General features: G+C 41.4%; 1 protein-coding gene across 1 annotated transcript; it reads right to left on the reverse strand.

The window, feature by feature from the left end:
• Positions 1 to 52115: 52115 nt before the first annotated feature.
• CRISPLD1 (cysteine rich secretory protein LCCL domain containing 1) lies at positions 52116 to 115742 on the reverse strand. The gene is made up of 15 exons (XM_027818710.3): positions 115343 to 115742; positions 113653 to 113975; positions 81274 to 81392; positions 80992 to 81124; positions 78663 to 78778; positions 77858 to 77958; positions 76163 to 76342; positions 76003 to 76063; positions 75807 to 75873; positions 74508 to 74638; positions 69330 to 69373; positions 69169 to 69241; positions 66839 to 66914; positions 54778 to 54908; positions 52116 to 52376 (listed from the first exon to the last, which is right to left on the reverse strand). The coding sequence occupies exons 2-15, from the start codon at positions 113908 to 113910 to the stop codon at positions 52325 to 52327; spliced, it is 1542 nt and encodes a 513-aa protein (XP_027674511.2). The 5' UTR covers positions 113911 to 113975; positions 115343 to 115742; the 3' UTR covers positions 52116 to 52324.
• Between the last annotated feature and the right edge of the window lie 28437 nt (positions 115743 to 144179).

Below are 144179 nucleotides of genomic sequence, written 5' to 3' on the forward strand. Positions count from 1 at the left end.
TTTCTACCAGGTTAATTTTTAGGGACATTTTACGACATTTTGCCCTTTCCGGTTATAATGTACTGTATTAGTCAATTCTCACTAGACAACAGTAGAAGAAACCCAAAAGAAGTTGAGTTCTAAGTTGCTGCAGAAAAAGACATGACTTAACAATGCAATACAAGTATTTTAAAAAGAGTTAATGACTCCTGTTTTTGTGCTCAACTCTTTTATTGTTCACTCATCTTTCCATCCCATTTGTTTCTTCCACCTACTGTATGCTGTCCAGCATGTACATTCATTGTCAGATCTGAGAGGCAGGGATAACAAATACAAGCTTGCAGTATGAAAAAAAAAAGTAGCATTGTACCTTCAGATATATTTTATACAGGTCAACAGATGCCTGTTGTACTTGTCTCTTGGAAATAAATTTAACTAAGGCCAGTTATGTTAGGCAAATGGCTACATCATCTCTATCAGAGAATGTTAATGTACCACCAGGAATGTGTAGGAAAATTGTACTCAATTAAGTTTTCCAGGGATTCTGAGCCACCCATCTACCCAGCACTGTGTTCTCTGGCAAAAGAGGTATTATTTCTGGCATGGAATTGCCACGTGACATCACTCTCAAGTTAATATACTTTTCTGACCAAAACATTTTAGTAGCAAGGATGCTTGCTGACTGAACATCTGAATTCAGTACTTGGGTAGAAGAGCTGTATTAGTGGACAACCGAATCAGTGATAATTTCAGAGGTGGACAAGAAAGGTCCTAGAAAGAAAGATTTTCTGCTTCTTAATATACATTCAAAGGTAGTAAAGGACCAGGGTTGGTCACACAAGGGTGAAGGTGAGTTCAAATATAATGTAGCATATCCTTCCGAAAATAGAGATGATTTAAGAGTCACAGGGAAATAGAGGACATACCACCTCCAGATTTAAAACTACTGAGATTCTAAGCTATGAAAGATTAGGCCTGCTCTGTACCTGCAGGTGAGAATGCCAATGAAAACCCAAGGAATTGCAGAAAATGGTTTTAGTGGCTCTGGGGGTATGAACATACTGCAGACACCTGCAGCTGGCCCTGAGGCTTATCGGGTAATAGCTCATAGGCTAAAGGGCTGTTTAACTGCAGTGTAGATTTCTGGGCTAGACCTGGAGTCTGGGTTCTAGGACCCTGGGAGTGTCCCAGAGCTCAAGCTGCAGTCCAAGCCTGGTAGTCTACACTGCAGTTAAACAGCCTCACAGCCCAAATCAGCTGGCATGGGCCAGCCACGGGTTTTTATTTGCCACCTAGGGTATGCCTACACTGCAGTCAACTTCCTTATTGACTTGGAGAGCAGTGTCGTAGTATTGGAAGTGCTGGCTTATAGCTGAGGTCATTTCCTCTTGTGATCCTCTAAGCTGAAGTGGTGCTTATTGCAAGGAAAAGAGTGTTAGCCCCATTCCCCTGGCTGGATGCCACATTTGGTAATAGTTGTATTTTACCTTCTTAAATTATGCGTTGTTTCCAAGGTGTATGCGTGGGTGTAGCTTCAATCTTGCTAGTTTGGGTAACAATAGCAGTGAAGGCATGACCACACAGACTTCTCCTCAGGCAGCTAGCCTGGGAGCCTGAGTACATACTCGAGTTGCTAGCCCACAGTGAAACCCTGCTGCCACGTCTACACTACTATTGTTACCGATGCTACAGTCACTGCAGGCCCAGAGCAATAGCTGAACACGGCATACCCTAGCAGCCCAACAAACTCCTCTCACCTGCTGCAGATACAACTGCCATGGCTTAGGCCAGGGAGCATTGACCATAAGCTGAAGTTTATGGTCATACGATCCACAACTGTACAAAATAGTTCATTATACAATAAGCATAAAAGATCACACACAGAGTTTAAGAACAATTGCAGCTGTGGTGTGTGTATATTACAAATAGGATTTTGTTTGCTGTATATAATGCACCTTTGCCTGCCCTGTGTAGAAGTAAGATGCCATTTGAGAGGTAGAGCTGATCCAGCAGGTTATAGAGGTAACTTACACTATGCCTTCTCCCCCAACTGCTCTGTGGAGACTTAACTTTTGTCTTTGTGTCTTAGTTTCTCATAACGTAATGTAAATCAGACTGAAGCTATAGGATTGCTTATGGGAAAGTACCATCTCCTCAGACATCAGAAAAAGGAAACTGGAATTAACCACAGCAGTACTTACCAGCTCGAGGCAGCAGACACTTGCAAAATGGCTCTGGGGTATGCATGTGTTTGGCTCTGCCAAATTTAAAAGGGCCAGCTCCAGAAAGAAATGCTGAGTTTAAAAAAATTTTAAAAAATTAAAAAAAAAAATCTATAATTCTGCACTGGAGGACATTAAATAGGGATCAGGAAGTCAACAAGGAATATGCTTCTGCCTGGGGTGCACTGTACACACCACCACTGTATCACCTTGATGTTTGTGTATGAAAATATAGCATTTACAGATAGGATACAGTACTTTTCCACAGTTTCTAGCTGTCTTAAGACTTCCTCTAGCTCCATCACTGTTGGATGTTAAGTACTGACTGGAACTGTTGTGTAGTGCTACTGTGCCCAGTTAAACAGCTCTGGAGTTTCACCGGACTGGCAGCTGCTTCTTAGTGATGGGTGAAGTGGTACCTGAATACAGATTTGGCAAAGACCATTGGGTTACATTATATAAGTGTAAAATATTATATTCTTCTAAAGCATGAAAAGTGGTAACAGAGTAACCCCGGAGGCATAAATAGGTTTTTGTTTTTATTTGCAGTGGAAAAGTAACAGAAGCTGAAAATAAAATACGGTTCCTGGATAGTCAGCCTACTGTATGCAGAGGATGGGGAAACTGAATGAAGTCCATTCACAGTAGCTAAAGTTGGCCACAGGAGCAGCTGACATTGGAACCTTACTAGAGAGACTATGTTGTTGTGAGTTTACTGACTGCTTCTCATACAGCCGAAATAAACAGAGCATTGGGTTTTAATTTTAGGGTATATTTGCACCCTATTAAACTAGAGACTCCAAATGACGTCTGTCGAAAGTAACTCCTGGCACCATCTCTTTTTTTTTTTTTTTTTTAACACCTGGTTGATAAAGGATGATTCGGCACTAAAGAGGCACACAGTGCAGTATGTGTTATCCTCTGAGTCATCAGCAGCAAGCAGTACTTTCAGAGGCTAGTATAGTAGTTTTACCTACTCTAAAAATCACATTTAAGAATAATTACTTTTAAAAACAACAGATGCTCTGCATTTCCTGATAGCAGCCTGGATAACTATTGGATGGGAAATGGGCTTTACTTCTCAGGCAACCACACTCTTGTAGTGTGTATTATTTTGATTGGCTTTCTGTAATAAATAGGACAAATGGAATGTGGCCATCCAACACTCATACTAATAAAGCCATGATAGGACACAACACTCCCATGTATATAATGCTCTGAAACCTGTTTTGAGCAAGAGATGGAATAAAATAGTTTGCTTAATAGAAATGACCTTCTAATAAAGTGGGGCCTTCTAATAAAGACATACTCAGTTGTGGGCTATATCAGATAGTCTCCTCAGAAGTTAGGTTCCCTGAGCAAATAATTTGCCATGAGCCATTTACTAAAAGCATTTGTCTATTAATAACGTGTCCACAAGTTGATTGACATTTCCTTGGCTTTGTCACTATTCAAATATAGTTCGTAATGATTTGCTGACTATTGCCCCTTATGGATTGAGGATGAGTAGTTCAATCCGTATTCAGTTCCTGATAGTCTAAAGCAGGGGTGGTTCCGGAGCCACATGTGGCTCTTCAGAAGTTAATATGCGGCTCCCATGCGGCACTGATTCTGGGGCTGGAGCTACAGGCGCCAAATTTCCAATGTGCCAGGGGGTGTTCACTGCTCAACCCCTTGCTCTGCCACAGGCCCTGGCCCCTCCCCTGAGCCTGCCGTGCCCTCCCTCCTCCCCGAGAGCCTCCTGCACGGCACTAAACAGCTGATTAGGAGGTGCGGGGAGGGAGGGCTGCCAGTGGGTGGGAGACTCTGGGAGCCGGGGCGGGCGGGGGGTGCTGATGGGAGGCTGCTGACGTATTACTGCGGCTCTTTGGACATGTACACTGGTAAATTCTGGCTCCTTCTCAGGCTCAGGTTGGCCACCCCTGTTCTAAAGTAAAGCTATGTTGGTTCATTATGATTATTCATATATGTCACATGGTATTTTCTCTGACTGAATAGAGTCATTATAATCCGGACAAGGGCTTGAAGAGGTCAGTGGGCTTTGAGTGTCCCAGAAGGAGATAGTAGTTTAAGTAGCAGTAATATATACTTACAGTTGCTGCCCTGGAGAACAATATATTAAAGATCCATATGGAATGGAGCAGGGCTGTTTCCATCCTGCACACAGAGAGGAAAATTTCACCCATGGGTAAAGTGTTAGTTCAGTGTCAATGCAGACTGAAAATAGAGCTTCATTACATGCATTACTTAGGCCCCACTTTTTACTGGCCCTTTGCATATTGACAAGCTTCCTCTTGAAGGGGGCAGGAGTCCTGAGGAAATAATGGTATAAGATCATTAACATTATCTTAATGCATATGCACAAGGGAGCAGAGTTAAGGTTATGAAAGCAACTTTCTCATTTCCTGTCTTTTGAGTGTTTCACTTTGCAACTTCAACATTCTTCTAATATATGTTGAATTTAATTGAATATATGTCATTGGAATGCTGGCACACAGTAAAAACACATACTTAGAGCACATCAGTTTTTTTCGGACAGGTTATTTCTTTCTCTAAAGAGACAGGATGTTCAGAATCCTGGGAGAGTAACCAAAATTGTTGGAATTTTTTTGGCAGCTGAAGCCACAAGCTGTACCTGTCATTAACCTTTCAGAAACCCAAACTGTAATGATAGAACAATGTGCAACCCAGTTATGGGGTAGTACTTCAAATCATAAATCTTTATAAATGCTTTTTATCATGACTGGACAAACCTAGAGCATAATTTCTGTCATCAGTATTCTGGCCACCTCTCTCCTTCCTTCATTTGTTACAGGCCATCTGCACATGCCTTGGTCAACCAATGGTGCAAAAGGTAGGAGCTAATGTATTAATAGCCTTTGAAAAAGATTATTATGATGCCCCACCAGACCATCAGTAGAGTGGTCCTTAGGCTGTGGAACATTCTGCCTCATAACAAACTCTTATTTCTCAGCTTCTCCCTCCCCCACTAATTTTGTGTCTTTTCATCTACTTCAAAAGAAACCATAATTGGATCGGGAACTATCTATTCCAATATTAAAAACTATACACATAATTTTACTTTCAATTGAGAAGCAAAGAATCCAACACATAAATTTTACTATCTTGGCATCTATTCAACAATATATTTTTAAAATTTCAAAGTTTGTGAAAGAAATACGACTTACTTAGCAGTATTAAGAAAAATAGTGGAAGAGTGCTTTTTAGGATGCTTGCAGCCCTGCCTGAAGCCTATAATATCTCACTAAAGAGTCCTAGAAGTCTCTGCAGAATTGTATTGTAAAACAAGAAACACATTTTTATAGCCATATCGCTTAAAATACAGCAAATTAATAATTGTCGGAAAAAGGTGATAGGCTGGAGTAATGGCATGGATTTTATTATACAAACTTAATATCCCAAGTAAATGCCCAGTCCTGAAAATCCTGCTCAGGTAAAGCTGTTGTCTGAATGGAGTTTTTCCTTTGTAAGGATTATATTATTGAGCTCTCATATTGACACCATACAAATATATTGGTTCTTAGTTTTGTTTTGTTTTTTAATTCCCTACAGGTAAACAGATATGGGGCCATACAATGCAATATTCACATGTAGTTATTAAAAGCATGAACTCTCTTACAACTGAAAAGCATGAGCTTTACTAGACCAACATTTTCTGTGGGTAGGAAATCTTTTAATTTTGAAAAATAAATATTTCTTTAAATCACACATTAGATGTTTGACCACAGTTTTGTGAACAGCACATCTGTTCCTATGTCCCACAGTGATGCATCATGTGGTGATATGTCCCATCTGTTTATGGGATGTAGGCCATGTTACAACAGCAAGACATCATATTTAACATGATAGGGAATTCTTAGAGGTATATTTGTCTCTCAATATAGACAGAATCATAGAATATCAGGGTTGGAAGGGACCTCAGGAGGTCATCTAGTCCAACCCCCTGCTCAAAGCAGGACCAATCCCCAACTAAATCATCCCAGCCAGGGCTTTGTCAAGCCTGACCTTAAAAACCTTTAAGGAAGGAGATTCCTTAGGTAACGCATTCCAGTGTTTCACCACCCTCCTAGTGAAAAAGTTTTTCCTAACATCCAACCTAAACTTCCCCCACTGCAACTTGAGACCATTGCTCCTGGTCCTGTCATCCGCTACCACTGAGAATAGTCTAGATCCATCCTCTTTGGAACCCCCTTTCAGGTAGTTGAAAGCAGCTATCAAATCCCCCCTCATTCTTCTCTTCTGCAGACTAAACAATCCCAGTTCCCTCAGCCTCTCCTCATAAGTCATGTTCCAGTCCCCTAATCATTTTTGTTGCCCTCCGCTGGAGGTTTTCCAATTTTTCCACATCCTTCTTGTAGTGTGGGGCCCAAAACTGGACACAGTACTCCAGATGAGGCCTCACCAATGTCGAATAGAGGGGAATGATCACGTCCCTCGATCTGCTGGCAAAAACTGACAGAACTGGATGTGATAGCTAGGTTTATATGCATGCAACAAGAAAGGAATGGACATTCATTTTTTAAAAAAGGGTTGTTATGCCTGGTTAAGGAGTTCAGAATGCGGCCCTGTACTAGTTACTTCATTTCTTTAATGATAGTAGAGCAAGTGGAAAACACCTACTTATAGGAGGGCATTTGTCTCTCTATAGTTATTGAAGCTAGCTTTCCATTATATGTCTGATTCAGATGCCCACACCCATCTAACTTTGCCGAGAATAAGCAGTCTGCTTGAGGTTTTCCATATGTGATCTGATGCTGGAATTATTTGCTTATTGGTATTCTATTGAAGATACTGTAGTTTTAAAAAATGAGAAATTTGTGACTTCTTGGAAACTTTCCCAATTTTTTGCCTCCGAAATAATATTGGCCTAAAAAGTCACAGTATTTGTATCCTGTCAGCTTCTGAGAGGACTCATGCCATTGGAAGGTTTAGGAGAATTTGCTGTGTTACTAGTTTAGGGCTAGGAACCGGCCCATTCAAAATTACGATTACACTTACCAAAAAAATCAATTGTTTGGAAACATAGAAATGAACAGTTAAGCTCAGCCAAACAAATTTAACTCTGCCCCCACACCAGCCAAAATTAACAAAAAACCCTACACCTGAACACCATACAAAATCTCTCATCAATTCCTCTTCTACTTGAAAGAACAAATCACAAATAAAATGCACACTACAGTGCAATTCACACAAATCTAAAGAAACAGGCACAGAGGTTCTCACTTTACCAGCAGAGGTGGGTGGCCATAAACTGAGAATTTAAACATTTATAACTTTTTATGACTGCAGCTGTCCAAGGATCTGTACGTGCAGTTCTCTTAAATCATGTATAGCCTCCTGAATGTGCTGGATACACCTTGCTGTGGTAGCTGAAGTGGAATGCAATGAACTTTTGATAGCTGTAGCTACATGTTTCAGTCTTCACTATGTACATAAATTAGCATCCTGTTAGACACAGTTGATAGAAAACTTAAAGTCCTTAGGTGAAAAGACCATAGTCAGGAGAAAAAAGCCTTGGAATATAAAGTGTAATATGCTAAACTACTAACACATTGTGAGATTAAGCATTGGCAACTATTGTATTACATATAGATATGTCTTTACTATGAACACAATCCAGCCCTTGTAGAGTTCGGTACATTACTAACACATGACTTCAGCTCCTCTGAAATCCTTGTTCATGATTTAACAGTTTCCCTTTCTAGCTATTGCAATTCTATCATGTAGTCTCTGCATTCCTACTGTCTAAATTTTAGCAGTCAAGATCAGAAGCACACTCCAAGAAGTGGAATCATCTTACTTCTGTCCTAAATCAACTTTATTATAGTCCACTGAATTTGTGACAAATCTTCTCGCCGATGGATACTCAAATATAAATTCTCACCATATACAAATCTAACTTCAAGTTTTCATCTTCATTTGATGCTTCATAATAACTTCAACTGTTACAGTCCACCTCACTTTACAATATGGAAGTCTGATTCATGGTTGTTTTGTTTAACCTTTAGTGCCACAGACATATTCTCCAAAAGGAAGATATATTACAGAGGGAGCTTCCTTTAAAAATAAATGTATCATTGGCCCATGCAGCTAAACAAAATTTGGGAACTTGAAGTGTTGTTTCCACTAGGCTGAGAAATCAGTGATACAAGGCAGATACATTATTGGTATAATCTTGTTTATTTACAAATATGCACATGGAATCCTGTTTCCCTGAACACAGTAGATGCAAACAGCAGCAGGAAGTGTCCTTGCTCAGAAATCCCCAAGTGTGCCAGTCCAGTGAGCTCTGTGCCAAGAAAGCTCTGTCTCCCTGCTTCCTGCCCAGAAGACCTAGCAAGCTAAATAAAGCTATGTCTGCACTTACAGCAGCTAGAGTACATACTATGGCATGCCCCACCAGCATAGATATCAATAGCAATGAAGCCTGAGGCGCTGCTTAGGTGAGTAGAGTAGACACACACACACACACACCAGAACCTTAGGGTATATACCCTACTGGCTCACTACATGCCCAAGTTGTGCCTCTCACATCTACACTGCTATTTTATGCAGTACAGAGTCCCACTGCCTCCCTGCTGCCAGAGCCTTTCCCTGCTGCATGTAACTACACACCACAGCGTGTACACAGTCTGCTTTTCACTGTGGCATGTAGCGACACATACCCTACCCACCACCTCCAGCATAGACAAGGCCTAAGGGTGAATGACAGGCTTCATCTGTTGACTTGTAAATCTCTAAATGCACTACAATCCACCTATTTGAAATATCTGCGGTTGGTTTCTTTTCCTTCCTGCACTTCTCAAATCAATAGTTGCTGTTATCAGCTTACTTTAAGTCAGTGAGCAAACATGCCTTTGCAACAGAAACCCCAACAATATGTAATATTAGAGATCTTAACCACCCCTACTTCAACCTCTCTTTAAAGAGGTAGTACAGGCTGCTTTATTTTGCATGTGCAGTGACATTTGAGGAACCTTTGAGGATTGTGTCTTTTTATCTGTGTCCCATTCATAGGTGCTAGAACTAGAGGTGCTGGGGGTGCTGCCACACCCCATGGTTTGCAGTGGTTTCCATTGTATTCTGGGTTTACAGTTTGGTTCAATGACTCAGCACCCCCAGTATGAAAATTGTTCCCGCACCTCTGGTCCTATTGCATTTTTAATTGCTACACAGTGACCTCAAGTATTCAGCAGGAGGTGTTTTAATACACATTGTGGATTATCTTTATGTGTCACCACAAATAGCTTCAGATAAACTTGAAGTATATAGTCATTGAAAAAATGGAACACTATGGTTAAGAGCGTAAGCATGCAATAATCCGAAATTTCAAAGTTATGGTTCCCTCAGTAGCTGTAACAAATCCAGAATGAGTTACAGTTTCTTCAGGAGTCATCCCCTTATACATATGTAGTATTTTATGCCACTATAAACTGTATCTTGTTTGATTTATTCTTCATGGATATATATTTAATGTGCTGAGTTAATGTTGCTGTGGGAACCATAATTTGGTTGAGAAGGTTCTGACTTGGAATCTTTAAATTCTCATCCCTAACATTGTATTAACATTTCTTTGCATTGAATGCCTTTGCTTTTAAAACGTGTGAGTAATTGCACATAAAATGTACAAACATCCTGGGTCTGATTTGTGTGCATGCAACATTCAAATGATTAAAAAAAAAAAAAAAAAGTAAATCCAGCTAAAAGGAAAAAGCTTGCTTGATTGCAAATGGATATAAATGCATGCAGTCATTTATTTCAATGTGCATCATGAGAGTCAAGTGTGGCAGTGTGCATATATCTACTATACTGCAACAGTGTTTATCGAAATGATCACACATTAAACTAAACATAATAAATTTCAATCCAAAGGGTAACCTTTTCCAGAGAGTTACAAGTCTGAAAATAGCTGTTTAGAATGAAGATACCACCTAAACCATAACTATAGCACTGCTCTTACGAAGGCTCCATCTTGCCATAGCACTACTGTGTTCCTGAAAGTTCAGGGGACAGGGAAATAGAAGAACAGGATTACCAGGACACGTTAATAAAATCCTTAGTCCAACAACATTGCTAGTGGAAATTAATGAAAGAAGTGAAAGCTTCAGGTGGAACAGATGCTAGCAAGTGATTTGGAATGGCCTGAGGGGTCTGCAGAGTCTCAAGTTGCCAGCCAGCTGGGAAAGTGCTCTCAGATACAATTTTCAGAGTAGCAGCCGTGTTAGTCTGTATTCGCAAAAAGAAAAGGAGTACTTGTGGCACCTTAGAGACTAACCAATTTATTTGAGCATAAGCTTTTGTGAGCTACAGCTCACTTCATCGGATGCATTCATTTTCAGCCTCACAGAGATTCCTGGACTTTACTGTATTTTGTTTAGAGTCCACAGTACCAAAGTTTGAGGAGTGACCAGGGAGCCAGGGCTTGTGGAGGTGCCAGGCTCCTGCTCAGTTGGGTTAGAATCCAGACAAATTCCTGGAGGTCTACCAGGTTGGGTGTGGACTTTGCAGCTTATTTCATGGAGAGCAAACTCCTACTCTCAATGGGATGATACTGGAAGTGCAATCTTGGCAAGATGATTCTTCTGGCAGAAACTTCTTTCCCTTTGTATTTTTTTATTGTTTTCTCTGCAGCAGAGGTTGATCCAGGCCCATGGCGGGGGGTTTGGAACCATCTTATAGATTTTATGAGAAGTTATATTCCTGTGTAGAAATCTATAGACATCATTTGATATTACATTAGCTTTTTTAGAGTAACACTTTCTATAGGAACAGAGTGGTTTTATCCCTATTAAATTCTACAGGTCCTTTCTATAAGAAAATTTCTAGATGAGACGATCCAAGCTTTTCCAATGACAGCACAAATGTTGTTATACTGGGGGGGGGGGGGGGGGGAGGCGGGGAAGGAGGTTGGGGGAGAAAAGAAAGGATGTATACACAAAGATCCTCTTAGTTAGCCTACAGTATATAAGGCATGAATTTGACCCAACTCTCTAATTGAGTGGAATTATAGCAGGGATTAATGTGGTCCAGTGTGATAACTGGATCTCTCTGTAATAGGAAGCTTTTAGTTAGGGGCTGTAAAAGAAAAATATATTTAACTGTTCTTTGTGTACCCCAGTCAGCAAAGCATATCACCATATACTTAGGGTGCTTGAAGTGATTTTCTGAATCGGGCTCGGTTTATGCACATGCTTAAAATTCAGCACATACTTCAGAGCTTTGCTGAATTTGTGCCTTTATAGCCGTTTTTTTTTTTTTAATGAAGTTTGCTGTTTCAGAGTGCAGGGTCCTTATACAACTCACATTGCCTTTCATGTGAGTCTTTCCAGAGGCTTCAAAGGGAGCGAGACTGGGCCCCCAAGGAAGAGCAACAGTTTTAATACAATGGTATCCTCCCCTCAGAATTGCTTGCTAGGCACCCAGGGACAGTGTGTTCAGATGATGTAATGCTTCTGGCACATTTGATTAAGTGATTTGCCACTTAATAGCATGATGGGCACAATTTAGTGAGCACTGCTCAGAACTCGTCTTTGCATCTCAGAGAAGATTCCTGCTTCAATTCTCCCGATTCATGCAATTCAGATAACGTCCTCTTAAAGCAATTATTTTTCTAATTTACTTTTAGATTCTCACATGCTTCAAAACATAGCACTGAATAAATATTACCCAATGCCTTTATTAAAAACAAATATCTCATGCCCTGGCAACTGACAGCTAATGTACAACAAGAAAAATCATTTGGACAATATTTTTATGGGAAAATGCAACACAAAGTTTGTAGCTACTGTGCATGATAGTGCCTCAAGTTACTGCATGGCGGTTCCTCGAGTGGAATAAAAGTTAAATTTTTAGGCAGGATACAATGAAAGTTCCTCTCAAAGTTATATTCTATCACTTGTGTGCACACAAAGAATGCAAGTCAGTTTTATGAGAGTGCAACTATTTTTAAATTTTTGGCCTGTAAGGCCATGTTATCTAGTGATTAATTCACAATCTGGGAACCAGGACTGGTCCTAGATTTACAACTGACTTGCTGGGTGATCTTGCCCCCCAACCCCAATCACCCAAACCTCTTCATGGTTCAATTTTCCTACATGTTGTGAAGTCAAATTTAAGTTTGTAAAGAGCTTTGAGATCTTTTAGATAAAAGGTGTTTAGTACGTTCGAAGTATTACTGTCTTTCTATTTGTACTGTTTACCTTAGTGAGACAAATGATGTGACCCTAGCTTATATAAATGTGACACAGCAGAGTCTGGCCTGAAAACATTAAGGAATTTGTATTAGTCTCATATCTGCTGTATTTTAGAATTTACTTACAATCCTCAGCCAAGTATGTTTATATCAGATTGTTTTAGGAGCTTTTAATCTTCTTTTTCCTAAAAAAAGGCAGATAAATCAAGAGCAGTCATTGAATTAAGCACATACTTCCCATTACTGAGGTCAATGACCAGAGTTACTATAGAATAAATCCTTTTTAAAATGTACTCCGAGTTAGAGCTGCCTCAGTCTGCAACTATCCGCTCTCATAGGTATGTAAACACATGGGCATGCCTGCATCATGATCTCACTGCTGTACAGATCAGAGACCTGGCACTATATCACAAGTTAGAAAACAAAGTGGACAGCTTCCAGAATGGGCATGCTCATTAACAGATAAGATAGAGGCAGTAACAGCTGACAGGGAACTTAAAAATTAGATACGATATATTTTTAAAACTGATCTTCTCTTTGTAGGTGCACTTGAATTTACCAAAAACTTTAAAAGTTGTAGTTGACTCCTTATTTTATTGTAAGACTACTTAGACATTGGTTCATTCTGATTAGCAGCAAGTATTATAAGGCTCCAATCCTAAATCCATTGAAGTCACTGGCATACTTCCCATTGACTTCACTGAGGGCAGGATGACAAGCCGTAGGAGAGATTACTTTAAGTTTTTTGGAGCCTGTGATGGGTTTTCCCAGGGTGCAACCTGACTGTGGGATCGCTGAGCCCTTTGTCCCGCCAACCTGAACTCCATCTCATACTGTGATGCTGTTGGCAAGCTACAAATCTCTGACAGGCACTACACTTACACAGACCTCCACAGGCAGGGACACACCTAACCGAGGTACATGAATGATTCTCCCAGCCACTCATGAACCAACAATAGAGAGGCTCCAACCAATTCCCCCCAGCTCCCCAGCCTTGAACCTCAGAACTGTACAGTCCTGCCCTGGCCAGAAGCCTGGCCAGTGTAAGTTCATTACCCAGTCTACCACTCCCCTGATGTGGGGAGGACACACACCAGCCTTTGTAAACTGAGCTGAGATTTCTCAAGCACTTCAACCAAAACACAGTTTTAGGTAAAATATAAAACAGGTTTACTAAGTACAGAAAAATAGATTTTAAGTGATTATAAGTAGCAAGCATAGAGAATAAAGTTGGTTACCTAAGAAATAAAATAAATTTGCGGTCTAAGTTCTATTAACTAAACTGAATTTGAATAAAGCAGTGTCTCATCCTGACAGATGGTTTAGTTCAATATACAGGCTGGGACACTCCTCTAGCCTGGTTCAAAGTCTTTGTGCTCCAGACAAAGGTGTTGCATTGTGGGGGGAGTGAGGCCAAGATATGTCACTTCCCCTCTTTATAATTTCTTCCAGCTTGCTGGAAAGATCTTTTGCTTGTGACGTGGGAGTCCAATCCCATTGGTCAAGCAGTCTCCATTGTCTACGCGCTCTCTGAGAAGTCTCCATTGTATACAGTTCCTGGGATAGTGGATTCTCTTTAATGGGCCATCAGCATGTCTGGCAACTCCACTGTTGTATCTGAAAAGCTGGTTGTGGTGTTCCCAACCTCACAATCTATTTCAGTAACACATGCATACAAAACTTCATAACTTCACATACAATGATAGCACATATAATCCAACAGGATATTAATGTTCAACAGATCAAGACTTTTAAAATGATAACTCACAGGGCATGTTTTGTATAAGACATCTCATAATTAGGTCAGTGGTGAATATGGGGGTTTCAGGGTACTGCTTTGAGGTACAGAGTACCTCATAAGTCACTGGCAAACTTCCCATTGACTTCATTGAGGGAAGGATGACAAGCTGTAGGAGAGATTACTTTTGCTGAGGCCCATATAGCTTGCTTGAAACAGCTGTTTAATATTCACAACTTTCAACAGCATCTCATGACAGCAAGAGAGCACATTTACCCCCATGTGTCATGGCTGTTCCACATCCCTTCATGAAGTTAGCAGTGTAAATGAATCATATATATGTCAGAATTTTTTTAAAACAGTCCTTTGTTTAAACTGGTTTCCAGGGAAAGTGGCATTTTCCCTGTTAGCCAAGCCTCTTTGACAGAACTAATGCCTCTGAATTTTCTCCCTTTTGTTTTAAAACTTTTAAACTCACAGTTGAAAGAAAGAAATCTATCAAAATGCCCCAGTTCACTTCCATATATAAATCAAAAATGCAGAAAACTGTTCTGTATATTTATAGGGTCTAACTTTGAGATGTACTGAGCATCCACAACTCCCACTGAGGATAACTCTGAGGATTTGACCCAAAGTCATTATCCAGACCCTTAACAGACTTACAAGAAAAGAACAAAAGTAGCCTTTTGTGAGAGTAAAACTGCCATTAGCATTACTGAGGTTGTAGTAGTATGAAAATTTCAGTTTGATTCTCCGGCTGGTTGTGTGGGACGCCTGCATGGTAAGGAGCCTCTGTTGTTTAAAACACCAAGTAGAATGTAATGCATTCCAAAACCCTTTTTTTTTTTACAGTGAGCTATTTACATACAGTAAGAGAAGCATTTTTATACACATTTCTCAAAAGAGGGGGATGACTCTAGCAGATCACCAGTGCAGAAAAACAATGTTGAAAAATGCCAGGGAAATGCATGCTCCCACTAAGTGCATTCCAACTCAAAACAGGACGAAGCCACATATGCTTCTATTTTACCAAATGCCTCATGCCCAATCAGACCACTGAAATATAAAAGGAAAACAAAAGACTACCCCCCAATATTACCCTCCCAAACAAAACATCAAAAAACACTGTTTACTTTCCCATAAGAAATCTCACTTCATTTGAGATCCTCATTCTGCATCTCTTTCATAAATCTGGAAGTCTTAGAAACAACTGAAGTGTCACCTTTCCCTAGAGGGAAAAAACAAAAAACATGAAGGTTTGGACATGCGCAGATGAAATCAAAATAATGGCAGTAAGGAATACAAATGGGAAGCACCGAGTGGAGTGGGGGCATGGCTAAGGTAACTGGGCGTGTGCTAATTCAGTTCATCGCCATTCTAGCCTCTACCAGTTGGGCTTTATGCAGAACTTAAAGCTGCCTCCCTCGGGGAGAAATGCTGAAGAAGAATAGGAGACATAAATGTATTAGCCTCCCAGCTGACACAGGGAGATGCCATTTCAGCTTTCCTGTGTTCTGTAAAAGTGAATCTGACCTCAAGTCTTGCTTTTTCTTCACTAGATCGAGTGGGGGAAAGACTGTGTCTACTGGACACTTGTGTACCAGAGTGAAAACAGTGCACATTTGGTCTCATAAGAAACCCCTGAAAGCGTGGGACATCTATTCCATGAAAATAGAAATGGTGTTTCCTTCTTAAAGAGATGCCAAATCCTTTATATGGAACACACTAATGATAACAGTAAGTTCCATGGACCAATAGCTGGGTTTCAAAATAATATATGGAAGGTCATAATTATTTGTGGATTAACATTAGCTATAGGTCAGTTCATGCGAGGCAGCTTTCTCCATGACTACAAACAGCTGCCAGCTCTCTCTGAGTCCTGGCCAGATCTGCACACCCACTGCTCTCCATTCAGCTACTGGATGAGGAACAGGCAAAGTCTTGCCAAGTGGGTGGAATGCAGTATACTCTTACTGTCAAAGGCCAGCAATAGACTATTACCCCACTGGAGCAAATGAGTTGCAAGGAAGGAATTGTGCCTCTGAATCATAGTCTCATCAAGCTCCCCACGCTGTTACCAGGGCAGATAGATTTGCTTAGACTATCCCACTTAAAAGATTCAGATAAATTGCTTCAGAACTGTGCTAACAATAACATGAAAGTGATTGAGCTGCATCTAAGTTGGTTAATAAAAGTGAAAGGGGACAACTAAATATTTAAATGAAAAAAAGGATATTGAAGCGGGAAAAGCTGACATAATGCATTTGAGCATTTAACAGTAAATATAATGAATTGCAATACATACATGCAGCAGATTATTAATAATTAATATTTTAAATTCCTGCAATATATGTATCCTTTTAATACTGAAGTACAGATTCTCAGTTGCACTGAGCACTGCTGCAGGGCAACTGGGGGGGATAAAAAGGTGGCCTTTCATGACCTTTCCATCTCTCTGATCCCTGGGAATGCAAGGGGATGTGGTAAGTACAGCCTCTCGTCAACTTACAGCAGCCTGAGCCATAAAACCAGTGTGTGACAAATGGGGAACCAGCATCCCTCTACTAGATAGGTTTCAGAGTAGCAGCCGTGTTAGTCTGTATCCACAAAAAGAAAAGGAGTACTTGTGGCACATTGGAGACTAACAAATTTATTTGAGCATAAGCTTTCGTGAGCTACAGCTCACTTCCTCAGATGCATGAGTGGAAAATACAGTGGGGAGATTTATATACACAGAGAAAATGAAACAATGGGTGTTACCGTACAGACTGTGACAAGAGTGATCCGGTAAGGTGAGCTATTACCAGCAGGAGAGCAGGGGGGAAAAACCTTTTGTAGTGATAATCAAGGTGGGCCATTTCCAGCAGTTGACAAGAACATCTGAGGAACAGTGGGGGTGGGAGGGGGCATAAACATGCGGAAATAGTTTTACTTTGTGTAATGACACATCCACTCCCAGTCTTTATTCAAGCCTAATTTAATGGGGTCCAGTTTGCAAATTAATTCCAATTCAGCAGGTCTCTCGTTGGAGTCTGTTTTTGAAGTTTTTTTGTTGAAGAATTGCCACTTTTACGTCTGTAATCGAGTGACCAGAGAGGCTGAAGTGTTCTCCGACTGGTTTTTGAATGTTTTATAATTCTTGACGTCTGATTTGTGTCCATTTATTCTTTTACGTAGAGACTGTCCGGTTTGGCCAACGTACATGGCAGAGGGGCATTGCTGGCACATGATGGCATATGTCACATTGGTAGATGTGCAGGTGAACGAGCCTCTGATGGTGTGGCTGATGGGATTAGGCCTTATGATGGTGTCCCCTGAATAGATATGTGGACACAGTTGGCAACGGGCTTTGTTGCAAGGATAGGTTCCTGGGTTAGTGGTTTTGTTGTGTGGTGTGTGGTTGCTGGTGAGTATTTGCTTTAGGTTGGGGGGCTTTATGTAAGCAAGGAGTGGCCTGTCTCCCAAGATCTGTGAGAGCGATGGGTCATCCTTCAGGATAGGTTGTAGATCCTTGATGATGCATTGGAGAGGTTTTAGTTGGGGGCTGAAGGTGATAGCTAGTGGCGTTCTGTTATTTTCTTTGTTGGGCCTGTCCTGTAGTAGGTAACTTCTGGGTACTCTTCTGGCTCTGTCAATCTGTTTCTTCACTTCAGCAGGTGGGTATTGTAGTTGTAAGAATGCTTGATAGAGAGTTTGTAGGTTTTTGTCTCTGTCTGAGGGGTTGGAGCAAATGCGGTTGTATTGTAGACTTGGCTGTAGAAAATGGATCGTGTGGTGTGGTCTGGATGAAAGCTGGAGGCATGTAGGTAAGCATAGCCGTCAGTAGGTTTCCAGTATAGGGTGGTGTTTATGTGACCATCGCTTATTAGCACCATAGGGTCCAGGAAGTGGTTCTCTTGTGTGGACTGGTCCAGGCTGAGGTTGATGGTGGGATGGAAATTGTTGAAATCATGGTGGAATTCCTCAAGGCCTTCTTTTCCATGGGTCCAGATGATGAAGATGTCATCAATGTAGCACAAGTAGAGTAGTCAATCTCTTTGGTCACTCAATTACAGACCTAAAAGTGGCAATTCTTCAACAAAAAAACTTCAAAAACAGACTCCAATGAGAGACTGCTGAATTGGAATTAATTTGCAAACTGGACACAATTAATTTAGGCTTGAATAAAGACTGGGAGTGGATGTGTTATTACACAAAGTAAAACTATCTCCCCATGTTTATGCCCCCCCCCCCCCCCCACTGTTCCTCACACGTTCTTGTCAACTGCTGGAAATGGCCCACCTTGATTATCACTACAAAAGGTTTTTCCCCCCTGCTCTCCTGCTGGTAATAGCTCACCTTACCGGATCACTCTTGTCACAGTCTGTATGGTAACACCCATTGTTTCATGTTCTCTGTGTATATAAATCTCCCCACTGTATTTTCCACTGAATGCATCCGATGAAGTGAGCTGTAGCTCACGAAAGCTTATGCTCAAATAAATTTGTTAGTCTCTAAGGTGCCACAAGTACTCCTTTTCTTTCTACTAGATAGGTGCACTGGACTTGAACTCAGGAGACCTGTGTTCTTTTCCTGATTAGTCCACTAAAGACACCATTATAGAAAATAAAATTGTATATACAAAATAAATGATTTATGCATTTGCAAAAAAGAGTACATTGGTGAAATTATGACGTTATCAACTGCCTACTTACATTAGTATCAGTCCTTAGCCCAGACAGAGATTAAGGACCTCACCATTTTAGCAACTGATAGCAAAATTCTTAAGAAATACGAAATATGTAAGTCTTATTTATGTTAAAAGATGTAGCTTCCTGACACAATATGGAACAGATGCCTTGACTCTTTTGCTCTGTGGACCACTCAATTCAGATAATAATTTCAGAATGCCTCTCAAGAAAGGGACTTCACTTGTGAACTAATACTTAAAATGAATTGCAGTTCTGTGAATTAGTTCTCTGTCTTTCTGTGCAGCCAGTTTTTTAATGTTTAGATCAATTTAAATCAGAGGGCCATAACATGCCACCAGATTTTAAAAAGAACTCCTGTTGAAAATTTGTTTTCAATACACGCCACGCTTCTTAGCCAGGAATCTAAGTAGTTTGCACTATCCGACAATTATTTATTAACTGAAATTAAGTCAGAATCATCTGTTTGTCTAGAGCAATTTCTTTGGGATAGATCATACCACTATTTGCTTGTTTAAAAGAAAGTATGAAATTTCCTTATAAAAACAAGCTACAGCGTCTAATTTTACCAATGGGTAAAATTCATCCCGGTACAGAGAGGGACCACGGCAAAGCTCTTGCAACATTTAAGTCCCACTTAAGTTCTCAATAAAAACCACCCAGCTTTAGTGGTCCATAACTCTTGTACCCTTGTAGGCAGGGGTGAATTTCACCCACTGAGTACTGAGCTGAAAATGAAGTAGTTTTCCCCAGTGAAAACATTGAACATAGCCAGGAAATATTCCCCAAGAGAATTTCAAAAATCAAACAGCTTCTTCAATTAAAGAACTGAATTTAATATCAGTTGTAGCAATACAACCTGAGGCATAGGCATCCACTCCAGGAACATGCTGTTTTAGATATGAGAGAAAAAATATCAGAAACAAGCAAATGAAATGATGACAGGAGCTGAAAGATGGAAATGGGTTTTTCTTTTTTCCTCCTCCCATATCATACAAGTGTTTTGCGAACATCAAAAGCATGCAGATAAATGGGATTTCTGGGATGGTGTAGTTATTGGTAAGGATTTATTCTGGAAGACATAACTAGAGTCATAAAGAGTTTCAGATTAAAGGTGCTTGAATAAATAGGTGTAATATATTACTACTGACATTTTTGCTTTTCCCCACAAAAAATTGTTTCCTTAATCAAAGTAATACAAAAAAAGATCACTGGCAACTGACTTTATACCATTGGGACAACTGGACAGGGAATCAAATATAGTTGTATTGTGTGTTTTAGCATTACCTACAGTACATAAGGGGTCAAGAGGAAAGCATAACATTTTACCTTCCTTCATAAGTACTTCACAGTGGCCTTTCCCCACCTTTACATTCCTCCTTTGCAATCAGGGTTTTACAATTACTCTTTCCATTGTTAAATGCTATCCAATTGCTATGGGACAAACTCTGTCATTGTTGCTCATATGGGGATGAAATTCACCCTGTGCAGTGGGTCAGCATAAAGTGTATGCATCATTCTCACTTACATCCTCAAAATAGGTGGTACACATTTTATGTTTGCTGTCTGCCTGGGGCCATGAGTAACAGTGGCAGAATCTGGCTCTTTGTATTACTACATTTAAGAACAAGAGACACCTTAACTCCACCTAATTATACTAGCACCACTGAGTTGTGTTCAGAATCAGTCATTTCTAATAATGGTATACACATGTCTACTAGAAAAAACATCTTTCATTTTAGATCTGCATTAACCCTATGTAAGGTTAAGATTCTATCAGGGACAGGTCACAGGCAATAAATAAAAATTCACAGAAGCCAGTGACCTGTCCCTGACTTTTACTAAAAATACCCCGGGACAGGGGACAAATAGTCAGAGCTCTGCCAGGTGCTTGCAGCTGCTCCAGCCCCTCTGCTGCTCCTCTGACCTCACCCCAACCACTGCTCCAGCCATGGGGTCGCTGCTCTGGCCTTGCCCCAGAAGTAATCCTGGAGGTCCTGGAAAGTCACGGAACCCAAGACCTCCATGACAGAATTATATCTTTAACCATATGTCACATTTTGGAGTACAAGTCAGACCAATGAGAGGTTGTGTCACTGCCTGTCCTGTACCCCTGGGTGCCTTAAATGCTTTGCTGCTGGGGCTCACAGCCCAGATACCAACAGCCAGCAGACAACTATGCAGTTCCCTGAGCACGTGTGCTGTGCAGTCATGGTTCAGCACTCTGACCCCAGCAACCTGCCTACAACATAACCCCACCCTGGTCTCCATCAGCCTCAGTTACTACTTGCAGAATGATCAACACACCTGCAGTCCCAATTTCCCCCAAAATGATCTGCCCTGACATGTCCATCCCTTTTCTGGAACAGAGAATTAAGGTTTGTTGCTCCTTTTGAGAGACAAAAAGCACAGCTTATTACTTTAACCGGAGCTAATTGCATCAATTCAAACATAAGCACTGGGTTGGTTTACATTAAAAGCAAAACTTGTTGATTTAATCAGAGAGGTTAAGTTAGTATAAGGGATAAAGTCAAAAGTGGTTACAAGAAAATAAAAGTAAAATACACATTCTAGTGGCTAAGACTAACAAGCTACAGCCTTGGTTCAAGGAGGATTTCTTACCAATCTCTTTTTTTTCCCTGACTTAGTTAGGATCTTCCAGAGAAGCAAAAGGTACTGGTTTCCCTCCTCAACCTAAGTGAAAAGTTTTTGCCTAAGCAGGTTTCTCATATATATTTTCAGTTCCCAGAGATTCCAAACCCCTTCGCTGAGGGGTCCATCTTTCTCAAGCTGCAAGAACTCTTCTCCCTTGTATCTATCCCGTGACAGATGCCAAGATGGCTTCTTCTTATATCTTCCCAAACTCAATATTTTGTCCCCAGACTCATGCTGTTCTTCCCTTCCTGGAGGCTTCCCATCCCCCTTATGATTTGTATGTAAATAAGACTTCCATTGTTTTTGGTCACACCTTGCCTTGCTTAATTTCATTATAGATAGCTCCCTTCCCTCCTGTCTGGGGAAAAAACTGTTTAGCTGTGTGTGGTCAAAGACTTTAAATCATATATCATTAAATATCCATAATTTCTCATATATATCTCACTGTAAAATGTGTACATTAATACTATTAGTCACCAGTGTGTCATTAGCTTTCATAAAATACCTAACTCAATACATTTATAATATAGTAATATTGTATACAATCAGTGGATTCAGTTGCTTATCGTTTGAGATTCAGACCCCCACAAGAGGCTTCCCCTCCACACTCACTAAGTTGATGGGTTTGTTTACCTTTTATGTAAATGTACCTTCACAGTGGCTGCCCAACAACTAGTCAGACAAATACATTCCTTTGTCTAAGGCAGACTGTGCATATGTATTGCTTGCCAGACCCATTAAGAGCATACCGTTAGCACATATTCATAACTTTGTAAAGATGCTGTATACAAAGTAACACAAAGATATTAATGATCAGTGAATTAGTTTTCCAGTGATCTTACGTAACACCTTTTATATAAAGATTATGACTGTCAGATATAGTGAATATATCAGGCCTCACAGGAGCTGCTGACAGTAGTAAACCACCAAAGTGTTTCTGTGCTACACTATAACACAATTTAAAGATATAGCTGCCATAGAACTCAGTTTGGAAACCATAATTTCTGTTAAACTTACGGTCCCCCTGCAGCTTTATATCAATGGCTTCAAAGTTTATGTAGCTTCCACTAAATTTTGTTACTTTCACCTGAAGTTTGCAAAGTAATGATACAGCTACTAAAATAAGCTCTTTACAAAACAAAGATAGTTCTAGATAGATGCTCTGCAGAGAAGGATAGAGACACTTTAGGGAATAATATTTTCCTTATTCTAATAAAGTGTCAGAAGAATGAGACTCCTTCTATGGTTCTTTACCATTGTGAAATGACTCTTTATTAAGATAGAATAGGAAGAGACAGTCTTCAAAGGCAGACCCTCCCTTTGCTTCATACTGGTTTCCAGGGAGAGTATGGGAAAGCAGCACCAGAGGGCACTGGACAGAAAAAGTCCAACAGGAAAGACAAAAGTTGCCAAACATGTCTTCAAAACAGGAAGTTTTTTCACGAAGGAGTGGGGTTGCCTGCAATAGCAGGGGATTGGGCTCAGTGACCCAGGAGGTCCCTTCAATACTTTGTTCATTTAGAGATGGTTGGAAAATGCCAATTATTCTTTCCACATGAACACTCAGAAAATAATTTTGTTTTTCATTAAGATTTTCTGCAAAAAAATGTGTTTCAGTTTTTCAATTCAGAACTGAAACCCCAAACATTTTTCAAAAATTTTTTGAAAATTTTTGGTTAACATTTTGTTTTTGAAGTCTGAAAGTTAACCAATTTTTTGGGGTATTCATTGAAAAGCCAGAAGAGATTGTTAAAAATGAGTTGTTTTTCCCCGTAGACATTTTCATTTTGACAAAAAGCCTTTTTTCTGTCAATTAAAAAATTTCAACTACCTCTAGGAAGTATTTGGTGTCTACTTTGAAGCCTACACTTGGGCTGCCCATCAGTGTGCCTACTATTCTGTGCTCTCCAGCTTCCATCATAGTCCCTTGAATAACAGGCTGGGGAGCAAAATATGACAACAGGGAATAGGTTGCAAAGGAATAGACGATGGCAGTAGCAGCCTCTTTGCCAGATGCCCATACAGTGGTAAGGTTCGTCTACACAGGAAAGTGACACAAATATAAGGTAGGGTATGAATTTAAAATCACTATATTTACTGGTACTAGTCACCTTCTGGTTTAGTTTGTTGGTTTAAAGCAGTTTAAGGTAAGCTTAAAATGTCACTTATTCCAGACTTTTTTTTTAAAAAAGTGTCCTCACACGGGAGTTATATCAATGTAACTAGAGCTGTTTAACCCTGCCAGTATAACTGGAAAAATCTCCTGCATAGAAAAGCTTTAAGTGGACAGAGAACCGCTACTCAGAAAGGAGAGTGAGAAGAGAGGCAGAATCACCAATAACTTGGAGGAGGAGTTTGGAGAAACAGGAAAGATGGAGAATCCAGAAACTTGGTGAGGGTAAGAAGAGGGGACATGGAAGAGGATTGATATCTGGAGAGTGAATGGTGTGATGGGGCCATTCAAGTATTGTAATATCACTTTGTGCTTACAGTGCCATCTGAATATTGTTATGGTCTCTGGTATTCTACTATTTTGTCATGTTTCAGCTAATTAGTTAATCATACAGCACTTTTAGAATGTAAAGCATTATGCAAGTTTCAACTAGCAATACTAGTGTGCTAATGTTTTATTACTCTATTTTTAAATTGAGTCTTAAAGTTCTTTTCTTTGGACATAGAATTTTAAATTGAATAACCACCAATGCTGTTTTAACTATAACAGATTTATTTTTTGTTCTATGAAAGATTTCAGCTTTTACACAGTTTGTAATAAAGCAACCATATTTTTGGTTTCCTGAAACCTTTTTAGAGATTTATCTTGCCATATTGGCAAATGATTTTGCTTACATTGGAATATACTTATTTACTTTTACCATTCACATTAAGAAGGCTATTTTTGCTGTGTACACAAAGTTTGTAGTTTTGATTATGCTTTCATTGAGCCTGCCAAAAACAAAATCTAAATTAAATTAGATTGCTTACATATCTAAATAAAAAATGGAAGCCTTGCCTACAGGGACAGAACTAATTGCAGGCAATTCAGACTAACCCTTAAAAAAGCCCCAAGCTATTCAGTGTGCTAACATTCAAAGGTGCATTCAAATGACTTCAAGGGAGGTAGATGGATCTTTCAGATGAAGAAGGAGAGAGAGAGAGAGTACCGTTCTTAAATCACTGTTATCAAGCAGGAGTCTGTAATAGGAAGTTTGGGACCTAAATTTCTCTCATACCAGTGAAGATCAGTGAAGTTAATGGAATTACTTCACTGTAAAACCAGTGTAATGAGAGCAAGTTCTCAAGAAGCAGAGGGCCAAGAAAAAGGGGAGAGGGGGGAACGGTTCCCTAGATAGCTACAGGTGCATCACATAGCAAGCTAAGAAGTCAGCATGTCTTATATATTTTAATATTATTCTTTGAGCCTTGAGAGCCCACCCAGGTCATATTTTTTCTAAACAGCTAGAACTCCTCCTCATCCCTTTTGTTTTCCTAAAAAGAAAGCTGAGATTCACATAGTCACTTGACTCAAGAAGCTAGGGCTTAAGGAGAATACCAAATACCAGAAGATTTGCAGACAGATTGCAAGAGCAGGCAACACTTAACCTACAAACGGTCAGCACTGGAATTAGCTCCTGAAATTAGAGCAAGCTCCTGAACTGAACTAAATTTCTAACCTGGGGCAATCTTCTGATTATAAAAAGCTTCCAAGATGTACGGAAGTCTCAAATTGAAGAGAGTCTCTTAAGGCTGGAGCCGGCCTCTGCCTCAGCTGAACTCCCAAACTGAAATGAGTGCTACCAGACTAGAGCAGCAGGTGCTCTAGTCCCGTAGCCCCACCCCAGTAAGCCCCCTTCACTTGACTCAAAATAGAATCTCATCTCCAGCAGCAGACACTGCAGCCTCTCCTAGCTCCAAGATAACGTCACTAGTTTGTTCCCCAAATCTCTATCATTTCAAAACAAGGTCAACTCAAAAGAGGAAAATCGAGATCAATCCTGCGCACATTGCAGCCAGCTTCTACTTTCCAGTCTCTCCCTGGGACTCAGTAGAGAACCTTGATACAAATAACAGCCATACAGTTTAAGGCCAGGACGGACCACCAGATCATGTAGTTTGACCTCCTGTGTATCACAAGCCACCACCTAGCACCCACACACTTAAACCCAACAACTGAAGTTAGTCTGCTGTGGGCTATAATACTTTGCTCTAAACCAGTGGTGGGCAACCTGTGGCCCGCGGGCCGCATGCAGCCCATCAGGGTAATCCGCTGGCGGGCCACAAGATAGTTCACATTGACCATCTTCAGGTATGGCTGCCCGCAGCCTGCTGCAGGCCCACCACAGCTCTAAACTGTTCATGTGTGACAGGCAGACAATAGGAAGGACCAAGGTGTACCAATGCTCTAACCCCCTTGCAATGGCAGGGAATTGATGATGAGAGATATACCCAGATAATCCTGGCAAGAAGCCTGCACTCCACCCTGCAGAGGAAGGCAAACCGCACCCCCTCAATGTCACACCCATCTGATCCAGGGAAATTCCTTCCTGACCCCACATGTGGGGATAAGTTAGATCTGATCATGTGAGCAAGAACCAGCCAGCCAAGCACCTGAGAGAGGAAATGCTCAGTACCGCTCCTGAGCGCCAGCCCAACCCATCCAGTGTCCCAGCTTCAGCCATGATGTCTCCATCTCTGATGCTTCAGAGGAAGGAGGCAAACAAACAAACAAACAAACAAACAAACAGAAGACATTGGGGGCAGGAGGCAATTCCTTCCTGACCCCTGCAGCGTGTCTGGCTGAAGCATGAAATTTGAGGAATTTTAGACATGAACCAGAAGGGACTCTCAAGGCTGCCGAGCCCTGCCCACCACGTCATAAGCAACCCCATCATGCAATTCCACTCATAAATTTATTACTCTCTCTCAAAATATGTCACCCATTTAAGCCTTTCACAAATCTATCAGCCAGAGTAGCAAAACATGTCCAGATGATATCCGTCTGCATTTTAAAAAGAAAGTGTATAAGGAAAACCATGAATTCATCACTATTTAAAAGTTCACTAGATTGAGGAAAGATGTGTGAGGACTGAGAACAGGCATCTCTCTTTTAAAACAGGATCAGGAAACAAGTCATGGGTTGATTCTACTCGCACTGATATCAATAGCAAAGCTCTCAGTTTGATCTATACTTTCCTGTTGTGTTCCTCATAAATATTCACTTCAGAGCACTCTCCTAGCATCTGGCATGCTATTGGGCCAAGCAGAATACAATCAGGAACTCAGACATCAGTCCCTTATGTCTGTGAAAAAATAAAAACAGTTCCAATTAGCTTGTTACATACTGCTCTAAACAATTGGCCTTCTGCGTCTTCCATGATTTTTATGCTTTGTAGGTTAAATCTTGGCCTACTGATCAGAGCTAAAAAACCAGGCTCTATGCCAGGGGCACTGCAGGGACCAGCAAAAGGAACTCTTCCCCATAGGCAGAGAAAAGACAGCAGAATTGCTGCACTGTGCAGCCCTGATACTGCAGTAGTGCCTACAATTCCTGTCCCATATGCTGAAAATCCAATTCTCCCCCACTTCATTCCCAAATATCTCCACAGATGGAACTCTCAGAGAGCTGTACTCCACGGCATTCAGTGTCCCCATACATTTATGCAGAAATCATTCGTTTCACCAACAACAAAATTTGAAAAGTACTCACTGTCGTGGGGCCAAGAGTGGTTTACAGCTGAGAATGCCCAAGCTTGGGACAGACTGTCAGAAAATAGAGCAGACATCCCAAACTGGTGGAATGTTCTAGCATTAGATTTCACTAAGCCAGTAATAAAAGGGTACTCTTGGATCACTATACTAATTTACCACAGAGTGCAGACAGTCCCCTTGACATTCCAGCCCTTGCTTACCACCCAGACAAACTGGACTTCTGTGGCATAAGGTTATTAAAACCAAAAACACCACACATTAGATTCTTCCCGTCCCAAAAAATCAGTCACTCACCCCAGGTCACTGGATACTTCAGGATCTCACCAAAAATAACACTGCTAGCCAATCCTTAGTATCTACAAAGGTAAAGATTTATTAAGAAAATGAGAGTTAAGAGATTGAAGCAAATGACATATATTACATTAGAGGTTGTAGTCCAGGTGATCACTCATATGTAGAGTTTCTTAGAGTCTTTTCTTAAATCCTTCAAGCATTTCCCAAAGTAAACTTTTGGGGATCTTACTCCAATGGCTGGAAACTCTCCCTGTTTAGAGTTCAGCAGATTAGAGTTTAAAAAAAGAATCCTTCCCAAAGCCCCTTTTATAGTTGAAGCAGGCTTGGAGAGTGTTGCTGGCACAACATGGGTTTTCCTCTGGGGAAGAATAGGTAATCCAGACAGTGTGTGAGCTTCCATTGTTAGACCAACGACCCTTGCTTTGAAGCTAACTACCTACTTCCCATGCATACACAAATAATTCATTTATACTGATTTACATTAGGCAATTGCCAGTCCTTCATTAAAACTGGTGTGGACAATACAGGAAAGATTCTTTAGTTTCATGCAGTGTATACTCTTCTTTGATCTTAATGCTAATTGAGTACAGGATAGAGACAGACATCAACATACAAATAACATTCTCCTTGATTTCTTATCAACACAGGTGAATGGGTTTGTGTGTTAATTGTCAGCACAATTAACATCTCTTTAATATCAACACACAGTAAATTATCCTGATTGGAATTGCAGTGCCTCTCCATATGCCTATAAGAGTCATATTCAGGTGAGTGGACCTGTTAGTTTTAACCTGAACTGGTTTGCCAGCATCACATTTACACAATCTATTTAAAAAAAATCTCATTCACTGTTTGCATCCGAAATCCCCACACTGAATGGGACAAGACAATAAGACCTGATTATTTTGCAACCACTATGCATGACCAGTAAGTGAACCATGGATACTGGGCACAAGAAGTCACATAATCGGTCATTTGTAGATGACAGATTATGATGCCCGAGTCCACTCATCACTTGGTGCCCCCTCATGACCAGGGACAGAATAGGACCTCCTATTGACAGTTACCATGTTGGTTTCTCTTTCAGGTAACTTGGTCCTCCAACCTTTAGGCCACCCCTTCCAAGGTCCTAAATGTCCAAACTGAAGTCCCAAACTGCCTTTAACAGAAACAAAAAAATTGTTTCTCTGGGCTCTTCCTCAGCCTAATCCTCAGTTCAGTCTGCTGGGCTCAACTACCCTTGTATGGAGCCAGTAAGGGATCCCAGTCCCATCCTCAAGTCTGGGTTCAGCCCAGGGGCTTTCACTGCACAGCTAGGTCAGATCCTTTAACCACATATCAGTTTTCCCTGGGCCACTTCCTATCTTGCCATTTTATTTCTCCTCCAGGTCTCCCTAACTCATCTCCAGTTAGTCAGAGTCTCTACCAGGCCTCCCTGCCTAGCAAACTTTCATCACTGTCTCCCTACATGGTCAGGGTGCCTGCCTGGAGAGGTTGCCTCCTAGCTTGCTTGCTTGCCTCCCTCTCCCGTTCCCGTTCCTTCTACTGACTCAGGGCCCTTCAACTTCTTCCCTAGCTGGACACTGCCAGCACTTCAATCTGGCTTCCTTTCTACAGGAGTCACCTGATTCCTCACAGGAATGGCTTGTCCTGTAATCACATTTGGCTTAGGCCCAGTCTCTCCACCCCAAGGGCAAGCCATCCTGTTACAGTTCCTTTAAAGAGATCTTGTCGTTATTTGTTCTCTTTTGGAATGTTGTATTTTTAGAAACCAAGGGCCAGACCCTCAGCTGGTCTAAATGAGCCAATCTCCATGCCTGTTTACACCATCTGAAAATCTTGCGTCAGTTCTTCAGAAATTAACCAGTGTTTTTAAATTTAAACTAAAGCCAGGATCCCTTATTAGCATACAGACAATATGGAAGCAAATGTGCTGCATTAGAAAGGTATTTTTAAATACTTTATAGACCAATTCCACACTGTGTTCCTAGAAAAATGTCCTGGTTTTTTTCATATGTCTTTGATCCATGCCAAGGATACAATTCCCCAATCATTCCACCACAGTGTCTGTCTAGTGTAATTTGCTCCATCAAGTGCTATCCAATAAATAAAGCAAAGTAAAGGGAATTTTGTTTCATCAGTTCATTCATCATATTCCTGCTGCTTTCATTGTACCTAAAATGGTTGTTTACAGAGTCAGTTTAGAAAGGGTTCACTCTCTGTGGATTTTCACCTCCTATCTTGGTGCTCCAGAGACTCCCCACTTTTACTCTGTCTTTTACTCCCTAAAGCCATTGAGCCAAATCTGCAAATGATGTAAATTGGCATAAATAAAGCTAAGCAGGATTTTAATTGGAGAAAATAGTAGTGGAAGTCTCTGAGGCTCTGGCCACTTAAAACATCAAAATGAGATGTCACTTACAGCAGATAGTAAAGGTTTCCACACTACATGTGCTCTGCTGGGCTTCACTGGGTTCTCCTTCAAGAGGGTTCTGATTATCCAGCTGTGAATACCCATATAAGGCACAGGCATGACCGGCACATACTTAAATCCCTTTGTGGTACATTTCAATGCCTAAATCCCTTTGTGGATCCCACCCCTAGCCTCTCTGTGCCATCTCTAAAATGGGGATGATAATGCTTCCCTACCTCATAGGTGATAAATACATTAAAGATTGTGAAGAGCTTTGAGATCTACTGATGAAGAAATAGGCATTCTGAGTCTGCAGGCAGCCTCCAGCAGAAGAGCAGCAATCACTACTTCCAGGGATGAAACTCTCAGGCCCCACACTGACCACCACGGCAGACTAATCTAATGTAGGGGAATGACACTAAGGTGTCCAACTGGGTTGTACAGGATTAGAATATCCTTATAAGATGTGGATGCCCCTCTGGGCAATATGGGATTGGATCCTCCTTCATGGAGTTCAAAGATCCTCTTGGCTTCATTCCTCCCCTCAGGCCTTTTGAGTCCATGGGGAAAAAAGAAAAGGAGTACCTGTGGCACCTTAGAGACTAACAAATTTATCTGAGCATAAGCTTTCGTGAGCTACAGCTCACTTCAGCTGTAGCTCACGAAAGCTTATGCTCAAATAAATTTGTTAGTCTCTAAGGTGCCACAGGTACTCCTTTTCTTTTTGCGGATACAGACTAACACGGATGCTACTCTGAAACCTGGGGAAAAAATGATTGTCTTCTCTCAAATGCTATCCAGTTGTGGCACCAAGATGAGATGCCACTCGTGGTAGATAGTGCACATCTGTGATCCTCCCAGTCCTTTCTTATGTGCTTTGAAAACAGTGAAATGGTTAACATTATTGACATATTTGGGCACCTATGTTAATACCTATTGAGATGAATGGGCAATTCACCCCTCTCAGAGCTAAAATATAAATGTGGTTTGTTAAACTTCATTGTGCATGAAAATTTCCATTTTCTTTAGTTTTTCTACTCTGCTGTAGGTTCCCCTTTTTATCACACTTTTTCATACCTGATCATGGAACTGAAGAGTTTTCCCCCCTCTTTTTGATGTCATATGAGTATGACTGAGCCCTGCCATCCCTCTAGCCCTGCTGAGCTGAGTAGTAACTCTCAAGATTTTCTTTCACTTTGTAACTCCCACCTCTGACTAAGAGGAAGAGAGGCATTTATGCTCTTGCTGAGACTCAAAGCAGATGGGCTAGGTGGGAGGAGGGACAGTACTGCTATTTCAGAGTCATATCTGTCACTCCACATGAGGTCTGAGAGTGACAGTAGGATAGCAACTTCAACTGTATAGGTACTCTGAGTAGCTGCCAGGTCAAACCCACAAGATATACTGCTTCACCACCTTAGTCCTGTTGTCAGCTGAATGATGCCATGTAGCCAGTAGATTTAGAGAAATTAAATTATTTCCTCTTCCTGGGTCTGCTGGGAGCACAAACTTGATTTCCCATCAGTAGATTATCTTCCCAGTTGTGAGGCGAATGCAAAATTCACAATAACTTACATACTGTAAAATCTCTCAACTCTTGTTGCTAGCAAGTAATCTGATTTACACTACTGAAACCTTCACAGCTGGGAGTTTATACATGTGGGGCATATCACGGGTTTTTGCTAACTAATGAGCTGGTAGAAAAAATAGTGATCTGTGGCTTGTAAGCACGGCTTTTTTCATGAACACGGCTTGTAAAGGACAAACAAAGGGTACAGTGCTGAGTTTAGTGGACTAGTGGGCAATTAATTCATTTTTAATTCTTGAGAATTGAATAAAATAAAAATTACCTTGGCACCTTTATAGTTATCAAACTTATGAGGAGAACTATTTATGTCCTGCAGGCCGAAACAGATCCAGGTGATGGCCCTGTATGGAAAACCTCATGAAATAATTCAAAAACTATATTTATAAAGGTCTAAACAACCCTGGTAACAACTATGGAAAAACCCATACCTTGTTCCACCTGCAGTTTACTAGGGAATTTTGCCCGTTCCTCTGCGTGAGCATTTGTCCACATTGATCCACACTTTCATTGCCTCCAGACTGGGGTACTGTAACACTGTCCCTGGAGCTGAAAGAAGTCCAGCTGGTTCAGAATGCAGCTGGCTACTTCCACAGTGGCTTTGATTGCATGAGCTGGTACTGGGCAGTGTAGTTTTGTATCAGTGGCAGCTCCCAAACATAGGGCTGCTCCTATGGGTATGTCTGCACAGTAACTAGACACCCATGGCTGGCCTGTGCCAGCCGACTCGGGCTGGTGGGGCTCAGGCTGTGGGGCTGTTTCATTGTTGTGTAGATTTCCAGACTTGGGCCGGAGCCCAGGCTCTAGGACTCGAGGTTCCAGAGCTTGGGCTCCAGCCTGAGCCTAGAAGTCTACAGAGCAATGAAACAGCCCTGCAGCCTGAACCCCACAAGCCTGAGTTGGTTGGTATGAGCCAGCTGCAGGTTTTTCTTTGCAGTGTACGCATACCCTTAGAGACACAAGCCAACCATAAAAGTCCTGACTTATTATTTACAAAAGTGTATGTGTTATTGCAGCCTATGATTATCCCCAATAAATTTTATGAGCCATGTTTTCAAACCAGCCTTGACCCAACCTCCTAACATTGTGCGTAGAAAGGTTACATTTGCACACAGCAATTGAATAGACATCCAGTTAGCTGATTTTCCTGCATCAAATGGTGCCACAAGTACTCCTTTTCTTTTTACAAATACAGACTAACACGGCTGTTACTCTGAAACCTGTCATTATGCAAGGCACTGCATTTAGCCGTATGGAGTGGAAATCTATCAACTGCATGAAAAAACTTGTACAGATACAGACAGACATCACCTTCCTCTCCAAATGCAAACAGATGGTAAGAGAGTGGGGTGGGGGGAGAGAAAACCTTTTGTAGTGGTAAACACCCATTTTTTCATGGTTTGTGTGTATAAAAAGATCTTCTGTACTTTCCACAGTATGCATCCGATGAAGTGAGCTATAGCTCACGAAAGCTTATGCTCAAATAAATTGGTTAGTCTCTAAGGTGCCACAAGTACTCCTTTTCTTTTTGCGAATACAGACTAACACGGCTGTTACTCTGAAACCTGACAATTTTCCTGGATCAGATTTGCATATGGAGTATGGGTGCCTCTGACTGAAAGTTAAAATCACCTCAGAATAACATTCCAACATAAGTAAAGTCCAACAATATCTTTCAATAAACTCATATCTGGCAACCCGGAAAATTACAGTTGAAAACCACCCTTCTACTCCAACATTCAATTCCCACTTGATTCTCCTGTTTTCAAATACCTAGAAAACCTGCATATTGTAGCATAACCTGAAGGTCATTAGATTTGGACTAGTAGTCAGCAACTTTTAACATAGTAATATTCATCTCTTTTATTACTTATTATTTGAATTACAGTAAAACCGGACAGTCTCTACGCAAAAGAATAAATGGACACAAATCTGACATCAGGAATCATAACGTTCAAAAACCGGTAGAAGAACACTTCAACCTCTCTGGCCACTCAGTAAAAGATTTAAGGGTGGCAATTTTGCAACAGAAAAGCTTCAAAAACAGACTCCAACGAGAAACTGCTGAGCTTGAATTAATATGCAAACTAGATACCATTAACTTGGGTTTGAATAGAGACTGGGAGTGGCTGGGTCATTACACATATTGAATCTATTTCCCTAAAGTTAAGTATCCTCACACCTCCTTGTCAACTGTCTAAATGGACCATCTTGATTATCACTATAAAAGTTTTTTTCTCCTGCTGATAATAGCTCATCTTAACTAATTAGCCTCTCACAGTTTGTAAGGCAACTTCCAACTTATCTGTATGTATATATATTTCTTCTTACTGTATGTTCCATTCTATGCATTTGATGAAGTGGGCTGTAGCCCACGAAAGCTTGTGCTCTAATAAATTTGTTAGTCTCTAAAGTGCCACAAGTACTCCTGTTCTAGTAACACGTAGGGGCCTCAATCATGGATCAAGGCCCCATTGTACAGGTGCTGTACCAACACAGAACAACTGTTTTCAAATACATCATAGCATCCTTCTCAGTAGATAAGAGGCATTTTTCATAGTCTCAGAACCCACAGTTAAATTAGCCTTCAGCATGTGTTCTTGCCCTTCTAATTAAAGGCCTGATCCCATGACAAGCACTAGGCATTAAGGATGATTAGTACACAGCAGGAGGTGCTCAGTACTTCCCTGGAACATGCCTTATGTTTCTTACATGAGTCAAATTAGCAGTCAGGGTAAAACAGACTTTCTGGGCATCATAGATCTCAGTTTATAGGACTGGTTCTCAGTTGCAGCTTCACCATAGTGTTGATGAAATCTAATGCAAATCTGCAGCTGAATGCCTTCCAAGACAATAGGGTGGAGATTATGGTTTTCCTTCGTTAGATCATGACAGCATATTTTGGGGGAGAGGGGGGCTGTTTATGATCCTGATGAAAACTACAAATTAAAATTGAAGTTTTGCTAGTGCTAAATTAAGATGAAGATTTTAATAGTCCTTATTGTTTACTAGGTGTCAAATAGCATATCCTCAGATCTTATGCTCATCATACTCTAGGTATGATTTCATCATTCCTAGCACAGGTCTTTCCACATTGCTGAAACAACTGATTTGAAACTAATGGGAAATTGCCCCTAAACTATGTTCACGTTGTCCCGGGTCTCTTACATAGCTGCATCTGAAGCTTCCAATGATCAGTGCCAATTGATCTTCCATCAGTGTTTAGCCGTAATGCCAAACCTATGAAAATCATTGGCGGATAATCCGTAAACCACAGAATATATTTTACATACGATACTTGAACCCTGATGACAGGGCAAGGCTTTATCCTAACCCCACTGTCAAGTGACTGCTTTATAAAAAATGCAGAATGATCTAATTTAGCCCATAATTCTTACTAGATGAATGAGAGGAGATCAGAGTATTTCACTAAGCCATTTCTTTAGCTGTGGGATCAATTATAGCTGTGCCAGGGTAGGAATATCACCTCCAGTGCAGCAAGCACTAAATCAACTCATACAATACAAATCTTTGTGCACTGAATTGGGCTAAATCCAAAAATCTGAGATTAAGTCCTTCTGCATAAAATGATTGCTCTGTTTCTGTGCTTGGAGCAGCCTGCTGCCCAAAAAGGTTTTGGAGCTGTTCTGACACAATAATAGAAATGTTTTTTCAGAAGACATGATCTTTCAAAAGAAAACAAAAACTCAAAAACCCAGAAACAGATGGATTTTAACAGATAAACAAGGAATGAAGACTGAGGACTAAAGGGAGATTTATTTAGTGAATGCTTCTGATTTATCTTTGAGATGCCGTACAGTAGCAGCGATTCATGAAAAATCAGAAACAACTTGCTATTTACAGTGTTGTGAGGGGGAAGTAACCCGTAAGTAAATAATTAAACAACTGAAGTACTAGCTTTTCAAACTCTAGGTTAAATTTGAAAGGCTAAAAGTCTCTGCAGCAGTTTTTGTTTCTTTGCTAACGTTTGCAAAATATAATACCAAAACTTAAAATTAAGTAAGGGTTGTCTATACAATACAGTACTGCACGTCAGTGGGGTGTGGATTCTAATACACACCAATGTGTCAAACACCAACTGGCCCATGTAGACCCTGCTGGCATGCATGAGAAGTTCCCTAGTGCATATTAACATAGTTCTGCTTGAAATGGTACTATGGTGAAGTGCACTAGGGAACTTTTTGTGCACATCAGCAGGGTCTACATGGGTCAGTTAATGTGCGACACATTAGTGAGTATTAAAATTCATACCCCACTGATATGTATTATTGCACCATGTAGACAAGCCTAATATTGCTAAAAACCTTGCAGAATCTTTCAATCCTTGCAAATGCGATCTAATATATAGATGCAAGTTAATTTAATACAATTCGAATGAGTATTTAAGATATTTTCCCTGAAATCTATCTAATTCTAGACCCTTTTTGATTACATCGTTTCATAAACAAAGCCCGTAGTACAGTATAGTACAAATTCTTATGACATCTGTGGTGAAGTAGATAAGCCACTCACCGGCACAGAAGGAGTTTAAGTGAGCCTTTGGGCCCAGCTAGCCCTGCCCTGTTATATCTGCAGCCAATGCCAGGCCTGGAGGGTAGAGAACAGGAAGAAGCCTGGCTCAGTTCAGGGCTGACTGGCAAAGAGGCAGGAGCTAGCTGCCTCCCTACCTCAGAGGAAGGATCACCAGGTCAGCGACCAGGAACCAAGCAGCATCTTCCTGACCAAAGGAGCCTGAGAAAGATGCCTAGGAGCACCCAGCCTAGGAGGAACTCAGGTGACTGAAGCTCAGAGAACTTGTGAGGTTCCAACACTGCCAAACTTATGGCTGCCCTGCCTAGAGGAACCTGAGACTGTAGCAGGATGCAGACAAGCCACCACAGGAATTTGAACTATACAGGCCATGCCCAAACTCCAATCATTAGGCTGCCTGGCCCTCCAAACCCCTATTACAACGTCATTTGTAGTGTTTCATGAATACCAGCTTTGTTAGGTATTGTCTAGAAACCAATCCACACATAATTATTATCCAGGGTTTTCTGAACCCAAAACAGTGGTAGCATAACTGTTTCTCTCCAGGTGGTTACAGGATTAAATCAATGAGGACACAGCTCCTCCGTCTGATAAATGATTGATACAAACTAGAGTGCCTTACCTAAAACTACTTCTGATTAGGTCTTAAGCACACACGTATATATCTTGTAGCAGTAGGTTTATAAACATTTATATTTACCCAAAGTCTGAAATGGTTTTGAGTGATCAGCAACCAGTCTTCCAGAGCCCTCCTTTCATCCATCTGCTGGGGAGTATAGGTGTCAGCTCCTTGCCCAAAGAAAAACTTTCTTGGATTGCTTCAAAGTGTAGCCTTTTCCTTAATCTTGTATAGCTAACTTAAACAAAGCACATAATTTATAATGACTCCTATTGGGTCACCATAATAACCTCTAGTAGGTCACCAATTCTCCTAGTTTCAGCAAACTAGTCATTATCTCTTATCATCAAAGCATTACTTGTATTTCTAGTCATAACAACAATGATACTCATATGTCAGGGGCACTTAAAACCAAGGTCGACTGTGTAATGGGTTTGGTCACAGAGACCCCCTTGAGACTGTCACCTGATGTGATGAAACTACCTCTGAGCCTGTTTTTCCCGCCAGCTTGGGACTCCAGAACCCTGTCTTGTTGAGCCGGACACGCTACTCCGCTGAAACACAGACCCAGGGTCTGAACCATGCCCCCAAAACTGCAGACTTTAACCAAAACTGCTCAGCAGGTTTCCTATCTCCAGCACCCAGACACCCAGCTCCCAATGGGATCCAACCCCCAAATAAATCCGTTTTACTCTGTATAAAGCTTATGCAGGGTAAACTCATAAATTGTCCGCCATCTATAACACAGATAGAGAGATATGCACAGCCGTTTGCTCCCCCAGGTATTAATCACTTACTTTGGGTTTACTAATAAACAAAAGTGACTTTATTAAGTATAAAAAGTAGGATTTAAGTGGTTTCAAGTAATAACAGACAGAAAAAAGTCAGTTACCAAGCAAAATAAAACAAAACACGCAAGTCTAAGCCTAATATATTTAAGAAACAGAATACAGGTAAATCTCACCTCAGAGATGTTCCAATAAGCTTCTTTCACAGATTAGACTCCTTCTTAGTCTGGGCCCAATCCTTTCCCCAGTACAGTTCTTGTTAGTTCCAGCTCAGGTGGTAACTAGGGGTTTTCTCATGACTGCAGCCCCCTTTGTTCTGTTCCACCCCCTCTTATAGCTTTGGCACAAGGCAGGAATCTTTCCTCTCTCTGGGTCCCCGCCCCTCCTTCTAAATGGAAAAGCACCAGGTTTAAGATGGATTCCAGTACCAGGTGACATGGTCACATGTCCTGTGAGACCCCAAGCCTCCATTCTTTCCATCCTGACTCACAGGAACACAGGAAGGCTTATAAGTAAACAGAGCCATTTACAACCAATTGTTCTAGTTAATGGGAGCCATCAAGATCCTAAGCCACCATTAATGGGCCACACTTGGCATAAATACAATAGGCCCTCAGAGTTAACTTAATATTTCTAGCTTCAGATACAAGAATGATATATTCATACAAATAGGATGACTACACTCAGTAGATTATAAGTTTTGTAATGACACCTTACAAGAAACCTTTCGCATAAAGCATATTCCAGTTACATTATATTCACATTCCAAGCATATTTTCATAAAGCATATGGAGTGCAATGTCACAGACTGTCCAAATATACCTTCCCTTATTATGGTGCATTATTTCTCTGACCCAGCCTCCCATTCTGATTAGCAGAACTGCAAACATACAGCTGCATGGCCTTGCCTCTCAGGGCCTAAGATTATTCCTAGCTATGTGGTATTTGGTTTCCAGCTAGCAGTGGCTATACACACAAAAATGTCTGACTGCAGTAATATCAAGACCTGGGGTTACAGGCAGTAATATTAAATTGTGGGGTTACACTCCTCTCCTTGCAGATCACACATTTTAAATATTAAGATCTGCACACACGTACACAACCAGTTTGGCAGGTTGCTAGAGAGGCCTAGCATGGGTTCAAGGTTCTCGACCAAGAAATAATCTTCTCGCTGGCACTCTCAGTTTTCATTCTGCCTTGTTAGAGACCAGACCTCATGTAAATTCCCTTGTAACTGATAAATTCCTCCCACAACTGATTGATCTTCCTCCAGATCCAACACGTCAGTGCCAGGAACAAAACAACCACCAATATCTGAAAGGCCAAAACTACCACAATTGGATGTAAAGCCAGATTAAAAATCCATTTTGCTGTGGGGGACCATCCCAACATGTCTCCCACCATTTGTGTTCCAAATCTTTTTTACTCTCTCAATTACTTGTTTAATTTTATTCGTAGAGTGATGGACAGTGATCATGATTTTACATGCTTTCTGTTTAGCAGCATGTAAACAATTCCTTAAAAGGGAATGCTGAAGCAATATCTGTAAAACAATTACATTTATTACAATGGGTACAGGCGTGAGATTTGAATACAATGTGTATTTCACTTTTAATTGGCTATATTTCAACTCAGGCACTTGAAATTTAAACTTGCATCCTTCAGTAGATACAATATGGCAAAAACATTTGTGTTCATGTGGATTATGAGGTACATGATATACTTAATTGTGAGCACTGGGCGTCAGCTTTTAAGACATATGCAATTATCACCCACATTCATAATCACAAATTTATTTGCAAATGGATTAATGGCATAATGACATTTTCCCTCTATTATTTCTAAACACACATCCTGTGGCTGCAAGGTATTTTTGGTGCATTCATTTCCAATCCCAGGTTCTTCTAAGCAGGTAACTCCCAATTCTACTCTCTTCCACCCCTGGACCTCTTTTGTTACCCATTCCCTGTGGTCTATGGGCTCCATCACTATTTGATTAACATAAAGGCCCAATGCTACAATGGGGGAAACCCACTTTATTTCTCCTTTTGACATTAGCAAGTGATTTCTCCAGACTCTGGTAAAATTTACCATTTTCCATCAGGATTGCAAATCTCTTTCTGTCTGGGTGGAATTTTTCCAAATAATGCTCCTAATTTCCAATGGGAGTATCTCACTCCTACTACCTCGAATCAGATCCTTTACCACATCAGTAATTCACACCTGCATTTGCATGCATGCCAGAGCCAAGGAAACATTACTCTTGAGGGCACCAATAGCCTTCAAGAGGTGGAGGTGGTCCTTTTCTTGGGATTGCTCCTATTCCACCCCATCCTATATGGAGCTCAGCTGATCTAATGATACCTTTAGGTGTTGCCACACTGCATTCATTTTATTCTCAACCACCTCCTCATTGATACTATGAAAAACTCCTACCCCTGTGCCAAATGTTCCCAATATGTCCCTTTTTGATCAGTCCTTGCGGGATCTGGGGGCATCATGAAGATTAATTCAATTTTTCTAACCCTCATATAACTTTTCAAGGTGGGTTTTTATTGCCAAGCTGTTTGCTAAGGTAAAATCTACAATAACCTTTTTCAGGGTGTGGGTTCGATTAATTACCAGTTGTTTCTTTACATTAGTTTGAACTACATATGCCTCAACCAAATTAATTACAGATGGTTCCAAAATCCACACTTCTATACCTTTCACTCCATGGGGTCTCTTTCTTTGTTTGAAAATAACAGAACGCCACTAGCTGTCACCTTCAGCCCCCAACTAAAACCTCTCCAACGCATTATCAAGATTCTACAACCTATCCTGAAGGACGACCCATCACTCTCACAAATCTTGGGAGACAGGTCACTCCTTGCGTACAGACAGCCCCCCAACCTGAAGCAAATACTCACCAGCAACCACATACCACACGACAGAACCACTAACCAATGTGATATATGCCATCATGTGCCAGCAATGCCCCTCTGCCATGTACATTGGGCAAACTGGACAGTCTCTACGTAAAAGAATAAATGGACACAAATCAGATGTCAAGAATTATAACATTCATAAACCAGTCAGAGAACACTTCAGTCTCTCTGGTCACTAGATTTCTGATCTCAAAGTGACTATCCTTCAACAAAAAAACTTCGAAAACAGACTCGAACGAGAGACTGCTGAATTGGAATTAATTTGCAAATTGGATACAATTAACTTAGGCTTGAATAGAGACTGGGAGTGGTTGAGTCATTATACGAAGTGAAACTATTTCCCCTTGTTTATTCCTCCCCCCCCCCACACTGTTCCTCAGACGTTCTTGTTAACTCCTGGCAATGTGCTGGAAATGGCCCACCTTGATTATCACTTCAAAAGGTTTTCTCTCCCCCCACCCCACTCTCCTGCTGGTAATAGCTCATCTTAAGTGATCACTCTCCTTACAATGTATATTTTTTCATGGTCTGTGTGTTTATAAAATCTCCTCACTGTACTTTCCACTTTATGCATCCAATGAAGTGAGCTGTAGCTCACGAAAGCTTATGCTCAAATAAATTGGTTAGTCTCTAAGGTGCCACAAGTACGCCTTTTCTTTTTGTGACTACAGACTTACACGGCTGCTACTCTGAAACCTGTCATCTTGTACAAAGTATGTCATGTAAGGTGCCAATGGAAAAGTTATGATTTGCTGAATATGATTATCCTATTTGTATGCATGTATCATATTTCATATCTGTATACCTGTATTTCAAATGAGTTTGCTCCTAGGTATCACCTACAAGGTAGTTTACATCCAGTCTAGCCAGCACATTGTGAATGGACTATTCAAGCTGATGGCCCATCAACTAACACATTGGGCCATGGAAGAAGTTTAGCCCCACCTATGGACTTTCCTGTGGACATTTTAGCCAGAATATGGGTAATGGCCACTGCTATGATTCATCAAAGCATGCAAGGGCATGTGACCAGCTCATGTGACACTAAACTCCATCTTGTTCCTGTACTTTTCCACTAACTGTGCTGTGGGCTTTGTTTCAGCCAATTAAGTTTCCTCCACATGGCAGAAGCTATAAAAGGCTTTGGAAACATCTCCATTTTTTCTCTTTCCTGATCTGGTCTCTGGACCATGGACTTATACTCAGAGCTGTCCCATCCATAGGACAGTCCAGGGCAACCGCCCTGGGCCCCGTGTTTGGGGGGCCCCACTCTTCAGGGTGATGTGGGGTCCAGGGCGTCCTGGGGATTTAGTGGTGGGCCTGGCACCGGCAGCAGCAAGAGACCTGCCCCAGCCTGTCCTGCTCTGCTCCACTCCGCCGGCTCCCGGCATCGCTCGGGCAAGGGGGGTGGAAGCCAGAAAGAGACAGGGTGGAGGAAGGGGTGGAATGGGGGTGGGGAGGAGGCGGAGCATGGGCGAGAAGAGGCGGGGCAGAAGCTTGGGGGAAGGGGTGGAGAGGGGCAGGGCCTGGGGTGGAGGGAAGGGGTTGTCCCGGGCCCCTCACCCACCTGGGGACAGCCCTGCTTATACTAATGAGAGCATTCTAATCAAGGAACTGAGGATCTTCCAAACTTTTGGAAGCAACCAGAGACTTAATAAGCCAGCAGTTTATTTCATCACTTCTTCAAGCCTGATACAAAAACTTTGCAATTATTGTATGTGTTTGATTCCTTTGACCATTTTAATTCTCCTCTCTCTTTTCTCTTACAAATAAACCTTTAGATATTAGATTCTAAAGGATTGGCAACAGCGTGATTATTGGGTAGGATCTGAGTTATATATTGACCTGGGTATGTGGCTGGTCCTTTGGGACCAGAAGAACCCTTTAGTTGATGGAACTGTTTTTAAATAACTACTCATCATTGTCTAGTGTCTTTAGCCAACGTGGTGAGACAGAAGTTTACTTTTGTGACTGGTCTGGTATATTTTACGGAAGAATAACCACCAGTTTTGGAGTATGTCTGCCCTATTTCTTAGCAGTTTTTCCTGAATCTGATAGTCGCAGTTGTGATTCACTGAGGCACGATGACACCTAGCAAAAACCATATGATCTGGGTAACTTTCAATCCACTCCACTTACAAATCTGCTCCCCCCCCTAGCCCCTTGTGTATACATGAGGATGGTGCTGTTGCCACCAAAGTGCCAGGGATTCTATAGCCGCCAGCATAGACCATTTACAACCCAAATCATAATACATTGCCAGTTCTCGCACACATTCCCACACTAATATTTATTAAGTCCAGGCCTTTCAATTTTACTGAAGTGAGATCTTATCCCTCCAAGGGGCCTAAAAGAGTGATTTGTTTTTCTGGGATGTTGGGATCAGTAGTGATGTTGAGGGTATTGTTCACTTTACATTCCACTGTTATCCATGGGAAGTTTCCCCATGCCTCGAACAAAACAGGTTCCAGATTCACACCACCAAGGGAGCAGATCTGCAATCAAAACCCCAGCAAAAGCAGCATATAGGAGCGGATCATCTCCAAAGTCTTCCAGCATCCACACAGTTAATAATCTAAAACGCAAAGTGAAACAAACCTTTCCCCTCCTTATATAGCAGGAGGTATCACTAGACATTTAAGCTAAACTTACTAAATTTTATTCCGAGCCATTAGGTTCTGAGTTCCTCGCCTCCCTCCCCCTTTCTCCGGGAGGGGGCTCTTGAACTTTTAACTGAGCTTTGAGCAATCACTTGGGGCTCAGCAAATTCATCAAGCCCTCATTTGCTGAGGGCTTGCTGGGGCTAGACACAAGACCATTATTAATTTTGCCAGTGAGTACATATTTTACTGGAGAGTGGGCAGTTTTCAGTAACACAGGGGACAATCCCACCAGATACTCCCAATGCTGCAAAGCTCAAACATGTGCCAAAACCTCCTTTTCACACAGAGTAAGTCCCCTCTATATTTCAGGTAAAGTTTGGAGGCATATGCCACAGGGCAGAGGCCTGTGCCATTTTCCTTACTCAGTACAACTCCCATCCCGCTCTTAGTAGTTTCCAGTTTCAGCACAAATGGCTGTTCCAACCGGGGACATGCTAAAGCTGGAGCCTGAACCGAGGCCTGTTTTAATTGGACCATGGCTTCCTGCTATTGAGAGTCCCAGTCTCACTCTGCTCCCGCCTTTAACAATTCCCGCAGTGGGGCTGTCTTCTCTGAAAATCCCTCGGTGAGATCTTGGGAGAAATTAATCATTCCCAGAAAGGATCTAAGAGCAGTTACATCTGTGGCAGCTCGAGTTTAAGGATCAGCTCCACAGCCTGTTGGTCAGGGGAACACCCCTCCTGTCCCAGAGTCACTCCAAGATAATTTGCTTGTTGGGAGCACAACTGGGCTTTCTTTGGGCTTACTTTAAATCCAGTTTCCCAAATCTTTTGTAATACCCTGTCCAACACCTCCAGATTCTCTTCCCTGGTCTAAGGATATCATCCATATAAGAAATCACACTGTCTCTTTCTGGCAGCCCATCCCATATCTTGACTACATGGGAATGACAAATAATAGAGGCATTGCTCCAGCCCATGGGGACCCTGGCAAAACAAATGCTTCTTTGAAAGGTGAATGCACACTTATAGTAGCTGTGCCAACGCAAGGTGATACCGAAAAACATTGGTCAAATCTCAACTTAAAAACTATGGACCCTCCAATGATGGAGCCCATCAACAGGCTCACCCAATTAAGGGTGTGGAAATCAATTACCAGCCTCCAAGTCCTGTTGTCACCTTTAAGGACCGGCCATAGGGCAGCATTATTGGAAATTGACTGTTCCACAAAAAGCCCTTGGAGAAAGCGCCCACCAATTGTTTCTTTCAGGCTGGCTTCTGCCTCTTTTGAATACCTATACTGCCTCTGGGGTGCGGGATTGGGGCTTGTAACTGGGATTTCTGCATCAATTTTATTCTAACACATTCTATTTTATTCTTGGTCCACACCCCTGGTGTTTTCTCTGCAATTGCTAAAACTTCTGCAGGTCACTTGTCACTCCAGTTCTTCAGATGCCTTAAGGGCTGCTAGCTGGTAACTTGCTGAAATCTCCACTGGCTTCCAGGGTGTGCCAGGAAGCATTTTCCCCAGGACTTTGTTAGCAAAATGAACCAGCATTCTCAATTCCCTTAAACCATCAATTCCCAGGATCCCTTCTCCTCCCAAATCCCTTAAACCAAATTGCCCTTTTATTTTCCTTTGCTCCACCCAATTCAAAATCCCTGCTTCATTAAATCCCTGTAAGGTTTTAACTCCAGCCGGAGATTCAAACTAGGTTCTTATTCTAGGTACTCATCAAGGAATAAGTGGCAACTGTATCTAAGAACAAATTCTGAGACTGAACAGCCCTCCTTCAAATTCCACATAAACCGTGAACCTTCTGTGTGCATCAGTGTTCAAATGTGCCACCATGGGAGAGCTAGGAGCATCCAGCCTCCCTAAGGAGAGCTGGCAGGAGGCGCACTCAGGGTCTTCCCTTTGTGCTCAGCTAGCTTTAACAAACATTCCGCGGTGGGCAAGCTATCCATCTTTTCCTTCAGCTCATATCTTAGGAGCTGTCTCCAAATTTCCACCTTCCAGGGATGAGGGGCTCTCCCCTAACTTTTGCAGAGCCTGTCTCCCTTCTCTTTCCTTTCTGCCCTTTAGCTCTCATCTTCCTTTAGAGTCTTATCTGGGAAGGCTATTGGTTTAAACGGGGTTGCTTCATGTGGAGACACAGATCCCCTTATGTCCATAAAAATAAAAGGCAATCTTTGGGCCTGATCCTTCTCTTGTTAATTTACTACTTTTCTCAAAACTGTTTTCAAGGCAGTAATTAGGATCAGTAGCGGAGTTAACATTCCTATTGCTTGGCAACCATATCTTCAAAGACAGTAAAATACTTCCAGCTGTGGCATTAACCCTTAAGTTTAAAAACAAAAAACACAAAAGAAAAAAAGAAGGGGGGGCTGGGAGGGGGAATGAAAGGGGGCATGTGAAGAAAGAAGAAGTGGAAGAGGAGGGGGAAGAGGGAGTGGGGTGTGAAGAATGACTTAGGAAGCAAGGGAAACCTAAGCCAGGAAAAAGTACAGACAGCAACAACAAATCTAGAAGTGGAGTTCCCTTGGCCAAAGCATCTGGGAACCCATACTCCTGGCCCCTAACCTGGCTCTGAGAGGAGAGTGGGGGATGCTGACACATCTGCCGAAGTGAGACCGGGGGTGCCAGCTATCCTTACCAGCCACCCCAAGGCTGTGCTCCAATTTAACAGGCCAACCGATTTCCCTGCAACTCTGACCTGGTCAGGAGAGAAGGGCCTGACCTCTACTCATTCTTCCCCACTTTGGTTAGACCCTTGGGGACCAGTCTTCTCTACTGTGGTGTTTACTATGGAAGCTATCGGTGGGGGCTTCTGCAACTCTTCCAGCGTTTCAAGCAAGGGACTGCCCCAAAGGGCCCAAGCTGAAAGGGAAACTCACAGGGATTATCCCTCTCATAATCAAAATAAGAAGGATAAAAGTCGGGGTCCTTCTCTGACCCATCCCCCCTTCCCAGACTACAACTCCCTTGAATCATAGCCACTATTCCCTTCCGCTCTCTCAACCTGGCTCTGAGAGCACAATTTTGTCTCTTACATTCTCCATGATCTGACTGCGTCTTATCCTGGGAATCCTTCAGTAAGGCTGTAACAGTTCCTTCACTCTCTATTGTCTGCTGTTTCAAACCAAATACCACCTGTTCCAGCCTGTCACTCTCTGTTTGAGTCAGGTTTGTCACCTAGAGGGTGTCTGACTCTCCTTCAAGCTGGATATCTTTTGCTCTTTCTCAATTTTATCTTTCTTTAGCTCCTTTATTTCCTTTTTTTTCTTGACCCTATCCTTCTCTGAGTCCTCCACTTTTGCCTTTAACTCGTCTATCTCTTTATCTACTACCATTTTATTACAGAGCTGCAGAAATGCTCTGGGGCCAGTGAAGGCTCCAGGCTTACAAAGACCATTACCATGCTCCTCTACAAAATCAATCAGGCTGGTTCCCCAAACCGTTTCTTTCTTTCTCTCTCTCTCTCTCTCTCTCTCTCTCTCTCTCTCTCTCGTTTCCTTACTCAACCAGACTACCAGCCTGAGCCTTGAGTCCCAGTAACAAAATGTATCCATAAATTGACTCAGGGACTACGTCACAAGAAATTACAGGTTTCTACCCTTCCCACAATCCTCCTGTCTTGGACAGCAAACAAATAAAACAGTTTTATACCAATCGTCCACTCCTCTCCACCACTCCTGGCTGGCTTGGAGAAAACCCAGAGTTTTCTGAATTTGGTAATTTAACTGTTTCTCTACAGTCACTCTCAGGAATAAATCAAAGGGGACACAGTCCCTCTGTCTGTTTAGAACATTACAAACATTTATATTTACGCCAAGTCTGAATTGGGTTCAAGTGATCAGCAACCAGCCTTTTGGGACCTTCTGGGGCCCTCCTTGGGCGTTCATGTGTCAGCTCCTTGCACAAAGAAAAGCTTCCCTGGACTACTCCAAAGTGTATCCTTTTGCTTAATCTTTTATAGATAACTTAAACAAAGCACATAACTCACAATGACTCCTATGGGGTCACCAATTCTCCTAGTTTCAGCAAACTACTCGTTATCTCTTATCAACAAAGCATTTCTGGTATTTCTAGTCATAACAACAATAAAACTTGTATGTCAGGAGTACTTAAAACCCTGACCAAAATCAGGCCATGTGCTGGCATGATTATTTTAATTTTTCAAATGAATATAATGGGTTTGAAAAGACCTCTGTAGATTTATTGAGGAAACTGAAGTCCTTTCTACATCCATTAAATGAGTACAACTGCAATGCAAATTTTCCCATGTTGCTTTTGTCAATCCACCTCAACTCTGACCCATTCACAACACTTCTAAACATCCTTCAATATTTGGCCTCTTGGCTGATAAAGAGAAAGGTCATGAACAAGAGTAATAGAGTCAGTGTTGGCTAGATATGGAATCTAGTAACTAAAGTGGGAATGTGACATAAGTCAATTTTATTATCAAAGAAAAATATTGGAAGTAATAAGACCCATGCCTATCATGACTCTGACTTCTTTGTTTGTGTGTTCTTTCTCCTTCCACTCCTGACCCCTCAGATTTTTTGTGTCTGATCATATTGTACACTCTTGATACTCTCTCTTCCTATATGTTTGTACACTGCCTTGCCTGACAGGGTCCCATATCTTATTGGGGCCTTTGGGCACTGCTACAATACATACATTAAATAATATTTACTAAATGGCTGGAAGCTGAAGCTGGACACCTTCAGACTGAAAATAGGGTGCACATTTTCAACACTGAACAACTTACCAATGGGTATGATGGATTCTCCATCACTGGAAACATTTAGTTCAAGATTAGATATTTTTCTAAAAGATATGCAGTAGTTCAAACAGGAATTAATTCAGGGAAGTCCAGTGGTCAATGTTATGCGAGTGGCCAATGTCAGATTAGATGATCAGAGTGGTTCTTCTGATCTTCTAATCTATGAATGAATATAAAATCTTAGTGCAAACAATAATGGTGGTATTTTGTGACATAGACACCAGTCTTTTAGCACCCAGACTAACACAACCAAGTCATTAAACATAGACTATTGAATAGTTGGTGACAACTTTCAGATGCTCTATCAACCTGGGTCAGATTTAAACCAATCATCTAAGGTGAAATGTTGTTGACCATCACTGTTGCCTAGCAGCAGGAGAATACTAATGCTAAGGTTGAATGTATGGCTTTATATTATATTCCCATTATATTCATTTGAAAAATTAAAATAATCATGCCAACACAGGGCCTGACTTTGGTGAGGGTTTTAAGTACCTTCGTAAGCATAATATATACATTGTAATATGGTCCTGAAGTACATAATCCCATGCCATTTCCCAGTTAATAGACTATATCACAGTATTTTAGAAAAATTGTAAAAGGTGCTTCTTGCACAGTAAACAGGCAATGAGACAAAGCTCTTCAGGCTCTTCATTCTCTGTATAGTTCCCTATATTTTCCTAAGTGCTATAGAAAACCCTAAGATAGTTAGAAAGGACAGGAATATGACAGCACAATATTTCAGTCTAAGCTATTACATAACCTTGCAAAAGCAGTATTGTACTATATGCATAATCTTTATCATTTCTAAATATTGATATTTCTAAGTCTGTTCCTTTTTATGAATAAAGAAAATGCAGGAAGTAAATATCCTCTAGTGTGTTGCCATGAATCTGGGTTATCTTATATCTTTGCCAAATCCAAAGCATACTTCAAAAGCTATAGCCTCCCAGAAGACATTGTGTGTAAGGACATGAGTATGTCTCAGCCATTTCAAGCTACACAGCATTCAAGTTTTTATGCATATGTATCAATAAAGCCAAATAAACTAGGCTTTTTCATGCTTTAAAATCAGCTGATGTTCTCCACCCAAATGTCTATGATGTTTACCTATCTTGAAATTTAGCACTTTGCCAGTTCAAGAAACGACACACTTCTAGACAAAGTTATTCTTACCTGAGGGTATATGGGTTGCCTCCCTGGCTCAGCTACCCCATATACTGTACATAGAATTCACAGGCCAAATTGTCTCCTCTGCAGAAAGTACCCACCTAAAGGACTGGAAACTCCACCGGGCTCCCCAGCTTGCAGTTTTCCTTGGCAGCGTTCCCTGTGGGATAGTGGCGTGTGCTAGCTGGTGGAGCAAACAGAGGGGTTTCCTTTTGTATATTTTCACATTTGATACTAGCAAAGATGTCATGGTTGGGCTTTTCCTGATTACTAATGATTGTCTGCGGTAATACCCCCCCCCCCCACCCTGTCATCACATTCTGGGCACAGGGCCTTAGCTGGTGTAAACTGATGTAATGCTGTTGACTTCAACTATTGACGAACTGGTCCAAGGTTTGTAACTGCCTGCAGACACCTTCCTTGTCAGCTCTTCCGGCTTAACTTACAGTTCATTTATAGCAGAATTTCACAACATAGGGGGGCTGGCCAGACCGACTCAGAGGATGGGTGGAGAAAGCTGTAGCAGCCCAGATCCACCAGGGTATGTGCTGCAAACATGCTGCCTCATCTACTGGAAAAGTTGCAGGCAGCTATGATGAGAGTTGTGTCGTAAAGATAGGTCATCCACTCACCCTCCTTCCCTGCTCTCCTTAGTGGCCTGTCACAGAGTGGCTGGACCAGTTTGAACTGAACCCAACTCCAGGAAGGAGGGCTGCGGGCTTCAGTTTCAAGGAGAGAACTGTGGAATCAGTGGCCAGCTGGGCAAAGTTGGTGTGGAGTATTAATGTGTGTTAGGACTAAATAAATTGGATCCCAGAAGGGGAGTGTTTTAACTATCATTGGATTGTGATGGTGAATTATTGAGAAGCCCCCAGGAGAGAAGGGAAAAAGAGGCAGAGTTCTGCAGAGCCATCCGAGGCTGCAAGGGGAGCTTGGGAGGCAACTTCCCTGTTATAGAGCTACTCATAAGGCTGGTTACAGGAGCCACTCACATGTACAGGATTGCAGCCCCCCCCAAACCTTCTCCCTCCCCCCGCCCCCGCAGCCCAAGCTTCTCCTCTCTGCTTCCTTGGTATTCATCTCAGTCTTGGGTGGCATCAGTGGTGCCCTGCCTCATGCAGCCTTCTGGTGAATGGGGAGGGGGATTTGAGAAAACAGAGAGGGGAGAGAAGAGTCAGCAAAATCACACAGAAGAGCAAAAAGTTGACCAGAAGGAAAGCAACAGAAAGAACAGATAGACAAAAAGGAGGGGGGACAGCAATTGTGGGGGTTGGAAGAATTTACCTCACAATCCATCCCAAGGAGGGGCTCTAACAAAAATCCCACCAACATTATTACAAATAACGACTTTTTCTAACTGTCAGTTCTTCAAACCAGAACCTCGAGTCTGAAAGTCAAGCTGAGTTCTTTGTGGCTGACTACATGCAAGCCAGAAAATACTCCATTTCATTCTTCCATAGCTGTAAGGGTTCTGTACGGTTTATGAGAATAAAAAAAGTATTAAAACCTTAAGTTTCTAAGAACTATAAGCACATATTACCAGGAATATTTCTTGTTTGAGCCTCTTTGCACTAGTGAAATTCCATTAGTAAAAGATTAACCACATATAAAGGAGGTAGATGGGCTGAGTAAGGTGATGGCATTTTATACATAGTCAGTTTCCTGATACAGAATGTACTATAAAGAAGCCTAATCCCATATATCCTGATGGCGACTTTCAAACCAACCAGAGGAATTATCCTTACAACTTCCAGCATAACTGATGGGAGCTATGCACCTAACTCACCTAGCCAGCTTTTAAAACCTCAACCTCTTTCTATAGCCATGTCCTACAAACCACTTGCAATGTTTTGGTCAGCAACAAAAGTAAAAACTTTATGTAGCTGGTATTTTTCTTCTTGAGCTAGGACAAACATATTTTCTGTGGGGAAAAAAAATAGAGATTGCCAATTTTACAGTTACTATGTAAATTAATTTTATTCAAAACTGATTAAAAAAACTAACAAGGCTTGCCTAACTACATGAGGTAGTACATGTAGCAAAACAAAGGACAGAAAATAATACTCTGAAATATGAAGAATACCAATAAGTTTACAAGTTAGAAAGAAATAATAAATTCATCAGCAGAAACAAAAATACCAAAAATAAAGTTCAACAGCTTTTCAGTCTTAAAGCACAATACACTTTTCATAGAAAGAAACATAGTATCACCATTATATTTTCTTCATATACCATAATATGGTAAAATTAATGCACACGGCTATTCACCATAAATGAATTAAAAGGAAATGGTGAAGCAATAAATGAGTTAATCTTCATTAGGCTCCATACCGCTATATGTCCTGGCCTGCAGGAGTATCCGCCAGGTTGTGAATAAGGGGGATTGGCCTTGTTACCATTTTCTTAACAGTGTAGAGATTGTGTTGACTGTTGATCCTCAAATCTATGTGTAGCACACAGATACCATGTACAGGTTAAGGCCTGAAACTTGCAATTACTTATGCATGTGAGGTTAACTTTATTCCCATAAGGAAGCCCACTGAACTCAATGAAACTAGTCACAGGCTTAAAGTAAAGCTTGTGTGAGTCTGCAGAATTGGGAACTTAATCCTTTCAGTTTATTCCTCCTCTCAGTGTGAAAATGACTTTTTTAGCATCTGGTTATTTGAACTGACTGAGTTACCCACGTCCAATAACAGTATGTTTATCATCAAATTTAATTTGGAAAATTAAAAAAATGTAAACTGACCATTCTTAACAAAAAATGTTTCTTTAAAGGAACACATTTTAATGGTCATCTCCATTTCCAATTTTTAAAAAAATCTGATATTTGTCTAATAATTAGTGTAAAGTATAAAACACTCCACCTCTTCTTTTAGGTTGGTTAATGCTAGAGTAAATCATAAAAAATGTTATACTACTGATTTACAGGCATGATTTATTGTGTCAATTTTTAAATGTAAATTGGATATAAAATCTCTGGTCTATCCATGGTGTCGTTTTTAAGTTATTGTTAGTGGCATACATAAAGCACCGTACAATAATGTATTCAGATAAAAAATGTAGAACATTTATGAGATTTGAATTAACTGTATAGGAATAACTGCTAAGAAAATATAGCAATATTTAACACAGGATTCAAAAAATTGTTATATATCGTAGTTTTTCAAATGCATTTTCTCCCATGTTTAATTTTACAGATTTTTCTCCATTAAGATTTTCATGCAGCTGAAAGTCTTTTGGTGGAAAATAGTTGATATCTTCTGTACAATAATGTTACAGCTTTATACAAACTTTAGGAAGTATACTAAGTGATCTTCATTATCCTCTTCCAAGTGCTCTGGTTGCAGTTTATTTTGTTTTTTTACGCTTTAGTAACTGGACTCAGACAACGGCAAATATTCTGAAAGCCTTGCCTCCTGGAGGATTCTGTAAACTGCAAAATAAAACAATCCCAGAGGTTATTTATAAGACCACAACACTCCAATGCACTCTTAGGAACTGGTGCAAGCCTTCCGAGTCCAGAACTCTCATTGACTGGGCTCTTAGGCTCTGAGCCTGCAAATTATTTTGTGCAGGAGGAATGCTGGAACCTGTGCCACTGATGCCGTGGCAGATTCAGGCCATATTTCTCTATATGACATATTGCAAGTAGGTTTTAGAGAATCCTGAGTAAGGGCCTACCTCTGTTCTTCTTGAAGTCAATGGCAAAGTTGCTATATAACCCTGCCATTCATTTCAATGGGAGCAGGATTGGGTTAATTTATCAGAAGAATAGAACTTTCTGCCAGAAATACAGTAATCAATACTAACAGTTCTACCACTGATGCTCTTTACTTCAAAAGAAATGCTTATTAACAAAACAAATAAAGCGAATACTAATATTTAGGGGAAAGCCTTGAATGTGTAAAAAGAAAAGGAGTACTTGTGGCACCTTAGAGACTAACCAATTTATTTGAGCATAAACTTTCGTGAGCTACAGCATCCGATGAAGTGAGCTGTAGCTCACGAAAGCTTATGCTCAAATAAATTGGTTAGTCTCTAAGGTGCCACAAGTACTCCTGTTCTTTTTGCGAATACAGACTAACATGGCTGTTACTCTGAAACCTTGAATGTGTATGATTTCTCGTCAATTATTACAGAGCCTGAGGGTACAACTTATGGAATGAATGCTGTTTTGTAAACATTAGCGATAGCAGAACTGCTTAGTTTTGCTGGTCTTTCAGCCACACAGCTGAACAGTGTCATGGTTCTGTAGGACAAACTGCAGGTTCTGTAGGACAAACAGTCCCGAGGCAGATGGCACACTGGAGCCATCATCTTGGCTTCTTTCCATTTGAAACTAGCAGCTGTGCAACTGCTATACATGCTTTGAAATCTTAAGTTTTTAGTTTATAAATGCCTCTCGCTGGGGATATGGATTAGCAATGCAGGGTCTTCTATGCTGTTAAATACCTGCTGCATCATTTACAACTGATATCTATTTACTTAAATAAACTGTTAAAAGGCTGCAATGGGTTAATAGTGCCCAAATAGTACTTTTTCTGCACACATAAAATCCAGGCAACTAATCAGATACAAATCACAGTTAGGCTGGGGCAAAAATTTTCAGACATATTGTTTATTTACCATAAAAAGAAGTTTTGGTTGACCCAAAAATTGTCACTAATTTGACAAATTCACAGAATAGTTTTGGACAAACTTATTTTTGGGGGGGACTTAGGTGCCATTCATAAAATTGGAAGGGAGGCAGTACCCACCTTAGAACCCAGTGGTTAGAGCACTTAGCTGGGCTGTCGGAGACCTGAATTCAATCCTCCCGCTGTGAAGAAGGGATTTGAACTTGGGTCTCCCGCATTCCAAGTGAGTGGAGCAGCTGAGTGCTGTAATCCCTGGGCTATGGATGAGTCTTGTGGGGGAAAGGCTGTCTCAATCTCACCTAGTGAAGCTGTTCCACTATGTATAAATAATTAGTGCTTGAAGCAGGGACATGAATTTGGGCCTCCCAATTGAGTACCCTTACCACCAGACTACACAATCATTCTCGCTGTTTCCTCTTTTCCACATGCATGTAATTCTTGTGTAAGGGATGATCTGGCACACAGTTTGCAGCTCTAGAGTTCACAATTAGCTTCATGATTGTGAATGGGACGTACCAAGAATATTGTAAAGTCAAAATTTTGTTCTGCTAGAACCCGGAAAAATATTTCAGAACTTCAATTTAACGGGAAATATGCAGGCACATGTCATCACAGAAGGTACTATATAATGGTAAGTGATTTTAAAAGACTCAGATACACATCTGTATGTCTTAGGAAATTATTTTATATGTTAATCTGTTGCCCGTATCATTTGTAGAGTACGCTCATTGATACAAAGATATGCAAAAAGTTAATGGTCATTCATATAATCCACCCTCAGTAAGAGGGTGCCATATAAACAGCAAGTACTGGACCATTCCAAACCCCACTCAACTGAATGAATCACTAATCTAAAAAATGCAAAAGGAGGCAAAGGTAATTTTCTTTGCAAACATTGCATTATTTGCCACAGGATCAATAAACAAGAGAGTCGTTTTGATTTATAAGCGGCTTTTTAGGGTTATGATTTATGAGCTTAGAGGAGACAGGCAGTTCTGGTACCGCAGCTTCTCCAGTCATTGTGACTCTTACACAACCCTGTAAGTCACCCATGTTATCCTATTTATTTAGCTTTCAAGCACACACACACCCCCCTTAACCTCACCACACACAGAGACTTAGTGCAAGAATGTGAAAATGATGGCATGCATTACTAGGAGAAGGGAAAACAACAGTCTTTTAAACTGAGCTTTTTACCTTTCTGAAAAGATTCCATTTTGAAAGGAGGCGATGTACACCTTCCTTTTATCTACTGGCATAACGTCAACATAGCCTCCTTGGTTGGGAACTACTCCAGCATGTACTGCTGCCCGGCAGATACTAGACACCTGAGAAAAGAGCAGAAGAGTTTTTGTTTGCATTAGTTCTATTATGTTTTTCATTAACTTTTAGATTTAAAAATAATAATAAAGAAGCATATCCATGGCTCTAGATACCTTATCATAATTAGTCATATAATAAATGCAATTAAATTAATCCTCAGCAGTACTGAAGTACATTCTACAGGAACTCAGCTGGCTGGCCAGCAGGACACCAGCCCCCTCCATCAACTGGAAGCAAGCCCCATTAGTTTTGTCCAGAGAACAAGGTATCTTTTGCCGCATGTCTGGAAAATCACCAAATTCAGGATATTTAGGACCAAGGTGTGCAAGGAGGGGAAAACAAGTTCCAAAGTCCTGGAGCCCTCACAGGGATGTCCTGTCAGCCTCCCCCCTTTTGTAACGAAGGGGATCCAGCTCAAGTGCCCCTGCTGACTGCAGCTGTGGCAACATCGCCACTCAGATAGTCCGTCTTCAATAAGAATTAACGGTTGTGCCATAAAAAACAACAAGAGGTGGTCCCTCAGGTAGGCCATTTCCAGGGCTTTAAAGTTCATAACCAATACCATAAACTCCACCCAGAGACCAATGAACAACAAGTCTCCCAGCAAGATTCCCCATTCAATAAGTGCCAACTTCAGTCTCCAAATGTTTTTAATGGGTAGCCCTAAGTAGAGCATGTTGCAATAGTGTTTGACTTGAGTCTTCAATTTTTACTCAGTTGTTGCAATCTTGTTTGTGGTTATTCCTATCTTGAGCTCCTAATTCCCCATACTGCTTTATAAAAGAACTTGCCCATAATATTAATCTGTAGCTGGACCTGAACTGCATGTCCTCTTACTGCAAAGAAAGTTCTGACAGTATATTCCTAAAGAACGTTGCATCATGTGGGGACCAAACCTGCAAACCTTACACAGGCAAAGTTCTTAGTGAAGTCAATGGGAATTCTGTCTCAGTAATATCTGCAGAACAGGGTCCTTAATGTGCTCTAATGAAACTGCCCAACTCTGATGATTTACATACATATTTATTTTAAATAAAGTGCATAGAAGAGTAATCCATTACTCAGAGAACTGGTAATCTCTCTGCTTAATTACTTAAAATTTTTAATAACGTAATGCTATTTTCAGCGAACTGCAGATATAGTAAAACTCCATCTATACTGCAGAAGATAAGCCCTTGTTTGTTTCAATGCCCAGCACTGTGCAATTTGCAATTCCAGGTACAGGGAATCTCCCTTTATAACCAAGCTGTTTTGTGAAGAAGAAAAAAAAAAGTCTTCACTGTAAGAGGATTCCACAGAATCAACATTAAAAACGTAACCAGTATAAATATCAATATGGAAAGACCAGTTTAAACAAGGCCTGCATTACCTTTCAGCTGGAACTGGAATAACATACATCTGTAACTCTCGTTATTTTGTAATCGAAATGCTACATAAAATACAGGAATTCAAAATAGCAATTATTTACCAACTCCTATTCCAACCATTGAAGTTGCCAGTTTCACTGTTATATAGTCAGTCCATGAATGTCACAAAATATCTGAGAATATAACTTTGACAAAGTTTATCCAAAGGCCCTTTTAAGTTTTCCACCTCAGAATAATTGACTGCAGCTCTTAAACAAGCCAGAGGAGATAGAGTTTATACTATTCAGTACCTTTCTTTCCTTCCTCCCTTAACAGCCTTAGGATTTTGCTGTATTCCCAACCTGGCAGCCAGTGATCAAGAGACTAATTTAAATTATTTAGGGCTATTGCTGCTCCTAAATATTAATATTATGGTAGTGCCCAAAGGGCCCAGTTAGGATCGGGGTCCTATTGTGCTGGGTGCCGTACAAACACAGAAGAGAGACAAAGAAGGATTTGTACTGAAGGATTTACAGTCTAAAGATACAAATGAAGGGTGGGGGATGTGAATGCAATGTACCACAATGAATATGGTGCAAATGAGTACGGTGAAGAATTGGCCCGGGTAGTTACATGTATTTTAGGGGGGTTATTTGCTTGTTTGTTTTTAATTAGCATTAGAGGAAGTGAGGAAGGGAGTAGGAAAAGGAAAGAAGAGGAAGAGGAAAGGCCACAGCTTGTCACCTGTCTAAACATGACAAGCAGGCTTGATTTTGTAGGCATCATAGCAGAGGTGAGTGCTCCAGAAGGATCTGAAGGAAGATAATGGCTGCTTGGATTTTATTAGTGTGTTTTTCCCTAAGCAAAAGGGACAGTGTGGGAGAAAGCTTGGAGGTGGTTAAGGGAGAAGCTGATGGGTGGATGGTAAAGGTTAGGAACATTGGCAGAGCTGACATCACAACAGGTTACTAAATCAGTAAAGTGGAATGGGGATATGATATTTGGGGTGTTAAAAGTATAGACAAGAAGCTTATATTTATATAGTGGGACGAGGAAGCCAGTGGGAGACTCAAAGGAGGGGTTTATGTGGTAAGAATAATGAGCCAAGAAGATGGTTTTTGAAACCAAGATGGCATTCTGAAAAAACATGAGGGATGCAAATATGCAGTAGTTAAGGCCAGAAAATACAAGGTTGCACTAGTGAAGACATGGGATGAAGGCTTGGATGAGGAGATTTGTGACCCTGATGTCCCGGCCTGCTCTGTGGGCTGATGCAAGAGGTGAGGATATGGGACAAATGTATAGAGTTTTCTAAAGGAAGTGTCATTTAATTCTGGGTGTTAACTGGACCTTCATTCTTAGCCCTTAAATAATTTTTGTATTGAAGTAATTTATTTTAAATAGGGGGATGTTTCCTATTTTGAAGGGTCAGACCATCTAGCATCCTATCCAGCCTTTCTTGGGTAAACATTTTGGATGAATTCCTGGCCATATTGAAGTCAATGGCAATATTCCCATTGATTTCAGTGCAGCCAGGATTTCACCCCCACAGGTTTATCTTCTGTTTCTAAATATTACTTAGCAAGTCATTTTATTAGCAGCCTTAAAGGCATACTCTCCCTGGAAGTCTCCATCAGCAGCTTTGAGCTGCTGCTTTAATTCAGATATTATCTCAGCCCCAAACATATATAAGGCAACATAATGCACTTTTAAGGTAACAAACATTTCACACAGCATTGCATGACCTTGCTTTATCAGTGTGCGGTGAACGCTCTGATATTCGTCAGTATTTAACAGGTCACAGAATCTGAATACCAAGCTGCTTAATAATTTTCCTTCTTTTGCTACTCAGCAAAATATCCAATAGCTACCACAGCATAGCATTACTCTGCAAAGGCATTTTAACCACAAGCCTCCCTTTCACAAATAGCATTTGTTCCCAATAAAAGAAAAGGAGTACTTGTGGCACCTTAGAGACTAACCAGTTTATTTGAGCATGAGCTTTCGTGAGCTACAGCTCACTTCATCGGATGCATAGCATATCGTGGAAACTGCAGAAGACATTATATACACACAGAGACCATGAAACAAAACTTCCTCCCACCTCACTCCCCCGCTGGCAACAGCTTATCTAAAGTGATCCTCAAGTAGAGCCATTTCCAGCACAAATCCAGGTTTTCTCACCCTTCCCCCCCCCCCACACACACACAAATTCACTCTCCTGCTGGCAACAGCGCATCCCCCTTTGAAACCCCTCTTTATAATGCGCATGATAATCAAGGTGGGTCACCTCCAGCACTAATCCAGGCTTTCTCACCCCCCACCCCCCCCCTTTTCCAAAAACCACACACACAAACTCATTCTCCTGCTGGCAACAGCTCATCTTACAATGTGCACAGCAATAATCCAAGTTTAACCAGAACGTCTTGGGGGGGGGTTTGCAGGAAAAAAACAAGGGGAGACAGGCTACCTTGCATAATGACTTAGCCACTCCCAGTCTCTATTCAAGCCCAAATTAATAGTATCCAATTTGCAAATGAATTCCAATTCAGCAGTTTCTCGCTGGAGTCTGGATTTAAAGTTTTTTTGCTTTAAGATAGCGACCCTCATGTCTGTGATTGCGTGACCAGAGAGATTGAAGTGTTCTCCGACTGGTTTATGAATGTTATAATTCTTGACATCTGATTTGTGTCCATTTATTCTTTTACGTAGAGACTGTCCAGTTTGACCAATGTACATGGCAGAGGGGCATTGCTGGCACATGATGGCATATATCACATTGGTGGATGTGCAGGTGAACGAGCCTCTGATAGTGTGGCTGATGTTGTTAGGCCCTGTGATGGTGTCCCCTGAATAGATATGTGGGCACAGTTGGCAACGGGCTTTGTTGCAAGGATAGGTTCCTGGGCTAGTGGTTCTGTTGTGTGGTATGTGGTTGTTGGTGAGTATTCGCTTCAGGTTGGGGGGCTGTCTGTAGGCAAGGACTGGCCTTTCTCCCAAGATTTGTGAGAGTGTTGGGTCATCCTTCAGGATAGGTTGTAGATCCTTAATAATGCGTTGGAGGGGTTTTAGTTGGGGGCTGAAGGTGACGGCTAGTGGCGTTCTGTTATTTTCTTTGTTAGGCCTGTCCTGTAGTAGGTGACTTCTGGGAACTCTTCTGGCTCTATCAATCTGTTTCTTCACTTCCGCAGGTGGGTACTGTAGTTGTAAGAATGCTTGATAGAGATCTTGTAGGTGTTTGTCTCTGTCTGAGGGGTTGGAGCAAATGCGGTTGTATCGCAGAGCTTGGCTGTAGACGATGGATCGTGTGGTGTGGTCAGGGTGAAAGCTGGAGGCATGTAGGTAGGAATAGCGGTCAGTAGGTTTCCGGTATAGGGTGGTGTTGATGTGACCATCGTTTATTAGCACTGTAGTGTCCAGGAAGTGGATCTCTTGTGTGGACTGGACCAGGCTGAGGTTGATGGTGGGATGGAAATTGTTGAAATCATGGTGGAATTCCTCAAGGGCTTCTTTTCCATGGGTCCAGATGATGAAGATGTCATCAATATAGCGCAAGTAAAGTAGGCGCGTTAGGGGACGAGAGCTGAGGAAGCGTTGTTCTAAATCAGCCATAAAAATGTTGGCATACTGTGGGGCCATGCGGGTACCCATAGCAGTGCCGCTGATCTGAAGGTATACATTGTCCCCAAATGTAAAATAGTTATGGGTAAGGACAAAGTCACAAAGTTCAGCCACCAGGTTAGCCGTGACATTACCGGGGATAGTGTTCTTGATGGCTTGTAGTCCATCTTTGTGTGGAATGTTGGTGTAGAGGGCTTCTACATCCATAGTGGCCAGGATGGTGTTATCAGGAAGATCACCAATGGATTGTAGTTTCCTCAGGAAGTCAGTGGTGTCTCGAAGGTAGCTGGGAGTGCTGGTAGCGTAGGGCCTGAGGAGTGAGTCTACATAGCCGGACAATCCTGCTGTCAGGGTGCCAATGCCTGAGATGATGGGGCGCCCAGGATTTCCAGGTTTATGGATCTTGGGTAGTAGATAGAATATCCCAGGTCGGGGTTCCAGGGGTGTGTCTGTGCGGATTTGATCTTGTGCTTTTTCAGGAAGTTTCTTGAGCAAATGCTGTAGATGCTTTTGGTAACTCTCAGTGGGATCAGAGGGTAATGGCTTGTAGAAAGTGGTGTTGGAGAGCTGCCGAGCAGCCTCTTGTTCATATTCCGACCTATTCATGATGACAACAGCACCTCCTTTGTCAGCCTTTTTGATTATGATGTCAGAGTTGTTTCTGAGGCTGTGGATGGCATTGTGTTCTGCACGGCTGAGGTTATGGGGCAAGTGATGCTGCTTTTCCACAATTTCAGCCCGTGCACGTTGGAGGAAGCACTCTATGTAGAAGTCCAGTCTGCTGTTTCGACCTTCAGGAGGAGTCCACCTAGAATCCTTCTTTTTGTAATGTTGGTAGGCAGGCCTCTGTGGATCATTATGTTGTTCAGAGGTATTTTGGAAATATTCCTTGAGTCGGAGACGTCGAAAATAGGATTCTAGGTCACCACAGAACTGTATCATGTTCGAGGGGGTGGAGGGGCAGAAGGAGAGACCCCGAGATAGGACAGCAGCTTCTGCTGGGCTGAGAGTATAGTTGGATAGATTAACAATATTGCTGGGTGGGTTGAGGGAACCATTGCTGTGGCCCCTTGTAGCCTGTAGTAGTTTAGAAAGTTTAGTGTCCTTTTTCTTTTGTAGAGAAGTAAAGTGTGCGTTGTAAATGGCTTGTCTAGTTCCCATTTGTTCCCAATGTTATTCATAACAGATAGGACTGCTAATAGTTCTGTTTTTCTCTCAGTACTTTACCCTGTTCCACAGCAGAATGTTATGGACAATTATTCGAAGATATTAGGAAAAGGATTTCCATGTAGTTAATTGAAGCAAAAGCATTTATAAATATGAGCCAGATCCTGAGCTAGTGTAAATCGGGATAGCTCCATTAACTTCTGTAGTCAATGGAGCTGTGCTGATTTACATCAGCTGAGGATCTGGCCCACTTTTTTACATTTGTGATTGACTCAAAAATATTACCACAGGATTCTCTATCATAAAAGATTGTTCTCAGGGCAGTGATGCCTGATATGAAAATAAGATGATGAAACAGGAATTTGCTAAGAGTTTATTTTGAGAGAAGATACGTGGGATATAGCTAAGAACACACTGATTCATCACTGTCAATGGAATCATACCAGGAATGAACTGGGCCCATCAAATCTTTTATCAGAACAAATTCTAAGTGTGAAACAAGTGATAACTTGGCAACTTCAAAAGCCTCTCTTTATTCTGTAGGTGTATTTGGTGCTCGGAATCAGGGACTAATAGCAGTGGCAAAAGCCAGTCACTGTACAAGTAGGTGCTTCAAAAGCATCTCCAGAAAGCTTTGACAATTCACCTCAGTCATCATCTGATTCAGTTTCCTGCAAATCTTATACCTTTTGCAAACACCAAGTAAACTCTGAAAACTGTAGTATAAATACTGTTAAAAAGTTCTGTGGCATAAGGCATAATATCAAAATGCCAGAAATAAGCATTAGATAATTGGAATAGGGGAAGCTGAAAGCGTGGACTTCCTGCTTTCATGAGTGGAAGGCAGGAAGCTGTAGGGTGGTCTACCAATAGGACAAAAAATTGCCAGGTGGACAGTCTGCATCGCTGGGCCAACAGGGATCTGGTAGTGTGTGCAGGCCCCTAGTAGAGTGAGTAATTTGTACAGTCTGTTGTGAGAGTGGCATATACTATTGTTATTTATTATCTACATTATGAGAGTGCCTAGAGGTCCTATATAGCATTTAACTTCATTGTCCTAGCACTGTACGTACACAGAGTAAGAGTCACTCCCTGCCTCAAAGCACTCACAATCTACTTTAAGATAAGACAAAACAAGAGGGTGCAAAAAAACAAATGGAGGGTACAGGGGAAGGGAGGATGAGTAACAGTGACAGAAACACGCATGTGGTTACTTACACACTGTGCACAAGTACATGGTTCTGGGTTAATCTGTGGGAAAAGTTGACAAATAGACTGGTAGTGCTGACAGAGCAGAGGGTAATGCGATATCTAGCAATCTCATCAAGATTGGGGCAGTCACTGTAACCTCAGAGCTTGGGACAAATGGTATGAGAAGAAAATAGCAAAAATGTTGTGGGGCGCCATGGAGGATTCAGAGTCGTCCCTGCTTAGATGCAGGGAGAACGGAAGTAGAACCAAAATTTTCTAAATCGATTTACGAATAAAACACTTTGGTCAGCCTGCTATGCAGCAGTATTTTCAACCTTCTAGCCTAGTTAGTGTAAAAAAAAAGTCTTAACTAGAGCTTCACGAATGCTGCAAAAATAGGTTTGCAAAAACTTTTATTTCCTTTGCACAATGGATGCATTTTTTCCAAGCAACCTGGCTTCAAATATTTCTGTATAACATGGATGAATGTTGAGAAAGTAAATTGTTTAAAAGCAAAACTCTTAGGAGACTAATTAGAGGCTATTTGGGACAATAGCAAAGTGCACAGGATTTGGCCTTTTGAGATCAATGGGACTTCTTGCTTGAAGGTCAGTAGATATTAGTGTTTATCCTCTAACAGGATAGTCTGCTGTAACTCATCTTGACTCCAGGGCGTTGACTTCAGACCGCTACTGGCGAGCTGAAAGTAATTCCTTCCTCAAAAGGCACACACTTTTCCATTTCCCCTGTTGACATACATACTAACAAACATGCACATGAGTAACTCAGTGAGATGTACTGAACTACATAAGGGACTACTCCCATATGTAAAGTTACTCATGTACATGAGGTTTCAGAGTAGCAGCCGTGTTAGTCTGTATCCACAAAAAGAAAAGGAGGATTTGTGGCACCTTAGAGACTAACAAATTTATTTGAGCATAAGCTTTCGTGAGCTACAGCTCACTTCATCGGATGCATTCAGTGTATATCAGTGTTTGCAAGGTGGGAGCCCAAGTTATTTATTAAGTATTACTTCTTTCTCATAATAATGATTAGTACATATATAGTGCTTTTCATCCATAGATTTCCAAGTACTTTAAAGTGTTTGAGTATCATCACCTTGGCCAGCTACTTGTCATCACACTACTGAGGACTGATTAAATACACAGGCTAATGCGGCTTACTGGGAAAACGGTGAACTGCTTCCTCTGCAGCTAACCCACTGCTGCTCCCTGGACAGATGACAGAGGAACACAGCGCAAAGGACTGCATCCTTCCTACTTCCCGCTGCTGCCTGCTCCAAGGCTAAGCATATCTCCTCCTATGTAAAAATCCTATGCAGGTTAGAAACAGCGTGCAGTCTGTATCTAAAGTCCCCTGCATATTGTAGCAAGACAATACACTTCCTAATAGCACCACTGCTCAGCTGCAACAACTTTCTCCTCATCACAAAACAGATAAATAAATACAGGAAAATCCATTGGTTTTCTGACTGAAAAATGGATGTTTTGGAAATGGATTTGGTTTGTTAGAAAGTCAAAGAGCAATTCAGTTTAAAGGATCATAGACTAAGGTGAAGAAGAGTTCCCACCTACTTTTAAACAATTAACAATTAAACTGAAGGTAAAACTAGCAAAGGGTGTTGCCAGGTATCATAACTGGCAAAAATGTACACTATTTTAACGCCTAATGGGTATAATCCAAGTGATTAACTGCACAAGATTGGACTCGATAAAGAGGAACTTTGTCAAAGTCAATTGGTCTAAAACTTGATCTACCTTGTTGTTTCTCTTGGAATGATTTTCCAACTAGTTAAGCACCCACCTTATAGTGGCTCCACCTAGGCTATTTTTCCCTGGTTTATTTATGAGACGATAATGTGAGACAGTATCAAAAGCCTTACTAAAGTCAAGATATACCATATCTACTGCTTCCCCCCATCCATGAAGCTGTTACCCTGTCAAAGAAAGCTATTAGATTGGTTTGACATGATTTGTTCTTGACAAATCCACGTTGACTGTTACTTATTACCTTATTATCTCCTAGGTGTTTGCAGATTGTTTGATTATTTGCTCCATTATCTTTGTGGGTACTGAAGTTAAGCTGACTGGTCTGTAATTCCCGGAGTTGTCCTTATTTCCCTTTTTACAGATTGGCATTATATTTGCCCTCCTCCAGTCTGCTGGAATCTCTCCAGTCTTCCATGAGTTTTCCATGGCTCAGATAACTCTTCAGCCAGCTCTGTGAGTATTCTAGGCCCTGCCAACTTGAAGATATCTAAGTTGTCTAAGTAATTTTTAACTTGTTCTTTCCCTATTTTAGCCTCAGATCCTCTCTCATGTTCACTGGCGTTCACTATGTTAGACGTCTGATCGCTAGTAACTTTTTTGGTGAAAAATGAAAGAAAAAAGTCATTTAGCACCTCTTCCATTTCCACATTTTCTGTTATTGTCTTTCCTTCTTAGTTGAGTAATGGGCCTACCCATCCTCGGTCTTCCTCTTGCTTCTAATGTATTTGCAGATTGTTTTCTTGTTACCTTTATGTCTCTAGCTAGTTTAATATCATTTTGTGCCCTGGCCTTTCTAATTTTGTCCTTACATGCTTGTGTAGTTTTTTTTATATTCATCCTTTGTAATTTGACCTAGTTTCCACTTTTTGTAGAAAATTCATGCAATTCTTTTTAAGTGACATTCATGCCACAAAACCTCTCTATCCAGTATCCTGGGCCCAGATTTTCCCTTATATTCAAAGCCATGGAAGGGGACTTTTCATTAGGATCTCCCCATGAAGATTTTCTTGAGGAGATCCCCCTGCATTGTCCAATCAGCAAGTTGGTGTTTTCCCCCACAGCAATGCCACTCCAAAACACAGTTGATCTTGTGGAAGGGCCTGCACTCATACTGGCTCCTTGAAGCTCTGCTGACTGCTTGCCATCATGGCTCTTTCCTTCCCTACATCATTTTTCAGTACCTCTAATCTCAATTAAAAAAAAATACTATACATGTGTATAATAAAGCCAGGCCAATCTTCACCAGGTCCATTTGTTTGTATGTTGTATGTTCTGGCCCTATCCATTGTCTGTATCTTAGACTATAAGTACTTCAGGGCAAGGATGTCTCTTTTTCATGTTTCTACAGCACCTAGCACAATGTGGTCCTGCCTGGGGACCTTGGGCTCTCCCATAAAATAAAGATTGAATAATCATGGCTCAAACAGAGTTGCATTACCAGGGACCCTTCTGTGCCAAGGTGGCACCAATTGACACTGAAAAGAATCAGGAGAAAGTTCAGACATGAAACTGTGTTAACTTTTTTGACTATTTTCTGCTGGACCAGGGGGAGTATCATGTGCGTCCCATCCTCCGATTCAACCCCTAGCCCATTCACTGTGTGGGCCCTAACCCATTCAGACATCCCATCACCAAGTCCAGGAGGAAAAGTATCATACAGAAATCCAATCCCCCCTTTCTACATAAAGTAGGAGAGATCCTCACCCTAACCCTCTCGTGAGCCCAGTGAGACATGATCTGAACCCCCAAGGGGAATGCATATGAGTGCAGGGGGTACAGCCATATAAGCACGTTGTGAACAGAGGATCTGGATATGTTCCAGATATGTTGCCATCAGGAAAGCTTTTTGGGGGATTGGAAGAGCAGTCACCATATACAGATTTTGTGAGCAGGAACCCTACAGTGGCAAGGGCTGAAATAGTATTCAAAAAGGGGAAATGGAGCTGTGCTCTGCTTCTGGTGGGTGAACTCCACCCAAGACAAGTGTGTGTGTGTGTGTGTGTGTGTGTGTGTGTGTGTGTGTGTGTGTGTGTGTGTGTGTGTGTGTGTGTGTGTGTGTGTGTGTGTGTGTGTGTGTGTGTGTGTGTGTGTGTGTGATTGGGGGGAGCTGGGGCATGACTTTCATGCTGTATGTTTGAAAACATGCTTCAAAGATTCTTTAAAAAGAATTAAACATGAATAACTGTCAGCATCTCAATGCTCAGGAGCACTTCTCTAATAACAATGAATGGGTACTGTACTCCCACTGGAGAAAAAGAGATGATAGAGAAATAGATTTCATTTTGCAGATTTCCAAAAATAGCTTTATGGTATTCTTTTGCTTTCCATCGGAAAGTCTTATTTATAATTTTGAAGACTGCTACAAATATGTGACTGTCCATAACTGAGATATGTCCAAAATAATGGGATTACGTATATTTATTTTTAGAATAACATGGTATTTCATTTCACTGGATTCTAGAAAATATATTTGTATCTGGAGAGGGTCATTAAGGGTCTAACCCTTCATTCGTTGCTCATGTCATACAAGTCAGTGGCAATTTTGACCAAAATTTTCAAGTTTGGGTGCCTATAGTAAGGCATGTAAATCTATACTTAGGCACCAAATAACTGTCCTGATTTTTAGAGGAGCTGAGTACCACTGAATTCTGTGGGAGCTGTGTGTGCTCAAATCAGGCATCCAAGTTTGAAAACTTTGGTCTTTGAGTGCATGAGGTATGTAGGATTAGGCCTGAATTGTCACACTATGCAATATCCTCTCATTGTATACAGTTTCATCATCCACATTCATGAATAGCTTGAATAAATCATGCTACTTACATCAGAATAAATTCGAGTTCCAATTACACGCGCATAGTGTGGGTTTGCCTGCATACAGTTGCGAGGACAATACACTCTGAAAATTGAACACAAACATACATTTTAATAATGTAACTACAATATTACAATACCATGATATTTCATGAAACTGGGCTTCAGAATTTGACAATCAATAAATTCAGTGATGGATAATACGGTGTCCATAATGATGATATTAGATCGATCAGCTAGTATTGATGCTATGGACTAAGAGGTGTTATTGATGCACTTCTGGTCCCTGGCAAGAGTGGGTGGTGGAGGACTTCAGTAGCTCCAGGCTTTTCTGGCAAAGAAGACGCAAAGGGCAGTGCTGGGCAATTGCCGCCTCTGCCCTGAGGAACAGTTACAGGTTTCCTTCTTCAAAATATTGAGGCATAAGCTTCTTTTGATGAGTGAGAATGTTGGCTTCAAAAAAACAGCTTACACATTTTGCTGAAAGCTATAAATTGACTTATAAACAAGATACTCACCATGCCCTACTTTACCAATCTATTAATATTTCTTTGCAAACAAATATTTCCCTGACCTCCTATCCTCCAACCCCCCAATGAAACAACACAGAGCTGTTTCAGACCCTTTTATGATATCTATTTGGAGTACCACAAGGATTTTCTTGGAACCCTCTTATTATTCAATGTGTGTGCAAGACCGTTAGGAAAGTGGGTAAAAAAATCATGGGCTAAATTATTTTCACTGTGCTGATGACAGCCATCTCTACTGCATCCGATCCAGACAGAACCATCAAATGCCTTTCCTGGTGCCGAGGCACCTCTGGGGCATGGATAAGAGTAAGTTGGATGAAACTTTGTCCTGAGAATACTGAGGTGATGTGGGGGTTGGAGGAAGGAAGCATAAAAACTGGAAGTTATATTAGTTCCTCCAATATCTGTGACCAAAGGTTGTGATTTGGGGGTGTGGTTAGACTCCCAGCTGCTTCTGGATGATCAAATAGCAACAGTGATCAAGACTACCTTTCTCCAGCCTGTGCCTGGCTATTCCTCTGCAGCCTTTCCTCTTAAAGACAGACCTCGCCATTGTGATAAATGCCTGTGTTACCTGTGATTAGTATTTGAGGTGTGGTTGGCAGACTGTGGAGGAAAAGTTCTGTTGCCATGATTTATTGCTGCTTGTAACTTGCTGGGTTGTGTTTTTAAGATGTGTGTCCAGGGCACCCAGACAGTGTTGGATAGGACTTTGCTTTGGAGTTTTTAAAACTGATCTCTTTGTCACTCTTTGACTTCAGGTTTTTATTTTTAAATGTTTTCTTAAAAATGGCTTCTATTTTTTCACTTTAGAATGTATTATATTGTGTAGTAACAAGAGAGAAGAAAGATGGATGTCAGGATGGGATTTGCTCCATCCATTCCTGCATTTCACTCATTTACTTATTTCTGCACCTTATCCAGAAAGACTATGCAGCTATATCCAAACACCACATGAGTCCAAGGAACCAAATGCTACATTATGGGATGTTTTCTTAGCAGTTCTGGCTTTGTGTTTGCTGACTCTATTGACTGTAGGACAGCTACAAAACTACTCTTGTGCATATCTCCACTCTTGCGGTAAATCACGCTACACTGTATTTACCTCTGACTCATCTATGGTTTTAAGAATGGTTACAGGTTTCCTTCCTCAAACTATTGAGGCACAGTCTTCTTTCGAAGAGTGAAAATGTTGGTTTCAAATACACATATCAAATACACACCTCACACATTTTGCTGAAAGCTATAAATTGGCTTATAGACAAGATTCTCACTATGGCCTACTTTACCAATCTATTAATATTTCTTTGCAAACATAAACATTTTCCTGACCTACTATTCTCCAAAAAAACCCAACCAACCAAACAACACCTAAGACACAGGGATGTGTCAGACCCTTTCATGATATCTATTTACAGAGGAGGAAACTGAGGCTCAGAAATCCATTGCCCAAGGCACACAGCAAGTCAGTAATACAGAATGGAATATATATATTGCAGTCTCTTGGTCTAACCACTAGACCACACTTCTGAAAAGTGCAAAAAGACTCATGCTCTATAGAAAGTGTAAAAGACCCTTTATTAAAAATAAATAAAAGTATACAGATCCTCCTCTCCTCAGAATGTATTTACTAGCTGACAAAGTTCTTAAACCAGAGCCTGAAAGACAAGCAAAACATTTGTGGCGAGATTTTCAAAGATGCTGAGTACCTACAGCTCCCACTAACATCAATTGTGGGTGCTCAACACCTCTGATAAAAAAGACTATTTCTTTGTGCTTTGATCTGACAGAAAGATTCAAGACCCTTACCTTGGGCAATGCGAGGCTGGTTTTTGAAATGGGCATAGCTGTTCCACTGTTGTTTCACAGGTGATAGCTTGAACTGAAGAAATAAAACAGAAACTAATAGATATATGCAGTCAAAATACACTCCAGTGTATGATGAAGATAATATATAAATAAATGCTAACCTGTTACTTTGGAGACTGTGAAGGAATTAGCAGACTGATATTTGCTAACAGAAAGAAGAAATAAAAGAAACAGTCAACAATCAAACAATTTATTTCATTGATTTCCAGACATAGGCCCTACACAGATTATGCTTAATTGGAATCCACTAGTTCAGACCCCAAGTATGGAATCCCTGCATGTTCACTGCAATTACTGCATTTAGTTTACATTCACAGTGAAATTCAGCATGAAATCAAGGATTAGCACAAACATGTGTTAAGCATTGGGTTTCCCACATTGTCAGTGACTTCATTTAACAGTACAATAACAGCTAATGTAATCGGGTTCCATGATTCTGTTTTAGTCAGGAGTGCCAATCAGCAGGAGCATTCATTGTCCGTTTCCTCACTAAGGACCTAACCACAACATTAACATCATGCAGGCATAGGATGCCGTTCAGTCAAAACCAGTGTCAGAATCTGGAACGTGCATTTTCAGATTCATTTCTGCTTTTAGATTCAGTTTCTACATTCACATTGTTACTGGTATCATTATCAGGGCAGCAAAAAGGATACAAATTTTCTTTTTATTAATAATTACATGGTCACCAGCAATGTCAATTCCTTTTCCTGTCTCTGAACCTTTATCTAATAACTGGTCAGTACTTTTCTTCGTTACTTCTTCATCTCAAGAGATGTGCTACTAAGTCCTAAAATCTTTGGGTTTTTTACAACACCCTTAACCAAGAAGTAAATGACCTTGTTTGACTTTGGTAAGTTTAATTACTAAAGGAGGAGATGAATTCTTAGTCACCTCCAGAATGGATTACTGTGATGTGTTCTAGTTGGGCTACATGCTGTACTTGGAATGGCTTTCCTGCTTATTTAATTTATTTATTCCTATTGGATGCTAATTGCACATCTTATACACAAGATTCTCACTATGGCCTACTTTACCAATCTATTAATATTTCTTTGCAAACAAATATTTTTCTGACCTACTATTCTCCAAAAAACCCCAACCAAACCTAAGACACACGGATGTGTCAGACCCTTTCATGATATCTATTTACAGAGGAGGAAACTGAGGCTCGGAAGTCACCACTGTCTTCCAATTTACTTCCAGTTGCAATACAAGATGTTGGTTTTAACCTATTATATAAAGTTTTAAATGGTTTGGGTCCTTGCTCCCTTAGGGTACACCTAGACTAGGATAAAGGTGGTGGCATAGACAGGGCAAGTTGTATTTTAACATGTGTTAGCTGGTCAAGGTGAATGCTAATAGAGGGGAAAAATGGAAAAATATAGTCCTGATTTCAAGTCTAGCTTCATCTTGACCATCTAACACACTCAGGATGTGTCTACATTCAAGCTGGACGGTATAATTTTCAGCTCAAGTAGACACACTGGTGCTTTGATTGAGCTAGAGCACTAAAAATAGAAGTGTAGCTGTAGTGGTGGAAGTGGCAGAAGGGGCTGCCTGCCCTAAGTATGGTCCTGTCCAAGACCCTAGATACAGACATGGGGCAGCTAACCCCTCTTGCTGCCTCAGCTACACTTCTTTTTTTGACGTGCTAGCTTGATCACCACTGGGTACGGCAGAGAGAGAGCAACAAGGGGGCTGTTCATAGCTCCTATGGCTATGGCCCGAGCCCCAATGGCCCCAGCCCCAACATAGATTGACAGACCTGGAGTCTGCTCTAATTTATACATGTGGCTATGGCATGCAAGGGGACTTCTGCCAGCCAGAGACTGCCTGGGCAGAGTGAATTCCAACCATGCCACCTCCCTGCACACCCAGGGCTGAAGGAAAATGGGGTAACAGTCAGCTGTGTTGGCTGTATGCTTGCTGCAGGTTCCTCCATATTGGGATAAGCTTCACCTGGGAAGATGAAGCCAGTTTCTGTCCTCTTTATGCTGCGTGGCTGATGCAAAGTACAGAGTGAGCCACACAAACGGGCGTTACCTCAGGAAACCTTTCCTCACATGACATTCTGTCCAATCCCTAATTTAGATTTGTAACCCTCCTCTGGACTTTTCTAATTCCTGGATGTACTTTTTAACAAGTGTGGTGATCAATACTGCATATTATTCTATACACACAGAAGCATGTGAATTATAGCTGGACATTATTGCATTTTCCCTTACCAAGGTAGTAAAAGTAGTATTAAATTACATTCCCACATGCTACATAAAGTCAGTCATGGTTTGCAGGTTTTTCTTTTCAATATCTTTTATGGTTAAAAATACCAGTATTGGGAGCGAGGTCAGTATTACAAATATCCACACTGCAAGTAATGTCCTCTGGCTAATCACATGCTGTTTTTTCTTCATTCAGGTTTGCATCATTGAGAAACAAATGACTAGATTTGCACGTGGCAATCCAGCCTGAGTAAGGAGCAGCACACAAGAGCAGGATGAGAACTCAGACCCAGTCTCACCCCTGCTTCTCCTTGCACTAAGTGGAAAGTAAACTGCGATTTCGCCTGGGTGCTGGTTCAGCTGCACCAGCCTGTGTGCACCGCACTGGCCTGTTTTGGGGTCAGAGCCCAGGCTCCATCCACTCCACATCCCGTTTATACAAGATAGGCATGAACAAAAACAGCAACCGACAATTATCATATGTTAAGATGAACCCTACTTTGTTAATACTAACACTGGAGTAACACTAACCTCTTGGTATCCTAAAGAGTTAGTACTGATGCTGCGCCCTAGTTGAGCCCTGTCAGACTATACCCTCCATTTCCACCGACCACATTTTTTGTTTGTTTTCTTATACAAGTTGAGAAGTATTTGCACCTGCTTTCCTATATAATAACTCCAGCAAGATTTCAGATAAGGATCCAAACTTTGCCACACATTTCTGACTCAAACCTCCAGAGTGTTTTAAGTTATCCCATCACTAGCAAATGTAAAAAGTTGTGCCAAGTACAGAATTGTAAATTTGCATGAAGTTTCACATGCAGATACTTAGCCTCGTAAGGAAACGGTTAAACATTTACTTAAATAGATGTACTTTCATGTTTTATGTGAGCACGTACTAGGTGTGATTCACTTCTAAATACAATTTCTTATGGTTATTAAAGATCCCATAGCACTCTTCAGAAGAGCAGAGAGGGATGTGCTCCAGTATCCCGGGAAAATTCCAGTTTAGCTAATTATTATAGAATATTCTGCCTATTGTCGCCCTATAGGGCTAGCCTGTTTGCTTGCTTATATAGGTTTTCTTATAGGTTTGATTATTTGTTTTATTATACAGATTTGTACTAGAGTATTTTTGGCCGTAGCTCAAAGAAACTACAGGCCACATCCTGTATGTTGAGTTAAGGCAAGTTAGCATACATATGTTTGAGACCTTTAGCCTAGTTAGGTGATGATGAGCTAAAGCAGAAAGGATTTATATGTTTGTGACCTTTTATATAGATAAGTGAGGTTGCTCAAGCAAGGTGGTATAGCTAGGGGCTACCTAAGTTCATACCCTCTTTAAACTTTGCAGGTACAACCCAAAGAACATTGAAATAACTGGTTCGGCCAGAAATAACAGATGTGAGAATGAGCTAATGGTGATTAATAGGTATACTTATGTCAATAATATATACAAACATGCCAGCCTACAGCGTACATGTACCCTGATACTTTGTGGGTGAGGAAATTCAGTTTGGACATGGAAGGAGGACACATAGTGCTCAGGCTCTATAAGAAGGGTAACCCACCATGTTAAAGGGCTGTTCATCATTGTTCAGTTAGTTCATTAGTTCGTAGTTGTTCCTTAATTCCTAATTGTTAGTTCTTAATTCTTGTTCTTAAGTTACTTAGTGGAGTCAAACTCTAAGTTAGCTTCTGTAGTCTTTCTATAGCTTTTTAGTTCTAGGTTCTCCTAAGTTATTCACCACACACTTGAGAATTGAGGAACCTGAACCATCGGACTCTCTTAGCATGCAAGAGGCAAGGCTGGTCCTTTGTTTCTTACCACCAGGTTATCAAGGAAGGGTGTGAGTATATTAATCTAGAAACCTTTCTGGTATATAATACCACATGTACCTCTAAAACAATATTATTGCCTTTGCAATTCTGACGATTTTCCATTTGATTACTATTTGATTACCTTTATCTCAATAAAAGTCTTTAAGGATGTATTTTGTTCTCAGTGTGAGTGTCCTTGTTATACATCTCGAGGGTCCTTGAAAACTCTTTGTAGCCTGATTCAGGGACAAGAACCTTATTATCTTTTGATCAGATTATTTGGTGAGCCTATAACCCATATTGTACAAACAATATTATTAATCTCCTAAAATTAGGCAACACTGCCATGGTTAGTCCTTAGAAACATTACCAGTGTTACACAGGATGAGCAGATGATTTTAACTCAGGCTATGCCTACACTACCACGGTAAGCTGACCTACGCTACGCAACTCCAGCTATGTGAATAACTTAGCTGGAGTGGACATATAACAGGTCGAGTTACCGCGGGGTCTACACTGAGGGTGGTCGACAGGAGAAAATCTCCATCGACTTACTGTATTCTTCTCATCAGAGGTAGAGTACAGGGGTCGACTGGAGAGCTATCTGCAGTCAATCTGGCGGGTCTTTACTAGACCTGCTAAATCGACCACCAGTTGATCAATCTCAGATCCCGGCTGTAGTGTAGACCTGCCTTAACTCAGTTTCAGTATGCACTGTTCCTTTGTAGGTACATCTTACATTTGTATCGGAAATAGATGAATGCTGCAAATATTGAGGTAATTTAATCATAAATACTAATTTAGCTATCTGAGAGACAAGGGAGGGTGAGGTAATATATTTAATTGGGCCAACTTCTGTTGGTAAGAGAGACAAGCTTTGCATTTACACAGAGCTCTTCTTCAGGTCTGACTATCTGACATAATTGCGAAGGACAACCATTATACATTTTCCCTGCCTCTTCTATTTGATATAGCATTTTTGTCACTTCCTATCCCATATCTGTTCTGTCATTTTGCAGTATGCTCTTAAGAATGGCTACACTTTCAGGGTAGGCGAAATGATACCTGTATTCCAGTATGTGTCATTTTTACAGTGCTTTCAGATCCTTCAGGTTTAAAACAATTATATGGGAAATCTATTATTGTGACTTATTTCAGGTTAAAAAAATGCAATATATTGGAAACGTCACACATTTTAGTTGTAAGCACACAAAGTATCAGTAATCTTGCACTTACCCAATTGACTGAATGCCATTTCTATAAGATTTGATGAAATAGTTTTTCCTTCCTTGCCTAGTGATATCAACCCAACCACCATCGTTGTCTAGGATACCATAATGTATGGCAGCTCTACAAATGCTGGATTGCTAAAACATGGAGTAAAAAAATCATTTCCGTGTCAGGTGAAACAATTATTTTCCATTGTATTTTAAATGTGAAAAGGCAGTTCTTCATTACAATTGTGTCCAATATGCAATATTTGCATTTGTTAAAGCTACTCAGCCTTATGCCTTGCAGTTCTCATTCCCATCAAACTATTCCAAAAGCCAGGGATCAGCCACTCCACCATTTTTTCCTGCCCACACTCCCTATTCTGGGGATTGGGAGGTTGAGTGGTGAGTCACTACATGAGGCCTTCACCACTTGGGGATTCCCCTACACAGAGGTAGCCAGTGAAACCACTTTTTGGCTGCTTGTGCCCTCAAAGTGAGGCAAAGCAGTGGGAGCATGATCCTGAATCCAGCCCTTGCCAAACTTGGCATAGGTAGTATTACCGGCGGGGGCTGGAGCCTCCACAGGCATGCCTATTATGCTTAATGTAGTTGGGACAGCCACCACCCCACATGAAGAAAATGTCATTTTCCCATTACTGAGAATGAAAGCAGACATTTTCATAAAAAGAAAAGGAGTACTTGTGGCACCTTAGAGACTAACCAATTTTATTTGAGCATGAGCTGTAGCTCACGAAAGCTCATGCTCAAATAAAATTGGTTAGTCTCTAAGGTGCCACAAGTACTCCTTTTCTTTTTGCGAATACAGACTAACACGGCTGTTACTCTGAAACCTGACATTTTCATAGTGTCTCTTGTTTCCTCCCTTTTGTTTTAGTGCCCAACAATGATATGCAACAGGATAGCGCTGGAGGACCAGATATTTAAAACTAAGGGTTAAATTTACACATCTAGACCCATATTCCCAAAAGCAGCCTATAAATATGCACCCACAAAATCCTAAACAGCATTTGTACAGATTTACAGCTATCTAAATATCTGTACACACAAATCCTGCTTGTGTGGAAAAATGTGAGGTATTATATACCCAAAAATTACATGTTCAGAAGTGCAGGAACAAATCTAGACCAGGTTGAGGCTACCTTAACAATTTTCAGTAGGCTTTTTACTTTTCTGAGCATAGACTTCTTCAGAATGCATTCTTGCTGATAACATATTTTAGCTAATATTCCAAATTAAAAAGACAGAATTTCATTAATTACATCTATACTAAACTCAATTTAAAATATATATATATGTTTACCATTTCATAATGAACACTTCCAATCACTTTGCCCTTACTATCCAAGCAGCCAGCAGGACATTCATACCTGGAGATTTAAAATACAAATTGGTTTGAGATCCTATGATTGCAACAGGGGAAATATTTTAGTTATTTCAACTGTTATAACAACAGTTTAGAATAATCTGAAATAGGCAAACTGTAGAATGTATCATACCTATTGCAAGTTGTCCCTTTGCACTGGTCTCTTAGCCTTACTTCACAAGAAACAATCTGAGCTAAATAACAAAAAGCCAGTTTCATTAAAATGTCTTAGAATGCTTTTTGTACCACTTGGTTCAAATTAGATGGCACATAAAAGAATGCAAACTCCTTACACATTTGTTGTGTGCTTATTACTTCATTTCTCTCACTATCATCGCTCCTTGTAGAGCCTGCAGGTGAATGGGTCCTTGACCGACTTTGTGATGTCGTATCTTGTGCTTTGGACTGCTGCCGTTCAATCTCGTTGGTTTCCTCCTCTGGCTCATGAGGGGAGTAATGCCTGTCTGAACCCTCTGTTTTAGTGAATGAATGAGACAAATAATTTCTCAGAACAGATTTTAGTCCATTTTTGTAAACAGCACTGACATGAATGTGGAAACTTTTGTGAATATTCATACTTTTAATATTTTGTTTTCATGGAACACTTTAAAAAGATGAACAAAATGAAAAACTTGATCCTTCCATTGACTCATGGGATTCATCAGCTAGATGAATAGCTGCTGTTTGGTAACATACATCATATACTTTATTGGTATCTTACTTAGATGTTTGGCTCACTTTGTAGCACTGACAGCATAGTTTTACGTGTGAATGTGCTGGCAATATTTCTACTGCGGTAACTTCCCTCTGTCATGAGGGAATCCATAGACCAATAGTGGTATTTCTTCACATAATGCTACCTAACAAACCTTTTAAGTGCAGTTTGCTATGATTACAGAAATTGGGCTTCTAAATCTATATCCACCTGAAATTAGGCCCTTTTCTAGGTAAGTTAATCAGGATCCTAAATTTCAGAGGTGTTCACATCTGAGCGTAAGTCCCTTATTTAGGTACCCAGATTTAGGTATTCAACTGTGATCCAGATGAACAGCTGAAGAACTGTATTCAGTAATCTTACTTTTCAAAAGTATTAATATAAGTGACTTTCTGTGTGCCCCTGCCCTGCAACTGGGGCTGGCAGGAACCAGGACCCTGCAGCCCCAGCTGCACTGCTTCCTCTGGGGGGCTGCAGCCAGGGCCAGGGGCTGCAGCCGGAGCCATGCACCCCACCTCTGTGCCATCCCGGGCTTGGCGGGACTGCAGCCAGGGCCGTGCACCCCAGCCCATGGCTTCCCAGGGCCTGTAGCTAGGGCCACACACCCTCTTGCAGCTTCCCAGGGCCCTGTGCCCCCCCACCCCCACCCGCTGCGGACAGGGCTTGGCAGGGACTGCAGTGGGGGCTGCGCACCCCTGTCCCACAGCTGGGCCAGCTCTGGAGCAGGGGCTGTGGGCCCCCCATGGCTGCACCACCGCTGCGGCCATTGGAGTCAGGGCTGTGCCCCATGCCCTGGTGGGGGGCTTGGCCTGTTAGTCGTCCCCCCTTCGCCCCCCCCATGGGACTCCATTCCTCCCCCCCCGACCTAGCCCTAGCCCCGGTTATTTGTAGTAAAGTAATGGACAAGTCACAGGCTCTGTGAATGTTTGTATATTGCCTGTGACCTATTTGCGACTTTTACTAAAAATAACCGTGAAAAAAATCTTAGCCTTACTCATCAGTAAGTGATGTAAACAATATGCAGCTGCATCCTGCACCTTCAACCATCACTGAAGTCAATGGAAACTCAGCAGACTTAACTCTTCATAAAAAGGGCTCAGATTGTCACAACATCAGGCCTTTAATAGTTGCCTGAGCAAAATTATACAACAAGTATACAAAATTATATCTCCGCTGTCTAGAAGCATAATAAAGAGAGGAAAGAAAAATGTTACATTTATGATGTCCAACCACACAATCCAATTGCAGCTGCATTTGTTGAAATGGTACATACCCCTGTAGCAAAGATTTTCTCTGCAGCCTCCTCCAAAACTAGGTGGACAAGCAGAACAAGGGCGGCCATGTTTGTAAGGAGCATGACCCCACCAGTTGCCCCTTAAAAAGAAAAATGCTAATTAGTTAAAATATGCATAAATGTATTCATCGATAATATTAACATCATTTCAACATGTGGTCAAACAAAATGAGGAAAAACTTGTTTCTATTTACATTGACATTTGAACTGTGATGTTGTTATAATAAATCAGGCCCCCAAAAGGGGTGTTTGACTTACAAGAGTCTGGGTTCAGTCACTGAGAAACTCATGAAGGGGAAATTGAGGCAGTAGCATGGTGCAGTGTTGGATCAGGTGAGACCCTGTTACTAGTATGCTACCTAAGCTAAATTCCTCCACCATAACTGAACGGGACTCCCACTGTCCTGGACTTCGGTCACCTGAAGGTACAATTTGACCCTAAGCATAGTAGGCTCTCTAAATGAGAAATCTATTGCTTATTTGGTAATGTTATACATCTGCTAAAATAATAATGGGGAGATACCTTTATTTTCCAGACAAAATGATACATCAGACCACAGTAAAGCTCTCTAACCCCAGAGCACTAAAAGAAAGGCCAGAAAACAAACAGCCTGTTTTTGCTTCATTCGGTTACGGCTTCATTAGAAACAAAGTATCTTTTTGTGGCTGTTCAGAAATAGAAAATTTAGCTTGATTTTCTCTGGGATTATCTCCTGGATTATGCAGTATTTTGCCCTTTCAGGATAAATTTTACGTTAAGTGTTAGCCTACTGTATATACTTACTTGGGAGAATAATTGCACACTAAGTAGACTGCTTTTGGCCAGATCTGTCCCCAGATGTTCATATTATGACACAAGTTAATAGCACAACCTATCCTGCTACTTGTGGCCCATACCACCTAGATGACAGGAAACAAGCATACATGTGAAAATTAAATGAGTGATTAAATCAAAACAAACATATCTATGAAACACTGAGCTAAAAAAATCAAATTACAAAAAAGCAGTAATGTTTCTCTCTCATACACATCTACTTTTGGACAGGGAAACACTCATGCATGGAGTTCAAATATTATTTAAAATTTGAACATTCAGTACCAAGGGTGATGTATATTGGTTGCTGTTGGTCAGATCTCTGGCTAGTATGAATCTGTGTTGTTCCAATGACATCAATAGAGTAATGCTGATTTTCACCAGCTGATGATATGGCCATTCAGTTATATCCCTTGTTACAAAGAACAATTTTATGTTGATGCATAAAGGTTTTACCAAAAAAAATCTAAACTGGGAGAAGTTGGGCTCTTACATATCACAGTTATGAACACAATGTAAGAACACAGAAGAAACTCAGAATTAGGTAGGTAGATAGATGATAATTGCTAGCAATTAACAAGCAAGCAATTAACACGAGTAATTAAACTATTAACAAAAGCCTTCATTCACTGAAAATACTCATGTCTACTACAGACCACAGATTTTAAACAATTAGGGAATTCGTGTCATTGCAGTTGAAAGGAAAGTTGTATTTCCTTCATTCAGCTGTTAAAACAATGCTCATTACAGAATTTTTAAAAGATTCTAAAAAACTAAGGCTGGAATTTTCAAAAGTGCTGAAGGGAGTTAGGTGCCCGACTCCCATTTAATTATATGGGAGTTGCAAATCTCATTCCCTTAGGCCCTTTCACCATCCCAGCCTAAAGGCTCAGATCGATTCTGTGCAGAACCACCAGCACGTGAAAGGTATGTCTATGCTGCACACTCCATTCACTGGAGTATAGAGTACATACACTACATGCCCCCTTGGCCCTCCAGACAATAAATAGCATTGCAGACAGTGAGGCTTTGCTAAAGTGACTAAAGACATGCCTGAACGCTGTGTGTGTATAACTTACATGGCTCTCTACATGCCCAAACAGTGCCTCTCCCATCTACATTGCTATTTTTAGCAGGATGGTGTCCCACTGCCACCCTGCTGCAGGAGTTTTTCTCCACCACAGGGAATGATCCTGGTAATGGGGAAAGACCCCAGCAGCTCCCTGGAGCCTTTCTCTACTGCAAGAAAGTGCCAGAGCCTTTTCCCGCTGTAGAGAAAGACTCCAGCAGCAGGGACAGGCTCTGGAGGCTCCCCACTGCCAGGACAGGCTCTTATCATCACTGCAATAAAGGGCTTTGGCAGCAGGGAGCTGCTAAAATCTTTCCTCTCTGCCTCTCCTGCTAGAGCCTCTCTCTGACATGTGTAGCTACACACTAGGGTGGACACAGCCCGCTTTTCACTGTGGTGGGTAGCTACATACATACTCTACACCAGTGATGGGCAACCTGCGGCCTGCAGGCCGCACGGGGCCCATCAGAGTAATCCACTGGCGGGCCACAAGACAGTGTTTACATTGACCATCTGCTGGCACGGCCGCCCGCAGCTCCCAGTCACCGCGGTTCAGTGTTCCCAGCCAATGAGAGCTGCAGGAAGCAGGTGGTTTATTTCCTATAGGATGTTTGTTCCTGATTATTCATAGGACAAATCTCTTCTTTCTTTTCTGCACTATAAATTTCTACTGCATATCTGTATATGAAACTCCCCTTGCTGTCAACCGGCTAACTGCAGAATATGCAATCTGCAAAGTGGACTTGAAAAGAGGATTTTGCAAGTAGTGGATGAAATTCACACAACCGCGCCCCCATTATCCCAGAGAACTTGGGCTTTGTGAGGAATCCTAGCATAGAGTGAGAATTCCACCCTCTCAACCTCTCACTCGTACATCCCCAAGCTGCAGGAAGTCCAGAGATATGCAGCATAACCCCACTCCATACCACCTATTGTGTCGATTTACAGCCAGTGATGAATTCAGTAGACCCAAACCTCCTTCAGTGGAACATATTAACCTTAAACTTAACAATAAGTTAAATTCTAAGTCCTTACCCAAAGTGAATGGATAAGAGTAGAGACTGAGTGAAAAGTTAGTAAGGACCATAGACTTTGGCTCCCAAGAATGATAGGAACATAGTGCTTCCACATTTTCCTTCAGGTATTTCCCTAATGCTGTCCTCCTGAGGCACCATGGGATTACAACTGTGAAAAACAGGAATAACTTTGTGGTAAACCAAACACACATACCTGTGTATAATGAGTGCAAACAGGACCAGAACATCTGTAAGGACAATAGGGATTGCATTCCTGAGAATAAGGGTAGGTGAAGTCTCTCACTTCATCATACCATGCTTGGACATGAAATGTTGGAGGCCTGTATCTATAAAAAACCAACAATGTTTAATAAAATTATAGCCTCTATAGAACAACCCTGAAAAAAAAAGTATCTTTCATCACTCTGATTTTAAATAAGAAATAGATTTCCTTATGATTCAAAATTATTTGAGATAAAATGGTATTTTAAACTACCTTCCCCAATGTGCCCCCAAATTCTGCCCAATTGATGGAAGAAGGCTTGCAGGTCCATGTTCCCACAGACAAGTTTCAGCCCAGGATTCTGCAGATCTCTCCAGCTCTACATCCCACACCTATGATTCAAGAGAAAAAAAGATAGGCACGACCTGAGATATATTTTGTGGCTATTTCATGTATCTGAAAAGAATCTCACCAAAACTATTTTTGTTTTAAGTTTCTTGTTTTTCAATTAAAAAGGCAGCTTTAAATAGCTTATCCCCTATTTGGGTTATGTAAGAAAAAACTTCCTTATAAAACCATGAAGTAATAGAAATATTTTCACAATATTAAAAAATGTCTTTTCCCCCCATTTAAACAATTGCAGCAGCATTGTGCGGTGCAGGAAAGAGAAACTACGAAATTGACAAGCTCACTTCAACTTTCTGGGCTGAATTATATTTTCTGTTTTGTGAGATTTCTTGCATAGTGGAAGGCACAATTCTTAGCCAAAAGGGTATTATCCAACACACTTTCAGCATAAGGGGTTCCCCCCCCAGTCCCACAGTTTATCTGAAATTAAGGGTTTTTCTCCTCCTTTTTCATAATCAGCTTTCGTAGAAATAACATAAAATTCAAACATCTACTTGAGGAATAGTGCAAGCTTCCAGAATCTAAACAAAATGACTGTCTTGGCTGTATGGTGAGGCTGGTAAAATAGGTTATGTTCAGCATGTGAAGCAATTCACTATGCCACTAAGTGGAAAATACTTCTGTCCATTCCAAAGTGTTTTAGAAAAGTAAAATAAACTGATATATGAATTATGGTCTGTTTATCACAATGTCCTTTAGAAGCAATTGTCGGAGTAAGCTTATTGCTGAGAGGCAAACAGAAACTTGGAAGTTTCCCTCTCCTTCCAACCATATATGAAAACTCACCTTTTCTCTGATACACATCACCAGTAGAGACCACATCTTACTATGTTTGTACTGCACTAACCAGGCAATATTAATTTTAGAAGATTTTAGAAGCCAGTTTCAGAGTTGAGCAGGTATCTCCTCTTTTAGTTCAAGCACCATATTAATGCTGCCTGACTTCTTCTATCTCTGACCGGGTAGTTTCAGAAACACCCTCTTTTTCAGACAACCAAAAGCTCAGCACATTTGAGGCAGTACTGGATTTCTTAATCAATACCAGCTGTCTGTGAGAGGTTGCTTCCAAGATATGGGAAGTGCGCAACATTCTCCAGAAGGTTATCGTAGGGCTGTATTGCTGGTGCTGGCAATTGTGCAGCAGGAGCTTGCTGATGGAGGACCTTTGTCTTTTGAATGTTTCGTGTCAGTCCCATTTTCTGAGATGCTTCAGCAAAGACATCCATGATTGCCTGAAGATCTGTTTCTGAGTGAGCACTCAGTACGGCATTATCCGCATACTGAAGCTCAACAGCTGAAGTCGATGATGTTTTGAGTCTGGATTGGAAGTGGCCAAGGTTGAACAGCCTGCCATCCACTCAGTAGATTCGCTGCGCTCCTACCAGGATCTTATCAGTAAGGCTAAGTTCACGCATATTTTTAGTAAAAATCACGGACAGGTCATGGGCAATAAAGAAAAAATCATGGAAGCCCATGACCTATCCATGACTTTTACTAAAAATGTGCATGACAAAATGGGGAGCTGTGGGTTCCCCGGGGGCCTGGCTGGGAGCTGCAAGGCATCCCCGCCACCTGTGGTTCCCAGCTGGGGGGAACCCCCAATGCCCCTCCAGGGCATCCCGGCTGCCCGCAGCAGCTCCAAGCTCCAGGGGCACCCTGACTGCCCGTGGTGGCTCCGAGCTCCCCTACCCATGGTGGCTGGGAGCTTGGGGCCCTGCAGTTCCCAGCCACCACAGGAATGGGGGGACCCTGCAGCTCCCAGGCACTGCGGGCTCAAGTCACAGAGGTCTCTGGAAGTCACAGAATCTGTGACTTCCATGACAAAATCGTAGCCCTGCTTATCAGTGATCAAATAAAGCACTGCAGCAAGGAAGATGGAAAAAAGAGTGTTTAGGCAGTGACACAGCCCTGCTTGATGCCTGTATTAACCCTAAAAGATACATTACAGTGGATCATCACTTGCATGTCAATATGAAGGAGATGAAGAATGGTGACAAATTTTGGTGGACATCCATACTTAAGAAAGATTTTCCACAATGCTTCCCTGTTAAGGGCGTCAAAGGCTTTTGTCAGGAAAATGAACACCAGGTATAGTGGTCTGTGCTGTTCTCTAAATTTTTCCTGCAGCTGGCGAGCAGTGAAGATCATGTCAATAGTGCCTCTAGATGGTCTAAACCCCACACTGAGATTCAGGTAGAATGTCTGCAGCAAGAGGAAGATGACACTCCAGGAAAAGTCTTGAAAGAACCTTTAATGAAGTTGCTAACAGATAGATAGCTGTATAATTTCCACAGTCAGATTAATCTCCTCTCTTGAAAATCGTCACAATCATAGCATCTCTAAATTCATCTGAGATTTTCTCATGGTTCCAGATTTTCAGAACAAGAGTGTGTAGTTGTGAGGTGAGTTCCTCTCCCCCGCGCTTATAAATTTCTGCAGGGATTCCATTGACTCCAGATGCTTTGCTGTTCTTCATCTTCTTAATAGCTCCACACATTTATTCCAATAGCTCCACACTTATTCTGAGTTCATGATTGGGTGTTGTGCGATGAAGATGAAGACACTGTCATCAACAGCAGAGTCCTGATTGAGAAGATCTTCAAAGTGTTCCTTCCTGCACGCACTGACAGCTTCCATTTCTTTGATCAACTTCCCTCCATCCTTAGATCTCAGAAGGGTTGACTCCTGGACACATGGGCCACATATAGTTTTAACGGCATTAAAGAAGCCAGGCATATCATGAGTTTCAGTAAGAAGTTGAAGCTCATGCGATTTATCCAGCCACCAACTGTTCCTCATGTTGCAAATTCTTTTTTGGACCTCTGCCTTTGCTTGTTGGTGAACTGACTTCTTTTGCACAGACTTGATGTTGTTCTGCCAGACACAAAAGGCCTTGTGTTTCCGATTGACAAAGATTTGTATCTCCCGATCATTTTCAACGTTCACAAGAGGTTTTATAGTAGAGAAACCTAGCATGTCTTTGGAAGCACCGAGGATGCTAGATTTGAGGGCATCCCAGGTGCTGCTGAAACATTCTAGTTGTCTTTTTTTGAGTTTTGTCAGTTTTTCACTGAGGCATTGGCAGAAAAGGTCACACTTTGTTGGATCCTTGAGTGCCTCTATGTTGATTTTTCTGTCTGCATCATTTCCATTGCAGCCATCATTTAGGGGCCAGTCTGATGGTCATGATCGAGCAATGAGGCAATCATCAGTCATTGCCTCCAGTCATAGCTTGAGTAATACGGACATCTTTGCAATCCCGGGCCCGGACAATGACATTGTCAACCAAATGCCAGTGCTTAGATTGTGGATGTTGCCATAATGTCTTGCATTTGTTTTGCTGGTGGAACACAGAGTTAGTGACAACAAGTTGATATTCTGTACATTTGGTCAGAAGGATACCATTTGAATTGACCTTCCTTGCTAATCATTCTGTTCCATAGTTTCAACTCCCATCTGACTCTAGCATTAAAGTTTCCAAGAAGGATGACCCGATCTGTCACTGGTAAACCAGAGAGGACTTGATCAAGGCTGGTGCAGAATTCTTCTTTGGCATCATCATCAAGTGCCAGGGTATATGCATTAATAACAGTAGCATATTGGTTCACTGCGAGTTTCAATCAAAGAATCATAAGATGTTCATTGATTCCAACAGGGAGCTCATTAAGTTGGTTGACAAGTTCAGTTTTGATGCCAAATGCAACTCTGTGTGAGTTCGATATTCTGCTTCAGGTTTTCCTTTCCGAAAGCAGGTATATCCACTTCCTTGTTCCTTGAGCTGTCCCACTCCTGCTCGTCGGCTCTCACACAGGGCAGCGATATTGATGTCATATCACTTTAGTTCTTGGGCCACAATTGTGGTACGACACTCTGGATGATCAGTATTACTTTGGTTCATGAGAGTCGTGACATTCCAAGTCAGATTAAATTACTTTGCTGATTTTGACTGCTACAAGATGATTCCTCTGGACATGGTAATCCAAATGGGAGGTGTGAGCCAGGCTATGTTTGGGGCACATTTTCTAGCCCCGTCCCCATGTGGGGTGAGCAGAGCGGATCCTAAAAAGGACTGCTCATTCAGTTACAGCTGCCAAAAACGCACTCCTGCCTCATCTGAGTGTTTAAAGGCCATCTTGTAACTGTTGCCTCTATGTCAGTTTATGACTTGGAGCTCCCAGACATCACAATCCTGCTCCCGTCGCCATTAGCTGGTTACTAAAGGACCTGAGGTATGTCCTGGTAGATAGTGGAATTTCCGTGAAAGACACCTGTGCGTGGATTCTTTTAATATGAAGAAACTGTTGCACACCAATTTCCCCACAGATTTTTGATGAGACAAGATCCTAATCAAATGGCAAGGAGATCAAGACAATTGGAGTTCTTGCTTCACAGCAGCCTTCACAGCCATTGAGGATATTAGTGTCGACCTCCCCCTCATTTGCTGTCTTTAACCATTACTCTTATCAATATGCCCATAAGACATAAGACATACCCATATGCCCATTTTAAGGGTAAATTTGGGCTCCCGAACTGTAGCGTTTATTGTAACAGAATCATGATACTAATGATGGAACAGACCTTTCAAGTAATCTAGGGGAAGATCCTAAAACCCACTGAAATCATTAGGATATTTTTTCCTATTGAACTCAGTGGGATTTGCATCAGAAGTCCTTAGTCTACCACTTTGTCAAGGCAGGGTTATTGTACATGCATTTGGTCCTGTCTAAACTTAAATGTCATAAGTGCTAGGATTCCTTCCCTCTCCTTGAGAAAATATCTACTAGACCTTGCAGTCAGGAAGTTTTACCTGACGTTAAGCCTAAATCTTCTCTCTTCTTTTTGACCTATAGATCCTAGTTACAGCTGTGTATGCCACTATAAATATCTTCTATTCCTTCTTATTGTATATGCCCATCAAAAATGGGTAGACTGTCATGTTTCCACTACACAGAGTTAGCTCTTTTAATCGTGCCTTTTAAATCATAAGAACATAAGAATAGCCATACTGGATCAGACCAAAGGTCCATCCAGCCCAGTATCCTGTCTACCGACAGTGGCCAATGCCAGGTGCCCCAGAGGGAATGAACCTAACAGGTAATGATCAAGTGATCTCTCTCCTGCCATCCATCTCCACCCTCTGACAAACAGAGGCTAGGGACACCATTCCTTACCCATCCTGGCTAATAGCCATTAATGGACTTAACCGCCATGAATTTATCCAGTTCTCTTTTAAACCCTGTTATAGTCCGAGCCTTCACAACCTCCTCAGGCAAGGAGTTCCACAGGTAGACTGAGCTGAGTGAAGAAGAACTCAACGGCAGTACAGTTTATGTAGCATTCTGAGATGGCAGCATGACTTGGTAATGGTGCAGCTTAAAAGTCACCACACTGTGCTTTTGCTGTGTGCATTGTGACAATGCTACTACATTCAAGTCTGCTCAGAATTTTGCTATATTTAGATTTAGTTCAGTGAACGTGAACATGGCTGGTTCAAGCTGTTTCGTATATTTTCTGAACTGTGTGCCCAGTCCAAATTTAAATCCAAACTGCATCGAAACAATTACCCATATGGATGGTCTTATTAAATGGATCTTAGGGATGTGCTTTACACTAATACAAACATAAAGTGTAATCTTCTTTCCTGCAAATCTCCAGAATAGTCTGTCTCCAAGGCAAACTAAGCTTCATTTTATTCTTTAAAGAACCACCCAAACTATATTAACATTCTATTCTGAAGACCTCATAATGTCTTCTTCTTTAAAAGCAGTTAGTCACACAGAAAAGGATTTTACCATCTTCCTTTTCAGAAGTTTCAAATACTTTATGCAGTTAATCCAAAATCAAATTCTGATTCACTGCTAGATCTAATCTAGTTAGTCTGTCTGTTGGCGAGCAAGACCTAAAGCTGAGGCTTAAGTGACTTTTAAGTGAATTTTCTGCAGAGAATGATGAAATGTATCCATCCAGAGAGCTGCAAGAACAGTCTCTGATGAAAACATTTTATTAATTGTCACCGCTGATGACAGATGAACAACTGTACTCCAGGGCACTGTTGAGATTGGATAGTCTTCAAAAAGTTTCTGAAATGTTTCCATTTTTCAAAATGCTTTCTGGCCAGAAGGTATAGTGCAGTCTTCTCATGTCTTCTTTGTCCACATTAAAAAATATCCTCTCTATTCCACCAAAAATAGGAATGTACAATTCTTCCTGCTCTTAGACTAGATCTTCAGCTGCAGTTGAGAAACACTCTGCATGGCTGAGTAGAGCCGGCGCAAAGAAGGCCTGTGCAGACTCCCAATCTTAGGACAGCTCTCTCCTGTTCCAGGCTCCTGGATTAGGTTGCTCTAACTTGCACTAGCTGCCAACAGACTCAAGGAAACATTCAAGTACCAGTGGATTACTGAGGTTCAGGGATGCCTCAGGCATGCCCCCCCAGCCAAAGCTCATAGTGCAGCAGCAGGACAGTAGTGGTTTAAGAGCCATTGCGGGAGCTCTATTCCAACTGAGGATCCATCTATGCATGTGAGATCCTCTAAGGCCTGGGTCTACAGGGTTAGGGCTGGCCTGTTGTGGCAGAGCAGCTGAGAACAGCCAGAGTGTGTCACAGGATTGGGGCCTCAAAGTTTCATAATGGGCCACATTCTGAGGCCGACTGATACATAACAACTCTCGGTTTTTATGTTGCAGGGGTTAAAGCTGTGGCCTTGGGGTAAAAGATCCCTGGATTATGGTTTTTATATTAGCAGATGGTGCCTCCAACTGGAAATCTCCAGAAAAACAAACAAACTGCACAATATAAGGGGAACACCACAATTCTGTAGTTAGATTGGGATTTTGAAGTTATCAAATGGTATATGTCACAAAGTGGCACATTTATTAGATATAGGTGGAGAGGATGAGGAACTCATTTTATGTCTGGGTACACCTAGAACTTGAAAGGCAGTACAAAACCACTACCTATGGTAGACAAAATGTACAGTTTTACAATCTTACTTAACAGTAACTTGTTCAGTTTTAAAGCTAGTTTACAACCATCTTAATTAGAACCTGTTCCAATATCTCTGTAACTATCTTTAGAGCACATACAAAAGCATGTTTACTTCCTTACTAATTAGGTACTCCATTTCAGGAAGTGGTCAACTGACTGATTTGGGTCATCACCCAAGAGAAAGTCTCTATGTTACTTATCATCAGATCTTTACTCAGCTGCCAACCTTAAGCTCAGTTATTGTTCATAGCAGGCGTCGACTCGACAATGCAAACAGGTGCAGAGAAGGATGGATACGACTATCGTAATCTTTTGGCGATGTGGTGGGGGCAAAATGAATTGCTGGAAAACAGAAAGAGACAGTTAAAGGTGCTTATCCAAGAAACGTACTTGATTTCATTAGGAGGATTCCACCAGTGACTAGCCCATGACCTCAGTCTTCTGTTTTAACATGTGTCTTCTGCTTTCGGGAAGCAATGTGCTAAAAGGAGACAAGCCACTTTATCCTATTTCTTGGTTCTTACCTAACTTGGTTTCTCTTCTTGGAAGTGCTGGTGTGGACCAATCAAATGGTGTCCCATACTTCTTGCTAAGATTTGAAATGTCCAATGAAAATGAAGGTCATCCTCTCGTGCCATCCAATTAGGGAACAGGACATCAGCTTTTGAGTTCTTGCAACTGCGACTGGAATTTTCCAGTCTCTCTGAGTAACATCTTGTTACACCAGCTTGTGTAAGATAACCAGTTAGGCTATAACTGTTGGTACAAGCATCTTGGGACATACCTTGAACAGCGGCTGGCTTGCTCAGGTCAGCAATTTACCTCCACAAGTTGCTTTCCGTGGGCCTGTTTGTGGAGCATACCATGGCCAATTTTTCAGTTATGCTTGCTCAACTTGCAGTTTCTCCATCGACACTATGCTAGCTGATGAACTGTCCAGTTTAACATTCATATAATGTATACAAATTTCTCCATATTCTTTGATGCTCTTTAAACTTGTTTTAACAGTCCATTATACAGTGCAAAGTCACTTCAAGAACTGTTGTTCTCCAGCTAGCCAGAACAGCTGGATAAATCTTCCACCTTTGTTTTCCTTGTTTTAACATCAATGGTAGAATCTTAGTATGTATGGCTGAGCTGAGTCCATATATTATTAATAAAACAGTTCAATTTCTGATTATTACACTCTGTGATCAAGTGTTTTTATACACACACTATTTGGTTTCAGTTCTTTTATTTACTGCCTCTTTCAGCACAAATGTATTTCACTAACTTAAAAGCAAAAACATGCTTGATTGCGAACATCACTTAAACTAAAAAAGTGAAACAAAAAACACAATATAAATGCAATCTCTTTCTTTCTTCGCCAGTTTGCCTGTGAGGTCATTAAAGTTTACAATATTTTGTCCAAAGCTGTATCACTTACAGTTGATTTCCCTTTTATATCATAACATTAAATTCATTTTAATCATAACATTAAATTCTATCAAGTTGCCCATTTTACTGCTGAATCTGGCACATCATATGATATCAATGTTTGATATTAATTTAATATGATTTTAATTCATTCATTGACACAATAAAAGAGGAAATGAGCTGTCCTGATGAAAAATCATGACTAAAATTTATATTAAAAATAGGCAATTTTTTGGCAGATAATCATTTTTTAAATGAAACCTGGTCATAAAGAAAAGGTATGTGGCACTGAGCTGAGGAAAGATCTGGAGCCAACCAGAAAGCAGAGAGCCTATGCTTATAAACTTTGCTTCTGCAGCAAATAATGCTAAATTCCTTTTCTTCTTCCCTTCCAAATACACACACCACTCATGAAGTTACTCCAGAGCATTCAGGAGTTCAAATACAGGAACTCCTCACTTAATGTTGTAGTTATGTTCCTGAAAAATGCGACTTTAAGCGTAATGATGTTAAGTGAATCTGATTTCCCCATAAGACTTAATGTAAATGAGGGGATTAGGTTCCAGGGAAATTTTTTTCACCAGACAAAAGACTATATTATATGTATATATACACACACACAGTATAAGTTTTAAACAAACAATTTAATACTGGTACACAGTGATGATGATTGTGAAGCTTGGTTGAGGTGGGGGAGTCAGAGGGTAGGATATTTTCCAGGGAATGCCTTACTGCTAAATGATGAACTAGCAATTGGCTGAGCCCTCAAGGGTTAACTCTCATACTCCACAAGGCAGCAGGAAAGGACGGAGGCAGACAGAGACACACACCCTGTGTGTGTTTAAGAGATAGAGATGTGCATTTCCCCTTTAAGTATGAAGAGTGGTGTCAGAAGTACACTGCATTGTTAATTAGATCAGCAAGCTGAGACTGGACCACAGCTGCCTAAGGCAGCAGCTCCCTCTGTCTGTCCCCCCGCTCTATGGAAGATGGGGTAAGCGGGGTGCAGGAGCAGGGGGGAGGGGGACACCCTGACATTAGCCCCTCTCTTCTTCCCCCCCTTCCCCAGCAAGCAGGAGTCTCGGGGAGCAGCTCCAAGGCAGAGGGCAGGAGCAGCACATGGCAGTGGGGGGAGGGACAGCTGAACTGCAGCAATTGGTAGCCTGCTGAGCAGCTGCTGCACAGGGAACTTAGGGGAGTGGGGAGCTGATAGGGGGGCTGCCAGGGGGGCTGCCGGTCCACCCTGGCTCCAACCACCCACCAGCTAGCTGCAACGGGCTGCTCTTCCTGCAAGCAGTGGACAAAGCAGGCGGCTGCCAAACGACATTAGAATGACATTGCACAACTTTAAACGAGCATGTTCACTAATTGATCAGCAATGTAACAACGAAACAACGTTAACCGGGACGACTTTAAGTGAGGAGTTCCTGTAATTCTCCTCTGTATTCTTTATGGGAGAAGGCTTCAGCCATCTGCTTCCATAGTGATCCCATTTAAAATAAATACTATAATATAACCCCCACATGATAAGTGGTCTGTGAGGACTGAATCTAAGTACCAAAAGCACCATCTACCATCTTAGTTAAAAGCTGACACACTCTTATTCTCTGTGTGGACCAACCAGTAGAAGAGGACAGTGCACGTAGCTACCATAGCACACTGACAGAAAAGTATGGTGATTTTCTTGTCTATCAGATGGTTTCACTCAGTTAATGGATTCCTTTGGAAAGGAGAGAGGGAGGAATTGTGGAGAAATGGGTGGCCAATACATTAAGACCAGCCCCTTCCTAGCTGAAACTGTGTTCTTGACATCAGGCAGAGCTACCCATTTACAGTTCACTGAAAAAGTACCTCTACTTCTCCATCAAAACAAAAAGGATTAATAGGAAGGTGTTTTTTATTTAATTTATTCTTGCTCTGGGCACTTTACAACAATTTCACATAAAATTATATCTTACATGGACATATTATTACACATTCAGTGAAGTTAACAAAATTATCCAGAAAACACAAAAGAACTAAGCTTCTTAATAACAGTATCTATTGTCAGTCTCTCTCTCATTATTCCACCACATCCCTATTTGCCAGAAATAAGAGTTACAACCAGGAAAATTAACCCAAATTAACTACAGGTGTGAATGTGAAGTAGATTAGGTCCCTGTGAAGATGATGTTATTGAGAATTAAATTGATCTAAATTTGGTTTAGCTTAATTCATCCTGAAATTAAACTAAACTAAATTAAGGCTGCTTTAATTTTGAATGAGGGTTTTCACACAGGGCTTTAATGCAGTTTAACTAATCCACTTCAAATTCACACCTTTGGTTAATTCCGATTAATTTTCTTGGGTGTCCCCCTGTAGACAAGCCTTCAGATTTTTTCTTTTTCTGGTTCATGTCAGAACTCATATGGCATTCAGGAAGAAGACAAACATTATACTGACTCAGGCCAGGTCTACACTAGGAATTACATCAGTACAGCTATGTCTCTCAGGGGTGTGAAAAATCCACACGCTGAAGAGACCACACTGGATCTTGTTTTCACCTGTCTGGACAAGACTCTTTTTAAGTGGATAAATATATATATATATATTGGTTTGGGGGTTAAGCAGAAAAACATAGCCTGCAAAGCTGCTGGTGGCTATTGATGCAAAATCTACTTTAGTAATAGGTCTGCAAAGAGAATACAAAGGTCAAAAACTTATATGACTGCAATGCATGAGAATTCATCCTCAGAGTGTTTCCATGGAAACCAATTGTGTGAAGCAACTTCTCTATTCAAAATTAAGGTATTAGGAATATCAATTTAATCAGACTCTTGAACTGGACCTTCAAAGCTTGTTAATAGTGAATGGATAGCTTGCCAAATTTTGCTTTTGTCTTTGACTAACATGAAGCCAGTCCAGGTTCTGTTGAAGTCTATGGGAATTTTGCCATTGATTTCAGTAGCATCAGGTGGATAAGAGGAACACCTTTTCATTACTACTATTCAGAACCCAAGATGTGAATTTTAAAACCGACTGATATAACTGAGAGGACAGGTGCTAAGAGGATTGGACTTTAAAAATTAATTTCCAGAAGTTGGGACAGAGTCATTCAGCAATCCCAGTCAATCAGTTACCTGTTGGTCTAAAGCCTAGGAGACCAAACATTCGAGTTCTAACACCCCTAACATAGCCCTGGCTCAATATTCAACAATGACCTGTAATAATGATTTTCTTCACAGCAACTATTCTAAAGTCTGGCAGCTGTGTGTGCAGCCACTTGTTTTCATTTCTTCCTGTTGCTACCATGTGGTCATATAGCTGTATAGGGCAGCCAGTGCTTAATTTGTGTCAGGGCTTGTCAGGGCTGACCCTGGCACCTCCAGGCTCAGCAGTTCAGAGCCCCAGCAGATCTGAGCTCGCTGCATCAGTTATGAAAGTAAAAAATTGCTTGAGCCCCAGCATCTAATTGCTTGAGCTCCAGCACCTCTTACATTACAAATTTAGCACTGAGGGCATCCTTTTTGTAAGTCAATGGGCAGAATCCCCAGCCAAAGAAGATTAATAACACTGACCAGTGGCAGAGTTTCAATCCCTTTCCTTAGGGCTTGCTTTTATTGATTTATAAAAAAGAAGTTACAAACAAACAAAGACACTCAGAACAATGGGTCCTAATTGATAGAGACCCTTCCAGCTTTTTAGTCAGCTGAGAGAAGAAGAAAAAAAACCCATACCCTTCTTCCCAAGGAACCATTTACACAGCCACTTTCCCTCTGCAGTCATGCCCTCATCATTGATCACCCATGTGACAAGCAGGGATCTGAGTTAACCTTTCATGCATGAGAACTGTGCAGCATCTCTTTACCTTGTAACACCTTCAAACAGAATCCCAAAGCACTTTCTAGTGGGATGTAGAATACCAAAATAACATTTTACACAGCTAGATAGAAATTCACATATTCAGGGAAAGGAAAAAAGGCATAAAGCAGTATATTGAAGGCTGTGTTTAATGCCTGTTTTGTTTCAGTCTTCACTAAAAAGACAGATGGTGATCAGATACTCAATTCAATTAATATTAACAACCAGGGTGATGGAACACAAGCCAAAATAAGGAAAAAATAGGTTAAAGCATATTTAGATAAGTTAGATGTATTAAACTCTGCAAGACCTGATTAAATTCACCCTAAGGTAATGAGGAGCTAGCAGAAGCAACCTAGTAACCATTAGCAAGTGTCTTTGAGAACTCATGGAGGACAGGTGAAGTCCCAGGGGACTGCAGAAAGGCAAACATAATACCTATCTTTAAATAGGGGAAAAAAGGGAATTCAGGGAATTACAGATGAAATTCAATAAAGACAAGTACTACTCTTAGGGATTAACAATCAAATGTACAACTACAAAATAGGGAATAACGGGGTAGGCAGTACTAGTGCTGACAAGGATCTGGGGGCTAAAGCATAACACAAATTGAATCTGAGTCAACAACATGATAGAGTTGCAAAAAAGGCTGATATCATTCTGGGGTGCATTAACAGGAGCATCATATGTCAGAGACAGGAGATACTTCTTCCACTGTACTCAGCACTGGTGAGGCCTCCGTTGGAATACTGTGTCTAATTCTGGGCACCACACTTTAGGAAAGATGTGGACAAACTAGGGAGTGGCCAGAGGAAAGCAACAAAAATGATCAAAGATTTAGAAAACCTGATCTATGAGGAAAGGTAAAAAAAAAAAAAAGGGGGGGGGGGGGAAGGTTTAGTCTTGAGAAAAGAAGACTGAGGGGGGATGCGATAAGTACTCAACTGTATTAAGGGCTGTTAAAAGAGGATTGTTATCAATTGTTCTTCATGTCCACTGAAGGTAGAACAAGTAGTAATGGGCTTAAATCTGCAGCAAGGGAGATTTAAGTTAGATATTAGGAAAAACTTTCTAATTGTAAGAATTGTTAAGCACTGGAGCAGGCTTCCAAAGGAGGTTGTGGAATCCCTGTCACTGGAGGTTTTTAAGAAGAAGGCTGGACAAACACCTGTCAGGGATGGTCTAGATCAGTGCTACTCAAAGTGGTGGTCCGCAGACTGGTGCCGGTCCGCAAGCCATCAGCTGCTGGTCTGCGCACACATTGGAAAAAAATTTGCCGGACCCCCATATCAGATAGCTTGAGAAGCACTGGTCTAGATAATACTTAGTCCTGCTTCAGGGCAGGGGGCTGGACATGATGACCTCAAAGTCCTTCCAGCCTTACATGTCTATGATTCTATGGAAGTAAAAGAGCTGAAATTTAAACTTGTTAAAGATGGAAATAAGTACAGTGAGTACCACTGAAAGTAAACATTTATCATGGCATGGTATAAATACCTCACAGTGGTACACATTCTAAATATTGGTAGTAGAGTTGTAACATAAATACCATGGTACAGTATGGTATTTAAGTTTTAATAGCTTCCACTGTGTTCTTTAAGACTAATTACATTGAGAAGGGAAAAAAGGAAGGATGAAATATTGGATGAAAAATACCATGGTCGAATAAGCCAAAAATAAGTACAAATCAGCAGCCTGGCACCAACATATTATGCTAGTAAGAAAGACAAGGTGCCCAGAGCCTCACTTTACGATAACTATATGTTCCATGTAATAATAATAAGTTGAATTTCATTGCACATCCCATCCAAAGATCTCAAAGCACTTTACAGACACTTAATCCTCTCAATATCATTTCAATATAGGTAAAAATTATTATATTGTTTAATATAGAGGAGTACACTGACACAGTGAGTGGTTAAGGTCAAATTCTCCAATGCAGATGACTGAAGTTAGACATCTAAATTCATATTTAGGCACCTGAAAGAAATCAGTGGAAATTGGTGATGCTCAGTAACTCTGAAAATTAGATCACTTATTTAAATAGTTAAATATGGATCTAGGTCTGACAACTTTGGACTTTGTGTCTTATTTAAGGCCGCACTGATAGTCAGTGACAGAAGCTGGGATCAAATGCTCCATTTCTGCTCCAACCATTACATAACCCTCCTTCCAAATATGAAAATAACTATACTACCCTAAAGACTAGCAGTTCCATTACTAATCATATTTAGGATAGTAAAAAAGAGGGAATAGTTGACATTATTATATTTTTCCCCTTTACCATTTTCTGCTATAGCACTGGAAGGAAAACTAACTGGAAGGAAAGTGGCAAGAACTTTTTTATATTTCAGTTTTGAAAGTCTGATGTTTATAAAACTTCTTAAAGAAATCCCTACACAGACCCAGAGGCTTCAACTACTCTTCTGGAAAAGAAAAGAAAGCAGGAAAAAATGTGGCTTTTCCCTAGAAGCAGCAGAGTAGTCTGAAGCCAAAAATATTGTTCCTGAACACTGAGTAAACTGCACCAATTTCTGAAGTAACCCTGTATTACAGTTTCATGTGTTTGCAGTTTTGGTGTTAGAAGAGTCAAAAACAAAAATAGCAACGGCACAAATGACAAATCACATTTCATTTTCAGTGTAATCTAAACATGTTAAGATCTTGCTGAAATATTCAGATGCCTAAGGTGACTTGCCCGCAATGTCAATGTTGCTGTTTTAAAACTGCAAAATAGATAACAAAATCCACAATGTTTTAAAATCATCTTACTGACTGTATATTTTAAGAGCAATAGTGTTCTGGAGTAGCAAAAGAACTGTGATAACTGACCTTAATTTCCCAACACCTTCTGTTGACAAAGAGTCATTTACTCCACTTCTATTACAACTTATTCATGTCTATATACATGTATATCCTATTGTGAGAAGACCAGAGCCTTAAATATTTCTTTAATCACCTCCTACCACCATTACAAGCCAATTTTTAACAACTGTTACCATATAATATATCAAGAGATGCTTCAGGAAGTAATTGCAGTGTCTCAGATACTATGGTCTGATGAATATTGGCTTTTTAATGGTGACTCCTGTGAATCTGATTTTAATACAGTAGAAATGGAATACTGGAAAGGACGACACAGTAATTAGACATGATTTAGCACCCCTATAAGAGATCTGCTTTAAAATGTTCCATAAAAACCAGAGTTGAGCAACTGTCTTCAAGTAAGAGTTGCTTGCGATTTGATTTTGAGGGCCAGCATGGGACCCAGGGCAAATGTGGTGAGCTATTTAATGAATACTTGTGTTTCTTGTAAATGCACCCCAAAACATTGGATGTAATGACTGAAGTAAACTCATTTTATGTTACAAAAAGGTATTGTTTTCACAAAATATGAAAAAAGGTTCTCATTATGGACGAAAATGGCTTTCTTTTAAGAGTCATTTTTCCTGGTCTCACAAGCCACTTTGCTTCAAGTAAAATCAAGGGTGAATGGCACCTCCTTCTGTAGAGGACAGGCCAAATTCACCCATAGTATTCAGGGGAGTTTCAGTCAGTGCTTCTAAATAAACAAATCTTAAATTAATTCAGATTCCTGGTTGGGTAACATGAAGAAGACATGTTAGATTTACTCTGTGTAAATCAACAATTCTTTCTGTCTTCACTACAGATTTTACTGCTTGAGCTCTATGTTCTGCAGCTGCAAATTAATAATTTTGCTAACAGTGGTGAAGAAATTCTCTGACAGCAAAATAAAAACGATAGATGAATTGCATCCCTCCTACTTTTGTAATTTTTATTTTTATTTTGGTAAAGCTCTCTTAAACTTTGAAACAGTAAACCAATCTTTCCCACTTCCAGCTTCTGTGCTTGGAGCCACTTAGTTGCTACTATAGAGACTAACCAATTTATTTGAGCATAAGCTTTCGTGAGCTACAGCTCACTTCATCGGATGCATTTGTCCACTGAATGCATCCTATGAAGTGAGCTGTAGCTCACAAAAGCTTATGCTCAAATAAATTGGTTAGTCTCTAAGGTGCCACTAGTACTCCTTTTCTTTTTGCGAATACAGACTAACATGGCTGCTACTCTGAAACCTGTTAGTTGCTACTGGCATTACATCAAAGTCATAACATGGACTTACCCACTTGTTCACTGAGCCACTTTCAAGCTGCAGAATCCTTTGCTGAAAAATGCCAGACAGAATAAGAGGATAAGTCAACGTCACAGTATTCTTTGATGCAGCGTCAGTAGCCTCTCAGCACTGGGCAAAGAAGCTGAAGCACTTCCACCAGCCTTTGAAGTGAAGCAGGAAAGTGGAAAGCCAGGAAGGAAGCAGACAAGTTTGCTCTGAAAAGGGAGCTAAGTTGTTTTTTTAAGTGCCCTCCAGCCACTTAAAGGATTCCACAGACCACAGTTCTCAGCTCTAAAGGAATGGGAATTGTGTTTTTTCAAGTGTCCCTGTGAAGCTTTGGAAAAACTGACAAGACGACAAACGAAACAGACATGACCGAGATGTTTCAGAAAGACCTAAGAACTTAAATATGGGCATTGATACACAGAATGGAGAAATTCACCAAAGTGTGGAAGGCCAGTGAAAGTCCCTGTAAACTTTCTAAGCCCCTTTTCAGTTCTTCACACTACACCGGGGTACAGAGACTGGCTCCACAACACATACTGACTCTGTAACCTAAGTGTGCTGTAAAATGGGACTGATAAATAGTTCACCATAGAGAGGCTGACAGGAATGGGTGGGGAGGATGGGGCTACTGGATCCCTGACTTATATAGATCCTCTGGCCCAAAAGAACCTTGCAGTGTCTGAATAAGTTCTTTAGCCATGATCCCAGCCTGCCAACAGGCTGGTGGGCTGAATAACACCTTATCGTCACATTCACAGAATGGCTTTATGTAGCAATGAGTCAGTGTCACCCGAAGTTTTGAATTATGCTGTATTCTTAACTTCAAGGAGAATTTGCCTGAGCAAGGATTAAGTAAAAACAGAAAAAAACTTGAGCAAGCATTTGCCCCAAATTTGGGACTTTCAAGAACCACAAAATATCATCAAATGGCCATCTTTGAATTTTCTTCTTCTAAAAGGGCCAATCCTCATAGTTACCACATAATATGGTGTGATAAGGCTTCATGGCTCTGAAACGTGAGGCTCCATGAAAGCCATGGGTCAGCCACAGTCTTGAAAGGGACAGCATTGTGTCAGCGTTGTCAACGTAATAACTTACCATTATGAAAAGACACCAGAATGACGTGACCCACAGAGGAACAAATAGGCACTACCACAATACAAATTAATAATAAATGTGCATACTTCTTTTATACCCTGTGTGGGCAGAAAAGAGTATAATTCTGTGGATGTTAATTATTTCTCTTTTCATTTTCTGTGACAAATAAACAAAATCGGGATCAAATGCTGCCTTCACATACACATGCATAGTTGTCATATGGTTACATCTGAAAATAGAACTGGGTCTGAGGTAAAAAAGTGTTGTCGGTTTTTATCTCCTTCCACCAGGTTTGTGAAATAAAACATATTTTAAAAATTCGTAAGTTATAGACTTATGGTAACTTATAAAGAGAATCAGGCCACAGGAAGACTAAATAAATAAATAAGACCTACCTTCAACAATTACAGTAAATACAAAACATAGTACTCTCACTAAATGGCAAAGTGCCAAAAAATTCAAAATTGCATTAAAGGGGCTACTTATAATAGAATTAAATAGTGTTGCGAACTTAATTATGCAGCAGTACAATATTGGAATGAGGGTCTTATGGGAACTATACTTAATTCACTTGTTCTTTCTGTTCCAGAAAAGACACCTACTTCTGGCAAATGCAGGAATACATGGGAGGAGGTAAGTTTAAAAACAGAATTCATGGCTAACTCATGTTAAAGATGCCTTTGGAGGTTTTATTTGTGGAAACCATTTTTGTGGCCTTACACAGTGTTTACGAATTAGGGTTGGCAACTTTTTAGTAGCACAAAACCAAATGCCTTTGCCCCACCCCCTGCCCTGCCCCTTCTCTGAGGCTCTGCCCTACCTCACTCCACCACCACCACCCCGCTCGCTCTCCCCCACCCTCATTCACTCATTTTCACCGGGCTGGGGCCCAGAGGTTGGGAGGCAGAAGGAGTGAGGGCTCCAGCTGGGGGTGCAGGACGGGTCTCTGGGCTGGGGCTGAGGGGTTCTGAGCGCGGGAGGGGGCTCAGAGTTGGGGCAGGGGGCGGGGGTGCGGAAGAGGGGGTGGAGTGCAGGCTCAAGGAGGGAGTTTGGGTGCAGGAGGGGGCTCAGGGCTGGGGCAGGGGGTTCGGGTGCAGGCTCTGGTAGGGAGTTTGGGTGTAGGAGGGGGCTCATGGGTGGGACAGGGAGCTGGGGTGTGAGAGAGGGGTGCAGGCTCCGGGCCAATGGGAGCCGCAGAACCAGCGCTCGAGGGTGGGGGCAGCACGCAGAGCCCCCCTGACCACCTCTACGCCTAGCAGCTGGAGGGACATGCTGGCCACTGCCTGGGAACCATGCAAAAACTGGACACCTGGCAACCCTATTAGGAATACGGGAGCAAATAGTTTGTAGAAAGAGTTCCTTGTATTTTCCAAACAGTACAGATGTAAATATGGCTACCCAGCCTTTCTGATTTATAATATTTCCATGGTTTATTTGATGAAGTGTCTTTTTGATGCTACTTACTGAATTATTTAAAGGATAACATTCATGGCAGCCGAGTTTATAAGGCCATGAATGGTTTTCAAGAATGGTGAAATGGCAAATGAAGAATATAGCCACAAACACAGCATATTGCCTCATGTACTCCTGCACTATGAACTTCAACAAGATATTTAAAAACATCAAACAATTATACACAACCACACTCACTGTAGAGTATATCATTTATCCACTGAAGCAATGCAGAGACTGGAGTGCAAACACCATCATAATCAAGGGCACAAGATCGGAAATGGCACAGTTTTAAAAATCTGCATGTTTTTAAAACAGATTAGCAAAACCTTAGATTAGTATATGCTGCACACCAGAGTAACTGCTAAAGGCTGAATGGAGCACATTAGACAACACACACTGCTCCTCAGAGGCTGTGGACAGTCAGAAAGCAGAGTTGTTGCCTCTTTGTGCTCTCTTGAGTGCTAGTTAGACCTGATTTCAGAGTAGAGTGTTAGTCTGTATCTGCAAAAAGAAAAGGAGGACTTGTGGCACCTTAGAGACTAACAAATTTATTTGAGCGTAAGCTTTCGTGAGCTACAGCTCACTTCATTGGATGTATTCATGAAGTGAGCTGTAGCTCACGAAAGCTTATGCTCAAATAAATTTGTTAGTCTCTAAGGTGCCACAAGTCCTCCTTTTCTTTTTAGTTAGACCTGAGTTGCTCCTCTGCACAGGTGCACAAGGGGGCAGTGGGGAACAAGGAAAGGATAAGCTCCTTATTCATTCTTTTCTCCATAGCATACTTATACAATGCAAAACAGAATGTGGGCCTACATTTACATAACATATGCACATTTCCATTGTATGTAGCATTTTCATAATGCATGTTATGACTCATCACTCATAACCCAAAGAGATGTGCTGATTCTACTCATGTCACATTGTGGGAGGGGGTCATGTGAATACCTATTTGAGGGTGGGTTTGAAAACTGTCTTACCATTCAAGAGAGTGGCCTGTGAAAAAAGATGCAATGTGACTATACACAGCTAGCGCTAATATAGATCTTATTGTAGCTTGTGATTTGATACATTTCTAGACTAAAATAGGCCGAAATATTTCCTGTCATGTACAGAAAAGTAAGGTTCGTGATGAAAAAGAAAGCTAGGATTTAAAGTGAAAGCTTATTTTATAAAATCAGGGTCTAAATAATTAGCTGTCAGCCATAAACCCCAAGAGACCCAGTGGAATCTCCAAGAGCCACACCATACTTACAGGTTTCAGAGTAGCAGCCATGTTAGTCTGTAACCGCAAAAAGAAAAGGAGGACTTGTGGCACCTTAGCGACTAACAAATCTCTAAGGTGCCACAAGTCCTCCTTTTCTTTTCACCATACTTACAGTTACTCCTGGGGGGAATTCTGTGCGAAAAAATTAAAAATTCTGTGCCTAATATTTTAAAATTCTATAAAATTCTGCAAATTTTATTTGTCAATATAACACTATATAATCACACCAGTTTCAATTATTTTGGAAATGTATTTCAAAATACCTGTCAGCAAGTATGTCTGTAACAAGATAGACACACACAAAAATTCCCCCAGGAGTAGAAAATTAAAGAAACCCCTACTTCTTCCTGCTTCTCTGCCCGTTCCCCCACAGAGCCCAGCCAGGGGGCCAGATTCTCACACCCTCTAGCCCCGCAGAGGCCAGCTGCAGGGTCCCCCTGGCCCAGACACTCACAGACCCTACCCTATTAGAGCACAAGGATCCAGAGGGAGAAACAGCTTGATGCTGGGTCCCGGGTTTCCTGCACACTGCTGCCTCCTTCCTTCAGGGAGCCCTGGGAATCCTCCAGATCCCTCCCTCTCCCACCTCCCTGGCCTCGTCTTCCATTTGCGAGCTGGGCTCTGCTGGGTCCAGCGACTCCTAGTGGCAGCCAAATCTCTGCAGCCTATTGGCGGGGAGAATATTCTGCACACCAAATATTTCTGCATAATTCTGCATTGCGCTGTGGCACAGAATTCCCCCAGGAGCATTACACTGTAACATCATCATATACAGTTGACATTGCATCATTGCAAATCAACATCACAGGATGAGGCAAAATCAAAATCCAGTCATTCTAATGTCATCAGAAAATCATGCATGATTGTATGTTTATCTTATTAATATTATTCTTTACCGCTGTCTGCCTGATGAATCTTTACATTGGCTACTGCCAAAGAACAGAGGGTGTAAGAAATCTTTCTCTCATGCACATCCCAAGTAAGGGTCAGCTATACTTTGTAGTCCCAGCACCCTGGGTACACTCCCTTTGGGTATATCAAAGGGGGTAGGGCAGCGCAAGACTATTCTCCCTACCCCACTTCACTCAGGGAACACACAAGAGAATAGGAGAACCTTTTAAACTTTGATTTTTTTTCCTTTTGTTTTTGTTAAATCCTGCTCAACTCAAACTCTGACAAACTTTTAGGATAAAAGCTTTCTCTCTTAAAGACTGAACTTTTCCTCCTCCACAGCCGAGGGCTGCTAAGGAACGGTGCAGCTCAACTTTCAATAAGACCTGATGTTCCTAATGTAAAATACAAGCAGACAAAAAAAAATGTACGGGAATAAAATCTCCATGGGGTCTCCATAATTCATTTTTTATTGTTGCTTGTGCTTCAAATCAGAGTATAAAATTTGGTCCCCCACTTTTATTTTTCAATTAGCAGCCAAGGCTCAGTTCTATTATCTTCATTTATTATTTGTATTATAGGTACATCTAGGAGCCGAGTCATGAACTAGGACCCAACTGTAGGGCTATCAATAGCTAAAGGCACCTAACAAATCTTGCCTACTTTAATCTTAGTTTCAAAACCCAGATCCAGAAAACATAGGACCCTATAATTCCTAAAACCAGACATTCTGCAAGTGGCTATAATTTATTTTGGAGGGCAATATTTCTTTAAGAAAAATTGCTCTTTTCTATTACTAAAGTGTCTCTTGGAACATGAAAATGTGCACTGACTGTCTCAGCATTTAATTCTCTATATACCATATTACCTACCAAAAAAAAAAGTTAAAGTTGCAAAGTCAAGCACTCAAAAGTTAGGAAATACCAGAATTAAGGTTGTCTGTGCAACACTAGATGTGTATGCCTTATCATACAGTCTTTAATTACATGATCACATACTATTTTTTCTACAGGGCCCTGGCCTCATTCAGTGCACAGAATGGATGGAATTCAAATAATGAGCAGCTGTCCAAGTCCTTGTATTCCTATTTTTCTTCAGTATGTGGCCCCATGCTTTACTTAACACACTCAATTCAACTCTGCTCTGGAGATGGCACTATTAATTTCCTCATAAGCTTTTCTATGGTGCTCATCACTGTGCTTTGGGGGGCCCTGCGCTTCAGGACATGGGGTCCAGGGCGGCCTGGAGGGCTAGTGGGGGGCAGGGTGGACAAAAATCAATTATTTAAAAAAAAATCCGATTTAAATAAAAAAAACTAAAGATAGTTTTAATCAAGATATCTTTGAGCTATAATGTATCTCATCATGGAATATGGATTATAAATTCTAATTCTATAGTATGAGACAATATATTTATGTAATGTTTAAGAAAAGTTTTGTAAAGGAATTCCAATAGTTCATGGATCAGGGACCCAATCTAATGGGGTTCCAGGGGCTTCTGTATAGACTATTTAGGTTAATCTTTCTATCTACCCAATAGGACTCAGTGCTCACTCTAGAAGATACCATCAGAGATGCTTAGTTTTGCAGTTCTCAAACTGTGGATTTGTGTCTCCAGAGATAACATACTTGTTAACAGCAAAAATGTTTTAAAATAAATAAATATCTAGAGGTGAAAAATAACAGACCTCAATCCTATTGTCCCTCTGCAAATTTGTGTACACAGAGTCAATCCCTTACCTCTCTCTAAAAGTGCAAAGTTTCAAAAAGTTCAATGAATAGAAGATTATTGGGGGCAGAATAGATCTGGACAAGGAGAAGAAGTCTAGAGATAAATGTGAGAAGGGAGGGACAGGCAGTAGAAACAAAGGTGAAACTATTTGAGCAGCATATTCCGGAAGTCTTGAGGTCTTTCTGAGTGTAGCCTTCATTGATTTGAGATGTACCATACCATTCTCTCACTAGAACGGAAAACCTATAATGGCGGCAAGCCATAAAAGAGACCCAGTTTGGGAATATTTTAATGAAGTTCCTCTACCTGTGGGTAAGACAGGCATGCGTGCAAAATGCAAACAGTGCAACAAAGAAATGCAAGGCCTGGTTGTCCTAATGAAACAACATCATGAGAAGTGTTCCTTCTCAGGAGGAAGCTGCGTTGAAGATGATGAAGGGAACATGTCTGAACATGCAGGATCTTCAGGTTGGTAAACTTTTTTATTTCATACTTCTTTCTTAAGGACTGCCTGTCTTCCTTCTGGACTATTCTTGAATTCTCATGTTTGAGCAAAAAATATAGTTGTTACTCTATGGTACTATCATTTTAGATGCAGTTGTGATAAACAATAAATAGCTGAAATAGGCAGATCTTCCTTTTACCATTTCACCTTTGAAGTAGTACTGAGTGTCAGTGAATGCAATGAGTAATACTAGATGAGCAGTATGTTAATAATAATTAAATAACTGTGTTACAAAAAGAGGTAATTGATGAAAAAAATTGCCCGTTTGTTTATGCAACAAACTCTCCTTTCTATATGATTGAGAACCCACACTTCATTAATATGGTTCAGTCATTAAGACCAGGATACAGTCCACTCAACAGAGCAGATGTTGCAGGCAAATTCTGGACAAAGTGTATGAAAGAGAAATTGAGTGTCGTGTAAAAGGTCTAGAGGGTGAAATTGTTAACCTGAGTCTTGATGGGTGGAGAAATGTCCCCAATGATCATGTTGTATGTGCTCGTGTGACAACAGAAGAAGGGAATGTCTTCCTTACAGAAACAATTGATACATCAGGAAATGCACACACAGCAGAATACTTACAAGAAGTAGCAGTAAAAGCTATAACTGTGAAAAAAAATTCAAATGCCTAGTACGCAGCTTGGTCACAGACAATGCTGCAAATGTATCCAAGATGAGAAGAAATTTAGAAGAGAGTGAAGAGAGTGCCAGGCTAATAATATATGATTGCAGTGCTCATTTGATGCACCTCCTAGCCAAAGACTTCAGTGTTCCAGACAAAAAGGTTAATGTTAAAATTGCAAAATACTTCCGTAACAATCACTTTGCAGCAGCTGCTCTGAAAAAAGTGGGAGGAACCAACTAACGCTCCCCCAAGACATACAATGGAACTCAGTAGTGGACTGTTTTGAGCACTATATCAAGAACTGGCCTAATCTGATGTCAGTTTGTGAACAAAATCGTGAAAACATAGATGGCACTGTCACAGCCAAAGTTCTCAACATTGGGCTTAAGAGAAAAGCTGAACACATGCTGAGTACCCTGAAGCCTATTTCTGCAGCCTTGAACAAAACGCAGGGAAACAGCTGTTTTATTGCTGACGCTGTTGAAATTTGGAAGGAACCGAGTGAGATCTTAAAAAGAGAAATATGCAATGACAGAGTTAAATTACAAGCATTAAAAAAAAAAATGAATGGGACAAGCACCATCTCCAGCTCATTTTCTTGCAAATATTCTCAATACTCGGTACCAGGGTCAAACCTTAACTGCTGAAGAAGAAGAGTTGGCTATGACATGGACATCCAGCAATCATCCCTCCATAATACCAACTATAATAAACTTCAGAGCTAAGGTGAACCATTCAAGAAATATATGTTTGCTATGGATGTTTTAAAGAAAGTCACACCAGTGAACTGGTGGAAGTCACTTAAGCACTTGGATTCAGAGACTGTTGAAGTGATAATCTCACTTTTAACAGCAGTAGCTTCTTCTGCCAGTGCAGAAAGAATATTTTCTTCCTTTGGACTAATTAATTCCAAATTGAGAAACTGTTTGGGACCTGAAAAAGCAGGAAAGCTCGTTTTTCTTTTCCAGATTATGAACAAACAGGAAAATGAAGGTGAAGACAACTGAGTTAGCTGCAGAAGCCAATATTTTAAGTTTCTCATGTTGACCTGGCTGACAGTCAATTTAATTTTTGGCTGGTTTTTTTTTTTAATATTTCATTTAACTATTTTAGGTAAAAAACAATTTTAACAAAAACAAACCTGATTTTAAAAAACTTGAATGTTTAACTAGATTCAAAAATTCAAATGCTTGTATGTTTGCTGTTGAAGAAAAAAATCCAGAATACTGAATGTTGTTTTAGTTAAATAAAACAATTTAAATGTCTGTCTGGTGATATTCTCCTCCTAATACAGCATGGCAAGAAAATCCTCCAAATATTAATGATTAACCTGTTGAATTGGAGATAGTTCACGTTCCAATGACTTCATAAATATCTGCGTCAATTACCTTTGGTAAATGAAATAACCAATCATTCATTTTCTGATATAGCTGTAAAACTAATCTGAAAAGTTTTCAAAATAAATCACTGTTTAAAAATGTATAGTGTGTACCTTCTAAAAATGAAACCTACATTTAGCTCTGAGTTGTGAAGAATATGTATTAAGTATACATATAATACATAAGTATTATAACAACCAACAAGAATGCACTTTTATATAGAAATCCATGATTAAATCGAGCCTTCCTCACTAGTGATTTAAATCATGATTTAAATCAATTTGATTTAAATCAAATCCACCCTGGTGGGGGGCCTGGCACCAGCAGCAGCGAGCGACCTGGCCCCAGACTGCCCCACTCTGCTCTGCTGGCTCCAAGCAACACCTGGGGGAAGGGGTGGAAGCTGGAAAGAGGTGGGGCGGGGGGTGAGGGTTTGGGGGAAGGGGTGGATTGGGGGCAGGGCCTCGGCTGGAGTGGGAAGGTTGTCCCAGGCCCCGAATCGCCCTAGGGACAGCCACTTTGCTCATCACTATACTATCTAAGGGCTGAATGCTCTGACATCTATTTCGGCTCCTTACTTTTACTGAAATCAGTGGAAGTGAGAAGCCAGAGTAGAATTTAGGAGCCTAACTCATTTTGAGCACTTATTGTCACAACACCCCTGAGAGTTGAGGGGTGGCATTTTCTAGGGATGTCAATTAATCACAGTTAACTCATCTGATTAACTCAAAAAAGTTAATCGACATTAAAAAAACTAATCGTGATTAATCACACTTATAACAATAGAATACCAATTGAAAATTGAATATTTTTGGATGTTTTTCTACATTTTCAATATTGACTTCAATTACAACACAGAATACAAAGTGCACAGTGCTCACTTTATATTATGTGACAAAGCTCTGTCCTTGCCTCCGTGGGTCCTGCGTTTCCTGGCGGATTTCGCTAGCCTCCGGGGCTCACTGTGACCCTCCACGTAACCTCTCTCTCTCTAGAGACAAGGGTCACAGTCTACTGAACCATTTTCATCATAAGCCAGCGAGGGAGGTGAGGAGAAGTTATCCTTCCTTGCACCGTCTCTGTTGTCTCCCAGTCTCAGTGATTAATCAGGGAGCAAAGGTGGCACCCTCCCCCACCCTCTACTCCGGGCTCCAGCCCAGGAACCCTAATAGTATCAGGTATAGTAGCTGACCTTTTAAAAACATGACATGTACAATTCCCTGGGCTACTTCCCCCACAGCAGCCCTCACTTCCTCAAGCTCCACTTCACCCTTACCTCAGGGCCTCCTTCCTTGTGCCTGATATGGTGTGTACTACTCAGTCTCTCCAACAGCACAACTTCCTCCCACAGCTCCTGACATGCATACCCACCTGACTAACTGGGAGGCTTTTAACTAGTTTCAGCCAGCCCCTGATTGGCTTCAGGTGTCCCAATCGACCTAGCATTCTCCCTGCCTTCTGGAAAGTTCTTAATTGGCTCCAGGTGTCTTAATTCACCTGGAGCAGCTGCCATTTCACTTATCCTGGTACCAGGGATTTGTTTAGCCTGGAGCTAATATATCTATCTCCCACTACTTTTCTATAGCCATCTGGCCTTGCCCCATCACAATTATTATATTTTATTATAAATATATGCACTGTAAAAATGATAAACAAAAGAAATAGTATTTTTCAGTTCACCTCATACAAGTACTGAAGTGCAATCTCTTTATCACGAAAGTGTAACTTACAAGTGCAGATTTTTTTTGGCTACATAACTGCACTCAAAAACAAAACAGTGTAAAACTTTAGAGCCTACAAGTCCACTCAGTCCTACTTCTTATTCTGCCAATCTTTCTGCAAAGTTTGTTTACACTGACGGGAGATATTGCTGCCTGCTTCTTATTTACACTGTCACCTGAAAGTGAAAATAGGTGTTCACATGTCACTTTTGTAGCCAGCGTTGCAAGGTAATTACATGCCAGAGATGCTAAACATTCATATGCCCCTTCATGCTTCAGCCAGCATTCCAGAGGACATGCTTCCATGCTCATGATGCTCATTAAAAATATAATGCGTCAATTAAATTTGTGACTGTACTCCTTGGGGGGAGAACTGTATGTCTCCTGCTCTGTTTTACCTGCAATCTGCATTTATTCAATCTGCAATTCATGTTATAGCAGTCTCGGATGATGACCCAGCAAATGTTCATTTTAAGAACACTTTCACAGCAGATTTGACAAAATGCAAAGAAGGTACCGATGTGAGATTTCTAAAAATAGCTACAGTACTCAAGGTTTAAGAATCTGAAGTGCCATTCAAAATCTGAGAGGGATGAGGTGTGGAGCATGCTTTTATAAATCTTAAAAGAGTAATACTCTGATGCAGAAACTAGAGAACCCAAACCACCAAAAAAGAAAATCAACCTTCTACTGGTGGCATCTGACTCAGATGAGGAAAATGAACATGCGTCCATCTGCGCTGCTTTGGATCATTATCAAGCAGAACCCATCATCAGCATACCTCTGGTATGGTGGTTGAAGCATGAAGGGACATATGAATCTTTAGCGCATCCGGCACATAAATATCTTGCAACGCCAGCTACAACAGTGCCATGTGAATGCCTGTTCTCACTTTCAGGTGACATTGTAAACAAGAAGCAGGCGGCATTACCTCCTGCAAATTGTAACCAATCTTGTTTGTCTGAGTGATTGGCTGACCAAGGAGTAGGACTGAGTGGACTCGTAGGCTCTAAAGTTTTACATTGTTTTGTTTTTGAATGCAATTATTTTTTGTACATAATTCTACATTTGTAAGTTCAGCTTTCATGATAAAGAGATTGCACTACAGTATTTGTATGAGGTGAACTGAAAAATACATTTTTTTACTGTGCAAATATTTGTAATAAAAAATAAATATAAAGTGAGTACAGTACACATTGTATTCTGTGTTGTAATTAAAATTAATATATTTGAAAATGTAGTAAACACCCCAAAATATTTAAAATAAATGGTATTCTATTGTTGTTTAACAGCACGATTAATCGTGATTAATTTTTTTAATCGCTTGACAGCCCTAGTATTTTCTCCATTGTACAGACGGGAAATGGAGGCACATAAAGACTAAGCTCAGAAGTGTTCACTAATTTCGGGTGCCCAATCTGAGATACCCAGGCTCTGATTTTTCAGACTACTTAACATTATATAGCATTATGTTTGTTCAAAGCACAGATCCCATGGACTTCCATTGCAGCTGTGAGTACTCAACCCTTCCACAAATCAGACACCATGGTCTCAAGTCAGGCACCCAGAAAATGAGGAAAGCACAATTAGGGACCACTGTAAGAGTTTGGTCTAAATGTCTTCATCAGACTCATACAGGAAACCTGTCTCAAGGGCAGGGACAGAATTCAGTTTGCCTGGATAGTACTGTATTCAACTGCCCTAACCCTGAGACCATCCTTTCTCTTCCTGCAATCCCCTGCCTCTTTCATTACACACTTTCCAACTTGGACAACACATAAAGCAGGGATGCCTATAAACAACAGTGTCTCACACTAAACAACCCTGATTAAGATGTTTTTCTTAAAAAAGATGCTCTAGTTCAAATAGGAATTAATTCGGGGAAGACCTATGGCCTTGGCACTACACAGGAGGTCAAACTAGATGATCACAGTGGTCCCTTGTGGCCTTGTAATCTATAGATCCCCAGAGCAAATCCATCCTGGGCAGTGAATGAGGCAGCGGTCCTGTAAAAAAATTAGTATTTGATCATATAACAAAAAACACTGTATCATAATACATACACACAAGGGGGTGGCAATAAGGGTGCACAGGCAACCTTAATTATAGAATTTCCTAACTTTTGAGTGCTTACTTCACTTTCCAACCTTAATTATTTTCTTTTAACATAGTTTTTTGTTTGTAATTTCCTAGGTTATGAAAAAAACAAACTGAAAAATAAGAAACCCCACTATGTAGCATCATATTGACACCCATGTGGGTCATCAGCAGGGTTGCAACCTTTAGATCCACTACACACACCTCTGGCACTTGAGCTAACAGAGTGATAGCAGTAGTAAGTTGTTATCCTCTATGTGGGCCAACACTAGAGGAGGATGAGACGCTTTGCCAGTGGGTTTCACAGATATTTGCTGATAGCACAGAAAGGATAGATGAGATTCAGGAAACTTGGGTTCCATTCCAGGCTCTGGGGAAAAGTGTGTTCTAGTGGGCACAGACTCTTCTGTCCATTTCACTCCAGCATAACCTCGTTCACCACTTCCTTCCCAACCTGTCCCTGACCCATTCCTACATCTTCCTCATCCCTGGCGACACATCCCAGTCCCATTCTCCTTGATCCAGTCTCCACATCTCAAAATTTCTCATCCCAGTCCTAGCCTCCTGACCCACCCAGTCCTAGTCTCAGCACTCCTGACTCTCTATCCCAGTTCCAGTGTCCCCCTCCCCCCAATTCCTAGTCTGTCTTCTTGACTAGCCATTCCTAGTTCCCTCCCACCCCCAGCACCATGTCCCAAGTCTCCTTGTTGAGTAAGTTTCAGGTCCCCATTTCCTGGCTCCTCATCCAATTTGTTTCTCTCCCCCACTCTGACCTCCGGTTGCCTCCCATCCACATTCCCTGTCCTCAGTGCCTCCCTGTCCCAAACACCTTCCTTGGGCTCTTCAACCAACCACAGTGTCCCCCTACATCTATCCCACCACTTCATTGTCCCAGTCTATTTGTCCAACCAGTTCCAGTCTCCTGCCCAGGTTCCTCATCCAATATCTTCCCTCACCTGTTTCCCTTCCTACCTTTCAATCTCTTTGCCCAGTAAGTCAGTCCCCTCCCTGAGTCCCAGTCGGAATCCCAGTCAACTCTGAGTTCCAGTCTTCTTGTCAAGTCCCAGTCCCTCCTGCCCCATCACCAACCAGTCTCTAGTCCCAGTCTCAACCCCTCTCCTGGCTCCTTGTTCCATCTACCTCACCCCACCCTGCACAGGTCCGCCTATTGTTTCCACTGCATTCAAATAAGGCAGCTTCCTCCTCCATGCCTGAACCCAGCACGGGGGTCATTAACAGCACAGAAGAAATTGTCTTCCTGCTTTCAATTCAGATGCCCAAACCTGGCCCACAGCAGCCCTACAGCTGCAATTCCAAAGAAAGTCCTGCTCAGTCCCGCGCTGGAGAATGTTCGGCACAAATAGAATTGTCAGGAACTTTAGCTGCTAAAATCTAAGAAGTCTCTACTGAGCATGTGCAAACTGAGATTTTTCAAAGGCTTCTAACTTGTCTTAAACTTGAGTGGATTTCACGTGGATAACAAAAGCACTGCTCTAACACAAAGACTGCCTGCTTGACAAATTTAAATTTCCTGTTCCAAAGCATTGTTTTCAATGGTCATCAGAATTTTTTAGCAAGAATAAAACATTTTTTTTCCTAGCCTCATCTTTGCATATGGCTAAACTGCTGTAGCTGAAATTTAAAAGCAAAACGAAACAAAACAAAAAACAACCAGCCTGTGGCAGATACCTGGCATGGAAAATTTCAGCCTGAACAGTTCACGCTAAATTATAAGCCACTGAAACAGGATCTTATGATGGGAACTGTTGGGCAACCTTAGTAAAAGGGGCGCGATCAGCCCTGCCTATAATAATGCAATCTCCTTGTTATTTGTATAGTAAAAAATATAAAATATATGAACATTATGACAAAAGTTTGAATTTTTCTGCAGATGTAAGAGTAAAAAAACAATTGTCCCATTCTCGTCAGGCCACTGGCCTTTTGAGGCGTTCCAAGGATAGAATTTTAGTATTCCCAATATGCTCTAATAAGTAAGTAGGATCATAAATAGGGCCCTACCAAATTCCTGGCTGTGAAAAACCTGTCATGGACCATGAAATCTGGCTATTGAGGGCAGAGATACGACTGGGAGTGCCCCAGCCGCGGGCTCCTACTGTGCACCAGGCTCCAGCTGCTAATCCCAGCCCAGGCTGACTAATGATGGGACCTCCTCTTCCCATGCAGAGGCCACTCATGAAGCCCGGTCAGACCCACCTCTGGGAACCTCCCCCAGCTGCAGGAAGCTCCATGGCTGCTGGCTGGGAGCCCAGCTCTGAAGGCAGCACAGAAGTGAGGGTGGCTGTCAGCCCCGGACCCGGGCAGGAGGCTGTCAGGAAAACAGGAACATATGATAACCAGCTCCCCATACCCTGTGACCCTCACTTCTGCAATGCTGCTGGCGGTGATGCTAGCTTTAGAGCTGCGCACCCAGTCAGCAGCCGCTGCTGCTCTCCAGCTGCCCAGCTCTGATGGCAGCAGCCCTACCAGCAGCATCGCAGAAACAAGGGTGGCAATCCCACAACCCATCCCCCTACAATAGCCTTGCAACTGCCCCCCACCCCTCCATGGCCTTCCTTTGGGTCAGGACCCACACAATTACAACATCCTGAAATTTCAGATATAAACATCTGAAACTGTGAAATTGACTACTTTTTAAATCCTACGACCTTGAAATTGACCAAAATGGACCCTGAATTTGGTAGGGCCCCAGTCATAATGAAACCTAAATTATAAAAAAAACCAGAAGTTGAGAAAAGTGAAAGCTTTAGGTTCAACAAACACTAAATACACACTGAGGGGAAAAAAAGGCCAAAAACAAAGGGAAATTATCACATACTAATATATTAAACAGAGAAATATACCAGTTTAGGAGCTAAGAAGAACCTGTTCTATTTTGCAATGCAATGTTTCCAGTTTAGCACCCTGCTTATCTTTTAGCTCCCAAAGATATTGTGTTGCATTTCATCATTTTATAACACTGTTTTAAAAAGACAAACATCAAGAAACAATGACTGCAAGTATGCTATTTTACACAATGACAGCAACTACTGCATTAAGATTTCTTTCTGAACACCGCTATCAATTTGTCCTTACCATATATTCCATATTGGAAGCTGGTGGATACACCTGACTCCGTAATTTATTATGAAGATCCAAGATACTTTGCATATCACTGTCTGTGATAGCCCTTTTCCCTCTTTGCTTGGCAATCCACCACTCACCATCTTCTTCCATGTACTTTTCCAAAAGTTCCTCTAATAATGTACCATTGGTAAGAACCATTGCAGAAACTGTTTGAGCTATGAATAGCAAGGCAGTTACTCGGACCCATTCCTGTGCTACACACTTCATGATGAATGATCTCAAAACTCCCCAGGGTTAATTCCAGGACAAAGTCTTTCTTCCAGGTCTGTTGGCTGCAAAGGCATAAGAGAGAGTAAAGTGATTCTGAGGTTAAAGTGTTGGCCTGAATTAATCTGTTAAATAACAAAAGTCAAACTGTAGTTGGGAGGAGAGCGTGCCAGTGTGGTTTCTAGGGATGCCAGAGAACACAGACACCCATCCTTTACACTGTGGCTTTGACCTCATGAATTGAAGATCATTCAGGTCGTTATGTAAAGCACACTTAAGCGTCTGCATAAATAAAAGCAATTTTTTTCATAAACTGCCTTCACCTGATAAAGGGAGGTACTAAGCAATCTAAATTAGATGAATAAATTAATTAGGTCCTCATAATATCCCAGTGTATAAATATAGCTGTTTTCAAGCTAAAGGGGCTTGCAGCCAATCCCAAAATGAAAACAACCCCCCAAAAGAATGTGAAGTAAGCTTTAAAAAAATCAGAACTCTCAAATCTGATCTCGATCAGAAGCTTTTAAGATTTAAAAACATTTTGAGTCTCCAAACTTAACAACAGAACTTAGATTATTAAAACCTGTTAGTCAAGCAGGGTTTATTTATTATGCTTGCAGAACCAAAAATGATGAATTCTTTTAAAAGAAGTTTTTAAGATGGAGTTCTACCATCAAGAATGTTCTTCTGATGCCCGCTACTGCACTTTGGAAGGTTTACAGCTTGGAAAGCAGCAGTGCGCTATCTACAATAGCTCCCTCATCCCAGTCCTAAGTCTATTAACACTGTAACACCAATGCCCTAGCGCTCCAGTTATGGACCTAGCTGTGGCGGGGAAAGGAACATCTGGCATCTTGAAGAACCTGCCCAGAGAGGCGGCACTGGTGCCCAGTGTACTCAGTGTTCCAAAAGGGAAGATGTATCATCTTATACTACTGGGCCAAATTGCACTCTCCACACCCGTTAGGCATTAAATAAAGATGCTGAAATGAGAAAGTCTGGCCTTTTGGCTCCCGTTCCTATGGGGAAAAAAAAAACCCAATCCGCCTCCACTGCATTTCAATCACACACCCGCCCGGCCTCTAAGGACAAATCAACGGCTGCTGCTGCCCCAAAGTTGCTCCTCATCTCAGCAGCACGCGTCCAGAGAGCGCGCGATGGAGCAACAACCTTGCGGAGAGTTAAGTCTCCCAGCAAGGCAGACCTGGGAGCTCTCCCCCCTTCCCTCCCTCCTCAGGCCCTTTGTTACACGGCCCCGGCTGGGAAGGCGAGGAGAACTGGACAGAAAACCAGGCGAGGAGCCGGGTCTCCCCGGGAAGTCCTCGACCGGTGCGTGGGAAGAAGCGCAGCTCGGGGCGCTGCTGCTCGTTGCGGGAGTTAGGGCTGCAAGGCGCGGAGCCGTTCCCCAAGCGATGCCGAGCCAAGCCCTTACCTCTCCCGGCCTTTCGGACACCAGGGTCCAGGCTGCCGCTACCCAGCCGCGGCCGAGTTCGGTCCGCCGCCCGCCCGCGTCTCCTCCCCGCCTCGCAGAGCCGGGAGACACGCCGGATTTGCCCGGGCAGCTGAGCAGAGCAGAGCAGGAGCCGGGGCGCGCTGGAGGCTGCGCCTGCAAACTCTGCGAGAAGTTTGTGCACCAGTCCCAGCCCCTCCGCGCAGACACTTTCCCTGGCCCCCGGCTCTGGACGTGGGAGTCCCCTTCCCCTGCTCGTTCCGGCCTCTCGGGGGCCCCCTCCTGCTCCCTGCAGCTGCCGGTACCAGAAGCTCAGCGCTTTGCTCCCGGCCATTTATCCCGGGCCTAGAGCGCGCCCCCAGTGACGTGCCCTGGCCACCCCGCCCCACCAGCATCCCGCCCGCCCGGCCGGCACCGCCAGGGGACTCGGGAAGGGGCTCTGTTTAGCGCCGCTCAGACCCTGCCTGGAGAGGGAAAAGCTGGCTCCCTCTGAGCTTCAGCTACCTGCCTCCGTCCTGCAGATTTTCCAGCCCCAAATTCTACCATCAGAACAGAGAACAAGGGTCCTCACTGAACCAAGCAAATCCAGAGCCGGAGCAAGGGCGCGTTAAAAGCCTGGATCCTGCAGCTGCATCCAGCCAAGTTGTGGCCCCGAAGCTCCAAATCTTAAAAATCCAAAATCAGGGCAAGACAAACGCGGCTCCAACTGCCGCAAAACATTCTGGATCCTAGCACATGCGTACTGGGAAAACCCAGGCCAGACCCCTGCATCCAGCCAGCGTTTGCCCCATCTGTCCCTACAGTCTAACCTAACAGCTAAACGGGTGACGGGTCCAACTGCAACAACAGCAGCAAAACTGGCCCAGCAGCACTGCAAAAACTCAGGCCCAACACATGCAACCCGCTGGATCCATCCAATTACCGGGGCCCCAGCTGGAGTAGGAGCAGCTGCACTTGATCTCCCTGCAGTAGAATTTAGAAGTTTATCCCAAAAAAGGTGTTGAATGCAGCAAGATTTAGCTGTTAAATAGATGGTTTTGCATTGTTCTGACCTGGATCTTTGTCAGAGCCTGGGTTTTTCTAGCCAAATCGGGAATGGTAACATATGTTGACTATTCTGATGAATTAGGTGCTTGGGTCTAAAAAATGGTAGGATCAGGCTGACTCTGTATGCTGGATACATTCATCCAGTGGTACTGCTGCCCCAGTTTGCAGCAGTCTGGGGTTTTTGGACACACACACACAGACTCACACACACTATAGACAACACAAATTAAAGGACTGAGGTTAAAAACTGGCAGAATCCAGAAGGATCCACCAGCTATGTGAGTTTTTTCAGTGCTGTTGATCTGGGATCCATCAGAGTACATACAGATTTCTCCACTGAAATAGGAGCAGCTAAACTTGTTATCTATTTAGATTGTACAGTTTGGGGTTTGAGGCAAAAAATTGCCAAGATCCATTTGGATCCAGGTGCTAGAGTCAGGTCATTGCAGGGGTTATGCAGGGGACTGCATCACAGTCTGGAATTTTGGGGTGTAGTAGGAGTGGCTATACTAATTCTCTGTTGATGCTATGGAATTTGAGTGGAGGCCAAAAATTAGTTGGATCTGGCCTGATCCATATGCCAGATGAGGGTTTTTGTGATGCTCGCATCTCAGTTTGCATGCTGCGTGTGCTTCTGTTTGTCTCTCTGTACATAGGTGTTTTTCTTGTGTACATGCCTAAATATGTGTTTCCATCATATAATAGCATCAGGAATGTGTACACCTAGGAACAGAGAATGTATGCCATACTTAAAGGATGCGGGACTGTATCCTGGGAAGCAGTGACTCTAAAAAAGATTTGGTTGCGGGGCAGATCAATTGAACATGAGCTCCCCGTGCAATGTTGTGGCAAAAGGGCTAATGCAATCTTTTTGCATAAACAGGCGAATCCCAAGTAGGAATAGAGAGTCACTGGTGCAACTGCTGCTGGAATACTGGTCTCCAGCTCTGGTGTCCACAAATCAGGAAGGATGTTGGTAAATTGGAGAGGGGTCAAAGGTATTTAGGTGTCCACTCATAGATTTCAAGTCCAGAAGGGACCAAGGTGATCATCTCATCTGAACTCCTGTATAACACAGGCCATGGAACTTCTCCAAAATAATTCCTAGAGCAGATCTTTTAGAAAAAAACATCCAGTAAACCCCGGTAAATTGTTCCAAGGGTTAATCACTTTAAAAATATATGCTTTATTTCCAGTCTAAATTTGACTAGCTTCAGATTCCAGCCATTTGATCTTGTTATACCTTTCTCTGCTACACTGAAGAGCCCCTTATCACATATTTGTTTCCCATGTAGGTACTTTCAAGTCATCCCTTAGCCTTCTCTTTGTTAAGCTAAATAGATGGAGCTCCTTGAGACTCTCACTATAAGACAGTGGCTGATGATGGGGGTGGGTGTGCAAAGCTGGTGGCGGGGCAAAGCTGCAGCATGCGGGGCCAGCTGCTTCCCCTGCTGGTCCGTCAGTGCAGCCCCCACTGCGTGCCGGCTCGCGGTCAGCAGGGCCTTGCCCCCTGTCCTGTTTCCGGCTGGTGCTGGCTGTATTCCACAGCCGCTGGTAAGTGCATGCAAGCGCTAGGCAGTGGCCAGTTACATGTCGCCTCTGCTACCCGCCCAGCGGCCCTTTACGTGCTCCCCTTCTCTCGGTTCTCTCCCTGCTTTGTCCCTTCACCCCCGCTGCTCCTCCACATCCCGCCCCCAGTGGGGCAGAGAACCAGCTCCTGGTCCGAGCACTCAGCTGGCCAGCGGCCTGGCCAGCAGGCTCCTTCTTTCTCCCACTGCCTCAGGCTGGGCTGGTGCCCTGGGAAAGCCCAACACGCTCTAGCCTGGGGTGCTGGCCTGGAGGAGCCAATCCCCGTGTGTGCCAAAGCCCTACACGGCGCTGGCACAGGGAAGCCTCTCCGCCCCTCAGCTAAGTTCTGGAGTGGGGAGGGGAGGGGCAGGGCGGGGAAAGGGGAACAATTTCCAACCTGTTCATGCCCCAAGCCCGCAGGCTCCACAGCAGCCCCCCAGGCAGGGGCTTAGCACCCTCTTCACCCTCCGCCACCATCCTGGGTCCTGCCCCCAGGAAGCATGGGGCTGCTCCGTCCCCTAGACACCCTCCGCTGCTGAGCCACCTCTCTGGCCAGGTTCGCTGAAGCCCCTGCAGTCAGGTTCCCTGGGTCCTGGTGCACAATGCATCCTTAGGGCTTAACCCCTTCCTGCCTGCGCTTTAGTCAGGGGACAAGAGTCGGCTGGGTTATGTCCATGGCCAGCAGCAGTCTGGAGGTGTTAGTTGCCTTTTGACACTGTGCGGGCAGGAAGGGACAAGCTGCTTCCAGCCACATAGGAATGGGGAGCGAGAGGGGGAGAGAAGAGATGAGCTCTGCATAGACCCAGGTCATCCCTTCCCCCCTCCTCTCCTGCGGCTGGAAGCAATTCCCATCCCTTCCCTCCCGCACCATGACGAAAGGCTACTGCTGGCCACATTCTGGTGTGAACCCGGGCAGAAATCTGAGGGGGGCAGGGAGGCATGTGACCCTGCGTGCTCCCCCATGTGTTGCCTCACGAAGATGCAGCACCAGGTACAAGAACAGACGGGTCCATCCCAGGGGCCCAGCCAGGCATGGAGGGTGGAGAGCACCGGCAGGGAGGATCAAGTCAATCAGTCACCCCTCTCTGTGTGAGAGAGGTGTATGTGAGTGTGTGTGTCACCTCTCCCCGTGTGAACCCTAAAGCCTTAACGATAACAAGGTAAATAAAAATAATCCAACTACGCAGTATTTCTTTTTAACAGCGGCTCAGTCAACTTGATGTTAATTTGAATGTTTGTACGATTGATTGCCGTTGAACTCGCTTGACTATGAGTAATTTTACCAGGTGTCCTTTATTCAGCATAGGAAAATATGGCCATCCTACCGACAAGCATCACTTAGACCTTACCCAGGTGGAGTTTATGCTAGCTGCTCCTGGAAATGATTTTCTCTGGGCATTGTGATAATGAGATATACAGCTGGGTGTTTCTCAGCCTGCTGCTCACAGTGGAGCACATGACATCTCACTATCTCTCAAAATAGCCTCTTAGAGTATGTCTACATTGCAATTAAAACCCTGTGGCTGGTCCACGCTGTCGACTGTTTCTCTGGCTTTCTGCTCACTTTCTTCTGGCATTCTTGTTAGCATGCTGGTTGTTTTCTGCATCTGACACATACAAGGTGGGTGAGGTAATACCTTTTATTGGACCAACTTCTGTTGGTGAAAGAGAGAAGCTTTCAAGTCACACAGAGCTCTTCACGCACAGTTCCGGCCAATCAATGCCCCAGCTCCTGCATCTGCATTCAGTCCCCAAGGAAACCCCTCAGCCCACATGGCTTCACAGCTGCTGGGCTTTGCGTGTGGCCTAGTGTCTTTGCCTAAAGCTTCCACTGTCTCCAGCTATTTTATTCCATATTTTACAAAATAGCTGGCATGGCCATCAGCTTTCTCAAGGTCTGTGATTGCCTGTAGATCAAAGACACACTTGATATCAGCCATAGATCACAAAATATGTGTTAAAAAGTAGAAACTTTGTGAAATGCCATGTTCTGCCCTGGAGACAGTTTTTAGCTAGACTCCTGGAAATTCTCCAAGCACACACATATTAACAATTAATGTACACCACTTTATACGTCGCCTGTGAATTTTTCTCAATATTGCATCCTGGGTGGCAAAAAACAACAAAGCATGTAAAACAAAGATGGCCTAAGATTTGTTACTACATTTGCTAGATAAATTTAATTAAATGTCTGATTCAGACTCATGAAAGGAAAAACGTATTTATAAAACTGATTGATAAAGAAAACTTAATTAGAATTACAAAGCACAACTAAACTAGACCAGTGAACTTTGTCAGTTGGAATGTGGCTCTTTCAGACATACCTCTTTGAAAAAGGTGGTCATTAGCATATTTCTGTTTTTGCCTATCAGCACTTTGGCCAGATTTATTCAAGTTTTATTAATATTTTAAAATTTACAGCAAAATGTAACTTTAATTATAGAGTTAGATTATTTGAAAATTAAAATACTGCCTCTAGCTATATTACAGGAGCACTCCAACAAGACCTTTTGAGAATCCTATTTCTCCTTAAATCCCATAAGATGGATTCAATTTCTATTTTAATTAATAGCTTATTTGCTAGTCATTTACAATTCAGCGTATAGTCTGGACTGTTAACACTACTTAACTGCTTCCTTGTACTGGGCAAATTGTCTTAGCAGTGTCAGGTGAGGACCCATTCTTGATGTGTTACAGGCTCTGTGTATCTTGCTTTGTGACTTTTCTTGTTGAATCAAGTGGACAAGAATATGGTTATAGAAAGATGAGACTGAAAATAGTTTGTAGCATTAATACATACTGTAACCTCACACAGATGTTTTTGCTGTTGTTGTTGTTGTTAATAGGGTTTTTTTTTTAAAAAAAAAATTCCATTTGTTAAGTCTTATTTGTCCGAGGCTGTGTCTGAAGATACAGGCCAGTAAGAGGTCTTCTCTCACTTTTTGGATAGCTAAGAGATTGTGCCTTTTCAGTTGTTGGGGTTAGTGTTCAGGTCCGGGTTGTGTTGATGGCCTGTGAGATACAGGAAATCAGACAAGATGATCTGGTGGTCCTTTCTGGCGCTGAACTCCATGACTCTTTCATCTTAAATGCTGACCTAGTCACAGTACTGTAAGGCTTGATTACCTCCAGGCTAGGAAGAGCATACCAAAACTTCAGCTGGTGATTCAACATGAAGTGATCTTATAACTTAGCCCCAAGCTGTCCAGCTTGTTCATTAACTCATTGTGACATCAATCACTATCCAAACTCCACCAACAATCTCAGCTTCCACTGATTTTTTTCAGCTTTTCCACAAATGCTTCCATTCTTTCAGCAATGTCCCTTCATAACTATAGGAAAAACTCTCCAACAAAATCCACTTAGGCATTACCTTATCCATCGTACGTTTTCGAGACATTGAGAGACAACAATGGCAAGGCAGGTGCTGAACTAATGCTCATTGTGCTCACATACACTTGTTTAACTGTTATCTCATTCTCCACTTCTATCCCTCCTCCATCCCACCCACTCATTGCTTTGTTCACTTGTTGTGTCCTGGTATAATTTAGATTGCAAACTCTTTGGGGCAGGAACTATCTTTTAAAGAAGTGTGTGTACAGTGGTACCACAATGGAGCCCCAATCCCCACTTTCTGTAAAAAAAAAGAATAATTACAATAGCACAAGAATTCAGCTATCTTCAGAGCACAATTCCATTATAAAGCTTTATACAGCTCAAGGCATGAAACAGTTCAGCCACATTCCTCCTGAAGATATTTTAGGACATCACTAGTTCTATATAAATAAAAAATATTGTGATGGGGTGGACTAGGCCCATAGGCAGGAGGCCTCAGGGTTCTGCCACACCCATCCCAGGAAAGGAGCAGTGGAGAGGTCCCCCAGATGGCCTAGAGTGGTTGCGAGGAATGACCAATTCGGGGCCAGGAAGGCCATATAAAAGGAACTGCAGAACAGAGCAGCAATTAGTTGCTGCTTGGAGCTGGAAAAGAAAGGACTGCGTGCTTGGCTGGAAGAGCAGCAGGACCAAAGACAGTCTGCTGGCAGGGACCGGGGGAGTAAGAGGCTGCTGCTAGGACTGTGCCTAAGACAGTTTGCTAGCAGGGACCGGGAGAGCATTGAGGAAGCTCATGGCTGGCTGTGGGGACTGAGCCTGGGGAGAGCCGCAGGAAGATAGTGTCTCCAGGGAGGAAGCCCTGGGGATATGGCCCAATACCAGGGCCGGGACTACTTACTGAAAGAATGCTGACACACCCAACCAGAGGGGGCGCTCACGAGAGGAGGGTGATGACCCTGTTACAAATATATAAAATTATAAAGGTAATAATAACAAATTACTGAGTCTGCTGCAACTCAGAAAGCAGCCTAAAATGAGGGTAAGGAATAGTTTTGATCCTTTAATAACAGAATAGATGTATACTAATTTCTGTACAGGACAATTAGATTAGATTAAAATACTGTTCTCTGAACACCATCTTCTGAAAACTAAAAGTGAGAATTAATAAATTGATAGATTTGTGAGGCCCCAGAAGAAGTGGAATCAAGCAAGTTATATATTAAATATTTTGCAAAATAGTTGTAAGAGTTACAAAGCCTATAAAGATTTTCTGAAAATGTGTCACCAATATCAGCTAGGAGGGTAAAAAACCTTATGGATAAATATTCAAAGTCAATTTCCCTCTTGGGGGAATCTTTGGTACACGCTCTTGAACACTCATACTTTAAACAGACTAACACCTGTATTTGCAGAACTGTTAGACTATATACATTCACAAAACCCATTGGGCCCAATGGCTCTCTTTCCTGAAGAAACAGTATTCTAAAGGTTTTCAAATCTGCAGACACCATACAGACAAAGACGCCTTTGATGATGTCAGAAAGAGCTTTGGTACCTTGGCATCGCTACAGCAGTATGGTACCTGGCCAAGTTGAAAGTAAATTTTGTGGGACATACATAGTTTTGTGATCAGTTCTCCTGAGGATGTTATGAAACTTACTGAAGCCAAGAAAGTGGAGGCTACGAAGTTTACTTAAGCTGCCTTTGAGAAAGAGATTGAAGCAGATTTATTTTAATCATTATGAACCACGGGAGAAATCCGCCTTGCTAGAGAGGAGGTGTGAAAGGTCCAAATGCCGCGGAACTACGGTAGCTGCACTGGAGCCCAGACTTTGGAGAGGCCAGCTCAGAAGGACTGCTCAGCTTCTTGTGCATCTTGAATCCAGGCTCCATGGCAGCACACTCTGCAGGAGGATGGAGGGGAACTTGTGGACCCCAGAGGAGAATGGTGGGGACATGGCCAGTGGAGTCAGCAGCCTGGACAGATTTACCAGCCATTAATTCTACATAGGGATGGAGAGGCGCAGCTGCCTGTTTCTTCTGCAGCAGCTTATAGTGGTATTTGTGGACTAGCTGCACTGTTACCCTATATCCTGGCTCCTGGTTGGAACGGGGGAGAATTTTATTCCCCTACAATCATCTTCGTTCCCGAGCTCAAAATCTATTTAGAATACTCAGGTTTTCCAAAAATAGAATACTCTGAATACTTAGCTGAAGTATTCAGGCTTAGAATACTCAGGCTTTCTGCAGGATCCAAGAATCTCTCCCACAAGTGTTACTCATGTTTTCTAAACACTGAGAATTGAAAGTAATGCTGTTATTTATTTCTCTGCTGCTGTAAATGAAGCTGCATGTAGTTTTTGGTCGGTTAAAATATTGCCTAGTCTGATCGTTTGAGACGTTCATGTTTTAATGCTGGGTTGTTAATTTTCTTCATACAATGTGATGTTTTTTCATGTTTAATAATGTATTTCAAAGGTGTTATTTTGATTCGATTCAGGTTCTTATACCACATCTCTCACCATAGCATGGAGTCCTTACTGCATTATTTCCAGATGAGGAACATTTCAGGTTTCAGCTATGCTGGTCAGGCCCTCAGTGTGGTTTAGGCAACTGACAACAGTGTCTCCTGGAGCAGAGGGAGAGTGTGTGTGCTGTTTGCCCACATCATGTATTGCAGGCTGAGCCTACAAGCAACCTTTAATAGAAATCAGAGGCATGCGGCTGTCTACATGTCCTACACTAGAACCTTACGCACTCACTAATAAACCAGAGCTCCACTGTGAATTACTGAATTTTGTGACTCACTTAAAGGAACAAACAAAAAAGCAAGGATGCTGCATCAGAAAAGTTACTTTATTCATTTTATTCTGCAATGAGCCCTGATCCTCTAAAGATTTAAGCCTGTGCATACTTTGCTCAGATGAGGCTTGATCCTGCACCCATGGAAGTCAATGGGAAGAATATGATTGCCTTCAGTAGGCACCGAACCAGGTTCTTGATTAGCGCCACTGAAGTCATTGGAACTACACATGTGCATATAGCTACACACATGCTTACGTCTGCAGAATCAGAGCCTATAGCTTGGTTTTAATTATTTATGAGAACATTTAATGATGTATTAGTAAACGGGATGTAATATAATGTGTAAAAATAATCGAGTCTTAAATAAAACTCACTGCAGCACTCTGGGGAATAGGTAGTGAGAAGTGGGAGAGATTCAAATGTTCACAAAAAATGGCAAAGTATGCATATTAGTGAGGTTTTGCTGTATTGTGTGTGTATATATTTGGTGGAAATAGTAGCCCAAGAGGGTATTTCACTGAGGTTAGAAGTTGTTGAACATACACAGTGTAAAGTGACCCTTATAGTTTTTGTGAAAATTATTGGATGTTATTCATGTGGGGTGCGGGGGAGGGTTTCTGCTAAATATTTCCTATCATCTGAATTGTAACTGAATTATTACTTCTCTCTCTCTCTCACACTCACACACACACACAAAATGACAACAACACAATAAAAAGCCCCATAGGATTTGTGTAGTAACCTACCTGATATTGGACAAATCTATCAACTCTATGTACTTCTTCCCTTCAACCCCAGGCTTCTCCAAATTCTCTTTCTGACTAGGGGACCACCCACCCAGTGACATAGGATAAGGTTTTGAAAAATGACTTGTCAGCAAGACTTGCATATATACTTAACTAATCATGATAAAAGTTTTTGAAATGTGTTAGGTTCCCAAAATAGACATTAGAAAACAAATGCTGCAAGAAAGCTATATAATGCGTTATTTCCAGATGGACAATAAGTGGTATGTTTCTTTCAAAAATACTAGAAAAGCCATTTCTTCCAACATATAAGCCAGTTTACATAACAATGGTACATGAAGGAAACACCATTAAAGAAGAGAGAGGATAGTTTGGCAGAGAGCTGCAGTGGTTATGTTAAATGGGAGCAAAGGTCAGAATCTCTGTTTTTTTTTAAATTACTTTTTTAAAATAAGAATTTCAAGCTATAACTAATATTTCTATGTACTGTACTGTAGGACATCTGAATGAAATTCTTTCTGCTATACTTAACCCCATATTTAGCCCCATTACAAGAGAGCACGATCCTCCCACACTCTTATGTGTGTTGATTGAAAACATTTCCCACTACAACTCACATAGGAATTTTAGTTTCCCCAACATTTCCTGTAACATTACCACTTGTTATTTTTCCCGTTGTTTGTCTTATGAATAACTTGACTTTATTTCCTCTAAGCTATACTTTTCAATGTACAACTCACTTAATGCAGTATTTACAAAATCACAATAAATTATCTGACTTGAGGAATAGACTATTAGTTACCCCAGAGTTATCTGGAGATTATTCTGCCCAATTAGCCCCTGTAATGCTCAGATTGCATAATTACTCAACCTGTGGGAATTTTGAACACTGGGCTTGAAAAAGAATCCATCATTGTTGACTCTTTCTGATGATCTAGACAATTTGGCAAAATTGTTGCTTTATTGTTTGAATGTTTTCTGAGTAGCAGACCATTTCTCCATTTCTGCTGGCAACTTTGAGTCTGGAACTGTTAATTGTTGAGGCCCATTTCTATGTTCTGGGAAGAACTGCACATGTCGCCAGTCCCTTATAAATATTATTCTGTTCTTGTCCGTGTACCACCTTCAGATCTGGCATTTTTCCTCCTAGTCTTTTTTTTTTTTCCTATTTCCTCCTTCCCTCTCTACTTTGCCTACTTCCATTCTGCCTCTTGCAGCTAGAATGGCCTTCCAGAATCTATTTGCCAAGTCTCCACCTTTCCATGCACCAAAAAAATTCTTCAAACTGGGCCTTAAGCACTGGTGATTCAGCATTTCCATAATCTACTAGTACATTTTGTAGTGCAGGTATTATGGTGTTGCAGAAGTTTATTTTTATTTTTTTGTCTAAATAGAAAGGGTTGTTTTCCAGTAGAATTCTCTAGGGAGCAAGCTGATATTCCAGATCTGGTGAACATCCAAATGCTCTTTGTAGGCCCTCAGAAATGTCTGACCAAGGTTGATGTAGTTTAAAGCACTTTCAGAATGCTTGTTCAAATGTCCCATGAACCATTACATATCATCTATTGAATATAATGAATCTACTGTTTCACTGGTGTGTAGTGCACTTTGTGTGTAAGAATAAAATGTTCAACCCTATACTTTGTGCTATTAGACACATACTGTACCAAATTCAGGGATTTTTCTCCAGTTAGTAAAAAATAGTTTACATAATGTGTCCACCCCAGAATTGTTCCCATGATTCTTTGTCTGCCAGAATTAATTTTCTCATTCTCTCTTTAAATCTCTAGTTCCGCCTTCGTCTTTTCCTCCTGAATTCCTCTCCTCTATTTTCCTTCTCATCTATGTTGTTCCTTTCCTTGGGTCTTTTTTTCAGGGTGCGTTGCATATCTTAACGCTAGTTATTTGCTGTTCTCTTTCCTCATCTCCATTCACTGTATGTCTGTCCTTTTTCTGCCTTTATATCCTCACAATTCTCCTTCTTGCTCCATCTGCCTGACATGCTAGTGAGCTGTACTTAGCTAAGAGGAGTTCCTCTTTGGAGAAGGAAGCACTGCATTTGAACTTAGCAGAGCACAGCTTCTCCGATTGTACGTAGCAAATGTAATAAGGATGTGACACACAAAAGCGCTGGTAATTTCTCTTCCCAGTTACGTGACCTGGATCAGGGTTTACAAAAAAGTTAAGACCCTTGTCAAAGGACTGGGGTCAGTATCCGCTGAGTTTGGTGGTTAATGTTATGTCTTCCCCTTTCAAAAAAGTCAAATACAAAAACAATAATATCAATCAAAATAAACTAATTAATAAAACAGAAATAAAGTTGTCTAAGATGGGAAGCAGAGTATTGAGTATCTGACAATAATTACCATTTTGCTGAACCTCAGTAGCTTTCTGATCACATGCCAGTTTTTGTTCTCTTCTTGCTCTTGTTCCTTCTTCAGTGGCTTGTTTGGCAGCTGAGGTGGGTCCATCCTAGACCCTGTGTTTGCTGCTCTGAGTTTTTATTTTCAGTGGCTGGATGTGCTTGTGTTACTTCTGTGAGTGCAGGAAGACTGTCAGTGGCATTATACCTAATGATTTTGGTTGAAATTTTATAGATGTTACCTTAGCAGGTGGCCACCCACTTTTTGGGTGAATACTAACATCTCTCCCACTTGCAATGGGGGGTAACTGTGTGGCATTCTTGTTACATTTAATCTGTTCTAGTTTCCTGGTGCGTGGTTCTTTTATAACCGCTTCAGAGCTAATTGTCTTTGGTTTCAAAGGCACGTAGATTTTTCACTAAGGAACATAGGTTTTTTGTCCTGCTTCCAAATCTCTGGTGATCTTTTAAACCCATCTGACTGTGCCTATGAAGGGCTTGATGTGATATGCATAAAATGCTGTATCAAAAAGAATTGTTTAAAAAAGCCACTAGTGAATTAGTGGGACACTACTTGTTAACTCTTCTGGAATCCCATGTGAGCAAACTGAGTTAAACTGTGTTAGGGCATTATTACTTCCTTTTTTGCAACGTCTCAATGTAAAAAAAAAAAAAAAAATCTGATTAGTATTCCACTAATAAGAGGAAATCCTCCCCATTTCATAGCTATGTAAAAACCTTAGACCAACAGTGAACAGGAATCCCATGAGGTTCCAGCAGTTCATTTACATCTTGCTTTGTGTATTTATTACAGATTTCACATTTGATCCTTTTTCTTGGATGGCAGCATTCATGCCTCAGAGCACACCTCAAACTCTGTTCTTGTACTTCTCCATACCCAGATGAGCACTGTGGGTTATGATATAATGTCCTTTGTACAGAGTTACATTATGTACAGTACTATCATTGCCATATTTCCAATGATTTTTCCTGTGGTTTGAGGTGCCTGGGCTTTTTCTGTAAATCATCCATCTAGAAATGCTCTCAAGCTATTGTGATGTTGGATCATTTTGTGTTTCTTATTATAGCTTGTCAGATTTTGAAACAGAAGTAAATATGACTCAACCAGTTCCTTGTCTTGTGTCTCCTTATTTTCACTATTTATAGGCACTATTGAAAGAATCTCTATAATAATTCCTTGTTTTGAAGCCTGACCATTTGTACAAAGAATTCCATCTTCCTGGGACCTAGCTGAATCCCTTGTTACTGTGTATGTGCTCTATGTGACTAATTTCCTTCAAGACTTCATTCAGTGAGTTGAGGGTCCAGAATTTTGCACTTGCAATATCAGGTAGGACCTGACAAAACCCTTCTCTGGCATCCAAGGATGAAAAGCATCTTTTCATTTTGAATCGTATACATGTGTGACAGGGTGTACTTTCCCACACATGAGCGGAAGGGGTTAAAGCAACACTCTTAGTAGTGGAAGCCACACCCCCTTGATCCTGCTGGGCATGCTCCCACTGTGGCTGCAGTGTAAAAGGGAGGAGCCTAGCTCAGTCTGGGCTGACTGCTGAGGAGGAAGGATGCACCTCACTGATTCTAGTGGAGGAACAGACAGGATCCTGGACCGCAGGAGACACTGAGGCCCAGGTACCTGTGGACATCCCAGGAAGATTGCAGCAGCTGCCCAAGGAGCTCTGAAGATACCCTGACTTCAACTGCAGAAGTCATGGTAGGAAGTAGCCCAGGGAGGGATTAACCAGTGTCCTGCAGCAGTTGGTGTGTTGTGGGTGGATTCCCTGCTGATTTAGTGGCAAACCCATTTGTCACTACCAAAGCCCTAGGCTGGGACCCAGTGGAGCAAGGAGGGCCTGGGTCCTCCTACCCTAGCTGCCCCTTTGGGGTGCTGGCCCTCCAAACCTCCACCTACTGACTCTGGCCATTAGGCTGTGCTTCCCTACAGTCAAGGGGTGTCCAACTGACTCTGGCTATTGGGCCATGCAGCCCTGAGGCTGAGGGCAGCCATACTGACTTAACTACAGGGATAGCATGCCCTTGCCCCACCCCCAGGGTGATGGGGTGTACTTGCCCTGGGACAACATGACTGTCCTCAACAGCTGTCTTCATGTGGTAGCATTTACATTGGATGGCCTTATTCAAATCTCTTGGATCTTTACAAAATATATTTGGTGTTACTTTGGCAAGCATACTGTTAACCCTATCATTTAGTGTTTGTATTTGTTCAATAGCATCTAATTTTATAATCTGATCAAATTAGTCTCTTTCTTTATTTCTTGGTTCTAATATGGGGGATGTATTTTTGGTGGTGCACTGGTTCTACATCACTGCAAAATCTTGTAAGTATCATCTCTTCCACACTTAGTTATTCTCCTGTTCATTGCTTTCATTTGGGAAGCACAGTTTTCACTAGCCCTGAAAATCTACTGTTCTTTGGAAAGTTAAGCCCTTTGCTTACAATAACTGTACTTGGATCTAGCTGTCAGTTCTATAAAAAATAATCCATGTATTAACAGTTCAAATGAATGATTTAGGTTTAGGACACATGTAGGTAACATCATGGTAAATGGTCTCACCTGGCAACTGGTTTCTTGTAAAGAAAAAATGCCTTTCCCAAGTTGCAGTCTTGAGTGGATAACCTGCATCCTGAGCAATGTTGTAAAGTTGACCTAACCCCCAGTGTAGACAGTGCTAGGTCAACAGAAGAATTCTTCCAAGAGCTTACCAACTCTTGGGGAAACGGATTAAATACAGCAACAGAAGAACCCTTCCTGTTGCTGTAGTGAATGTCTATGCTGCTATAGCGATTTAAGTGTTGACATAGCCATATTGTCACGCAAATATAAGCAACATCCTCTTGGTTATGAACATGCAAGTTTCTTTCCAGACAGGGATTTGAATGGCCTCATTTGGTCAGTTTTTGACAAATTCAGTACTTTACTTCTGACACCATGTAATAAGGCTGTAACACGCAGGAGTGCTGGTATCTTTTCATGGCCTCAATCGCATGACATGGGTCAGGATACAAAAGATTATACCACTATCACATGGCTAATATTAATTGATTCCAGTGGCTATTGTTAAACTAATCTCAGTGTGGCTCGCCAGCACATTAGTCAGAAGGGGAAAAAAATTGCACAGGACAGTCTGCAAGTAAGAAAACCCTGCTTCCAGGCAGGCCATATTATAAGTCTCTGCAGGCTGTATGCAGACCATGAAGTGCATGGGTGGCCAAGTCGTGCACTGAATGCAAGTAATATCAGCGGGCTTGACATTCTAAAGCAGGACAAAACAGGCAGTGGAGTGAAATATATAGATTTGCATCTCAGCTGTTAAAAGTTGCTGCGTATGATTGAAATATGAATAGATGGGCACAAAAGGAACAAATTGATTTACAAAATATTTCAATCCCTGTTAAGTGTAACGTGAACTATTTAGAGAGGTTACTGAAGTTGCATACTGTCCTTTTCATTTCACTCACAACTCTGTTTCAAGCTTCTCTTCATCTCTAGCTTACTGACTCTTGCCTAATAATAGCTTAATATGGTAAATAGCAGTTGCACAGAATTGCTTTCTGTGTACTGGATTTAGCTTACTACCTTTTGGCTGCTAGCCCCACCACAACATCAGGCTGCTTGTCTAAGTGGTAAAAGAGGCACACTGGGCAGTGAAGAGAAATAGTAATTGCCACTGCAACCACAGTGGCACAACCACATAACTACTATTCATAAAACATTTGCTGTTCAACAAGAAACTTCCACATGGAAAAAGCATAACCTTTAAAATGCATTAAATATAAGCAGAAGTGAGCATGCTTTGCCAGAAACCTACATAAACTTAAAGTGCCATGAAGCAACTGTGATATTACACTGTAAGAGAACACTTTGCTTTCATTAGTTTTAGTTGATTTCAAGAACTGATGAAGAAAAGTGAATACTAAAAAAATGCTTTTCAGTAACTTGAAGCATGAGAGAGAGCAGAAACTGCATTGTTCTCCATGGAATCTCACTACTGGTGAGACCCTTCTCCTCTGCATCAGCTTCTATCTAGTACAGCTGCCTTGTTTCTTTTCTTTATCCATTACTCCATCTAATTTCAAATGGGTACAATGCCCAGCACAATGGGGCCCAGTTGTGAAAAGGCCTTTAGGTACTACTGGAATAATTGAAAACATATGTCATCTTTTGTGTCTTTTTCTCACCTGCAGTTATTCCTACTTAACGCTGCACTATCTAACTCTCCAAATTGTTTTGGGATACACTTTACAGGAAAGACACTACAGGGGGCCTATTTTCCAGAGCCACCACTAATTTTCAAAGTAATTGTTTTCAGTAAACACTGGTTCATAGATTCTAAAGGCAGAAGGGACCATTGTGATTATCTAGTCTGACCTCCTGTATAACACAGGCCATAGAACTTCCCCAATGTAATTCCTAGAGCAGCTTTTTTAGAATAACATGCAATCTCGATTTAAAAATTATCTGTGATGGAGAATGCACCACCCCCTCTTTGAAAATTGTTCCAATGGTTAATTACTATCACTGTTAAAAACACATGCCTTACTTCCAGTCTGAATTTTAGTTTCAACTTCCAGTAATTAAATCATGTTATATCTTTCTCTGCTAGATTGAAGAGCCCATTATTAAATATTTGTTCTATTTATAGACAGTAATCAAGTCATCCCTTCACCTTCACTTTGTTAAGCTAAAAAGATTGAGTTTGTCAAGTCTGTTACTACAAGACATGTTTTCTAATCCTTTAAATCTTTCTTGTGCCTCTTTTCTGAACCCTTTCCAATTTACCAACATCCTTCTTGCATTGTAGGCACCACAAACTGCACACAGTATTCCACCAGTGGTCACACCATTGCCAAATACAGAGGAAAAATGACCTTTATACTCTACTCAAGATTCCCCTGTTTGTGCATCTCAGGATCACATTAGCTCTTTTGGCCACAGTGCTAGAAGTTCATGTTCAGCTGATTATCTGCTTCCATCCCCAAATTTTTTTCAGTCTTTGCTTCCCAGGATAGTCCTCCATCCTGTAAGTATGGCCTACATTCTTGGTTTCTAAGATGTATAAGTTTACATTTAGCAATACTAAAACATATTGTTTGCTTGCACCCAATTTAGCAAGTGATCCAGATCACTCTAAATCAGTGACCTGTCCTCTTTATTGTTTACTACTCCCCCAACAAACTTTATTATTTTGTTTTTCTACCAGGTCATTAATAAAAATGTTACATAGCGTAGGGCCAAAAACTGATTTCTGTGGAACCCCACTGGAAACCAACCCACTTGATGATGATCTCCCATTTAGTTATATTTTGAGACCTATCATTTAACCAGTTTTTCATCCATTTTATGTGTCCATGTTCACTTTAAAGTCTAGTTTTTTTTAATCAAAATGTTGGATGGTACCAAGTCAAATGCCTTACAGCAGTCTAAGTATATTACATCAACATTATTACAATTTTGGTTGATAAATGTAATAAAAACAAATCTAGTTTGATAGGATCTGTTTTCCACAAACCCATGTTATTTGCATTAATTACATTACCCTCCTGTAGTTCTTTATTATCAGTAAATCCATCTTTCCTGGGATTGATGTTAGGTTGACAGGCCTATAATTTTCAGGGTCATCCCATTTATCCTTTTAAAAAGTCGCACAACATTAGCTTTCTTCCAGTCTTCTGGAACTTCTCCAGGGCTCCAAGACATATTGAAAATTAGCATTAATGGTCAAGTGAGCTCCATCAATTCTTCTAAAATTCTTTTATGCAAGTTATTTGGATCTGCTGATTTAAAAATGTCTAACTTTAGTAGCTTATGTTTAACATCATCCAGAGGTAATAGTGGAATACAAAGTGTTATCAGCATTTGATAAAACTTTATCATCTGTTTCCCCCCCCATACGGGACAGATATTTATTGAACACTTCTGACTTTTCTGTGGTGGTGTTTCTTCCATTTCCATCTAGTAATGGACCAATACAATTGTCAGGATTATTTTTTTCCTAATATATTAAAATTTCTTATTGTCCTTAACTCTGCTGGCTATAGAGTTCACCTTGTGTCCCTTGGCTTCCCTTATCAATTTTCTACAATTCCTAACTTCTGGTTTATATTAATTACTAACAACTTCCCTTTTCCTCATTTGTTATGTTTTTGTTTTTTACAGCTTCTTTCACTTCCCCTCCAAACCAGATTAGTTTTAACTAGCACAACCTTCTTCCTCAATTGTGGGATTGTGACTTGTGACTTTTGGGGTATCTGGTAAGGTGTTCTTCAGTGATTCCCAATTATCATTCACATTTGTCTGATTACATTTTTCCTCTCAGCTGATTTGGCTCATAATTGTTTTCCAACTTGTGAAATTGGCCCTGTTAAAGCACCAAGTATTTATATTACTTGACTGAACTTTACTCGGCTGGCACATTATAAATGTCACTGGGTTTTGTAAAGCCACCTTTCTACTTCTCTTGCCCAGGTCTTCAAGAGAAGGACTTCTGGACAGAGCAAAACACAGAAAATGACTATAAAAGTATTCTGACAGCCTGCAAAAGGTTTTGTTCATTACTACTTTCATTTTGATTTGTGTTTATAAAGAGTCTCTTGTACCGAGTAGGCCTTACTGCTTGCTGCAGTGTTTTGATTTTGCTCAGTCAGCCCACCAGCTTACAGGGCTCAACTTTGGAGATATTGGGCCTGATTTTGCAGAGATGCTGAACACCTGTAATGAGTTGGGGAGAGTGTGCTGAGCTAATAACATAACTATTATACTCTTTTTCCTGCACCTCAACTTACCACTCTGAAGTGCAGGCCAGAGTTCTATCCTCTCAGTACTTTTTAGAGAAACAAACTAATTTAGAGTTAAATCTGAGCTATGATATGCAAAATCCTGAATGTAAGAAGTCATAACAGTTGCCAGTTAGCCTCAGAAAAAACACCCCACAATTTCTTAAAATATTGGCTGCAAGCAGTATTAGGCATACTTTTGAATAACTTTCCAAAACAAAACTTCTTTAGGCACTATACCTACAGGTGTTCTTTATACAGATTTTTCCCACTTTGCTGCTTGTCAACAAGTGGCCTCCTCCCAAGCACCCCTTCATGTCCTTCAAGGCAGCGGCCCCTTATCTCAGTTTCCCCTTCGTGTTCCTCAAATCAACTCTACCCAGGCTTTTTTGTCCATTAATATCCTTTCTCCCAGGATCTAACTTGACACACAGCTCAGTGTCAGGGTTTTTCTGTCTCTCCCCCTCTGCCCATCTGCTCTGTCACTCTTCCCTGCCTTGGCAGACCAGTCTCAGGCAGACATGGCCAGAGTCTTTTCTTATTCCTGTGGAGTATGCTTTCTTTTCATCCAAAATCACCCCTCTTTGTGGTCTGATTTTATCCACAACAGTTCTTAAGTCTCCTTAAATCATGCATTTATCCTCCTATCAGGGCTCCTCCCAGGCTCTTCTGCTTATAGTCTCACCCCCAAGTCCCCAGGCTCTCTGCTGGATCCTAGTCCCAGCAGCCTTGATTTGCCTGTGCACGTTCTGAATTCCCCCTTCCTGCCGCACTTTACAGGGGAATCAGGTGATCCCTGTTCAGGTGTGCCTCCTTAATAATCATAGAATATCAGAGTTGGAAGGGACCTCTGGAGGTCATCTAGTCCAACCCCCTACCCAGAGCAGGACCAATCCCCAACTAAATCATCCCAGCCAAGGCTTTGTCAAGCCTGACCTTAAACTTCTAAGGAAGGGGATTCCACCACCTCCCTAGGTAACGCATTCCAGTGTTTCACCACTCTCCTAGTGAAAATTTTTCCTAATATCCAACCTAAATCTCCCCCACTGCAACTTGAGACCATTACTCCTTGTCCTGTCATCTGCTATCACTGAATAGTCTAGATCCATCCTCTTTGGATCCACCTTTCAGGTAGTTAAAAGCAGCTATCAAATCCCCCCTCATTCGTCTCTTCCATAGACTAAACAATCCCAGTTCCCTCAGCTTCTCCTAAGTCATGTGTTCCAGACCCCTAATCATTTTTGTTGCCCTTCGCAGGACTCTCTCCAGTTTTTCCACATCCTTCTTGTTCAATCAAGGTTGGCTGCTCCCAGGACTCTAGCCCTTAAAGGACAAGCCACCTGTCACACTGTTATATATATTTCAGTGTGAGGTTGGAGAAAACATTTAAACTGTTGTATTTTGGTACAAACAGACATACCACCCTCTGCTCTCAGAGATGACTTCTCAGTATCTATAGAGTGGCCTCAGAATGCATATGAGTATGTCACCTGGATTCTCCTGAGTCTCCTACATTCTCCTCTCCAAACACCCCAGAACCTCCTCAGCAAACAGACAAGATCCTTACAGCCAGCAGCAATTACAGTCCTCAAACCAACAGCTAATGGTCTCCTTGGTTTCTAGCAACATTGGGAATCTACATTCTGTATCCAAAGTGGTATATCATTAGATAGAAAACAAACATTTTAAACAAATGGTGAACAATGAATGTCAAATAAGCAATAATGCCTTTCTGGTAGGAATAATCAGTCATGGAGAAGTTCATGAAACTCTTGTAATTTGTGAACAATTTTCTAATTAAATAATAGAAATGTAGGACTGGAAGGTCATCTAGTCCAGCCCACCACCCTGGTATACTTACTATCCCTGATCGGATATTTTAAAGAACAAACACCTATGACAGGGATTCAACAACCTACCTTGGAAGCCTATTCCAGAGCTTAAATATCCCTATAGTGAGAACTTTCCCTAATATCTTACCTAAATTTCCCCTGCTGCAAATTAAGCCCATTACATCTTGTCCTCCTTCAGTGGACATGGAGAACAGTTGATCATGTCCTCTTTAAATCAGCCCTTAACATTTGAAGACTGTTTATCAGGTCCCCTCTGTCTTTTCTCATGACTAAACATGTGGTGTTTATTTAACCTTTCCTGAAAAGTCAGGTTTTCCAAAAATTTTATTGTTGCTCTTATTTGGACTCTCTCTGATTTGGCCACATCGTTCTTAGTGTGGCACCCAAAACTGCACACACTGCTCCTGGTGAGGCCTCATCAATGCTGAGTGATAGGAACAATTACTTTGAATGTCTTACATACAAAACTCCTGTAAAAACACCCCAGAGTGACATTAGCCTTTTGTAACTGCATCACATTGTTAGTCTATATTAAATTTGTGAACCACTATAACCCCCAGATCCTTTTCAGAAGTACTACCTAGCCAGTTATTCCCCATTTTGAAGCTGTGCATTCGATTTATTTTTTTCCTTCCTAAATGAAGTACTTTACACTTATTGATTTTCCTCTTGTTGATATCAGACCAATTTGTCAAGGTTGTTTTTAAATTTTAATCCTGTCCTCCAAAGTGCTACCGCTCCTGGCTTGGTGTCATCCACATGCTTTTTTAAGCATACATACCACTCCACTGTCCAGTCACTAATGAAAATATTGTTGACAGGTTCAGTCACAGAGACCCCTTGGGACTGTCATCTGATGTGAAACTACCTCTGAGCCCGTTTTCTCTGATGGGTGGGACTCCAGAACCCTGTCTTATCAAGCCAGACAAGACCCAGGGTCTGCAACACAGACCCAGGGTCTGAACCATGCCCCCAAAGCTGCAGACTTAACTGAAAACAGCTCAGCAAGTACTCCTGTCTCGACACACAGTTCCCAATGGGATCCAAACCTCAAATCCATTTTACTCTGTATAAAGCATATACAGGGTAAACTCCTGAATGTTCTGCCCTCTATAACACTGATAGAGATATGCACAGCTGTTTGCTCCCCCAGGTGTTAATCACTTACTCTGGGTTTGTTAATAAACAAAAGTGATTTTATTAAGTATAAAGTAGGATTCAAGTGGTTTCAAGTAATAGACAGAACAAAGTAAGTTACCAAGCAAAATAAAACAAAATACAAGTCTGAGCCTAATACATTTAAGAAACTGGATACAGATAAATCTCACCCTCAGATGTTTCAATAAGCTGCTTTCACAGACTAGACTCCTTTGTAGTCTGGGCCCAATCCTTTCCCCTGGTACAGTTCTTGGTTCATTCCAGTTCAGATGGTAACTGAGTTGTCTCATGACTGGCAGCCCACTTCGTTCTGTTCCACCCTTTTATAGCTTTGGCCCCAGGTGGGAATCTCGTCTTCCTGGGTCCCACCCCTCCTTCTAAATGGAAAAGCACCAGGTTTAAGATGGATTCCATTTCAGGTGACATGATCGCATGTCACTGTAAGACCTCCTTTACCTAGTAGCGGGAAGACACATACAAGTTTATATCTTATTCTCCTAACACCAGACATAGAAATAATACATGCAAACAAATAGGATGAACACAATCAGATACATTTTGTAAGGATACCTTACAAGAGACCTTTTTCATGAAGCATATTCCAGTTACATTATATTCACTCATTAGCATATTTCCATAAAACACATGGAGTGCAATGTCACAAATGTAGCCTTGCATATATATATGCAGTGAGAAGTATTGATTGATGCAGTGATGGAAGTGACAAATAGCAGGGCCAGAGCCTGTATGATAGGTTGTTTAATATAACTAAAGTCTAGCTTGATAAGGAATGAACAGGAGATTGAGCACACTGGGAAGTGAGACCGGCAATATGAAGGTTATTGATAGTTTAGGATTCATCTAAGAAATAAGTATAAACGAAACTTAACACATATTGACCACAAATACCATGGCAACTTTTTGACCTAAATGATGAGGTAAATGCGTAAGTAACCAATTAATAGAGTATACTCCCCCCAAAGATGTGGAGTGCAGAAGTTTAAAAAAGGGAAAAGGACAAACTATCAGATATGCATAATACACAGCACTTCAGCCTAACACATTATAAAAGATTATTACCCAGTCTGTGTGCTGTGGAAGATACTAGGATGACAACCACTGGTGACTAAGATAGTAGAAATTAGGAGGTTTAGGATAATGACTCGCATTCTGGGTTTCCCTGCAAGAGATAATGTGAGTGATGCAAGGGCTGGGCATTTTGTATTTGTTTGTGTCTCATTTGGTATATTGCAGGGTCTGTGATCCTGTTTGCCTTGTTAAATAAAATTGGTAGTAGTAAAGGTTTTGGATTTTCTCATGTGCTTCTTGGGTCTTCACTTTAATGACAACCTCATTGCTGTAGTTGATCTGGGGGACAAACCCTCTGAGGCCACTGAATCTTAAAGTGAACTTCCAAATTATAGATTTAGGCTGCATTATTATAGTGCCATATAAAAGACTGACCACTGCAAGACCCCACTTGATATATCCTCCCATTTTGACAGTGAACCATTGATAACTACTCTTTGAGGGACTTTTTTTTTTTAAATCAGTTATGTATCCACTTTATAGTAATTTCCTCTAGCCCACATTTCTGTAGCTTGCTTATGAAAACAGCTTGTGGGACTGTCATGGGGTCCACTCACCGCTGGTGGCACCTCTTTGTGGCCATCCTGGGAATTAGCTCTACCAGGCATTGCACCCTCCTTTTGTGGTGTCTTCACCCATCCTGCCTTATCCTATGGCCCCTCTCACTCAGCCCTCTGGCTGGGTCACCATACATGTTCCCCCTCTTTGGGGTATCAAAGTCACTCTTGACAGATTGGCTCAGACAGTTTTTCCTGCTCCCTGCCGGTGCCACTTCATCAGTGGCTGGTAGAGGGACCTGAGCCCGCCCTCTACTCTGGGTCCCAGCTCAGGAGCCCCCTCAACAGCAGCCAAGGTTTGACCTATCCCATACCTCACTGCCTTTTCCCTGAGCCGAGCCAAGCCTTGCTCTGGCTCTCCCCCTTGTCCCAGGGAGTGACTGAAGACACCTTCCCTCCACACTGTTGCCAGCTTCCTGGCTTATCTAGGCCCCACCTGTTCCTGCCCAGCTGAGCCTCTTCTACTTAAATGCCTGCTCCCTGTCTCCTTCTCCATGTGCAGTCTGGGCAATTAATAGGCCCACTTAACCATTTTAACCCTCCCAAGCCTTGTGTGGGTTGAACACCCCATCACAGGGACAGTGTTAAAAACTTTATTAAAATCAAGATGGATCACATCAACTGCTTCCTCCCTTAACCACTAGGCCAGTGGTCTATAATTACTGCTCTATAATTCTTTCCACCCCCTGTAAAGATAGGCACTATGTTCACCCTTCTCCAGTCCTCTGGAACCTCACCTGTCCTCCATGAGTTCTCAAAGCTATCTGCTAATGACTCCAAGATTGTTTTCAGCTAGTTCCTTAAATGTCCTCAGGTGTATTTCATCAGGCCTTGCTGACTTGAATACATTTAACTTATTTAACTATTCTTTAACCTTACTAGCTAGCCTTCCAAACACTCACAAACAAGGGATAATATTGTAGTTAAGACTACTCAGTACGTCCAGCTAAGGTGCCAGTAGCATGCCAGGTGTACCACGACTCAAAGATAAGCACTGTAAGGGCTTCAGCAGCTAGGCCTGGTAGGTCCCAATACCTATTTGGACATGTGACTAAGTAAAAGGGTATTTTATTAGGGCCAGCAGGAAAGGGAAAGGTGGCAGATATCTACTTAAAGTGGCATGAACAATTAGTTTAAAGTGAGCAACAGTGGTTCTTGTCTGGGCCCCTGGGGCAGTCCAATCAAAAGTGAGGCTCTTCAGGCTTAGTGCCTGGGGTGCCCTCTCTAGTTCACACTCTATTCCAAGCAAGTTAGCATTTGCAAGTTTCCAACACAACCTCAATTAATGTCTCTCATTCAGACCCCTCTTCACTTGCTCAGTGCCCAGCCACTGCTGCTCCCCCATATGTCCCACCTAGACCAGCACCCATTTGTAATGTCCATCACTCACATCCTGTTCCACATGTGGCCCTATGTTTAGTTCCTGGTGGTTCATCTCTGAATTCAGCTTCTCTCCAGCACCCTGCTTGCCATGTGGCTGTCATTTCCAAACAGAGCCCAGCCACTTCCTGTTTCAGGACTTTCCCCCTTAACTGGCAAGGAAGAAGGGGATGTGCAATGGGGAAGAGGATGGTGGGAGTTGTAGTCCCCGGCTTAATCCATCACACTGATCTCACAAATAAGAATGAACCAGACACTCCACTTTTAATTTCAAAAATATTCACACCTCTTTCCATATTATTCAGAGTACTAGCTAAACGCCATGCCAGCCTATTAGCACTCTGGAATGGCTTGCAGTGGAATTTTGATGTTGAGTCACGTGACCTACAGATTCAGCACTTGTGCTGTTTTCAGTGTTTCCTAGAAGAGAGGTTTCAGTTTTTGTAAATGTTTCAGATTCTTCATTTGAAGAAGGCCATTTGGTATGAAGTGATTTGAAGAGCACTTATACAGATCCTGCCTGGCACAGAGAAGATCAGAATGGCCGTTTCACTGCCAAACTTTGAAGACATGCCTTTGCATTGACATAATGCCTCTGAGTTGCAGTTCCTACAGAGCTTCCAGACTAGAGAAGCTATGAAGAGTTTTTGCTTTATTTGTAGTGGAACTCACAAGAAGCATGCTTTCCTGCTGAACTAATTGAATCTGCCCCCAGAATGTATAAAATTCAGTGAAGAGAGAATATTGAGGTGGCAAAATTTGTACAAATTCTATAGGGAAGTGTGAGGAACTCCAGAGAACCTAACAAATCTAAGTAGCAAGGTGACGCAATACAGGTAAAATACAATATAGACAAGTATGGGGCCATATGCATTGGGACGGATGACTGAAGTACTTGCACACTGATGGATTCTAAATTAAAATTCTGAGTGTCATTCTGAGCAACTCAATAAGAGTACCTGCTCATTTTGCAGTGGTGGTCTCCAAGTATATAAGATGTCACAGCTCACTAACAAAGGTTTCAAGAATAGTTATGCAACCATAATGCCATTATATAAATTACGGCTATGTACTTGCCTTGAATATTGTGGTGTTTCTTGTCCCTTCATCTCAAAGAATATAGAAATAAAACCAGTTTACAGGAGGCCCATTAAAATGATTTGAGGCATGGAAATATTTCTATATGAGGAGGCAATAGGACGGAGGTATATATTAAAAAGTGAATGTGTTAAAGATTAGTTACACTCTTATCTTTTCTCATAATACAAAGACAAAGGAACAGCAAATAGATTTTTAAGAACAGCACATTTAAAACAAAAGGAAAAAGTGTTTACACGCTGAATTCTTAACCTGTGGAACTCATGGTCACGATTATTTTTTTTTGAGGCAAAGAGCCCAGTAGGACTCCAAGAAAGATTAGACATTTATATGAATAATATCTGCAATTCATTCAAGAAAATACATATTTCTCAGACATAATCCATCATGTTTCAGAACATTAACCAGCCATTAACTTTCTATGTTAAACTATCCAATGGCATGTTGCATTCCATTATGTGGATTTTACACCTTCCTCTGAAGAATCTGGGGCTGATATTTATTCAACAAAAGGTACTGGAATAGATGGACCATTGGTCTGATCTAGTATGGCAGTTTATTTATTCTTAGTGTTATTTCATATGAAATAACTATTAGAGTTTTGGCTGTTGCATCTGTAACTACTGTGATTGAGGTAAAAGGGACAAAAGGTGATCTTTGGATATTGCTATAGATCACATGGACAGCATAAGAAGGTAGACCAGGAAATAATTCTGCCGATCAATGAGATTTGTGAAAATGCCAGAGCATGGTTAATGTAGGATTAAAATTTCCTAAATATTGACTTGTAAAACAATAGCAGGAAAAACTAAGGAAGGAAGTATGTACACAGAGCAAGTGTAGAATTGCTTTCTTATTCAGTGCTATGTTAAATAGCCAAATTTACAGGTCTGTTTTTAATACAGGACTCATTTAGTTGTTAGGTCAAAACTCAGTTGGAAGACACACCTAAAATCTACAAATTGTGAATTTAATATACTGATTTGAAGTCTGTGGAAGGGGGAGTAATTTAATACTATTGAACTTTAAAAAGGAAGCCTTGACAGAATTTAAAATTTAAATAAAATTAGCTGGCTTTCAAAAATGCATGGGGAAATCCACAATGGAAAGAGTGTACAGTAAAGGAGATAAAAATCAAATTTCTCTTCAGTAAAATCCAAGAAAGCAAAAGGGACAATAGAAATTAACATAGTTAAGAGGGATTATAAAGAATAGCATAAGAGGGCATTTAAACTACAAATGTAATGACTGAAAAAAGTTGTTAAAAAAATCAAAAAATTAGAGGATCAAAGGCAAATAAGTAAAATGCTGAAAACATTTCAAATAAGAATGAGTTTTTCAAATGCAGTAATGTGTGACCCTAAGGATCCCTTAGTGCCAACTGAGAAGGGGGTTACAAGAATATCCCAATCCTGGTATATTCAGGTTCACCAAAGAATATCATGTAAGGACTTAAATGAAAACCAGGGTCATGCTGGTCATAATATCATTGTGCAATGTATGTACAGATCCAATGTATGGGAGTTATGTTTGTATACTGAAAATGACAAGGATTTTCTGTCAGACAAAAGATTGTTTGTTCACCTGTCTCTCTGGCATGTAAATTAAGCATTATAAATTAACACAATGGAGAGACATTAACATACTAAGTCAACAGGAGGATGTGAAATCAACAAGGAGGCAGCACACTGGAGAATAAGCAATGGGGGGGTTATCCTGATTTTTTTGGGGACAGACCATGAACTTGGGTTTGGGGGGGGAATATAAGGAAAAGGCGAGGAAGACATCTTTTTATCCTGCACCTTGGAAGTAACCAGGCAGTGTGATTACATTCATGAAAACAGGATCCCAATCTACGCTGGTTGAAGTGTTGCAAAGATAAACTGCTTTAGAAAAGGTTAGCCTGTTTAGTCTCTGGGGATCATGTTATGACTTTGTTTCCATTATCGTGTCTCACCCTATTTCTCAGATCTAGAACCTGTGGTAATAAACTTGTTGTTTTCACTATAAATATATCTCCATGCTGTGGAAGTACACATGGAGCTGATCCTGAGTTGACCCGTCCAAGCAGGTGAGTCCACTGTTCCTTTGGGACAGCAGACCTGGTATTACTGTGCATGTTAGTGGCTAAGGAGCAGGACACCACAGAGGAATGCTTCAAAGGGATTTGGGGACTGGAGTGCACCTATTGTTAACCTGCCAGGCAAAATAAGGGCTGGTATAGCCCAGAGAAGATTGTGTGGGTGGATCAGGGAGCTGATATCCAGTTAAGTACAAACAAGTCTCCCTCTCTGGAGGGCAGGGGGTAGCAAGGTGACTCTCCGTCCTGAGTACCCTGAGAACCATGTAACAAACAATTGATAAAAGGAACCATTGACTTTTTAGAGACCATCATGTGAGAGACTGAGCATCTCCTGGGAAGCTGTGAGTGCCATCAACTCATTGCCTTCTGTGAAAGTTGAGGACACTTCACTACCTCCCATTGTCAGACAGAATTAAACTCTATCATTAGTTGTTGGAGTAGCAAATCCAGCCACATGAAATGCTGCAAGATTGCTGTTAACTGGTTAATTCTTGATCTACCATAGCTGAGTTGCAGGCAACAGCATCAACTCAAAATAATTAATAGCTATTTACAGCACCTCAATGTTTTTCTTTCAAGGAAGCTTTTTTTCCCCTGCTTTTAAAATGTGTAGTGCTCCTGGAAGCTGCTGGACTAGAGGCCTGGAGAGTAAAGCCCTTTAGCTACAGAATAGTAAAGCCAAGATAGCCATGGTTCAAACTTCCCTACCTCTAACAGTTTTCTCTACCCTAATTTGCACTGAGAGGGTAGTTCCCTCTGCCTGCCTTCTGATGTGCATATTTTAGTGTGCTGGTTACCATGGTTATCTATGCAACAATAAATCTTCAGCAACATCCTAGTGGGATTATATCTTCAGAGGGATTGTACTCCATAAAGTTGCATGATGACAGATGCATTTGAAGATCTTGATTTTTTTTTT

Source organism: Chelonia mydas, chromosome 2 (assembly GCF_015237465.2).
Source record: "Chelonia mydas isolate rCheMyd1 chromosome 2, rCheMyd1.pri.v2, whole genome shotgun sequence".
NCBI classification, from domain to species: domain Eukaryota; kingdom Metazoa; phylum Chordata; order Testudines; family Cheloniidae; genus Chelonia; species Chelonia mydas.

What these genes read in the sequence shown, in the direction of transcription:
- CRISPLD1 (XM_027818710.3), bottom strand. Translation starts at nt 113,910, where the DNA reads ATGAAGTGTGTAGCACAGGAATGGGTCCGAGTAACTGCCTTGCTATTC. An exon ending in TTTGCACTCATTATACACAG is followed by an intron (nt 78,779 to 80,991) that starts GTATGTGTGTTT and finishes CCTGTCATCTAG; the next exon opens with GTGGTATGGGCCACAAGTAG. An exon ending in CACAGTCTCCAAAGTAACAG is followed by an intron (nt 69,242 to 69,329) that starts GTTAGCATTTAT and finishes TTATTTCTTCAG; the next exon opens with TTCAAGCTATCACCTGTGAA.